This window comes from Pempheris klunzingeri, chromosome 9 (assembly GCF_042242105.1).
Source record: "Pempheris klunzingeri isolate RE-2024b chromosome 9, fPemKlu1.hap1, whole genome shotgun sequence".
Classification (NCBI taxonomy): Eukaryota; Metazoa; Chordata; class Actinopteri; order Acropomatiformes; family Pempheridae; genus Pempheris; species Pempheris klunzingeri.
Window position 1 is genome coordinate 16,988,888 of NC_092020.1, and position 121,896 is coordinate 17,110,783.

Genomic DNA, 121,896 nt, shown 5'->3' on the forward strand with positions numbered 1-121,896 from the left:
ATGCTTGACTCTGCTGGAAGAAAAAAATCCAGCCGATTGGGCAGTCATAGGCCAATTTGTTTATATAAGAAAATAATTATCATGCAACTAGGTCATTTATCAAATGATGCACTGAAATAACGTTCATACTCAGTCTAACACATTTAGTTAGATTATAAATGTATAAATGTGGGTAGTTTACCATTTAGGCTGAGGGTTATGTTCTGCTCTTTTCCAACAGCATGGGCCTACTGTCACAGAGGTATGCACACTACAATATTTTGATATTTTAAGGCACCGCGCATGCTCAGTTAGAGGGAGATTATGTTATAACCAATGGGCTATCCCAACGCCCAATGAGGTAATCCCAGCAAAGAGAAGTAAATCATCAAATTATACATAGTCCTGCAGAACAACCCGTTATAATTTAGCACGTTGCATTACGCCTACGTTTGAATTATCATTAGAGATTTTCAACTGTGTCCAACGTTTGAAGCGAATAAGACAAAAGGCCTAAACCAGACCCAGATGCATATTCATCTGATCATCTCATGCAATTAAAATCTCTGGAGATTAAAACAGACATACAGAACCGTGTGGTTGCAAAACAAAATATATATATATAACCTTGCAATATTTACCAGAATTAAATTAATACATTTGTGGAAAAAAATTAGAGGTGAAAATGTCAGTGAGCGGAGGGCGGCATGCTCGAGGAGCGGTGTAAAATATTTGGGAGGGGGAATGACTGGTGTGAGTGAGACAAACGGTTAACAAAAGTGCAGCTCTAGAAGAGGTCTATAAAGCTTTCTTTCCCCATTTTCTATTGTCCAGTAAAAATATTTTCAATGCGTCAACACGCATTAACGCATCTGCTCCTCTCAGACAAGCAGAAGTAGATGATTTTTAAACAGGGGATCAAAAATGTCTAAAAACAAACAACAAACTTAGATTATTGCACTCCTGGATCTCTGGTTTGTTGTAATGGCAGGGAAAGACATACTAAAAAAAATGAGTGTTTGAGGCCAAATTCCACACAGCTAATTAAATAATAAAATGCCAGTATACCACAAGAGCTAGGCAGCAGTTTTAAATATAACTCTCAAGCAACAGTTGCTTTACATTAGGCCTAGTTGATGGCAGCCCCCCCTTCTTTCTCAGCAAGTGCTCAGTGCCTACGCTGCGGCTCTGTCGCTCACAAACATTTGTGACTCATCTAAACCCTGTTACTTAATTATTTCATAGTGATAACATGGCTGCAAATACACTGCACGTAACCTTAAGTGGCGTATGGAGCCTTCACATTTCAACAAGCCAATAAAATATGGAGGGAATACAGGAAAAGTTAACAGGCTGCTTGTCACTTGTGAAAGTTCACAAAGGTCGCCATAAATCTCATACTGCAAAACTGCAAAGGCAAACTCTGTTAACTGCGTGTGTGAGAGAGGGTGTGTGTGTGTGTGTGTGTGTGTGTTCGTAATACACTGTGTGTTTGTGCACGCGCATGTGGTACGAGAGAAGACGAGTGTGAGAGAGTCAAGGGGGGAGTAAACTGAGAGAGGCTTCGTAGTGAGAGAGAGAGAGAGAGAGGGAGAGGGAGAGAGAGAGAGACAGAGAGAGGAGAAGAGAGAGAGAGAGATGGGGGGGAGGGAGGGGGAGAGAGGCAGAGAAACGGAGGGAGAGAGAGCAGCTTACGGAGGAAAAAGAAAAAGAGATGAAGTGAATCTCATTCGTCGTTTTGCTTCAAGATAAGTTGTTGAGGTTATGCACAAAAAGCGCAAGTGTTGCCGCCATAAAAACCAGAGGTATGCGGGTCCTTGCAACAATTAAATTACCATATGAGTAACAGGCCTAACACTGAGCATGCTATGTTCACCTCGAGAAAACTCAAGCCCGTGCAACGTCCACCGGCTAAGTAGAATAAACTGTAGCTGTACACACTTCCCCGACATGCAGCTCACACAGACCTGACGCACGCTGCCTCTCAATAACACAGAAAGACGACGGATAAGTATGAAAACTCACCTTTTCAATCTATAACTCTTTCTCGAGGAAATGTTCTGGAGTGAATGCGGTTGGATGAGGGCGAAGGCAGAATGAAGGACTGATTTGAAGGTTTTTTTTTTTTTTTTTTTTTTTTTTTGGTCCAGATCCCCTAAAATAAAGAATGTGAGCTCCTTCCTGGGACAGATTGAGGGGGAAAGGATGTGAAAGGCTTGGAGTTAAAAAGCGCCGCTTGAAGCACTCAGCGCGTCTCTGAACTTGATCAGATTTTATGTGTCCTGCAGCGAGTCAGCGGCAGCCCTGTGAAACTTGCTCAATGGCACGAATTTTTGGCTGAGCGAAAAAATCTCAGGATATTACAATTACTGCCATCTTTCTTTCTGTCTTTTATTCCTGCGTCTTACACCCTATAGAGCTTTTGCAAAAAAAAAAAAAAAAAAAGAAAAGAAAAAAAAAAATACCCCCTCCCCTTTCGAGCGGCTTCAAGAAAGGCACATTTTGGAAGTGTGCCAAGTACATTCGAGTTTTCAGTTAATAAGAGCAAAACTGCTCACATGAAAAAGAAAAATAGACTAATACAGATAAGTCAATGATATAAACGATAGATAGATAGATAGATAGATGATAGATAGATAGATACTGATTTTTCTCAAATATACAGGTCCTCTAACAAAAGTTAAAGTTGCCTTCAAACGTCTTAAAAAGTTATTTCTAACCCAATAAATATAAGAAACCAAACACATTCTATGATGCAGAATAACTTCGTTAATACAAACTGTTTCTGTAAAATAACATAAGTGCTCCACTAAAAGTTTGAACGGAATCTGGTAGTTAAAAAGCCTTCAGTTGATGTCATAGCCTGTGCTGATCATATTTATTTTCATGTATAAAACTGCTTGGGAGTTTCTAGAGTGTAAATCACGTAAGGCTGCATGCGCTACACGTAACACACACACATGATCTGCGCTAGAGTGCTCCGTTATACCTGCAAAATAATGCCTGTAAGAGCCAATCAAATGAAACCAATTGAGACGACCTGCCATCTTCAATACCAAACTGTGCCAATCACTAGAAATCTAGCCAATTAACACCCTCCTTCGAAGTCACGTGTCAGAGGGGTAGCCGAGCGCTGATTGGCCGTCGTAGCACTGCCTCCCGAGTTCATTTATGTTCTGGGAGTGAGTGATTGACTTTATCAGTCCAAGGACATCATCCGCCTGGAAAGGGGGGGAAGTTTGATCCTCTTTCTCACGGATCGCACTCAACGGGAGTTTTTTTCTCCCAACTCTGTGCGCATAGGATTTTTCCCCGTTTTGGCTTGCTGTGTTTTTTATTTTAGGATTTTTTCGCCAAACGTGGTAAATCTCGGCGCGGTGTCTGCAGCTTGCGCGCTCCGCTAAACTGGATTTTAATTTTATTTTCTGTTTTCTTCCCGTCTCCTAAGTTTGCTTCAAGCTCATGACTATGCTTCTTGATAGCGGTCCGCAGTTTGCATCGTTAGGAGTGGGGGGCTTCGGGACACCACGGCACCACGATATCGGGAACAGAGACCCGAGTCTGGGCATCAATCCCTTCACCGATTCCTCCCACTCCGCAGCTTTCAAAATCAGCCCGGTGGCTCACGATATCGCCTCCAGCCAGACGTCAGCTTTCACCCCGCAAGCCACTGGATATGCAGCTGCCCTGGGACACACTCACGGCGGGCAGGTGGGCTCGTACGGCGGAGGAGCGTTCAATTCAACACGGGACTTTCTCTTCAGGAACCGGGGTGTTGGAGAGTCCACGGGACCGGGCGCCCAGCATGGGATCTTTGCAGCGTCGGCGGGGAGCCTCCACGGGCCGCCCGGGATCACCGATAACCCCGGACATCTGTTGTTTCCCGGACTTCACGAGCAGGGGGTGAGCCACGCTTCACCGAGTGGACATGTTGTAAACAGCCAAATGCATCTTGGCTTACGCGGGGACATTTTCGGAAGACCCGATCCGTATCGTCCGGTCGCAAGCCCTCGGACGGACCCCTACGGGGCTCAGCTCCACAACTACAGCCACCCTATCAACATGAACATGGGGATGAATGTGCCGACACACCACGGTCCAGGGGCCTTCTTTAGATACATGAGGCAACCGATCAAACAAGAATTATCCTGCAAATGGATAGACGAGAACCAGATGAACAGACCCAAAAAGACTTGCGACAGGACTTTCAGCACCATGCACGAGATGGTCACTCATGTGTCCATGGAGCACGTCGGCGGACCCGAGCAGAGCAACCACATTTGCTTCTGGGAGGACTGCCCGAGGGAAGGGAAATCTTTTAAGGCCAAGTACAAACTCGTCAACCACATCCGTGTGCACACGGGCGAGAAACCGTTCCCGTGCCCGTTCCCCGGATGTGGGAAAATATTCGCCAGATCGGAAAATTTGAAAATTCATAAAAGAACACATACAGGTAGGCAATCGACAATATCACGGCATGGAGTGTGGGGAAATAACAATTAAGGAGTGAGGCTATTCTGAATAGAAACTGTGTCATAGACAGTGTCTTTAAAAAAAAAAAAGAAGAAGAAGAAGAGAAATAAAGAGTGCATGTTTTTGTTGTTTACAAGAACAATTAGAGAGCTTGGGCCCACATTTATCACGTTGGACTGTTCCCAAATTGCTGTTATTGTAGTGTTTGCTCTGTGATTTAATTTTGAAAGTTTGAATACAGGGATGAATTGGCTCAACATCGCAGAAAAACGTGGTTCTGCTCACCAAACTTTATCTTACCCCTCAATAACTGCTGTAGTTTTTCATACTAAGAAGTTGTGAGTGGTGGGTTTTATAAAGATGGGCAGCACTTTGACTCACTTGTCAAAGTTTAGAGTGCACAGGCTGCATTAGGCTGTTTAAGGGAGACTTAAGACTCTTGTGCTTTCTGAACGTCCTGCACAATTACAATTAATCCGTTTGTGACTGTGTTTGTAATTCTCGCCCTTATTGAGCTATGGCGTAGTGCAGAAATGCCCTGTTGATTCAGTGTTTACTATATAAGAGCAGACGCACAGAGCAGAGCAGTAGTAGCATGAAGGAGCAGGCCTCTTGAATAAATAAAGCCTGACAGAGCAGCGTGTAGTAGTGGAGCTGTATCCATGTCGCCCTGAAAATGTAGGTTACTGTGATATAACAGGCTGCAGACAATTTACATCTGAGGGCTGCGGGTTATACGGTGGCGTTACAATGGGAGTTTGTTTGTGCGGGGCAATGGGGGTAATTCACGGTGTGTATTTAATCCTGCAGGTGAGAAGCCGTTTAAGTGTGAATTTGATGGCTGTGACAGACGCTTCGCCAACAGCAGCGACAGGAAAAAGCACATGCATGTGCACACATCAGACAAGCCATACATCTGCAAAGTGTGCGACAAGTCATACACACACCCCAGCTCTCTCAGGAAACACATGAAGGTAATTAATGTCTTCATTACTCCTTAAACACATTAGCGCACACACACACACACACACACACACACACACACTCACTCCACCCCCCCTACCTCCTCCACCACAGACAGAGACTATCACAACTTGAGGCACTGCTTCAGATGTTATAGCACTGTCACACTGTAAAAAGCACCACTTAGTCTATTAGTGGCACCCTTTGTTTAATTCAATTGAAATACAGTGGTGACTGACTTGTGAATATTATACTTGTCTATCAGTATATTCACAGCTACCTCGTTGCCTTGTTTTTTTTAGTTTTAGTTTTTTAAAAGTGACCCGTTTTAAAAGCCTGGACATTTTCTGTCCTCATTAATATTCAACTTTGAGAAAAACTACATTTTAAGGTGCACACTAATGGCGCATTGGTGTGGATATCTTTTGCAGTGTAGAAGTGGCCATGCCTGTTTCAAGTGTGCTGTCTGTTTACTATTATAGTTGCGCTATAAAACCCAGACTTAATCCGCATTTAACTTCAACACCCATTCTACCAAGCACCTTTAAATGCACTGTTAGGTCTTATCCAGTCACTGCCAGTCAATCATCATCGCTCATGTCACTCTTTTCTTTTTCTTTTTTTTTCCTCCTTTTGCAGGTACATGAGTCTCAAGGATCTGAGTCGTCCCCAGCAGCAAGTTCTGGATACGAGTCGTCCACACCGCCGGTGCTGGTATCAGCCAGCACCGAAGACCCGACAAAAACACCGCCGTTAGCCGTACAAAACACGTCTGGCCACAGCGAAGGACTGGCACCCAACTTTAATGAATGGTACGTTTGAAGTCAGAAGAACAGACCCCATCTCAATGTGGACCACGGGGCTGAGGATAAATGAGGATAAAAACCTTAAAAACTATTCCTGATCACTTCACACACACTCATACACACACACAGTCAGACACACACACACACACACACACACACACAGTCAGACACACGAATGGGATTGGGACGACAACAACAACAACAACAACAACAACAACAGCAGCAGAAGCAGAAGCAGCAGCAGCAGCAGCAGGAGATGAGAGCAAAAGCCAGCACCAAGCAGGCCACGTCCGTTCTCAGGATCACGAAATTTGACTTTTCGCAGTTTTGAGGAAATCAAATAAAAAAAAAATCACGAATAAATAAACGTAATACTTTCTCAGTATAAATAAATGTTTTTTTATCTTTTAGTTTACAGATTTCAGAAAAAAAATTGTTTTATTTTTCATTTTATGTATTTTCTCAAATTTTTATTTAAAAAAAAGAATAAAAAGGAAGATTATTTCACGCTGTTTTATATGACGGTGACGCGCTATTGTCGCCTCTTCGATTGATTGTTGGAACTTCAAACAGTCTTAAGAAACGTGCCAAAGTCTTTGTCATGAACTTGAACACAGAAAAAAAAAATCCTAAATAAATATTATACTCGTGAATGTATTTCCTTGTTTGATGGGGTCGAATCTATTGTCAACGTCCGTTTTCAGGTGGAGAAATGTGGTATTAGGTTACGATTGTTACCGTTGAATATAACGTTGCCTTTTGTTAATACCGTTGTAAATACATATCCATGATGCCATATTTATCAATTTGTAATTTAATTATGGGTATAAGTTCTGAAACTTAAATGATATTTATGGAAATGTTTTTTAACAAGAACTGTACAGTTTTGGTCATAACCAGCTTAACATTGAACAAATGATAAACTCTAAAGCTCCAACATCGCGATTGTATCCTTCTGTTGTTGTTTTTTTTTTTCTCCATTATTTTCTCTTTAACCAATAGGCCTACATGTGTCTTATTTGGATCGAAGAAATCATCTATATGAATATTATGGATTTGTCTATATATAATGCAGATATTTCCATCACTTTTATTTTGTTTATGAGACCATTGACATGTAAATCACTGACTTTGTAGAACTGAGTTCAGTTGAGCTGAGAAGCTATAAAACGGTTCTGTTGATATCTTTATTTTTGGTTAAATTTAAACTTTTGTGTATTTTACTTTTATAGGATCAGAAATAGATGTCAATTCGTAGCATAAACTCAGTATTGGGGGGAAAAAAAGAATAAACCCATCAGCCTATTGCACTCCTATACAGGTCTTAGACGAGTGTGCGAAGTTCATGATTTCCAAATCAAGGTGACAGCATTTTGAGTATTTCAAATTCGGGTCAAGCACCCAAATATATGCGCCAGTATCGCAATTCTTTATAGTTCCAGCAATGTCTTTGTGCAAGTATGTTTAAATGTGTGCATCGGCAACAATGGAACTGTCACAACACAGTATCTTCAAAAATAAAAAAAGTTTTTTGTCTGTCAGCTTGCATTGTTTTAAATGTAATTCTTCTGTGAAACTAAGCGTGTTATTTGTTGTGGTGTTGCATATAGAGCAGTTTGATTACACATTTGCTTGTTTTGTGTGAATAACTTGTCAAGATGACATTTTTTGTGTTTAACAAAATTTAGTGGAAGGAATTCTAGATCTATGTGGGTTGGGGGAGAATACGTTCAGTGGCAAAAAGAGTTACAGCATTGCATTGTAACCTATTCTCAAGAATTAAATATTATGCATACACAAAGTATATTGTACTCATATGAGAACAATTTCAGACCACCAGCACTACTTTTAAAATAAAATGTAAAAACGGTACCTCGTGACAGTGATATATGAAATAAGTTTATTTAAATAATTTAAGGAATATATGTTTTATATGCTATTTTCTATACCTTAATTTAAAAGAAGTACTTTTTCTTATTCCCACCACCTTTCTGCCCCATGTCCAGAGGTCAGAGAAAAAAAATATCTGATGTATAAACACAGCTAGAATGTGATGTTGTAACACTTTCTGGGAGATATGGGTCACACTCCAAGTTATTCCTGAAGAGCAAAAATGTTTTACTGATGAACTGTGTCACTGTGCCACGTTGAGGCAAACCATGTTACGGCAGCAGGCCTATGCGTCAGCCTATTTAGCTACCAGAGGCAAAGGTTCCTTGTACTTTTTAGGCTACTGTATGTTGGTTGATTTGTTTTACCAACTATTTATGAAGAAATGTGAACGGAAATTTTGACTGAAATTAAAAAAAAACATGATGAAAAGCGACTTTCAGACTGCGACGTTGGTTATTATTATTATTATTATCTCCATGTTGTTCTGCTCCCTGCATCCTTAGGCATATAGCCGACACTATTTGCCACGCTGTTTGTATCAGACTAGTAGGAGTCACTTGAACTTGACACTGATTAAGGCGCCATCTTAGTATCTTGGCGTGTGTGTGTGTGTGTGTGTGTGTGTGTATGTGTGTGTGTGTGAGTGAATTGGACTATTGGTGGGAGCGAGCAACTTAGAGGACCACTTTTTGCCAGAGAGTAGGTGGGCTTAGATTGGGATGTGGGTCATCCGTCCATGACTGCAGAGGCTTGTACATGCACAAGTTTTGTTCCCTAAATGAGTACTTACAAATAATAATCTTGACGTGCAGACTGGAAGACGGGCAACTGAGGACAGTGTGTGACCGTGAAAGTGGAGTGGGATACGTTGCCAAAAGCGGCGCTGTCTCAGCGTCTCCCACTACCCGATTAACAAGGAACCGCTTCATAAAAGCAACCAAAGGAGTTACCACACATCAATGGACGCCATAATAAGCATTTAAACGGCGAAATAAATCAGTTTTAATCACAACAACAGCACATGCACCAGGCCTGGAATCTCTAATATTACACAGTCATTTATCCAATGCTGCATACACAGCAAGATCCGTCAAAACGCAGGGAATAACAACAAAAACACACTGGCTATAAATTGACAGACTGCTGTAAAGTGGAGACTTTTATGTTTTACTCCCACTTGGAGCCTAAAGCAGATGAGCATTTTTACACCATCACAAGGTGCCTCAAACCCCCGCTCTCCCCAAGAATATCCCTCAACTATACACAGATTTAGGAATATTGATTCAAATTCTGCTTTTGACTTTTGCGCAAGCGCACCCCCTCGCATTCCGTTTGATTTCATTTCTTTTCACCAACCCTTCCCTCCCCTCTTCCCCACTGCACCCTCCCTCACTCCCTACCTTCCCCCCTCCCTCCCCGGCTCGTCTAGTCGCACATTTCAAGTTCCCCCTCACAGACACCGTGACGTCAAATAACCGAGACCCGGCTTCCTCCGAAACACGGCGGGCTCACATGGAGGCTGCATCTTTACGCATGCATGAGGGGTGTGCTGAAGGGAGAAGGCGGCTGCGCTCTGACCTGTCATCGTGGGGGACGGACGCAAAATATGACAATGAAATAAAAGCAACTTGAACACATTTACATTGTGGATCACTTTTCCTTCCCATCACATGGGATGGGGATTACATCAGTCATTAATGTCGTTTTAAACGAGGTGGGTCAACTGTAATTCCGCAAATAAAACAGCGGGTTTTCTGACTTTTAGGCATGCCCCCCCCCCGCACCCCCAGTGGGAACAGCCCGTGTTAATGCTCATGCATGTGCTTTTATGCTGACGCCCAATATAAGTCATCGTTTCTAGCTCATATGAGAAACCGGAGCAGGCGATTCAATCCAGAAGGGAAAAAAACACATGAAAGGCTCCTTTCTGGGGGATTCTCAATGGATTAGAAAGCAGGGACGGTCACGTGGATGCAGTTGTGTAAAGACTAGCGGCTGTATCATAACAATGCCCCCTCTGCTGCAGACTGGCTATGAATTACGTTAGCGCTCATTCATCGCAAGTTATTTTATGGATTGCTATACTTGGCTGCAGCGTGTGTACCCGGATGACGGCAGCTGACTGTTGGCAGCCTGCAGCAGCCTATAATCTCTCCCAGCCTATAGGGTCTGCTTGTAGTATCCAAAGGAGGCAGGGAGCGGAGGCTGCTGGGGGAGAGGTGGGGGGTTTGTATTCTGCAGGAAAAAAATAGCACTAAGTTATATTCCTGGCTATCGCCTGTTGCCGAAGTTTAATATCGGATCGATTGGTCAAACCCAACCCCTTTTACCTTCCTCCGTCTTTGCAGAGTATTTGCTGGCTAAGCGGCAGAGCGCACTCTAAGAGGATAAACCGACACAAGCAGGTCCCCAATGCCTTTTGTCACGCAAAGGAGTCTGTGATCTTAATAAACCCAGTGGCTAATTTATCACTCATTAATAAATTAATAATAATCAGCCGCAACATACACGTGCTTCTGCTCAGTTCATTCAAATGCACTCATATGTGCAGCCTATAAGATATAGCTGCACATGCAAGAATATTCAGGCTGCATTTGAGGCTCTATTAAAGCTTTACTCTGACTGACGCTGTGTAGAGTCCAAGGTCTTGCTCAAGGGCGCCTTAGCTGGGCACTCGGCCCTTGATCCGAATCTAAGACATTTGGGACATGGGACTGTCCTCGGGAGTAACTGTCAGCACATGGCCAAACTCACACACACACACACGCACACACACACACACACGCACGCCGGGATGTTCCGATTTCCTCCCATCACAGCTCTAAATAGATGAGATGCACAAAATGAATCATCACAAATGAATTCAGCCGTCTGAGAATGTGAAACGCAGGGTTTATCTTTCCACATATAGCAGCCTAACAAGTTAACATAGTGGATTACTGTAGATATTTATGACAATCTTTCTTTAATCAAGACATTAAGCCTGCAAGGGAAAGTAGAATATTTTGTCACCAAACGCACCATGACGAGATTAGATTGAAGTGAGATGGATTTGTAACAACATAAGGAAAACTATCACTTGATAAACAAATAATTTCATAAGACCCAACATGCATCTAATAATTGCTTAACAGAGGGCTTCCATTTGCGCGGAAGTTGATGTGCTTGCCAATTATTGATGCTTATTTCACCCCGAGCAGGGTGTTGAATATGCATTCACAAAGTACCTTAATCCACTGTGAGTCTTTATATCTTAACGTGTTTCATGGCTTTTGTGATGCAAACTGATTGACACGTTGGCTTTGTCTCTGAGTGAAATTATTCTTGAATGGACTCCTAAGAAACATTTACATGCCCCCATCATACTGTATACTGTAGCCTGCAGGCATTTCTGTTCATGAGGAAATGAGTGAAAGTGATCGGCCTTCCAATTGTGAAGCATTATAGTTCAGTTCCCAAAGCACTCATACACTGCTTTGGCAAGTGTAAGCCTGATAAAATACCTACTAGATTAGCAGATCAGTCAAATTCATTGTTCCTACTCTGTTACCTTGGATAGTGTTAAACGTGCATAATAGATAAAATAAATACCAAGGGGCCAACAACATTAGATTTATACTTAATGATGTCATGGCACCATCATTTACAGTCCGCAGCACACTAAAACACCCATCTCTCACATTGTATTTCTATTATGCTGGAGGCTGAAAGACAAACTATTAGTAGGATGTCCAACAGGAGACAGCGCCAATTCCCCAACATCTGGCGGGGTGTCAGAAACTTGATGAATTCCTTATCAGAGCAGGCGCAGGAATCAACGCTAATAGGTCCCGAGTGAGGGCTCCAGCAAACGCTCATTCAGCAAAGCAGATGTTCGGGCAATTGTGTTTTGCGTTTGTCTTTTGACAGATATATTTTCAACACGTCTGAGAGGTGGCAAATGGGCAAATGAGCAATTGACATCCTTTTAATGGCCCGTTGCTCCGCACTCTGAACGCTGCGGTTGTAATTCCCCCCAAAACAGGCGCAATAACAATAAGTCTCCCTGAGGAGTGACGACTAGTTTTATGAATCATTGAACTGCAGGTTATTGGAGGATAAAGTTGAGGTATAAGCTGTTAAAAAAAATGTGTACCCCTAAACTACCACCGCCTCTAATTAAATCTTTAATTAAAACCAAAGTGCAGCTTTTATCACCTGCAAACTCAACAAAAAGCTGCATTTGTTTCAGATTGCATGAATGGCGTGATTCAGCACTTCGAGCAAACTCTTCACCTGAGAGGCACCCCAGTCCCGGGACAGCCTCCGCCTCACAGGACGGCTCTCCCCTGAGGGGACGGACACCGGCGCGCACATATTCATCAGCCTTTCAAAATAAAGAGGACAATGCTCGTTAATGTCCCCTTTTTGTGGAAACAATGAATTAGAATTGGAGAGTGCCTTTCCATTATTTAAAGACTTCATTCATTGCCTCTCCCGTGGTGATATTTTTTTTCTCGCGCTTGCGCAATGATCCGAGTTCTGCTAAACTCCAAGTTGACTATACTGCAGCATCAGGGAACGGAAGGGACGCACATGTCTTTTAATGTCAGCATTCAGATGTTACACAGTGCAGACGCTCAAAGCTGTTTTCAGTGAGACGGTCGAATATACATCCATCCAAACAGACAAAAGCGCATGAATGAACAAGCAATAAATAAATTAATAAACAGTCTATAGCATTCGTTCCTTTCAAAAATAAAAAAAGCATGCCGCTACTACAACACAAAGGGAAACAAAAGTAGCCCATATCTCTCGCACAACTCCGATTTGTGTCCCAGAAATGCCAATCAGGGCGCGAAAAGGCAAGCTCTGGTTGCATAATGTTTGCGCAATCTTTAATCCGTTATGGATATGTATGAGGCAGGGGTAGCACCATGAATAACAGTCTGCTTGATCCTGCCACAGCCGCAGCACGTGTGCGCGCGATTCCTGGCGTCACACAAACACAGAAAGAAACAATGAAAGATAATTTCTTTCAAGTTTTTTTTTTTCCCTATAAGTCTCCATTCAGGCAGGTGATGAGGGGTTTGACCCACATAGACCTATTTTACTGGCCTTTTTAGAGTTCACTCACCTTTATAGGGAGATAAAAATCTTTGTCATGTAAATTTAGGGAACACATCATGGTAAAAAAGAAAGGGTGAAAATAGAGGGCCTTTCAACTGGAAGGGGTACAATTTATTCTAAACACATATTTTTTTTTAGATTTGTCTTATTTCTGTCATTCTTTAGCCATTTTTTAAATTCGCCTCAACACCACTGCCTCCACCTGCTATTAAATAACACTGGCTTCAAATATTATCAATATAGATTCAACATTACTGCCTTCTCTAAGAACCCTGGAGTCATTATTTCCCAAAAGATTAGCAGCTCTGAAAGATGAAAAGACCTGTTATGATTCAGCCTAACTTGGTGCTATATTGGCCCCTTCTGTGAAACCAGTTCATCATGCATGCATGATATACTTTTTCAAGTGCTGCCTTGTGCAAAATATAGTTGCAGACACTTCTGGTACAGCGGATGCTCACCAGAATGTTAAATTATAAAAAATGAAGGATGATCTAAGTAGAATGCAGGTCTGCATGCTCTGCTGGTTTACTTTCTTCTGCATATGTGGAAAAATAAATAAATGCTATGTTATTAGACAGGGGGCATTACATTTACATTACAGAGAACATCAGTGCTGGTGTTATACTTAACTTCTGGTGCTTTGACCCTGAAAATACATGTCAAAATGAAAGAGTTTCTTACAGTACTTTTCTTTTGTTGCCCAGAGACATCCCTTAGTTAATTGACAAAGTATATCAGTGCTCCAGTTGTAATTAAAAAAAACAACAACAATGAAAAATCTTTAAGAATAATGTCTTTTTAAACAAGCCAGGAGTGTGCTTTTCCAGCATCTTTGGAGGGGATTTCCAAGGTTAGGAACCACTTAAGAAATATTTCTGTGTGTGTAAACATCTGCAGAATATGGCCACAGGCATTGTGAGGATGAGTATGAGTGGAGAGAGGAAGCATGACACATAATAGCAAACAGAAGTCTGAATCCATCACAACAACAACAACAACAACAACGCAGCCTGGATTTTCCATATGTCACAGCCCAATCCTTGTTGTACTCTTTAAAGCCCCTGAGCAGGGGTGGTCGTGGAATATGATGTGTTTAGATAACTGGGCCTTACAGGAAAGGACCAGGTTTGTGGATAGGTGGCGGGGGTTCTGCTGCTAAAGGAGGGTGATATTCAACAGCTGTGTTATACAGGTTTTCAACAGCCATAATAAAAAGTGTTAGACATAGCACCAGTTATTTTCTTCCCGCTTTTCCACTAATCTAGACTCGTCTCTCCCACTGTGCCTTTTGGCCCAAGCAGTGCACCACCAGCTCATATTTTCACAGCATTAGACATACTATTAGTCTGAGGTTTTTCGGTCTTTGGGTATTTTCACAGTTCTGTCTTCGACTAGACCAACAGAGCAGAGTCAAAGGTATTTTCTCCCCTAGAAGTATCAGCAATCAGGTCCATCATGATGGGAAACAATACAGGGTGATTGCACACCTTCAACTTTGTGCCATACTCACTGGCCAGTACAGATTTTTTTTTTTTTTCCCCCTTTCTATTAATGGTCACCATCCTGGGACAATAACAGGCGAGCTGGGTTATGAGCAGGAGGAGGAGAAAAAGGAACCAGGTAGGAGGGCCTGGTGAAGGGAGGGGGAAGGGAAAGCCAGGTGCTGGTGGAAATTGGCAGGCGATTGCCAAAGCGACCTCATGCCAGGATAATGCATGGGGCCATAGGTGTCCTCCAAGCCAATCCCAACCCTCATGCTGATAGCTTTTCAATGCCTGTGGGACAATCTCTCCAATAATTGCTTTTCCTGTTTCAATTCTGGTCTGAGGGCCAGTGACAAAAAAGAAGGGACTTTGTTTCTCACAACCATTGCAAAAGTGTGTGGTGTATTGTATTTGGAGCATTCTTAGTCAACATATAGCTCTAAACGGGAGTAGAATAATTTTAGTATGTTATGTAAAACATCACAAGCAGTGGCTTTAAATTTTACAGCAAAGACACACGCAACAAGACCAGGAGTGTGCATTCAAAGTTTGTACGTGGCTGTGTGATTGGCAGATCTCTCCTTAATAGATCGCACATTTTCCTTCAGGAGACCTTTGGAGGTTGTAACTAATCTCCTGTTTGTTAAAAAGTAACATAGCCAAATATTTTCATTTTCATCTCTGAGACACTCTATCCATCCTCTGCTATGATGACCGATGACATATTTCTCTCCTAATGGAGGGAGTGAAGCCCAGCAGGCCCAGCGAAACCTAAAACCTCCTTTCACAGTTTCCCCAAAGAGTCCCAAAACTGAGTCATTTAAAAAAAAAGTCTCTATGGCCTTTTTTTCTTCTCCTAAATGAATTGTTCTACTTTAATTTTTACATTTATTTCAGTAACCTATGCGAAATCTATTAACTAAATAAAACAGTACAATGCCTATATATAGTAAATAGTGTAAACTTTTCATTATTAATGCTGCTATTATAGGTTTTTTGATTAGCAAATTATTATATGGTTATTATTATTAGTAGTAGTATTGTTATTATTACATGAAACAGTTTGTAAAATCTGGCAAACTTCAACGTAATTTTCTATACTCCTTAATTTAAGGGTTTGATGAAGCCCATTTAAAGTTAAAAGAAAGCTACAAGGCCTCCGTTTTTCAGCTGCTTTAACCTTCCTCTCACCGCCTTGACCAACTCAAAATAAGAGAAAAAGAAACTGTGCGCAGTTCTAATTATTAACGACCCACTTGCTTTGCCCTTGAAAGGTTTTGGGCCCAATGAAGTCAAGGAAACAGAGTTCAATCAAAACAGGGTTAATGTCTATAGAGGCGAAGTGTTTACCGGAGCAACAGTGAGGAAAAGCCTTTCATTCAGGGGAACTGTTAAATAAGTTGAATTAATAACCGTGTTGCGTCGGCAGAACGAAATCCACACGACTTTTCTCAGGAAATAAATAATATATATATATACACGTAAACTCATACACGTCAGCGTTTCAAGCCTCAACCAACAGGAAGTCTTTAATTTGTTCAGTACAGTTCTGAATGTTCTGTTTTATTCTGCAATGAATCGTTTCAGCGCGACGCTTTTGTTCTCTGCAGCAAAAAAAAAAAAAAGACAAATAAAGATAACGTAATTTAGACAGACTTCTCCACTAAATTAAACAAAAGGGCGAGGGGCCATAACTCAAGCTGTGTGTAGGTCAGGATACAGTTTAATAGTGAGAAACGTTTCCACGCAGGCAGTTTGTTTTCATTCTTGCGGAATATAAATAATGTATAACCTCTCCTGTCTGTCAGTTCCATTTAATATGCCGTCGTTCATGCATTAGAGATGAAGGCGGTAGAGGCTGTTGTAAAAGGTGATATTATAAGAAGTGACATTGGCTCAACCTTCAACGACAAAGTTCACACCTTGAGATGAGATAAAGAACTTGGCCCCCTTAAAAAAAAAAACAAAAAAAAAACATTTAGAATATCAATACACAAGTGAACAAACTTACTCAGCTTTTTTTTTTTGCTGATTTGACTTTAGACCTGTGCATCATTTTAGCAGTAAAATAACTCAGAATCTGCAGGTTTATGGAGTGCAATAAAATCTGTGTAGAGTTCAATTTCATTTCCAGCGTTTTGCAGTGGATCTCATGTGCTATTCTGGTGTTTGATATTTGGTTGAAATTGGCAACAGCGTGCCAGTCCAGTACCCAGTTTAATTTACCTTGTCTTGGGAATGATTTTTTTTCCTGTATTACCTAAATAAGGTGAAATCTGGGGCATGCAGACTCTCTACTGCTTGTCAGACTCAGTGGAGTGTGAAATTGCAACACCAGACAGCCAGGATAATAGCTCAGAAGGGGGCTAATGTCCCTGCTACATTCACAGAACATTTTTATAATGACTGAATTAAAAGGGGAAAAGTATAGATTCATGCTATAGTCTCATGTTTCACTTTAGTCCTGTTTTGCTCTGTGCTTGTGCTTTCAGTAAGTTCATTTATCCTGTTTGGCTTAAGCGGTGTAAACAGATTAAGATCCAAAATGCTGTTTGTAAAATAGAAATAACCTGTGCCGTGCAGTCTGGACTTTCCTGGCTGTCATTTGGGCCCTTTAGGACCCACCTCCCTCCTCCTGCCTTGTCAAAGGGGGACCAGTTGGAACAATTAATATTATTGAGGGCTGTTTCTGCTCCCTCACCTCTCCAAAGACACTCAGTCCCACATACACGACCACGCGTGCACTTTCAAACTCTCTCAAACATCGTCCTTCCTAGCTTGTCCTTGTAACACACACTTACACAAAAACACACACACACACTTGAACTTCAACACACAAATAAATTACATGGGGATTACGGAGACATGGTTCTGTTCTGTGAGCGATGTCACCAGCAGGGCCTGATTTGTCAGGCTTTACTATACCCAAATTCAGTTGGTAATACGTCTGCTTTTAGATCATTCCAAATAGCCCCCCAAATCCCTGCGACTCACCATTTAACACTCCCACTGGTGCTAAACCTAATCTTTCCTCTGACTGGGGTCACCATTCTGGTGGTCTTAGCTTTCCAGCCACTGGACCAACTCCGACCAACTCAGTCCACAGTCTGTCTCACATCAAAGCACGCATCCGACACACAGAGATGTGCTCTTTTTTCATACATGTATTAAAGTGGGGTGGAGCAGTATCAATAGGTGCATGGAAATACAGCAATCACGTAGATTAGAATTTTCAGCATATTTTGCCACACATTAATAGTAAAGGAGTACTAAATGCTAAAAGCTGGTCCAAGATTTGCTTAGTCAAGTATAAAAGAAGAAAAACTGTGGAAATTTGATAAAAAGTTGATCATCTACTGGGTAAAAAGAACACCTTCTCATCTACTTATAGTTAAGTCAAAGTAATGCTTATTTTAAGGATGTTGTTCTGCTGGTGCAAAAATGTTCACAGTAATCCTGTCTTGTTCTCAGACTCAGAACCTCATGAAATCTGTCTAAATAAGCATGTTTTCATGTACTCTCAACCCCATAAACTAAACCCAACCCTCTTCATTAGGAAGATATAGTGTTTTTAGATTGTTTTGATGTGGTCAGGGAGCAGACGGACCATTGGCTAAGCATTGGAAAGAGCAGACAGACAGACAGTCCAAGCGGTTTAGCCTTGTTTAAAATTATTAATCCACTTCTAATTCCAGCTGGCCCCCTGGCAGCATAGAACCCTATCAAAAAAATCAGCGCCTCCATTGTGAGGCCTGGCAGAAGGGGACTGGGCGTATTTTTTCTGCTCCAATCAGTTTCTAGAGGTTGGGCGATTAAAAAAAGAATCCCAAACCCCCCGTCCTCGCACAGCGGGGGAATAACGGAATCATTAATTCCCCATTAATTTCAGAAAAAAACTAAATGTCGAGTCGGTGTAGTGCCTTAGACAAAATAAAAAGACAGGAGTGACAGACAGGAGCGACAAGTGCTTCTGGTCGCCCAAAAAGTGTTGAAGGGCGACATTCCAAAACTCTCCATATCCGTTTGGGAGAAAAACACAGTAATGTCACGTTTAACATTCAATATAACTGGAACACGGAAAATACAGTCTGTAAAAGTCACATTTATGGATGCACAGGAACACGACCAAACAATTTGATAAAAACTGATATTTTTGTGGTTTTAGGGTATTTTTTTTTTCTCCGAGGTACACTTGGTATTGAAGCACTTAAGGAGGTGTCGTGTCAGTTTGGTGCTTATGCACATAAAGATTTATTAGACGTCATTATTTGTAGTCCGACAACACAGCACTTTTTAAATTTGGCGTCAGACCAAATATGCAATCACACTTGAATGGCACATACATTTATATTCAAACAAACACCCACAAACGTGTCCAATTTTTCACAGGGTACAAAAAACAATATAAAGACTCCATGAAAAAGGTCTCTAACTCTGAATTAACTGTATGACAATTGCACACACAATGTTGGACCACATTCAGCTGCAGCTGATTGCCTGTATTTGCTATTGAAATTGATTTTAGATTTGTTGGCACTAACCTGCTGCTTCAAACTCAAGTTTTTGTCAGTGCAGTTTGGCTGCCTTTGTCATATGACTGGTTGGCCTCTTGACAAATAACTAAATAAATAATTTGGTAGTTTTTGTAGCCAGTTCACCTGCAGCAAAGCCACAGTTAAAGTTTTGTAAGTTATTGTATCCTGTGTGCTAATGGCCAAACTTCTGTCTTTGTGATTAAGTTACTTCAAGAGTTTCTATGATGATTTTTCATTATACAGTGTAGACATAGTGCAAGCTGTTCATAAACACAAAGATGTTCCAGGCTGCTAACCACAGATACAGCAGGTTGGCAGTCAGGGGGTGGGGGGAGAGGGTGGGGGCAGCAATGTCAAATCTCTGAGGGGACAAAGAGGTGGTTCTGCTCCGTCTCTCCCAATGTAAACACCATACAGCAAGCACAGTGATGCACAAGCACCCAGCAAGGGGATGGGTTTTGATTAGGAAGCATGGCCAGGCCCCAAATGTGGGCCCCTATCATCACCCTTTTCAGGAACACACACACACACACACACAGACGCACACACAGAGACACTGATGGGGCCATTATAGCTGTCTTTGCTCAGAGTGACAGCCTTTCATATCTGTCTGTCTTCAAGCCAAGTGGTTATCATCTATACACCCAGCCATTAGGAAATGTCACAAACACACAAGCTGACAGCCATGCACACACACATACATACATGTACACGTATGTGCACACTACTTTTTTTCAGGAAATGAGGTCCAATTAGATGTAATCAATGGCGGATAAGTAAAAAGCATTTCAAAAAATTCAATGCTTTTAATTTTTTTAAATTGATTTTTCACTAATTTCTCTCTCCCTCTTCCTCCCTCTCTCTCGCCCTCTTTCTCTCTCCATCTCTCGGGGTGACTTTTGAGTACTCAGAGATTGACAGAACAAAAGAGATTGTTGTGGAGATACTAATTATTTAATGAATTCTTTATTTATTTTAAAAGTTCCCTGGGTGGCGATGTGCCCAGACTGTTACAGTAGATGGAAAATTACAGGCTGGAAGACAGTGAGTGACACATGAACAGAGGCAGAGGGGCAGGGGGTGGGCCGTGCCATCCAAAACATGCCCATGCCCTTAAAAGCCATGGCAACACCCCCCCCCCCCCCCCCCCCCATCCTGCCAGACCCCCCACCCTTCAATCCCCTCCCCACCTCCATTTTCCACATTCCATTTCAACAAAACTGCCATATTAATCATGTGTGCTCACTTCAATCCAGCGTCAGTTTTTTTTCTTTTTAGTAACACTCCGTTCAAAGTTCCAATTTTCCAGAAACAATCCTTAAAATTACAACAAATGACAAGCAATTTACCTCAGCAAGGGGCCGCATGTCCACTACAATGAATGCAAACCGCTAAAATATCAAAATGATGCATCCTCTCCCCCCAAAACCGATAAGTAGGGCATGGGGAGAGTAGGCCACTAAAGACCGGGTCATTATTGATTTGACAAGTGAGTGAATAATTTATCTCTTGTAGCAGGCATCAGCTGGAACAACCGTTTACGACTACTACTGTTACTATGAGAGATGTATCCCAAATCTGACCTTTCCTCCGCCTCTTCCACCAGTCTGTTATGTAGTCTACCACTCTGATACTGTACATCCCGTGCCCCACCTCTGTCTGCCTTCCTCACTTTATGGGAACTCCTCTTATGGCCCCTGGTAATCATTCCAAATGTTCCTTTCAATCCCAGATTTTGTATGATTTTTCCTCAGCCAAGTGCTGCTTAATTTACGATCATTTCCAGCTTCCCTGTAGCTTTTGGCCAGCGGGACACAAGGACAGCTTTATGCATGGGTGTAATTCACAGACTCATTGGCACTGGCCCCAGCAACTGCCTGCTATACAGAAATACTGATTTACACACTACCTCAGCAATAGGAGATACTATAAAACAGATAGCTTTGATTGGCTGAGTCATTTTCAAAACGGTTGCCTGATAAACACAGATGTGAATGCTGAGCTCTTAATATAAATCAGACATCCCCCATTCATGCCATTATTATACTGTTTGCTGTATGAATAACTGCTAGTTAGTCAGCGGTTACGACATGCACAGTAGTGCAAATCTGCTATAAGTCAATCTTGTTATCGCTTACAAAAACACAAGGGAGATGAAAAACAGCCCTTGTGGTGGTAACCTCACTGAGAGGTCATAGGCTGATTCCAGGATTTAACTCACTAATGCCCAGTGACCATCTGAGAGTAACAAATCACCGGCCTAGCCATGACTTCAGTTCTCCTTCTTGATTTCTTTAAACAAGTATCCCTTAAACACAGATTTTTTTTTTTTTTTCATCGTCAACTTGGAGTCTCACAGGTTGTTCCAGTAAAATCTGAATTACATCAAGTCTTTGACACACACGCACCTTGTGAGAAAATGACTGGAAGCTGAGCAACCCTGAACCTACCCCCTCTGTACACAATAAAAAAGAACTCCTGCAATTTATTCTACAATAAAGGAACAGGCGTGCTCTTGAATAGAGCTCTTGGGGTGTGTTGAGCACAGAAAGGCAGAGTTAGTTTCAATCTGTACTCGGACTACCTGCTGAGTTACCAGATCCCCAGCGAGTGTGAAGTCAAGGAGACTGCTTCTCTGACTCACGCTGCCTGCCACCACCTCCACGCTGCATCATGATTTATTCCATGACAGCAAGACGTTGGGACTGTAAGATTAAGACGTGTTCTGCAAGATGCCTGACACTGATCACCTGGTGGAGGAAGACATGTAGTTAAGCATTTAGGCGCACACACACACACACACACACACAGCCCCTACACCCACTACTTGCACAGACTAAGATTTAGTTACATTTATCCATGTATAGCACATACATGCACACACCAGTGCACACACATCCTGCCTGACAGTAGGTCAAGGCACCATAAAGAGTGTCAGAACAGGCTGAAAGATGAAGAGTTACGTGCTTGAGCTGTCTGTGACCTTTGCTGTTTGTCCATATGATATCACTCAGAGAGGGAACCGTGGGATGCCTCAGTCCCAATCCTGCCACTATGAACCTGCATACCAGTCTCAGACTGCCTGCATTCTGGGAGCACATGTATCTATCTATGGAGTATAGTCCTCCTGTCATCTCATTTTCTTTTGCCATAAAGAGGGATACTAGAGAGCAGCTGTGTGGCTTGAAAAATCTCTTTGCCTTCTTTCTTTTTCTTTCCTCCTTTATTTCTTCCTTCTATCTACGTCTCCCCACTCACTCGAACACTCACACACACACACACACAGGGGCCACAGGGAACTCCAAGTTTCCATTCATGCTTCTCATTATCGGGGCATGTCGGTATTTTATGAGGCCGTGTAAACCGCTGAATTACTGCACTTTAAAATGCATCCTGACACTATTACGCGACCATGTTGATGGAGAGGCCTTTCATTGCGGGAGCGAGGACCTAAAATGGTGGACGACAAAAGAGCATGACTTGTTAATTATTTTTAACTGCCAGATAAAAATGATTATGAAGTAAGGCAGGATACACAAATGGCCGAGGCCCCATCATAAAGTGACCCCTGTCTTTGGAGAAAAACTAACTTTAGTTTTAGTCTAGCTAGTTTTTCCTGTTTGATTAGAAAGAAGTAAGTTCATTTATTTTATTTTCAAGAAAGCACACCTGACTTTTCAAGCTTGTTGGTAACGGATGATAAAAGTAAAAAAGAATCACATAAATGAAAAATGGATCTCCATAAAAATCAACAATGGTAAATTAAATGGTAATGAAAAATGCATTATACTCAGTTCATATAATTTTTTGAAATTTATTCTTCCATGTTATATTTATTACAGCAGTAAGTGAAATTATTCATCCCAACTGTCTTTTCAATTTAATAGACAAGAATTAATTACTGAGTGCATCTGATATACATAAGTGGATTGTCTGTGTGTGTGTGTGTGCGTGTATGTTTTCCAACCCATGCTAGAACAGTTTTCGTGCTACTGATTTTTTTTTTGCATAAATGCACTAATCAAAAGACATTTTTATAAATAGTTGTCATCACAAATCACGAAACATTAACTCTGACCATTTGCACCTCATTAAAAATGCAGATATTCATTTACTTGGACTATTTGTCATAGCTGCTGCTGCTCACCAACAGACTGTTACATGTTAAATATTTGTGCACACTTACCTCACATCTCTCTTACTAATGAGAGATAACTTTTCAAACAGTCATAGTAGTTGGTAGGAAGTATTAATCAAATAAGTCACAGGGAAAATTTTAGGATACTCAAAATTTGCTCTGCAGTTTTTTGATGATATATGAACTTGTGGTTCTTTTGATCATTACGTAGATAGGGTAACAAGTGGGTCTGCCTCTCCCTCTTTCACTCCAGTACATTTATAATGCTCGCATGCTTTATTTGACCAGTGCTATCATCAAAGCGGATTTCAATCTTTCCAATCTCCTCAGTCTGCCCTGGGGTTTTCTTGTGTGCTGGGTTGTGCGCACAAGAATACGTGGGAGCGCTTATGTCCATGTACGTGCGAGTATGTGCACATTTGCATTCGCGCTTGCAGTGCATGCGCGCGTTTGTGCACAAGTGTGTGCACATATGTTGTGTGAGCGTCTCTCAAAGAGCCACAGTGGCAGTATAGATGAGGCAGGAGCAAGCTGTTGGTCCGCAGAGCGGTGACAATAAAAGGTGGCAGACCAGTCAAAACAAGTCCTGTTCTTCCAGGCTGGACCAAAGTGCTGTTGAAGAGGTTCTTTTGAGGCACCCTTAATGTGGTAAAGTGATCTCCTCCACAATTGGGACACTCCAAGAGGCCATCCCTGACAACCAGAGCAAAGCAAACTCCCTCCCCTCTCCTTTAGCCTTGTCAGGTTCCATCTAACCCCTTTGGCCTGGATCCTGTAAGCAGATATCCCCTAACATGAGGGAAAAAATACTAATAATCATCAACATGAAGTATTAGACGAATACTCTTTTTCCTGTATCTATCTAACAACCCTGTTTGTTTATGTTCCTATTCATACTGTAAGTATACTGTCAGAAAATCAAATACTTTCATTGTATTTTGTTCTCTAACTAATATTCTAACAGCATTTGAATCAATTTGCAACACTACTCCCATCTTTATGCCTACCATTAACCTCTTGTAGCCACCCCCCCCGAGTTATTTATTATCTGTAGTGTGGATGTGGCCTAGGTTGCGAAAAAGCCAGAACACGACAGCAGAGCCCAGTTGGCCTCCTGACAATTTGGCCGACAATACCAACAGACTTAGCACTCACTTTTTACAAGGGCTGCCTCAAATTGCTTCTCTCTTTCTCTCTCTGCGGCACTCGCAAAAGAGAGAGTGGCAAATTGAAACTGAACTTTATTGGAGGCTGTAGTCAGACATAGTCTGTAATAAGTACGGTTGCCCTGATCCAAATAAATAATCACCATCAAAGGAATCTGTCTGAAACACAGATTTGACCATTCTGGCTAACTCTCAGCAAAGCCTCCAAAGTGGAATGGAACTTTGGGCTCAACTTAAATGAAAAGGGGAATTCTTTTCTTCTTCTCACCCTATTCTAACTCTTCCTCTGTTCTTTCTTTACTTCTTCTTCTTGTCTGTTGAAACATGTGGTCAGCTGTTATGCTTCCATGTGGTCAGATGATCAAAGCTGGGGAGCAGCAGTAATTGTCCCCCGCTGAAGCCTTGCCCCGGCTGGGATCAGGATCCCAGCAGGTGGGGGGGACAGCCATGAGAACGGAGGGAGAGGGTGGAGGAACGCAAGAGGCCCTGCCTGGCAGAAATAAAGACTTCCTAAGGGCTGCTCTCTGACAACAGAGCCCCAAAGGGAGAGTGAAAAATGAAGCCTCCACACATTCGGAGGGGTTTTCACTGAGGCAAAGGGGCCGCCATTGGGGTGAACATTAGAGAGAGAGGGCAAGATGGAAAGCATAAGAGAATAGGATTATAATATTTGCTCAGAGCGCAGAGGAGCAATTGTGCACCCATTTCACAGTGTCCTTAGAACTGAGCCTGTGTCGAATCCAAGAAGGCGTTTTTTTTTTTTTTTTTGATGGTTCATGAAATATGGATGCTGTTTATTTCACCTGCTAACCCTGACTTCTTTGGTCAAACACCTTCCACTGGCAAACACTATCGCTGGCAAAAAAGAAGAAAAACTACAGAAATAAACTTGGCAGCCTTTCTTGTAGAGCACACAAATACACGAGCCACTGACACGGACGTAAACACAAGAAAATCCACTCTTTCCGCTCACAAGCAAGCCAACAAACACATTATTACCATACACAAACAAAAATACACACACACAGTGAGGTGGGGAGAGACCACGCATACCTTGGCCGGTCAGTGTTTACCTGAAGACCAGAGGGAGCTGTGAAAGCTCACAAGTCGGGCTACTTTGCATGTACATGGGAGCCCGCAAAACACTTCTCACTGCTGTCCGTCATTTTGATTGCCCAGCACGACTCCTCCGCCCTAAACCTCCCAACACCCCCACCTCACTACGCTCCCCCCGGCCAGATGGCTTTTTTTTTTTTTTTTAACTGTCTGTGGGCTCTTGCACCTCTGCTCTACCACACTAAATCCCTGAGATGGCTGGGTGGAGTGGCGGTTTTGGGAGCTCTGCGTGGACAAATGGTTCGGAGGTAGCAGAGCAAATAAAACGGATTAAGAGGAGTCTTTTCACAGATACTTCAAAACTATTTTGGCGCTGAGCCATGGATCACCCCCCCCCCCCCCCCTCAACCCAATACTCCCCCTCGATAGTCAGGAAAAATCAGACACCCACAAAGAAATTTTCAGAGCATACAAACATTGTCTTTGGGGGATCTCAGATGAAAAGATAGGGCTGCATTATATGTAGATCAAAAATACAATTTAATCCAAGTCAGACACACAACAATCTATTCACGACTATATGTGAAGCCATCATTGATCCAGCCCTTCAAAAGAAAGGAATTCCAAATTTTTGTATTAATCTAACACAGAGTGAGTGCAGAGAATCTTGTATGGTGGCAACTATTGCATATGGAAGAGCTCTAGCATTGAATCCAACAGTACGACCATAACATAAGGCAACAGGACACTCAGCATCATGACTCATTCCATTGATCCTCCTCCATTTTGCATTACGGGAAAAATCATGATGCATACATTTTTTTTGACTAAGCAAGTGTTTTATGCCCCCTGAGTAGAAATAAAAAGCCACTGATGACATCACCAAATGCACATTTCTAAAGTGAAGAATGACTCATGCACATCCACATATAAGGACCGTCATTTTCATAGGAGCACCTTGTTAATACTGCCTGACATTGATTGAATGCTTTCATTTTTTTCACTGTTTTTATTACTTTCTATATCATAAAGTTACTCTAAAGCATACTTTGCATCATTTGAACTGTGAAGTGCAATACAGCCACAGTCAGAAGGCAGTGCATCAATAGAGGGTGATATGAAGGAAATCCAAATGTCACCTCTTGGCTCGATCCAGCCAAAGGTTAGATTCTTGACTCCCTGCTGTCTCCTGTCATTAGGTTGCTTAGCAACGGGCTACAAGCTATAATTAGCTTAGCAAAATTAAGATTTCCATTTTGTTAACACAAAAACACTTATCTGAAAAGTGTCACATGTTCACTGAAAGACATTCCAATGGCAATGCATTGAAATATGAGTGATTTCTTTCTTTCTCTTTCTTTTTTTTCTCAAGACTTGGCATGCTCTGGCTGTCGGCGCTGAGTGAGATGTACAAGTGCAGCTGTTATAGCATACTTAATGAAAAATCATAAGATGGGGTATGATATCACTCTGTGAGCATCTGTCAAGTGTTATTCTCATATGTTCAAAGCATACTAATTTTGAAACTGTCTAACAGTCCCTCTATATCTTCATCCTCTCCATGATGCTTGCATACCTGCAGCAGAAAATTCCTCAAGGAAGAATAAACCATTTATTTGTCTTTACACTTCTTGAATGCAGCCACCCACACTTTCATGAAGTCACAAGCCAGCAGAGTTGGATGCTTTTATTCAATGTTACTTAAAGCACTGTGATTTCAATCAATTCTAGCTCTGACAGCCCTGCAAGGAAACAAAGTGGAAATGTTGACAGCGTCAATGCTGAGCCACTGAACTGCACTTAACCTTGCTCCCTGACTATGGTATAGCCAGTACATCCAGCCTGCATCTATCATCTAACCTTCCATCAATATACCACTACATGCCACAACGACTACCAATCATGGAGCCAGACATGTAGTTATGACTTAAAGCTGAGGGCAGTGACACTGGTTCCTGCTGACGTGTTACCAGGCAGCGACAACAGGGTCACCAGGATCACTCAATTAGCAGGGGTGACAAAAGACCCAGCAGGATCCAAGCTCAGCATCCCCCAACCCTCACACAACATCAGCCATCATGAACAGAGGCCCGCCTGCTGCCACAAACCTGTGTCTATGAGTTGTTAGTTATCATAAATGTAACTAATACCTGTTCTTTTCTATTGAGGCTGCTGAGCATTGATGTTTATGCTCAGTCTAATCACGTCTCCTTCATGAATGGTCTCGCCAACTCCCTAATCATACCATAATGTCAGAAAAAGGGACAAATTTGGATCCTGAAAAATAAAATTATCTTAGCAGCTTTAAAAGCAAGATGATCTTGTGGCTTTCATCATGGAATGAAAATCTGCGCTGTTGGTATGGACATGGTGTAGTAGACAAACTATGTCTCCTAAAGAATTACATATTATTAGAATTAAATATTGTGTTTGGTTTGGCAAATATGCCATAAAAATTTAACTGCTGCCATCATTTAAGTTGCAACATTTTTGTCAGCAAAATAGGTGTTACATTCTTGACAGCATGCTGGGCTTTGCACGATAAGTCCTCCATGTAGTTAGGGTCAGGCAATAAAAGCAGTAGTTTGAGTTACAAGCTACAACAATATAAGCAGGTCCTGTCTGTCCCGTAAGCAAGCAAGTCACTATTTCAAATTTTTCACCAACCTTAGACAAGTGGTCCGAGTGCCTCAACATGACCATAAAACTTAATCATGCTTTACTCACCACAAGCAGATTCTGTAGGGAACAGAAATTAAATCAAGTGAAAGTGAACATTACATTCGGCATGAACATTTTTCAACTTTGCAAAGACGTCAAACACATCAAGGACTCGTTAGAAATGTTTCCGCAATATGTCAATTACATTACAATATTTGGGCAGTATTATGTTTTTTCAAAATGTGTTTGGTGTTGCAATTTCTAGGAGACAGGGTAAGTACGGAAGTTCTGCTTTCTACTCTTTATCACTGCAGCTGATGGTTATTGTAATTATAAAGTCTACTAATTATATTTTTGATTAATTAATGAACAACTTAGTTTATAGAATGTCAGTAAAGTTGTGGAAAAAAACTCCCACTGAAAAATACCCAGAGCCCTGGCTGACAGATTTCTTGTTTTGTCTCACTAACAGTCCAAAATGCAAAAATATTCCATTTACAATGACATTAAAGAGCAAAAAGTAGCAAATTCTCACTTCTGAGAAACTGGAAGCGGGTGAATGTTGATGAATGAATTGATTCAGAGAAGCTAATTTAAAATTTCACAAACATACAGATCATGACCATGATCGTCATATCAGAAATGGATGATAGTATTTAGATAGGTTTAAAAAAAAAAAAGAAGCCAGTGTACAGGTCTAATCTTCAAGTGTACACACCTGAATCCAAAATCATGTGTAAATTCATTACAGCAAACAGATGTGCTCTCATGTTTGTGCAGGTATCTGCACACATATACATCCTGTACGTATGTGTCTTTGTGTCTGTCTTTGTCAGTCTACTTTTTTCTCATCCTCTGTCAGTCTGTCAGGCCATCTGTGTGTATTTCCCCTTCATGGCAACCTGCCTGCCTGCATTTCTCTCCCCCCTTACTGTCCTATTTGCAGCAAAATGACTCCTGTCTATCAGTGCTCCAGATATTCCTTGCAGAAAAGAATACGCACAACCTTGTGTGTGTGTGTGTGTGTGTGTGTGTTTCCGGTATCCCCCGTTGAGTGGATACTTTTGAGTTGAGGTTGCTGTAAGTTGAAGAGATAGTGCCAGAGACAGAGGTGTCAGCAAGAATGGCAGCATCGTTAATTAGAACATTCCCCTTGATGGGTCTCTACCCCAACTACGATATGTAGGGCAGTAGTAACATAAAACAGATGCCTTTGATTACAGAAGAATATAAACACACACACACATGCATGCATGCACACACACAAGAGCACTATACTGAAACAGTAATAGAAATAAAAAGATTGAGACTTAACAAAGACAACAACTCTCTTGAGTTTTTCCAAAGGCTTTGTCTGTGAGAGTGTGCGTCTGCATGTGTGTGAGGAGGTTTGTAGAATCACATGACCACGTGTGTGTGTGTGTGTGTGTGTATGGTTCTAGGCAAGTCCTGAATCCAACTGGGGGGCTTTGGGAAGGATGATAAGACTCTTTAAGGTTCTAGCATCCTTGAAGTTCTTGTGTTGAGTGCTGTGCCTCAGTGATTACTGGATCCCACTGTCACTCACTTCCATCCATTCAGACAAAATTGTTATTTTTTCTAGAACATTCAAACCAGCAATAACAACCACTGCAACTATGTTATCACACTGGAGGGCAAAGATCAAGGAGTGGCAGCTGCCTGTTGCAAGGGGAAAAAAGACTGTGAAATCCATCATTTCACTTCTTTCTTTTTATTTTATGCTCTTTTTTTCCCAGAGTGGTAGAAGTAGGATCTGAAACAGTGAACACACACATTAGCTGACTGATAATAATGCGACAGGGATGTTATCGGAATGAAAAAAACCAGCAAGTGAGCTGAAGGGAAGCTGGTAGAGAGAATGGTTTTTTTTTTTTTTCAGAAAAGCACAGCAAGAAGCAATTGCATGTCATTGTGCCAACATACTATGCATTTTAGCCTTAAGTATCATACATTTGATCTTGTCAATTTTGATTACCCAACTGTAAGACAAACGGTCAGAGCAGTGCAACAGCTGGCACCAAAGTTTAAATAAACCTCTACAGCTGCTCTCATTCAGCAGATAAATTCACTCGTCAGTCATACAGTCAAACAAACACACCACACCAATGAACTTTATGTCTCAATTCATTGCATTTGCATGGTGCAATTTAAATTCCAAGTTTGTTTTTCTTTAGAATTCTCCCCCTCAAAGCTCTCATCATATACCAAGCAGGTATCACAAGGTAACACTTTGCTAATGGTTCCCTTTTGGTGCCCATTAATTGCCCAATGATTATCTTTACACTCTGCAAACAGTCACACGTCACCTTGTGTCACCACAGAGCCGACAAACTGGCAAATGAAGGGCTGGTTTGGAAGGTGGGGGCTGAGAAGAGTGGAGGCAGACTGATAAAAACTAAAAATACTTGGATTCAGGTGATTACTGAAATAACCTGATAAACCCAAATAATGAAATTAGATGCTTTATAGGTCAGGAGAAGGTCAAAGAGTAGAATGACTGTCAGGCAATCATTATCAATCAACTATTACCCAAAGACATTATTCCTTCCATATAAATCTAGATTACAGGAGTGTTTCAACATTTTTGGAAACACAGTTACTCACTTTTTTGCCAAGAGTTAGAATCCTAACCAGCTTTATTGGCCGAGTATGTGCATACAAACAAAGGAATTTTACTGTTTTTTTGTTTTTTTAATTATTCTTATTAATTTTTGTTCTAAAATGTTCTTACACACCGTTCCAAGAGTATTGTTCAGCAAGACAGATAGAAACTGACAAAGAACTAAAAACAAGGACAACAAAGCTGAAAAAAGATAGGTAAAAAAAACATTCAATTATAGTGTACAAATAGATAACTAAAATAAAAAGTAACAATGAACAACAACATATAATGCCAATACACTTTACAAGCTAAAATGTTGCAAATTGTAAACAAGAATTCCATAGCGCATGGAGCGCAAGAGTGCTGGAATAAATATTGAATAATTAATGTAATATGTTATTTTATATACATCAACTACCGATTGAAATGACTCCCTGGAGTATTATCATCTTAGAGGTTGCCAGGATCCTCTTATCTAACTCTAACTCTGCAACAAAAAAAAAGCAAGTGCATTTCTCAAAATGTTCAACTATTCCTTTAACATTCATGACCCTGCTACATAGTGAGACTTTGTTCCCCAAGTAGACTATTCACCAATCTGTTCACCAATCTTCACAGAAATCTGTTCATAAAACAAAGAAAAATAATAGAGATAAAGATATAACAGCGGAGAGATTCCAAGTAAAAATGGAGTGGATGTTTAAAAATTCATAACACTCGAGCAGAAGGTTTAAGTTAAAAGAGCAACTCAAAGTAGAGCTGTAACTTTGCTCCTCTGGAGGATTGGTATGACAAAAGCAGAGGACAAGGGTGCATGACACCTTTGTCTGTTGACTCTACACGTGTGTAGTATTTAATTAGCTGTAATCCAATTGAGGGATACGGCTTCCTGTTAAGAGAGGTGCAAAGGGTCGAAATAAACAGCTTACAAGGCTATTAAACACTAAAGATGCAGCCTACAGCCTATAGGAAGACAAACCCCTGACCTTACTGACACACTTAGCATCAGTACACTCCTCAGGTGTGACCTGACCTCCGGGAGCTGCTTCATGTCTGCTGCTTTAGCTTTGTCGGATTAATGAAAGTTTCCCCTCATTACACAGCGAGACAGGGGAAATGAAAGGAGGACGGAATTCAAGAGAAAGGACAGAGTAAAGACAATTTTGGTTGCCTTATCTTGCTTTTATCGTATCTTGCCCACTTTCTTTTGGGAAAATAGCATTTTCAAAGGAGATCAAAAAGTATGGCAAGCATGTGTTTCTACCTAGAGCCCCAGAGCACACACACACACACACACACACAGAGAGCAGTGTTATTAGGTTATTATGACAGTGAGCTCCTTCTCTCATAAAAGCCTCTGTTTCAAAACCATCCATGAGCCAAGGTGTCAGCTTGTAACGACTCTCTCCAAAGCTCATCCAATCAGGCTCAAATCATCATCCAAACCCTCTATGCTGCAGATAAATGAAATTCAGTATATACATGATTTAGAACAATTGGTCTGAGGAGAACAACAGTTGGTTGATGCAGAAGGCATGGGCTTTTTAAGGAATAAATAAAGCTGAGTGGTCAAAAAAAAGACTGATTGGAACATGGCTGAAAACCATGGCAACAGACTCCTTAGTAAACAGTTTATGGAAGCCCAGTAGGAAACCTGGTGGTTGGGTAAAGACAGCCTTGCGCTAATCAGTGCATACCAACACCTCCAGCGCCCAAACCTCCATGAAATTCTCAGGAACAGATGTGTCAACTGTGCCGGCCCGTACGCTGTGCTGCTGCAGTGTCTAAGCTAATCAGAACTGGGTTACACAAAGAGAATGGTTGCATAAATTATTGTGCATTTGCTTAATTGTGCACTGTATGTTTGAATGTTTTCAGAAATCCTGTCAGAATCTAAAGTTGCTGCCTGTTAACTGCTGTAGTTTTTGCAGTCAGTGAAGCACGTAACCATTGCAATGGATTAAAGGCAAAGTTCTTTCTTGTCTTTGTGCAAGAGAGACTGCAAGAGCTACCTGGAAGCAAAGAGGTCTACCTTGCACACAATTTTAAAGAACTATACCATGTGCTCTGGCTTAACTGTCGATTTCAAACTACAAAAAAAAAAAAGAAGCTAAATATTACATTAGATTCCTGTAGAAAATTCCACACGAAGCATCTTCTTTTGTGCCTGACAAATCAGAAGAAGCGAAAACGCAGAGGGAATGTGAGAGATACTTAAAACTACAGGTTCAAAGAAAAAAGTAAGAAGAAAAAAGTATCTTGACCTATCTGCCTATAGCGAGGAGCCGTGTCGTTAAATATAATATTGCGACTCGCTGCGCTGTGATCAATAAGCCAGCAGAAGAAAGAATGAAGCAGTTGTACAGGGTACACTACAAACACAGCTCATCTAATCATCTTCAAAGTATTGCAGCCCAACACAAACCCAGAGACCAGCTCTGAATCAAAGACTATCAATCTCCAACAACCAAGCAGACACAACACAGCACAGCACATATGCGTCCATGTACGCACACACATATGCAGATGTTCACATGCACGCACGCACACAGATGCTCCTCCCTGACCAACTTTTAGCCTCAGTCACAGCCTGCTCTTCTCCCAGCGTAACCATAATGTGCTAAACACCTCTATCATTTATCAAAATAATCATCCACCGGGGCAAACAGAGAAGTTTGGCGGTGAAGTGACACATCTGAGGTCAAGGGGAATCATCTTTTTAGGGACTGTTCTGCACCGTGGGTGACTGCCAAACTGCGGCGCTGGATGGTGAGGAGGCCGTGGTGACGGTGGACGGGAAAAGGGTGGAGGCGTGCGGGGGCTGCCAGTGCAGATGCCCGCAGACAGACCGCCTTGCCTGAGAGACACGAGAGCTGCCGGAGCCTCAGACAGCTCTCTCCATCACCCCCTCCAACTCCCCCTCCCCTCCCGTTGCCATCTGTGAAGCGCGCACACACACACACACACACACACACACACACACACACATACACACACACACACACACACACACACACATTAAGAAAGACGGCACCCACTAACTAAGAGGCCCAGGGACACTTAGCCACGTTAGCAGCCTTACTGAGACCACTGCGCCGCGTAAGTGCTGACATGCTTTAAAAAGACTAAGAGAGAGTGAGAGTTGGTAAAGAGGGAGGGAGGAAAGCAGAGCTGCTGAGCCAGATGGTTGGTCTAAGCTAAGCTAAGCGCCGAAGAAGATTGAGATACCAGCCAGGTGAATTTTCCTCTCTTTTTTTTTTGACAGGTGGACAGAGAAGAGCCGTCTGGGGGTTGACAGTGCTGCCATGTTTTCAATAAGCAGTGCTTGTGTATGTGTGTGTGCGTGTGTGTGTGTGTCTCCTACCGTGTGGCATGTGCAGCCGTGCTGATGGTGAGACTGTTTTTGTGTGTGAATATGTATGTGTGTCTGTTATTCTGTTTCTGCGTGTCCATATGGGCAGTATGGGTGCGTGCATGGTCACATTTTGCGTATTGTTTAGTGCATGTGTGTGTCTGATGCATGGTAAGCCTCTGTGGTTTAGCCCTGCACTTGCATCAATTACAGTGGATGGTGCTGACAAGTGTAATGACAGAGTTAAGACCTCTAATAGGCCAGATCCTGCCACGGAGAGGACTGTAAGCTACTGTTTTCAGCAGTCCTCACGTCTCACTTCTATCCTCTCTGTGTGCTATACTTACTTTTCCCTCTCATCTGTTCCATTCTTGGCCTTTATTTTTCTTCTCCTCTGTTGTCGAAAGGTCACAGAAGGTGAGAACAGAAGGGAATAGTTAACTCCTGATGGCACTAAACTAAACAACTCCATTCTGATGGTGATCTCATATCAGATTAAAATTTTTTGTCCCACTATCAAGGATGAAGCCAAACTTTTTTCTTTAAAAGTCCAGATCTGAAATCAACCACTTAGACTCATCCACCGTGCAGTTGGAGAGGCACTGTTTATACAGATTGTGGATTGGGGCTTTAATGATTTGACTTTATGTTTCACAGTGATTTTGAGACGCTTTGATGGTGGTGAAGGTAAAATGGGATTTCATTTGATAAAAGTATGAAATATCCCTACACTTTGATATATAATTCAATCAAAGGAGTACTTCATGAGAACAGCCGCAGATAAAAACAACAACACCGACAACACATAAACAGCAGTAAATAGAAGTTAGCTTAAGATATTATGACCCTTGACCAGATTCAGGCTGGTTTCCCAGCTGATTTGGCAACCATGATGTTGAAAATTTGTGTTAGTACATCTCTCTTTGAGCTGGATGGGCTTGCATACTCTGCAGAAAACCATGTAGTGATTGCCTACTGCTTTCATAAGGCATTTTCAATAAATTCACATTTTGATTGTTTGAAAATCTATTTAAGAACAGTCTTAATCGTCTAATGATGGGCAGCTACTGCATCGATCTGGAATGCCAAGTCAAATCTGCCGTTAATAATTAATGATTACTCTGGGAGAGGCAAATACATTTCATGATCACCTCGGTGAACAGAGACACTGCAGATTTGTTCATGGAGGATAAAAGTGCTCTTGCACAGATGAGTAGTGTAGACACAAACCAGCACGCAGACACACACACACACACACACACGAATGCGCACACAGCGACATTGGCTCTAATCTGTAATACATTCAATATGTGGGGCTACTGGTGAGCACTCTGGGAGGCAAAGCTACACGGACCACAGAAACCTGCACGCTAGTCTCCATACATCTACCCAATCATCAGCTATCTTGCCTGGCTCCCGTGCCAGTGGGCCAATCAGATGCCCCAGATGCAGCCTACTCCTCAACCCCATCACGAAAAACACACAAATATCTAGTGTACACACATACACACCCATCAATCCAGCTGTGGTTCTTGGACATAATCCAAGTTGCCTGTCTGGTGTGTCGTGCAAGGAGGCGTCTGTGTGTGTGTGTGTGTGTGAGAGAGAGAGAGATGATCTTCTATCATAAAAAGAGAGCAGCATAACAGCGATTATTGTTGCCCACACACAAAACAGAGAGGTGTTTAAAGAGTGCAGGTCACTCTGCAAGACACCAGAACAACAGACATACAAGTGAGAATTAGAGAACGAGAGAGAAAACGTGACTGGGAGCCACGGAAAAGCAGGCACTCATTGAATCATTCTCACACACAGCGATTTGGCCCAGATCAGCGAGAGAGATAAAGGAAGAGGATTACAGTCTGGCTGAAAGACTTGGAAGGACCCTGAGTCGCCTCTGACTCTGCCACTTCTACAAAGTCACCTCCGACAAAGGAACTACTGTTTGCAGAGTGATAAATCCAAAACACACAAGTACATTTGGAAAGTAAGCTGTAGTGATGTAGAGGTCATTCAACAATTCCAAATCAAAGATTAAGAGATATATGTTACAGAATAGGCAGATGAGCAGCGTCTGTGGGGAAACGAGGGAAACTGGAACCCTTAATGTGATCTGTTTAGAGTGTGGACAGGACTCACCAGTGGTACAGAGAGCCGGTGCGGTGCTATCCAGAGCTGCACATGCCAGCCAGACAGGGAGGCTGCAGGAAGACAATCGGTGTTTGATATTAAGGACAATATCCAGACAAAACCATAAATTATTTTTTACAGCTTTGGTCTTCATTGCATATATTGGACCATGATTTTTATTAGTTAGGATAATATTATATTTCCCAAAGTAATGAGATGTGGAAATACATCAAGAGTGACAAGAGACAAGATGTGTAATAAACCTTTATGGATATTAAGGAAATGTATGATTTATGCATTGCCATGGTTGGGTAACCTGAGAGGCCTCAGAGCCATACTTTATGTGAGCAGAGTCTGGGTGTCCAGAGATAAAGAGTCTATTTTCTCCCTAGTGGCATGATTATAGTTGATTTTATGTGCCGTGGGACAGACTGTATAAAAGCTGGGCGAATGTAATACTTCAAGTGTTTGGTATGAACTGTGTCTATGTATACACGCTGTGCGTCTCTAATATCAGATCCGTGTTGAAATAAAACCATATAAGAAAGTAAGGACAGCTTTGGGCTGACAGGGTTTTAGTCTTCTACTTATCAAAGTGAAAACTGACCAGACATTTCTCCAAATTAGGATGTAAATAAAGCAATATTTTGGGTAGGCCCATCTGCAGCACGGATCTACAAAATCTGAAAGTGAGCAAAAACAAAATGCTGTTAATCCCTTTCACAGGAAAACTGGGTGGTAGTACAATTGGTCAAAGTTGAACTGAGAAGTCTGCGTGTACACTGCAGACAAACAATGTGGACGGTTTCACCTTTGTTCTGTCAACTAAATAAATTTGGCTATACTTCGCACCAGGAATGGTGGCCACAACTACAAAAAAATGTTCCTTTTTTTCCTACACTTTCACCTCCTGCCTTCTAATCTGAGAAAGAAACACACTGTACTTGCCCACCACACAAACATTTCATGTCATCTACGAGATATTCAAGTGTTCAGACAGCATGCTATTGGGAATGGGCACTGAACCTGAGTATATGAGGCCTGTGCTAGTAGTGTTTGTTATTGGATGTGTTTGCACAGTGTCAAACATTTGTCTGTTTGACTGGAAAAGTCAGACAACTTCTTTATTTAGTTATCAGGCCTGATTTTCTTACCTCTTCTCTAGCTTCACTTGACCATGTTGTTTTAGGTCCACATAGTACCAAACCTGAACCAACTGATTTGGACTCATTTTATGGAGGCAAACCTGGGGGAATGTACCAAGCGTGATATAGTTGGAGGGGGGGTTGAAATGTTTTTTGAGAAAGTTTTTGATTAGTTTGTGGTCCAATTACCATTTTTTAATCTACATGTTGAGTGCAATTTGGGTGACTATTAACTTATCATATTCATCTATTGAGAAACAGATAAATCAAACGGTTGTAAGTTAGTTGATTTGACAATTGGTATTTCCTGAAGTAGGAGGCCCTTTCTTAAAGGGCCTTTTCTTAAAAATATCTTACTCCTGTAGTTGTGTCACTTGAAATGCACTGGGAATATTGAAATCAGAATGACTTGCATCTTTTCTACATGGCAACATACTCACAATGACTGTGCTTACACGGTCATGTTTAAAATATTCATATCAGTTTAGCTTTTCAGCATGTTTATATTTGCATATCAGTGTTTAAATACAAAAATAAGTATAACTGAGGCTGATAGTAGATATTTGGTCATAAACCAAAGAATTAATGATAATAATAATACATTTATTTAAGTAGTATTTTTCTAGAAATTCAAAGAAAGAAAAAGGTTAAAAATACAAGTTAAAAGCGTGACAACACATTAAATTATACGTTGAAAGTAGGTAGGTACGTTTTTTGAACAAGGAGGGATCGGTGCAGTCTCTAAATGTGTTTGGGGAGAGAGTTCCAGATGGAGGGGGCAGCAATGGAAAAGGCTCTGTCACCATAAGTCCGGTGTTTGGTCCTGAGTGGTGGAGACAGGAGGTTTGCATCAGAGGAGCGAAGGCTACAGGAAGGAGTGTGGCGGTGGAGCAGGTCAGTGAGGTAGTAACACAATGAAAATGAAACTTTAGACCAGAGTGTGGCTCTGAATAAAATGTCAGGGCCTCACTATTCCTCACTATTGTGTCCTGTGGTGAACATAAATGTCTGTATCAAATTTCATGGCAATCCATTTGATATTTATCAAGATATTAGGGTCTGGACTGCCCATCAGTGCCTTGTTGACACATTGGATAAAAATTGTTCCCAAAAATGTGGATTTGTGAGAAAATGTGTTACACGCTGTGTGTACCATTCTGCAAAGTGATCCAAATTTCACAGTTTAAGTACCTACTAGCAATAATATATAATATTCTGACTAGATGAGCTGTGAGTAAAGGTTTGCATCTTTTCCAACTCATCTCTTGAGGTGCCAGTGACTGTTGTGTGTTTTCACTTCCCGGAGCAGCTGGATGACAGTGATGCTGCTTCTGATGACCTTAAATAGCTTATTGATTTCTGTAAAAGCAGGTATGGACAGATTGCAGTTTTTTTTACCCTGCCCACCGCCTTTTGTGTTTTTCCTCATCCAAGGCACTGGAATTATCAGGGTCAGGTTTATTGTGGTATAAAAAATAGTTGTTTACTCACTCAGCCTTCTGCTGAAAATAAAAAGAGAACATAAACAAACACATAGACAGCCTCTGCTACGATGTGTGCCTGTGGTGTGTGGTGTGGTGTGGTGCAGCTGTGGAGTTACTTAGTCAAAAGGGTCAAAGGTACAATTGTTTATAATCTCCTTGTGGACAACCTTCTCACCCAACAACACTGCTACATCTAACAAAGACCTTGGCCTCGGCCCTCAGCTGTCACTTCCCCTCCTTGGCCTCCATCAGCAAACCTTAGATGACTGGTCCATTGTCGTACTGCTTATCGACTTCTTAGATGAATTCAAATTTCACATGTCAATTAAATGAGTGTTGCCCTGGTGATTAGAAGATCCCACTAATTGTCTTCCTCCTCCTCTTTCCTCCACTTTTTCCCCCCTTCCCCTCCTCTTGCCCTCCTGCCATTTTCCACATGGAAGAGCAGGGAATGGGGCTTTGTGCTGCCGGGCCCCATGTCAAAGATGGCTCCTCAGCCTCTTCCCCCAGCCACGCTCCTCCTCTGAGACTCCCAGACCCCCTTTCTCAAATGTGGGGTGTAAGGAAAAGATGGACATAAAAGGTGTGTGTGTATGCATGTGTGTGTTTGGGGGCACATATATATCACACAAGCGTGAAGAAGAATATAGGGTCGAGTGGATATACATTTCATCCTGTTTGGAGCCACAGCAGCAGGACACGGGACAGGATGCTCAGAAACATCCATCGCTACAATCCCATGTGCACTTCGCAGACATGAGCACAGAAACATGCTGGCTCTGGCACACGGTCTCACACGTGCACCCTGGCAGATAATTACCCCAACAGCCTCTGGAGAGCAGAACGCCCATTTGGGCCCCATAACCGCTTTAGACAAAGGCCATGGCACACCCAAGACCCTTCTTCTTTATCTCCCAAGCCTTGTGTTTATTTTTTTCTTGACTTCATGAACTTGATCCGTAGATCTTCACAGCATTTTGTTCTTTGTAAATCTGATTGATGTTAAAAATGTTAAATCAAGCCATGGAACAAATCAAAGCAAAGTGCAAAATCCAAAGGCTGCCCCTCTTAAATACATTGTACATTTTCTATATTTAAAAAAAAAAGCACAAATTCACACTCAACAACAAGTTCAGTAGAAGTATGTGTAATCAAATGCACAACATTTTTCTTAAAAAGAACAAATTATTTAATAATATTTCTATACTTCACTTCTTGGCAAAGCTTCAATCCTTGAACCAACAAACTCTTAATATGATGTTCAAGTAGTTGTTTGCTTCGAGCCTGGCTTACTCGAATTCTAGGAGAACAAAATCATCATGAAATCATTGCATATTTAGTGAGTCACCCCCTTCATTTCCAACGTAAGTAGTTACTGCAGGTGTTGGATGAATGCATTGAAGTAAAAACTGGGCTATTTCCCGTATCCACATCAATACACCCACACACATATGCCCTGCTCAGATCACTTTGACAAGTGTGTCATGTTGGCGCTATCTGAGAACTCTACAATATTGGGATTTTGAAACCCTTGAAAGCAAGCAAGACAGAAAACTCTCCTCCAGTCTTAAGCAGAGCTCTAATCATCCCTCATCACAATTAAACACAGCGGACAGCAGCTCCAAACACTGGGTGACATCTTAAAACTGTGTGAATGGTGCCTACCCCCAGCAGCCCCCCCCTCCCATCACCTAATGTTCAACACTAACCAAGCATCACACAGACCTACATTCATAGCTACAATGGAAAACAGTGCAGCAGGCCAGTGCAGCCCAGACGGTTTCGTTTGCACTTTATCAGACCATACAAAACAGCAACGCCTCATTGAGCCACAATTTGCTGCTAGTTTCCTACAAGAAGCAAAACAAAGAATGGGGCGGCCTGGTCTTCCTTTTTGTGCCAAAGCAGCGGACCAGAGAGAACACACACACATACACACACACGCACACACACACACACGCACACACACACACGCGCACACACAGCCAGAGTAGGGGAAGTACAGACAGAGAGTGAAAAAAAAGTGGGAGCAACAGAACAACACACTCCAGAACACGTCTGCCACAGCCTTCCTAGCACAACATGAGTAAGCTGCTGAGCTGTACAGCTTTTAAACAGCCACTAAAATAACAGGAACATTGCACACCTGCGAACAAGCCTCTAATTTTATTCATGTTAGTTCAAAATGTGTCTGTAGAATAGACTATAAACATACGACATATAAAAATGTGTATTTTCCCTTGCTACTGCAACTTTTAATTTCTTTCATTGGCCTTGCAGCTACAGGAGAGAACAATGGCTTGTCCTCACGACTGGGTCACGGACATGGCAGCGTTTAAAAAGCGCTTGGGGATAAAATACTTCTGCAGGGGCAAACGCTCTCCTTTTCCCTCCCTCTGCTTCCCCCGTCAAAGTCCCTCTTCCTCTCTCGTCGTCTCCCTCACTCTTCCTCTCTAGTTTTACTACCACGATAATTCCTGAGTGAGTAAGCGAGTGTGTTTTGTGTGCGTGAGCCAGTCAAGGCTAAAGTCCTGTTTGTGCATTTGTGTAGTCATGCGAAAGCGCGTGTGAATGAGTGTGTTGCTCGTGGATGAGTGCTGCGGCAGCGAGTGTGCTGAGGGAGACAGAAGTCTGCAAAGAGAGAGAGAGGGGGCTTACTTACAGTCAGGCTATCAAACAGACAAAAACCCACAGTTAGGGGTTTGGCTGTGTCTGCCCCTGCACACACAACACGGGCAAATAAAAGGAAACCTTGCAACCGCTGCAGTTATCTTTGGAATGAGGGTAATGCAAATGACACAATAATGTCTGAAGGATAAAGGCTCCACATAAAGCCATCTAAATAAACAAAGGGAAAGAGTTGCTTTACAATGCATACATAAGACTAGATTCATTAGCATACAAACTGAGATCAAAAGGCTTTCTCAAGTTCAGTACATCATAGCCGTCTCCTCATAGAATTCGTTATCAGAGTACAGTCAAGTGCACCCTGCACCCCCCCTCTCTCTCTCTTTACTTCCAGCCACCTCCAACATTACAGTGCAATTTGAAACAGAGAAGAACAGCCCCTATGAAGGATAAAATTACGTCGCCATGACAACACTGTAGAAGTTCAACTACTGACAAGAAGGTGTAGATGATGTGCCGGTTGTGTGTTGTGTGGGAGAGTGTGTGTTTGCTGAGCTGGTCCCTCCCTTTTCCACCTTACCCCACCCCATCTGTGCTATACTGTCTTGTAGCTGACAGCTGTTGGTCCTGGTAAAGGATGGGTGTGTGTTGTTTTGTCTGCCTGTGTGTGGATAAATAAATGATGAGAGTGTTGGATCTTTGGGACAGGGCTGGGCCACTGGGCTGGCCTGCTGCAGCTTTTCTGCCCTGTCAACAAGGCGAAAAAGGGTCCGAGATGACCACTAATTGAAAGTGGCGAGGTGATCTGATGACACTGCAGGGATACTTTGGTTTGTCACAACGTGTAAAGGCCCTCACATTTCAGGGGTGGCTGACTTCAAGAAGGAGTTAATCAATGCACAGCTTAACGCAGACTACTAAGGACAGACCACAGTTGCTTGTCCTGGGGAAACTGAGGTACAAATCAATGAGATATTTGAGGAAGACACTGAACTTCCCCCGCTGACTTTGAAGCTATTACAACACACAAGTTTACCTTCAGCAATATATCACACAAGACATTGTACCAATATATTATGTCAACACTGTCATCTAAAGCAGACAGAGCAGCAGACAAGCTCATGATTTTGGTATCTTACCTCAACCATAACTGGATAGCAGACAGCACCACATTCTGCAGACAGCCATGATAGAGAGCCTGTAAAAGAGAAGATAAAAATGCATAAGCTCGGAGCATCAATCATGGTCAAAAAATAGTGATTCCATACGCAATCGATTTCCATGGTATCTTCACACCCTACAGCACATATGATACTATTTCCCAACGACTTTCTTCACACTCATGAAGACATTTGATATGGGGCACAGGGAGATGGAAGAGGGAAAAAAAGATGTGTGTGTACATGCCTGTGCCCAAACATGTCACATGTTCACATCTGATTCACCTCTAAAGTGAAGACCATCACACATAATACATCTCTCATGTCTAAACCTCTCTCTCCCTTTCTTTTTTCGCCTACTCCTGCTCACTTACACACGTGTACATTAACAGCTACCCTTTATGGTGCACTACACTGACTTGTAAAGTTGGGATTTACACTTGTGCACTAAAAACAGATTGAGACAAACAAACACATTAAAATCACAAATGCTGAGGTCTTCAAAGTGTGCCAGCAGTTGGGCTAATTTACTAAAGCATCAAACAACAGTTTTTTCACATAATACTCTTAAGTTGCGAGGCGAAATTTAAGAGTTAACAACAACTTTCTGCGTTTTCTAGAACCCTCTATCATACATGAAACCTCTGTCTCATGTATGCTCCAAGACCACCACTGGTGTTTCCCTAAGTAAAATTGAAATCTTTAGAAACCAATTTACATTGTAAACACTACATGCAAATCTTGTTTACTGTGTTGGGGGTCTGATCTGATGGAGATCTAGGGGATCTCTCTGGACCACCACGCACATAAACACACACAGTACTCACCCTGCACCCACTAGCTGCATGCCCCCCTGGAGAGAGCGCCCACCTCCTGACCTCCTCCAACAGGGAGGTCAAAGGGAATTTAACACAAGGGTCCCACATTCCTCCAAGGTGATAATTGATGTAGCTGCTGGCAGGGGGTCACCAGGCACAGGGTAAACAAGCAACGAGTCTCTATGCACCCCCAAACCTATTCCCACCCTGCTAAACAGTATGCATGGCTGTGACCTGGGTAAATTATGCCATCAAGCCTGGTGTGACAGCGTGTCACCCATCACAGTAAACTGGGTCTGTTTGGTGTCTCAGCACCCAGGTGTTTCAGTTAAAAGTAACTTAACCATCAGCCAGACACGGCACTTCACACGTACTGTCAACTGCAAGCTAGAGGCTAAAGGCAAGCTGCATTAAATAGAAGGTTCGTAACAAAAAACAAATTGAGCAGTCGAATCACATCCCTTCATCTTCTCTGTAGCTCTCTACAAACCTGAGAGCTGATTAGCAGAGAGGTATGGATGGACACAGTGAAACAGTGAGTGCTACATTGCTCCATCTATCACCCTGTCAAGTCTGCTGCTGCAAATTCATCAGTTTTGCTTAAACTACAATGTAACTGCTTTGGCACAAAAATCAAAGGACAAAAGCTTTACTGTTATGTCTTATTCCTCTGTGTCATAGAGCTTAATCACTAAAAACACATCAATGAACCACAGCCTTGCACTTGGTTACATGGTCCATGATTACCAAACATGAGCACTGTAAGTGCACTGCAGTCCAACATACACCATTCAACTGTTGTAAACAATCAAAAGAGCATCAAATGTGTATTTAATTGTGGCTGAAAATAGTCCCCAACAAATGCACAGTTTCCTCCTGTTTTAGTAACATTTGTTGAAAACTACAATGCTCAGATGTTTTAGGAAATGTCTTAGCGTTTTTTTCAGAAGTAGAACTATATATTTGTAATTTGTGTTTAAAGATTTATGTCTTCAGCAGAAATGGAGGCTGAGAGACAGAGAGATGGACTCAACATGTTGCAGGTTTTGGTCTTTTCAAAGTATTTGTTGACATTAAGAAAAATAGTGACAATTCTGGCAAACGCAGCAAGGAACTATCTAAAACATAAATTTCTATGATAACATTCAAAAAATTACATCCATGGAATTTGGTATTAGGAAAATATTTATTTGAAATACTTAAAAAGAGATGATATATGCGTTGGTGGTATGTGCGTTTTTAGCGGTGGTTAGTTTAGATAAGGGGAGGGCCTGGCAGTGCCGTTATTTCCTAGTCTCTGCCCACATGTGGTTCCCCCCCAGCCACACACCAAGGCTTGGCGAGGTTATAAAAGCCGAGGGGGTGATTAAGAAGCAGGAATAATGGCCTCCACAAAACTAGGAATGTGTTTAACAGCTACAATGGCTCCGGAATCGTTCTAAATCGGACTCCCGCCATTAATATCAGGAATTATTCTGCTGCTCTTGAGTAGGGAACGTTACAGGGCTTTTAACATGATTTTCAAAGGATCTGGCCCTGGGAAAACATGAGAAGCATAGGCAGGGTGTACTGTAGGTGTATGATTCATGTCTGAGGGTGACCTGGGAGGATTTAGGTTGGGTATATCTAGAGCTGTGCTGACCTACCCACCAGTTCTGCATTGTTGGAGTTTGGTGGATCCTTCTAAATCCAGGATTAGAAAAGTCAAATATACAAACACCTTCACCTATAGTCTCTTTCTCACATACAGACACACCAAGGAGAGGGAGAGGTAGAAAGAGTTACTGTTGGCTGCTGCCTGCCTGCTAAGCATGCCCAAACCCCAAACCCCATCACTTTCCTCATTACCGGAGCTTCATGGCTTTTTAGGGCTCTGTGCTTTATCTGGGATTTCACATTTCCCAGCCTGCCACTTGACATGGCTCACCCAGCTGCCACCAATCAAGAAGCAGAGGGCAGCATTGGGGCCGGCTGAGTCTTCAGGCTGCACCTTGATTCGAGAATTGCACATCACAGCCACTGGCCCCGCTAAGCTTCGGTAATTACAGGCCACACATCCCATCGTGCCTCCAACCTTATTTCTACCCCACATCATACACTGACCTGGCATAATGGGTGGAGGGTAAGAGGGTGCATACAGAGAGATAGAGATGGTCACAGGTCATGGGTAGATTCTAAGGATGTGGATCTGTGCTTCAAAAGGCATAAAGTGTGTGACAGTGTTGGAAAAAGAAGTGAGAATATGCTCTATTACACATCCATACTGCCAATCAGGCTGTTGCATGTACGGAACATCATTGTTTGTGTTTCTATGCGTGTCTGTGCCCATGTACGTGTGTGCTTGCATCTACAGTACACACACTGTATGTGTGTGTGCCTAATTGAGAGGTAAGCAAAAAAGGTTGCTTTTAAAGTTGCCAATAAATATCCTGCCAGTAATGTTAAACACCTGCCCGTAAAGCCCAGAGGAATGCTAAATGAAACCAAGTTGCAGAGCCTGTCTCCTGTCTGGGGTCTCAAGTCAAGACAGCAGGATTTGTAATGGCTGTATCCAGGATTATTGACTTCAAGCAGAACAGCCAGGAAGAAAGAAAAAATATGACATGGTTGGCAACACTGCTTTTTCACCCTCTAACGGTCAGTGCAACGACTCATGTGTGCCCCCTTTACAGTGGAGAATAGTCCAGATTATTCCTCGATGTAATTACACAGCAGAATCAATGCTACAATTTTTGGCATCAAAAACATGTCAAAACACATCATGGCAGGATTTCACTGTTACAGCTGAGTGATCAAAGCTCCTCATGGAGTGTTGTGTAATACTAGTGGACACATGGACGTTTAAACAAAAAAGTGTTCCCAATGTTCTTTGTGCAACTGTGAGTTAAATAAAGTAAGACAGATGATTACCACAACTCAAAACATGCCCCTCTGATCTTCTCGCCCCAGTGTCACATGCACAGCCCTACAAACCACGTACACACACACACACGCATTTAACTACACATGCCTGTACACGCACAAAGATAACCATGCACACATGCACTAATGCACATACGTTCACAAAGATACAGTGTCTGGGGGCAGGAAGAGGCTCTCGCTGTGCTTTGGAGCCTCCAGGGGTGAAAGAAAGCATCTGACCCCAAAAGCCAGAGACGCTGTCGTTTGGCCTCATCTCTGGTTTCGATTCCCTTAACTCCTGACGCCTTCCTCCCACTGCACCTGTCGAGCGCCAATAGACCCCCTGCCCAGACCCTTTCACCACAGAGAATATATGGCACTGCTCCCTGGTCCAGTCTGGCTAATTGCTACTGGCCTCAAAGTGGCCCCAAACGCCATGACAGGACGGGGCGTTTAGCTGCTGTTGCCACCCGGAGGGCCAGCTCAGCAGTCCTCCCTCTCTCTGGTGCCCCTCAATTCCTCAACAAGGGCCAGATAAGGCTGACCGAGCACGGGCGTTTACTCACAGAGTCACAGGCTGCCCCATTCAACCCAGAGATTAAGCACTGCTGTCTACACGCAACCATGAATAATGAAGCTATCACTCCAGACAGGCAGGCAACAGCAGTGTGAGTTATATACACCAGTAATCCCATAGGCTGCTGCATACACGTGCAAAACATATATAGTAGCAACCCCACAGTATAGCTCATGCATTATTTCACATTGCGGAAGATTCGCTGAGAACCATTTAAGGATCTTCAGTGTCCTCGAGTTTTAGCATAAGATCTTCAACTTAGCTTTACTATTATCTTACAATAGCACAATTCATTGATGTGAAAAGCAGAGGAGTCCAGGCACAAAGACATGTTATGTTATGTTATGTTATGTTATGTTATGTTATGTTATGTTATGTTATGTTATGTTATGTTATGTTATGTTATGTTATGTTACACACTTATTTTGGACAAGTGGCTCTGGACACTACTTCAACTAATAGCCCGCACAACCAGAGGTTTATTTTCACTGATGCACACTCAATGAAATGTAGCAGGGTTGTATTGTAAGACAATCAACACCATACATTTGTGGAAACATATTTTAATATACCTATGACTGTGTCAATGTTTCAGTTCAACTCTTACACTTATGCTGGTTATTTGAAACTATCGAGCTATTATCTGGCATTAGAAATTATGTTAATTTGCCAGAAATTGATTGCCAGGTGTAGTTGAAGATGTGTCTTTATAAGATCATAAGAAATTATTAGCTGTAATGCAAACGATGACCTCTCCATGTCATGTCAGACTAAGTGCTGGCAGTCAGGACAGCAGGTGGTGAGGTGGTGCAAGCAGCCTGTTCATCATCTTCAGAAATAATATCCTTCTGCCCATCTCTCTTTTGACAGGTAGCTTTTTTTGTGAAGAGACATCTAAGCTGGAAGTTTTTAACCGAGACTTTAAAGGTGTTGTAGCACAGTTTGGGTTGGTAGATATTATCGTAGTACAATATTATATTTTTTTTTATTCAAGCACTTTTCTGAACATCTTTCCCATCTTTAATTGTGAGACAAAAGCCTCCCTCACTCTGCCTCCACACAGCAGTAGGCTGTACCTGCCGTGAGGGTGGATAATAGTAGACACCACGTGACTGCAGCACTTTCCGTCTGGACGCACGGCAGGGTCTGTCAGAGCCTCCCTGGTGAGGACGACGCACACACGCACTGGACAGATAAAAATAGACGCCATTCATTTGTTGAGAGTTCGCTTACGAAGAAACATGATCCACGGCCAACTTGGTAAACTTCCACACAGCCGCTTGTTTTTATTAGTGGTATCGTTACAAATCAGTCTTTCAACAACCTGCCCAGTTTATTATATCAAAATGCGCAAAAGCGCACATACCAACCCTGCACGGAAGTCACACCTCCCTCCTGCACTTGCCATTCAAGTCAAAACTGTGGTGTTTTCTGTTCCATCGCACCACAAACCTCAACCCCGTCTCATAAAAGCGACACCGACACAATTCGTTAATTCAAACACTAAGTCTTATCGCCTCTGCTAAGCGCTGCGTCACCGGCTTCAGAGAGGGGCAAAGTATGGCACCATATTTGAACTTGCATGAATGAAAGTGACGGAATTAAAGCACTCAAGTCAGCAGGCGACTCACTCAGCCTCCAGCACGTCTGTGTGTCTCGCCTGTGTGGCGCTCTCCTGCATCCTTCAGTGAGCATCACTTTGTAGAGTCGGTACAAGGCATCCTCCTGTACAAACACCGGTCCTGGACATCCTAGACAGCCCGTCCTGCGACATATTTTTAGTTTGGACCCGTTGATGTCACTTCCTGCCTGGGTAATAGCCTGTACAAATGAGCACAATGATGCGGAGGGGTGTTCGGGGAGCCGTAAGAGGGAATTTTCGAGGTCACGCGGCAGGCAAGTTCACAAGGTCATGCAGAGGCGAAATATCCAGACGTAGACAAGAAGCGCGTTAGTCTTTAAAATGACAGCCATCATCCCATCTGGTTCATTTCAACTGTGCCCTATACTTTATATAACCAGTCACATCCACATCATCCTACCCCCCTGTGATGCGCCGGCGAGTTTCATTTCCTGGTACGCGGTGCGCATTTACGGCCAAGATTATGCAACGATGAAGAAGGCACCATCACTGTTTTGACTGTGCATCACAGCAGATGACAACCTGATCTAGCACAGAAGGTGCCCCAAAAGCTACAGTTTATCACAAAGTCCTGGAGCACCTGTTGAAATCAAAATAATGAGAAAGAAAGTCTCATAAAGCTTAAGGCAGGTTTCCTGTGTAAAACGTGCCCAGGCCTATTTGGACTTTGGACACATATTTCTATTGTGGGTGAGGAGACTGAGGCATACTGAAGTCATCTGCAGAAAGGGTGATGGAAGATAGTCGACTCCTGCTAAGAGCGCTATCCTCTTTCTTCACCCGGGTCTCTCCTCTTTACCTTTGAACCCAGACACAGCAGTCATGTGTGATGTGCCGAGGGTCTCCTCTTACCCCCGTCCCCCCGCAGGCCCCTGTGATAGATGACCATCAGGATGCCAATACTGCACAATATTTCAATTTCCTGCCCAGGAAGAGGAATTTAGGGGGTTGAGTGAAGTTCAGAGGCACAGTGTGGTGCCTTTAGCTCACGACCAGCCCCCAGCCTCATGCCGAAGACCCAAGGTCCAAACATTCAGCTGAGAACATTCCAGAAACCAGCTCCTCTCTGAGTCAACAAAACAACCCCTGCCACCATCGCACAGCCTGACAGACAGCAGCACAGGGGAAAATGACAGGAGACCCAGCCTCCTCTGTGAGTGCAACATTACAAAGACAAGAGATTGTTTAATTCAAAAGTGAATATTCTGTCTGCGGTGTCAGGCCGGTGTTTGCCTGCAATTGGCCTGTTGTGCTACTCACTGCTGATATGACTGCTTTCAAAGGCTTACAAAGGACACATTTGTGTATAAAAAGTATTTTTCTTAATGGTGAAATTCAAGCAACTAAATATTTTAACAAAATATTTTAGATTACACTGGCTTCAGTCATAAAATTTATTACGGCCTTCAAATTACTCCCTTCAAATTCCCACCTTACCATCTAACCTCGAAACATTTATGCTTTGTGTAATAGTTGTGGATTACACTTACCACATTGTAGTTATTGTCACTTCTTATTTAGTTACATAGTTATTTAAACAAAAGATAAGAATTCTGATTTAGTGTAGCAAGAGAAATTAATTCCTTGCCTTGTAACCAAAAGTTTGATTTAATAAATAAACCAATAATAATAATAATAATAATAAAACAACTCCAGGTCCTCTTACTAGCTTTCATCAGGGCTTTCAACCACATCTCTTCGACTTTTTTTGTCTGAGAAAAAATAAATCAGCTCTATAATTATTATTTCTCATGACATAACTTTTCTTTTTTCAATGTCATCGTTTTCAAATATACTCGAACAACATGAAGAAAGACATAGGCCTTCACATACTGTATTACAAATACAAGGACAATGAAGCTGTGTTTGACTTTGTTACGTGGATTAGAAATATTTATATGTCACAGTGATTCAGACAAACAGGATTATGTACATTGTATCAATGTTAGTAATGTGGGCAGATATCCAGAATGTGCAGGACTGTGGAAGTGCATGTAGTGCACAAGTATACATGCATGTGTGTAATGTAGTATTTTTTGATAGGAGGATGCTCTCATGGGGCTCTGTTGTAAAGGTCTATGATTGGTTGGATTAGTGAGAGGGCTGTGGCATGCAGGAGGAGAGGCTGTGAGGCAGGCAGTGCAACCTAGTGGCGGATAAGGGGTGTGTGGTGTTGAGGGGAGGGCACTAAGGATCACACACAAATACTCACAGATACACACTTCATTCTGTCTTGCTCATAGACACACACCATGCAAAGACATACACACAATCAAACCCACATGCTTTATTAATTCGCTGTATAGTAATTTATCTCTTTGAAACACATGCTCTTAACCTCTAACCCATTTATTTTATCTACTGTTCTCAATACCTGATATAGTGTTCCAGGTTTAAAAATAACAGATAATTCCCTATAACCCACCCACATACATGACTTAACGCTGCCTAACCAGGTTTGTACGCATTTGTTATGTCAGCACACCCTCCTAGTCACTCCACCTTCCACCCCCCGCTTCTACTTTTGTCCTCCCACAGCCAACCCCTGGTCTTCAACCAAATGGTACTGATGGCAACTTCAAAGTCAGGAGATCTATGACAGCCCAACCTTCTAAAAAGGACGGCCCTTTGCATCTGTTAGGGAAGTACAACCAGACCAGTGTCCACCTTTTCCAATCAACCAACCAACACTTAGCCAGACTGTTTTTTGGAGATGTTCAGCCTGGGATCATAATCCTCCCCACCCCCATTTCCCCCCAAAAATTACAGATTACCCCACTCTTCCAGATGTGTTTTTGCAGGAATTGAGGGGGCAAAGGGAGGAGTTTTGATAAAGAGGGGGCTGGGTGTAGCCAGGTGGGTGGAGCTGGTCACCAAATTGGGAGAAAAGGGAGTACAGCATAGACAAGTCCCAAAAGCAGGGTTTAGTAGGGGCCCTTCTCAACTAGAGCCACGGCCCATTTTTCCTTGAAGGGGATTAATAATGAATTAGGCACTCCCACCCCCCTTCTAAAAAGATATTCATGCATGCTAATGCATCCATTATTTATAGTGTGCATAGAGTCTGGCTAGTGGTGGCCACATGCAAGTGGGAGGGATGTAAAGATGAAGTGAGGTGGTGGGGGTCTCTTCCCCCCGAATGAAGCTTCTAGGCTCTGGAAGCAACATCCGTCCATTGTGGCTGGGCTGAAGCTGGGTGGGGATGGGATGGGGACTGGATATGGACAAGTAGGAGGAGGTGGGGGATAAGGGGGCCTCGCTGCCAGACAGGCAGCTCGTGCATAGGGAGAGGGCCGCCAAGTGTTGTGGGGGGAGGGGTGGATTAAACAAATAAATACATGATAAGAAATAATCATGCCAGGGAGGGAGGGCGCGATCGAGACAAAGAGGCTAAGAGGGACGAGGCGGGGAGGTTAGTTAAGTAAGACAGGATTTACAGTCTGGACAGACCCCAAATTGACATGAAAGACATGACAACTTTTTTGGATGTATATCTGACTTGATTGTTTGGTCTGTTGGTTTGTACTGCTGATAGTCTGATCGCAGAGCCAACTAAAGCTTCTCTACTTTGTTAGGATATCAGAAACTGAAAGAAAGTGGATAAATCTGATTGAGCTCCTGTAATATCAATGGCAGGTCCAGCACACAATAATAGGTAGTAGTGGGTGATAATTTACAAAAGCATTACAGAAGTTGTTGCTGCGACAGCAAAAGTTGAAATGTAGAAATGTGACATAGAGAAAAAGGGAGAGAGGGAGAAGAGGCTGCGCTCAGCATGCCAGGTATGTGTTGATGCAGGGAAGAAAGGAGACGGGCAAGTAGAGTGATAAGATAAAGCAAAAGCAGATGAGCTTTCTACTGATCCCCATATTAGCATAGATATAGTCATCAGCATGGCAGGGAACTGGTGTTGGGGAGGTGACACCAGGCCCATGACACCCCAACTCATCTCCATAGATACCACTGGGGCCATGTAGGTAAATCATACATCAGGCTTATCTATGATACGTCTGTAGTGCATGACATTCTGCCAACAAGCTGCCACCTTAAGTTTCAGTAATCCTTGTAAGCGATTTAGTCTTAATACCGCTTCAGTTGTCTGTAAAAACGTAGAGATGAACCCTACTGAAAAATTCTGTGCTGTCAGAGTGATTGTTTGTAAATGGTTGCAGAGTCTGCGGGATGGCTGCTTCCAAAAACTGCATGACTTATAGATAATCCTGGAGAGGCTACTTAGAGTTCATTGTTTATGTCCTTGCTTCTTGCGTGCATGGATACGCATCTGCTCGAGTTGTGCTGATATCTGGGGTAAGAGGTTATCAGAGTGGCTTTGTAAAACCGGTTTCAATAGGATTTCTAGTCCATTTCATAGTGTTGGCCTTGCATTATACTCATGACATGCTAGTGTGACAAATCCCCTAGTTTGATGGAGTTATGACTGGTTGTACCACATATGGATCAAATATTGTTACATGAACTGTATGATTCAGCAACAATACAGGTAGCAGGCAGACATCCATTAAAGGTAGACATGCAACATGTTTCTCAACAAGTTGCACCAGAGGCAAGACCTCCCAGAAGTGACAATCTACATTGTGCAAACATTGCAACCTTTGTTCCGCCAACAAACACAAGGTGAGGCACTTAAGTGTTTTTTTAATACCAAAACCTCAACCACACACAGGAAAATCCATAAACATTGGAATGATGTCAAAACAACATTGTGAGGTTTGACGGTTTTAATTTTCCACTGCTCAAAGTAAAAATGGCTCCTGCAACATTTCCTGCACCCCCGGTGATTTTTATGACAAATACAACAGCAGCTTAATTATACATGCGACCACCGCCATAAAAGCAGAACCATTAACTACCATCTTGTTAACACAGAGGACCTGCCTTGAAAGTGCTAGAGTCGCATTTTAAAATCTTTTCACTCAGCGCCTGTCTGTTGTGGCAGATTGGCACCATTTAGAGGAAATATAAAAATGAAGGTCGTAAAGTGTACACACCTCATGCGTGGGTATCTGGTTTGAATGAACAGGATACTGACCACTGAACATAATTTTGATGACCTATTCTTGATGTACTGGCTGAGTTTTTGTGAAAGACATACCATCTAGACACACATACCCAAAGAGAAAAAAAACTAGGACACTGACTTTAAGTTCATCCTACAGCTGCATGGATGCAGGAAGAAAGGTGGCTTCTGGTGTCCCTGACCTACCCCAGTGTGTCCAAGGAGAAAGCTTTGGAGTTTCCAAACAAGAATGAACTTCCAACCTCTTCCTGAACACACTTTAGTTAAGTTTCAAAGGCTTCCTGGTTTTACGTTACTGGCCAAACACGCCCCAGCTGTACACAAAGTGTCCACTCTCAGTAAGACCCTATAGAGGCAAAGGGAGATCAGACACCCCTTGACGTAACCAAACATCCCAGTTAAAAGCAAAGCGAATGGGGGGGGGGGGGGTGCCATTGATGTTATTGCTTGCTTAAACAGGTCAGTGTTCACTCATGGCAAGTGTGAGATTACACACAGTAATATCATACTTGTGAGTAATGTTTTAAGCCCAGAGGTCTCTACAAAGAGAATTCAGAAGTTTGTCACTGTCATGAAGTAGAGCGGTCATCTGAATATTTCATACTCCATCCTTTAATCTAACTTATCCGTAAAATGTCCATATGGACTTCATAGAATGACAGTCTTTTGAGTGATAGAATGTAAAACCCACAAAACACCCCCCTAAAGGCAATTCCATCAAGCAGCATTCACTAAGAGATGTATAGCCTTATGTTAAGCAAATGGGCAGAGAAATGGTGACCCACTAAATCCATTATTTCTCCTCCTATATCCATTGTCTTAAAGCAGCCTTATGTGCCTGAAGTGCCTTTAAAGACATGGTAAGAGAAAAGAACTCTCTGCCTCGGAATGAGCTAACTTAATTATCATAGCAACTGGCTGTGCTCTTTAACATGTCAATAGTACTTGGCCTGCATGCATAATTTTGCTGTGTTATTGTGGTGGCCTCTGTGTTTCTCACTGACAAAAACCCAAACCACAGGCACGGGGACCTATTGTCATGGGCGCATCCATCTGGATCAAGGCCATTAGAGGATATTTGCACTTCCTCTGTGGCTCCTGGCTCTTTTTGACATGCGACAGAAGGAGCAGGCATCACCCACCAGTGCAGGGCCAATTGAGGTGCAGATTGACCAGAGGGACAGTGAAGAAGGGCAGCCAGTAGGGCAGCGCTCCTGTCAAAACCAGTGATGGACACCCACGCGGGGGCTGGTAGTTGGCCTGCGGTTTCTGAGGTCCTATAGCAATTGATGGGACATGACGAGGCAGGCGCCCTGGTTTCATTCTTTTGTCCCTAGGGATGTCGGAGGGTGTATCAGAATGTCAGAGGCTCTTGGCTACAGCACACTTCTGGTGTCAACTGCCTGCGATATACAATTGCCCCTTGCCTGACTTACAAGTGTACTACGCCTTGGAAAAGAAAAAAAAAAAAGACTGTTTGACTGTTTGACCGGCTTCAATACATGAATAAAGCATGAATGTACATGCTATGTGCTGCGAACACAGATTGCATGAAGCAAAGAGCGGAAAAACAATCTAAACACAGATGCATAAGTGGTGCCCTTTGAAGTAGTGGAAACATGCTGATAAGACACACAGATAGGCCTGATGTGGTTAACACCACAGCTTTTTCAGGGATCTTGAATGTTCCTTCATATGTGTACACGTATGCGTGTGTGTGTGTGTGTGTGTGTGTGTGTGTGTGTGTGTGGCAGTATGAGTGTGCGGATGCTTGTGTGTACAGGTGAGGGAGACAACAGTAAAAGTGTAGATTTCTATACATATATGGAAAAACAGCTCTCAAAGACACATCAAATAGAACTAATTCAGCTTCAACACATAAACACCTTAGCTGTCAATCCATATCTCCCCACATGTAACTTATATGCCTGTCGTTGCATACGCAGACTCTCTGAGCTGTGTTGGAATGCTGACAGCACAGAGATATGAATCTTGATTTGATTAAGAGTGAGAGTTGAGGGTCTAAGCGCTGGAGCCAATATCAATTCGAGCGGGTGGGCAGGGAGACTGTTGCGAAGGAGGTGAGGTGGAGGGGAAGGGGCAGAGTGTGATGGCAAGGGGGGTTACCTGTGGCCCTGGCTCCAACTGGGAGTAATTTGGAACAGACTGCTCCCAATGTGTTCATTAGGTTGTGATTGGGCTGAGCGCAGGTGGGGAGGGCCTGCCCTGCCTGACGCTGAATAGTCCTGATTGTGCCCAGCATAAAAGCCATCTGTTTCAATGAGGGAATGAGAGAGAGAGAGAGAGAGAGAGAGAGAGACAGGCAGGAGGAAGGAGGAGGAGGAGGGAGCTACCGGTGAAAAGTCATGTTTTATGATGTCTGGACAATCTTGTGTACTAACAAGGCGGCAAAAATTAAAGCGGAAGAACAAGATATGTACAGCAACATTTGCAACTTTCTTGCTTATATTAAATTCAAGAGTAAAATAAAAAACTTGGCCATTCCTTTTTTGATGCACAAAAAGTTTAAGCCCATAAAGTAGATGAATTACTGGGAGGGAAAATTATTGCCATACAACCAAACTCAGGCCAAATGTGACTTATTTTAGACACGAGGTAAAATGGCGTCCATATCCAATTTAAATGGCAGATTTTAGTCTAGCTGTGGCTTGCCACTGTGATCAGACGGCTGAAGAGACAAGGGGATTGGGGATGGGGCAGCAGAGTTTATTTATGGGCCGCCTGCTTCAAAGCTGGGATGTTTTTGGTTAATCCTGTACTCATACCAAAAGCAGACATACAAATATTAATCTAGGTGTTTACACTCGCATTTACACTGTCTACTTTACTCTAGACACAACATTACCCAAAATCGCATTCATGGGACTCATGTGAATAAAAAACACAGAAAACAAAAATATCTTTTTACTCAGTCAGCCTCTCTTTCTGTCTCTTTTTTTTTTTCTCTGTCACTGCAAGGCCCTGGGAAGAAAAAGAAGAGAGCAGAAGAGAAGAAGGCCACTGTTTGCTGCTCGACTTTTGAAGCGTCTTTATCGGGCTTGGCAGCGTGGTCCTGCGTGTCCAAGCCTCGTCGTGCTTTTCATCCTTTGTGCTGTCCAAGGTGTGTCCAATGCACTGGGGCTTTGTGTGGGGAGGGAGACGACACATCACATTCTGTCTTCTGTCCCGAGCTGGGGGATGGGGGGGTTAGGGGAGGGGGGACAAAAAGCAAACTTATAGAAGGCCACGGCTCTTCAAAGCCGCAATGCACAAAGGCTTATAAAGCGTTACTTCATGTAGAGTTGTGCCAGATGTAATTGCGGGGTTTCTGGAGATAGAGAATCACATGCAAAGCTTAGCTCCGCCCCTGACACCATGAAAGGGCTGTGAAGCTTCAACTGTAATAGGGGGGTGAGCAGAAAAGTTTGCTTCACTTTGATGCACAATAAACAAGTCAGTAAATAAGTTATCTTAAAGGTCCTGGTACAGATCCACCACTCGCTGCCTCAGAGAGGGTAATTTCATGCGTTGAGCTTGATAGATGCAGAAGGACTGGCTGTCCTCATTAGAAATCAGGAAGGGTGGAAACCGCACTGAGCGACAAGTGATTCCACTCCCCTTTTTCGCTCTGCCATCAGCATCGTGGAATAGGCTCAATCTGAACACTGCTTTCTAAAGAAAATCATGTTGATTTATTGTTAATAAGCCCAGAGGTTGGCAGTGTGAGCACAGTGCACGGCAAGTATAGGTAGGCTGTGGTTTTCCTGATAACCCTGACTAGTCCTCATCTGTTTCCTGTGGCCTCCTGCTGAGATGGTGCGGGTGTTGAGTGTGCATTGTTGAATATTTTCCAGGGCACAAACGCTGCCACTGTCAGGCACATTTGCACAGCCTGCTCCCTAATCTATGTGTGCGTGTGTGCACATGGGTATGTGCGTGTGTGTTTGTCTTACTGACAGTGAATGGTGATGGGTGTGGAGGAAAGGGTGGTGCCATCACTTTAGGCCTGCAGATGGGGTTCCCACAGGAGGGACACGCCCCGGTGTTTTCCGAGACAGAGAGGAAGGCAAACATGGCGGTAGATCCATCTTTGCATCTTAAAGGTTCTGCAGATACTTCTTTAATCAGTAAGTTCTTGTTGTCTCTTCATGTGTCATGTCCAAAGGCCTCCTGCTAGGGCTGTGGAAACTACGGTGTCTGTATCCACAAGGTCAAGGCTTAGATGTCTTGCACAAAGATTGTCTTTAGCAGCCCTCATTTTTAATGTAACAGAGAAAACTAAATCATGCAGAGTTTCATCAAGGTGACATAGTGTTAGCACAATAATAGCATATAAATGCACCCCATGGAGCTCATCTTTGGAGGATAGGTTTACTTAGAGACCTGTGTTTGTTTTACAGACTTCTCTCTCACCACTATAGATCAGAACTCGAGTTTACTCTATGCCGTTGCTGCAGTAAAAGGGCCTATGTTTGTCCTATACTAGCAGAATTATAATGGCTGTTCGTGGCAGAGTGAAATCTTGCCGTGATTGGAGTTGAAATGAAGGATCTTGTGTATATCCAAGTGATATTAAATGGCACCTGGCAGAGCAGGGGCGCTAAAGCCTCACCCGGTACTCCTTTGCATATCAATAAGTAGGCGCTCCCATGAAATGGAATAATTTTACCATGTGTGTATAGGACTTCAGGAATTATTATTTGATGTACACCTTACAACTTGCATTCAAACCTAGCACAGACCAAGAAAATGAACTACAACTATGATTGGACAACAGCATCCGAACATGTTGCCCATCCTTGTTTTATAATGGCTGCCATTAGCGTAAATGGCAATGGGTAAAGGTAAACGTGACGTGCAAATACAGAGAAACATATCGTAATACACAGCAGTACAGAAACAGAAATAATGTCACTATAGAGTGGACATACGTGGAGGCTTAAGCGTGCAGCAATCATTTGATGACCCACCTTTGCAACCTGCATTCCAGATTTCCACAGTTTTGGATTAGCTGAATGCTGGGTTGTATCTTTCCATAAGTACGCACCATTCTCAGGTCACAGAACAAAGCACAAGGGCCAGCGAGCAGGTGTCAGGGGTCAGAGTATCCCAAGGGTACCTTGAGTCTCATCCCAAAACCTCTAACATTTTTCAAAGCCCTCCTGCAGCCTAGGCCCTCATCAGCAAGTGCCCCCAATGGCCCCGTCCACACATGCACCACCCCATACTCCTCTGTGGTGGGTGAAGGGGAAACCTGAGCACATCACCTAGAGCCCCCAGTATGTGATGAACAGGCTTGGTCTGTCCAAAACCAGCCTGAGACCCGGTAGGGGGGGCAGTAATGATGCTGAGGGGGCAGAAACACATACAGGGGGCAGATTTCATTTTCTCCATATTTCGCAAAGGCTTTTCGCACATTCTTGTTGGAGTCAAAGCCAAGCTAGAAAGGGTTTCACCCCATGAGAGATAATTACTCATGACCCACATGGCCCTGTTAGCTTGGGTTCACATACACATTCACTCAAATTTCAAATGTTCTATCACCTTAGGTTCACTCAAGCAGAGCCGCAATAAAAATTTCAGTCTGCTTGGAGTTAGAGAGTGATCTTCCCTCACATTTCCAACTTTTGACCACAGATAGACACAAAAGTAAGCCAAACTTTAGCCACGACCAGCTTAAAGAACAAGACCAATGAAGGACCATTTAAAAAAGACAGGAATATGACTAGAATACATTAATTTGATACGTCTGTGAAAGTGTCCACTGGGCCTTGATAAAGTGATGTGGTTAAAACCATTCATGCAGCAAATCTAAGCCCCCATCCAATTGTCTGCCCAAGCAAACATCAATAAAATCTCTCCTCCTCACTTCTGCAGAATAGTACAACACTGGCCAAGCACCATCTTACATAGGGATAGAGACTCCGTGGCTCCCTATGTTACATGCAAGATGCTGAGAAAAATTAAGGTGTTCCATCTCTCAGCAGCTTATACTTTATCCGAGATGAAGGGTTGAAAAACGAATGAGTGTAGTTCAGTCAAAGTAGCTAAATGGGTGAGAATTAAGATGTTGCAGCGTGGGATGAGGCAGTTATGCATACATAACATGTTGAGGCTGGGACCCCCTACTGGGGAGAGGCACGACAAAGCCTCTCAAACAGCAATACCTCTGGGACAGCTAATGATTAATTAGCTTGTGTCATTAAGTGAGGCAAATGTCACCCGAGCTTCCTGGGGAAGCTGTCACACCATGTGTAGGCTACTCACAAGTTTCCCCCTCAGGTGTTGGTAAAGGGCGGAGGAGGTGGGGGGCGAGGGGGGTAGTGCATTGTAACTAGGCAAATCCTGACATCTAGTGGCCATATATAAAACTGCACCAGTCTCTGACTGCTATAGTACAGGACAACCTTTACTGAAAACTTTCTTTTTCTTTTTCTTGAGCAATGCATCTTAATAATAAAGAACAAATGTAATTGCGCACGTATAACTTATGCCTAACATTTCTATCAATAGGCGTTTAACAAAGAGTTATCTTTGGGATTATTCTCTGATCTTTGATCCCTGGTCACTAAATTAGGTGAGGTGACCTCTGACCTTTGAGTGTCATTCACCTGATTGACCATGGCACTGATGTCAAAATTAAAGAGGTGAAACGCCCAAGTTTCGCAGGAGGCATGAGCTGGCATACGGCAATGCTTGGCGAGACAGGCATTTTTTGACCTGGCATCACACAAACATTTTAGATACAACTTCCCCAATGTTATATTCTATATAGTTTCTTGCGTTACAAAACTGAATAAAATACAGAACCATTCAAAACATAAAAGCAGGCAATTTAAATTTTCTTACCGAAGATCCAAGATGCAAACTGGGATTGACGACTTTCTTGCACAGATTGGAACTAATCCAAAGATCTCCGAAATGGTGGTAAGAATCAAGCACTTTAATAGCTAACACTGGCTTTTCTCTGCATATATGCTCACACTTTATTTTTCTCTCTCTCGACCTCAGGATCAGTTAGTCTGAGTCTTATGAAGGTCAGCACTGAATCCTGGCCTACTATAAGACCAGACCAAGAAGAAGTGAGAAGGCCCCTCTCTTCACCAGGGAGTGGCACCACAACGTGGAGCGGCTTAACACACTCACAAATGCACACACATACACACCTTATGTCTGTGTTTATTCACGTCCTCAAGCGCACGTTCATGCATACACACACACACACACACACACACTCAATCTGCCTCACCCTCACATAGACATACGCACACAAAAGCACACCTGTCAGGGCCTTTCCACTGTGTGAGCAAAAGCAAAGAAGTCTGGCCCCCCCTCTGTCTCTCTGTATGTGGTATCCCATGTCTGTTATATTAAAGCAAATCCATTCAGTTCCTACTTTCTCATCTGAAATAATGGCATGAGCAATTTTCACATTTAGGCAAGCAAGGACACATGCAGTCTCTCTCTCTCTGTGTGTCTCTCTCTCTCTGAGCTTAATGAATGGAATCGGATCTGGGCCCCTGTGGCTTTGGTCTAATCTGCCTTTGAAGATTTCTACAATTTACCGATAAAAAAATAAACCCGCACCTCCTCACACAGTTTATTATTTTGCAAAACACGCCAGCAAATAAGACACTACTCATATCTGTGCATACATTTACTCATATCTACAAGTGCATGTAATTTCTGTGTTATTCATCTCAGCCAAAAGAACCTGAGGCCTTGCCAGGAGCCTCCTGATTGTGCCAGTCTACTGCTGTGTGACGTCCATTTGAAGGGGGAATCTGTCCAATAGAATGATTGAATTAAAGTGCACTTTGGTCCGGAGTGCTCTCTCTTTGTCACTTTGCACCATAACATGTCTTGTCCTAAAATAATTAGATTGAGGCCTTGGGTGGTGGAGTGGCCGGATCCTCAATGGTCAAAAGAAGGAATGGTCTGGCTTTGAATGGAAGCCTCCCATCTTAAAAAACACTTTATTTCTTTACACTTGAGGTTTGTTGTCTTTTGTGACTATTATCCCCATTCACCATTTGCTTTCATGCAGCTGTGCCCCTCTTAAAAAAGTCTTTGTGCCAGCACCATGAATACAGGGAATGTGTCCATGGCAGGTAGCCCTTATTGCAAGTTAATCTCCTGAAAGAGCCTCATACAAGTACTTTTAAATTCTCTCCGAGCCACAGAGGGCTCATCATCAATCGAGCACTTCTCCCCTTTGTAGGGCTGATGAGTGTGGTGCCCGGCCGGTGACAATGGCTGCCAAGTGTGGCAAAGTAATCACCTTCTGGGGAAAACACTAGTAATTACTTCTAAACTGTTTGGGCTTCGGAGACAACTGCTATTGTGCAATAAAATGAAAGGCTCCCTTTAGAGAGCAGTGCTGTGATGGTTGCTCTCAATCTTTTTGTCATCTGTTTGTTTACAGAGATTTCTCTTTGCAGTTGCCCACTGCAACCACGCTTTATCATATATATGTGTGGGTGTGTGTGTATGTGTGTGTGCATGCTTGTGTTTCAGTTTATGTGCGTCCCCATGCCTTTAAGTACTTCTATGCTTGTACTCCTGACAGACAGCGGATATATCGACATTCATCATGTAGACAAAAACACACTTTGCATTGTATAAGCAAGTCTCTTTATTTCAGTTACACAATTTAAAGAATGTAATGTTCCCTCCATTCCTAAAGAGCATGTTAATTGTGCACATTCCTGCATTTACCCAGAGCTGTAATCATCCTCCAATTGAGAGCAACGGAAGAATGTCGTAGACTATTTCCTGAGCTGCACTGATAAGAGAATATAATTTTGTTGATCAGGCATAGTTGTTATTGCTGTTGTCACACGACTTATCCATTTTAACTGATTATGAGTGGGAGCAGCAGCAAGATAGAAAAGAAAAGATAGAAAAAAGACAAAACAAACAGCAAACGTCGACTTCTCAAACAAGCCAACGAAGTGACAAATTTTGAAACACATAGCAATTGAACAAATGCTTTTTTTTCCCTTAGCTGAATTATCAAAATATTATGAAATTGCTCATTTTGTTTCCTCAGGAGTTACAGATTTTAAAAGATTTATTTTACAAGATCCACAGCTGGTAGATTAATAGAACAGCTTAGAGAGACTCCTGGAGACTCCTCCAAAAGTGTTGGCAGACTGTGGGACCTCAACATTTATGGTTTTGGTTTGCTGGCACTATTTAGATGTATTCTATAAATAAAAATACATACTAGATCTGCAAAACAAAATATGAGGAATTGCAAGATTTATAAGTAAATCCTAATGCTGTTCACTTTGGTATTCAAAACATTAAGATATTAAGACATATATTAATGATGTCTAAAATTATTCTTATGACAACAATAAAATTGCTCTAATACCATGACCGTAATATGCTTTGCAGAATCTTTAATATCAAACACTTAAAAAATGACACCTTACATTATTATTAATATAAGTTTTATTAATAAATATGGATAAGAAGTAGCATTTCGAAAATAATCCTGAGAATCCAGGAAAGTAGCTCTCATTTCATTGGCGAAGGCAGACATACACAATCACCATCAGGTCATCTCATTGCTTTGACACAATCATGTGGGGTCTGACTTGATAACATTTTATATTCACATAATTCAAAGGCCAAGTCATCTCAATCTCATACCAACTTTGTTAGGCTAATTGTAAAACAGGGTTTGGAAAGGTGAAAGTGTAAACAATGCATTTTTAGCTAAAATATATATATAGAGTATAGAGGATGAGCAGCATGTTTTTGCTCTCCTGTTCAAAATGTACAATTTTAAAGAAATATATTTCCCAGTGTCCCAAGTGTCTGGGAAAAATACGAAGACTGAACTGCTGTAATCGGTATGGAGCAGCCAGGCATGTGTCCTGCTGGGTAAAAATACAAGAACAACACAATCTCTATATAACACCGTCACCCGCAAACAGCCGAGAGAGACAAGAGCTGTCTAATGATACCACCATAAATTCAATGCAGTATGTACTTGCAAGTATGTGCTTGAGTGCATCTGTATAATACGCATACATGTAATTTTCATACTGAATATAGTCGTATATGTACATATTATTACCATTATAATATGTATTGCTATTATTGAAAATGGTTAGATTAGTGTTGTTGGTGAACACAGTTAAGGTCATTAGGGTGTCATTACCTAGATATATGCTAGTGTGTTTTCCTGACTGTTTATATATATATATATATATATATATATATATATATATATATATAGACAGTCAGTGGATGTAACATTGAATAGGAATCCTCTCATCTCTGTTTCTTCACTCAAGCTTGACATGTTCCTAACAAAACTGCCTGATATTGACCAGCAGAGGGCAGAAAACATTCAAACAAACTGACAATCAACAACCAGCAGACTGATTGACTGGGTGTTAATGCAGAGAGACACAGCATTTAGCAGGGGGGGAAGACCCATAAATTTTTTTCACAGGAGCAGATAATTCTAGGCAGCGGATAATCATGGAACACATCAGCCATAAAAGCTTTATAAAGCCATATGTCAGGGCTGTGGAGCAATTTGCCAGTTTTATAGGTATTCTGCTCCATAGTGTCAACAAATTACAAACAACAAATACTCAAAATGACCATTTAGCTCTGCTTATGGAGGATAAGCAGCAGAGAGAGAGGGATAATTCAAAATATCCACTTTACATTCAGCTTTTTTTTTTTTTCTAAAAAAAGAACTATATCAGTGCTGCAAGGTTCATGTTTAAATGAATTGATTAAATCTATAATGTATTGTTTATCCTCTTCTCTTCATTACATTAATGCCAGTGATAATATCCAATTCTTACATTATCATCTGCACAAGTGTGCATTTGCAGTTATGCCAATAAAGCTCATATTAACTGAAAGAAACTAAATGAAAATCGACGCCTGGATAGACAGATGGAGGGAGAGAGAGAGAGAAAAGAACAAGCAGACCTATTCTCTGTATGTGCTTGATTTTGTTGGCCCATAGGTGTCAGTGAGTGACAGTGAATGAAGGAGAAGCAGCTTGACAGAGCTAGAGACAGAGAGATGGGCACCTGAGGCCACTGAGAACAGATTTCATATTGTATTAACAGTCCAATAATCCCATGAGGCAGCAGGCCTGTGGGTCTCCCTTTGAACCACAGTCCATTCAGCATAATAACAGGGAAGCATCTCCCCACCCCAATCAGTCACCAGCATTTCATTTGCAATCTAAATCTAAAACACAGGGTGCCGGAGAGTCACATCAAAGAGCTTTTTGATAGCTCAAATAGAGCAAAGACTTGAAATAAAATGACTAATTACGAGCGTTGATTAGGCGATGTAAGCTACAGACTAATTGGATTGCACAATGTTGTACTGCTTTTGTTTTCTGTGCATCTTAATGAAGTCTTTTTGCTAGAAAGGCTGACGTGGTGAGGCAATTTTTTTGTGTTTCCAGCAATAAAAATGGCAGCTTATACAAATGCGTAGCCTATATTATACCAACAGGTTGTGGTTATTTGATCAAAACTGAGCTTGTGTTAATACAGGCGTCACAAGTCCCATGTAAATACATTTCAGCTCATAACAAGGAGGTGCTATTTAGCCATTCAGCCTCTGTTACGTTTAGAACGAATCAAGGTCGTGTATCAGCTTCACTCTGTCAGAGGTTGAATAACGAAGCCTGAAAGAGTTGTTATGATAAAACAGATGCAGTTCATTTCTTTTTTAAATCAGTAAATTAAGATTTTAAGGTTAAAACTAATTACTTGTTGGGCAAATAAATGTTGCTTTAGCCTAAGCCAAGTGCTTCTCGAAGAGCTGTTGTATTGATATAGCCGGGCACTGATCAGACAGCAGCCAAGACCAACAGCAAATATGGATCCTACAGTGCTTTGGGATTGCTAGTGTAACACTAGAAGAACCTGTGCAACACTTGGAAAACACAGGTTGAGTATTTCTGTCTTTAATCTCATGTCTGTAGGAGAAAGGGTGGGAGAGCTTATTTGAGGTGGTGCAGAAAGAAAGAAGAAATCAGCATGAAAATAGCTATCTATCTGCAGATGAAGATGAAATGTACCTTTAAATGAAACTGTTTTGTCAAATGCTTGTTTCAAGTCAAGAATGAACACTAAAGCTGAGCATGTTAAGCCAACGTGGACATGGAGAGGTCCTTAAAGTGCTCTGGAAAACAATTACAATTTGAACATCTTCAGCTCCATGATAAATAGGCGAAACTACTTCTGCTAATGAAAATCGCCCCATATGATCAAAAGCTCCGGAACAAGTGGTAACTGGAACTTTAGATGAGATTGTTTTGCAATATTTTAGCGCTGTTTTATTACCAAAAGACCAATGAGCAGATGGTGTGTGTTATGGAGTGTTTCAGGACTCTTTCAAATAGAAAATGCTTAAAACAGTCTATGTAGTTTGTAATATAGTTTGGATGTTTTGCTCTCATAGTCCCATGTCACCCTGTGACAGATGCACCAGCTGGGTGCTGCTAAAATACTGATGCTCGGCTAACATTGTGAGAGTGCTTGGTGCTCTGCAGAGATGCCTGCTTCAATGGAGACTGACTTAAGTCCTGTTTTGTTCTGTGCCCTGACAGCCATCCAATTATGTGAAGATCACATAAACAGCCATCGGACTGAATCACTTGTTGTTACTAAGGAGACCTGTGAGACACTTAATTAAGGACATTTCTTGATGACTGATTTCTTTAATGGCCCTTATAAAAAGGACTCCGAGTATAGAAAGGAACAAATGATAATTTATATGTTCAACCCCCACTGGGCAGGGATGTTCTTTCCACTTCAAACATCCGTAAAGACAATAAAAGTGGGAACAGCATTTGTTTCTTATGATTCCGCCATGTGGAAAAGTGTTAGAGTCGTGTAACGCACTTGCACATCCATAACAAAAAATATGGGAAGCGGATGGGAGTCGGAGGGGTGGGGTGGGGGGGTTATGTGACGAGCTCCAGCGGGGAGAGATTTCAGTGCAGGTGTCCTTGCTTTTTTTTTTTTATTATTATTATTTATTCTGACACCTCGGAGACAGGAGCAGACCGTAAGTAGCCTAAGACTGCTGAGGAGGACTCAAAGCTGATAAAATAATAAATGTTTGATCTGCCATGAAATCCGAAAAGAGCAGCGAAGGAGAGATATGCTCGTCTGGATGAGAGACCCCCGCTGGGTGAAGACACGCAGCGTATGTTAGCTGAGCCGTGAAAGCTCGCTGCCATTGACTGGTGCTGATGCTGAAATGGGAGCAAAACGACGAAAACCGCGCGCGTCAGACTGAGCATCCTCAAGCAAAACACCGCATCACTGATCATTTCAAGGTATTATACATCATTTACAGGTTAGCAATCCGCGATATTTGCCACCGTCTGGACAGCCTCAGTCGATGCTGACGGCTTGAACGGTGGCATTTTCTGTCGCCAGACAATTTCCATTTTTTTCATTCTGCAGATGTGGGCTGCGAGAAGAGTAAGGCCCATTCGGTGGGTGAAACGTCCAGGGATTAATCACTGATCACGATGAACAGAGAATCAGTGTTGATAATCTCCATTATTACAGGCTCCTCCTGGATGAGTTTACTGGACTGCTCTCACATATGATGGATGATTTGCCATGTTAGGTGAGATCCATGTGGGAGTGATGTGAGATGCATGTTGCATTTTGCACCAGAAATCCACTGAATAGGTCATTTTTTTTTGACACCCTGAGAAGCAAACAAAACCTGATTTTCTCTGCTGACACTCCTCTGATTGACATGGGACCAACCTGACTTCATGTCAACACTCTGCTGAATGTGACGCTGGATGTGCACTCACTGGCCCTGCTGTAGGACCAAGAATGCCAAGCTCTCAGGCGCCCGGCATGGGCGCAAATTTCACTGATGTTCCCTGGAAGCCCGGTTTCAGCGGCTCCAGTCAGGACCCAGTCTGGTCCTCCACTGCTAACAGCATGGTGAAGATGGTGCTCATATCTCTCATTGTGTGTGTGTCTTTGTTTGGGAATGTGGTGGTTCTGCTGGTGTTCCAGAGGAAGCCGCAGCTTCTCCATGTGGCCAACCGCTTCGTCCTCAACCTCCTCTTGGCGGACTTACTCCAGACCATATTAGTCATGCCCTTTGCCATCGCAGCTACGGTGCCAGGTGTGTGGCCCCTGGATGCTCGACTGTGCCAGGCTCTGGTGGTGCTCATGCACCTTTTTGCATTTGCTGGAGTCAACACCATCATAGTTGTCTCTGTGGATCGCTACCTGGCCATCATCCACCCTCTGTCGTATCCCACCCGCATGACCCCTCACCTGGGCACCAACCTGATTATCTGCACCTGGGTTCTCAGTTTCCTGCAGAGCACACCTCCCCTCTACGGCTGGGGGGCCATTGACTTTGACCGTCATCACAACGTGTGCTCAGTGGTGTGGTCCTCTAGCCTGTCATACTCCGCCGTGGTGTCCACCTTCTCCTTCTGGCTGCCTGTGCTCATCATGCTCGGATGTTACTGGATGGTGTTCAGAGCGGCTCGAAGGCAAAATGCGCTTGTGCACCCCATTCAGACACAGTCCTATTCCCAGCCTTGCCCACAGGACTTCCAGGGACCTAGCAGTCCACAGCGGCAGCCTCAGCCCCAACCTCAGCAGGCCAGCTCTCCTGGCGGCCCCTACTCAGCCCGGGGGTATCCTGTCCGAGTTAGGCACAGACGCTTCCACTACCACTGCAAGGCAGCGCGTGTAGTTTTTGTGATTATGGCTTCATATATCCTGAGCATGGGGCCGTACAGCATACTGAACACTATATCTATGAGTGCCAGAGCAGCTGTGCCCACCTGGCTGTCCTCCCTTGCCCTCGTGCTCTTCTTTTTGCAGTGCTGCCTCCACCCGTACATTTACGGTTACATGCACCGTAGCGTGAGGAAGGAGTTCCTCGCTTTGCTCTGTGGGCTGTTCTGCAAACAGGGCCGTCCGAGCCAGAGCTCTGCCGTGGAGAGCTGCTTCACAACCACAGAGGGACGCTTCGGTGCCCACTCTCACCTGCCCAGCCTGACTGCTCGAGTGTTCCCTCTGCGGACTTGGGAAGAGTGCACAACATCCTCCTCCCCCACTTGCGAGAGGAAGTCAAGGGACAGCCGTAAAGATACCACCTCAACCAGTATCAGCTCTGAGAGGGAGCTCACAGTCCACAGCAAACAGGGCACTAAACTATCTTGAGGAGTCATCTGCTCTTACTTTAAGAGCTTGTCATACAGTGTGTGCACACATCAGCTGATATGCCTTATTGACAACAGGGTTATTCATTCGGAAGTAGTAGTAGTAGTACTTCTTTGATTAAACGACCTACGTGAGGCCAAATGTACTTCTTTGAAAAATGAATTGGTTCATTCATTGTTGCATTATGAATGTATGACATACTGGTTGTGTGAAAGAAATCCTCAACAAGACAATGCAGTTATTTTATTTTCAATGTTGTATTTTCAGGCACAATTTGAGGGATTTGTATGTAAATGCAGTTTTAGGAGTCACCACACGTGTCAGATAAGTCAGGACGTGTGCAGCTGTTTTGTCTCTACAAATCGCCATTATTGTACTAGTTGGCTAAAATGGGAATTTTAATCATTCCAAATTTTAAAAAGATTAAAACTAAAGTAAATCCAGAAACCAGACTTCATTTGTATTATACGTCTTTTCCTGCAGGCCTATTTCAAGTTTTTTTAGCCTAGACTTTCCATATAGAGAGAGAAATTGCTATGTTGGATCAGATGGTTGCTGTTCTGACTAATTCGTTCAAATTGCAGGCCATAGGTGTCTCTGACAAGGCTGATCTACAGTATCTGCACAAATGCTCTCTCACCTTTCAACTTTTTGTGTTTTACTCCCTATGATCTGGCCCAAGGGCATCGGATGTTCTGTCCTTGTTGTAGTGCAAGCGACCTTCGCCTGCAGCTAATGAACTCAGGGTACGCTTGTAGAAAAAAATATAATGCCCATCTCTGTTCTTGAATCTTGTTGAGCAAGTGAGCATATGTGTGTTGACGTCTGTGTTGCAGTAACTGTTCTTAGTCTCCAAGCGCCTTTTGAGTAAACAAGTAGAATAGTGATTTATTGTGTTTGCCAATTACAGAAAACTCAAGTGTTGGTGACTCCCTCTCCCTGATGGGATAGCCACTATGTCCTAGCCTCTTTGTTTCCTTTAACTCTAGCTCAATGGAGAAGGAAATGTTGTGTCTTACTGTGTGCCACTGTATATTTGGACTCAGTATTTGCTGCCTTTGTAATGTCGGCCTTTATTTGAGGAAGCGTAGTATTTTTGTTGAAAAGAAAATACATAGAGAGCAGGGTATGATAAAAAAAAGAAAAAGAAAACCTAACTCCAGTGGACTCCTTGCACCACGTATTAAACGAAAGCTGCATGCTGCAAGATCTTATGTAAAAGATTTGTTACTGGCCAGTGAATACATGTAGATTTGTAAAGATACCTCCTGATATTTGTAATAGAAAAATCTGTTTAAAGCTATGACGAGAATGAGTACTAGATTATGTGTTGCCAAAGGATGTCATAGGTGCATCAAAATTTTATGTGCATTATTTGAAAAGTGTGTCTCGTCCCCATTTCGTCATGTTTTTGTGCCCTTTTGGGAGAGAGAAAAAACTATTTTGCAGAATGAACCAGGGTGCTCCCAGTGTGCAACGATAATTATTATTATTACCTGGTTGGAGTGGTGTGAATTTGAGCCTTGAGGTTTATTCAGAAGGTCACTGGAGAAATCCATACTACAGTATTATACTGTAAATGACAATCAGACTTGTACAATAAGTTTGTCAGGGTGTTGGTCTGTAAAGGACAAAGTGGTTTAGTGCAGTATGTAATGAAATGAATCATCAAATAAGAGAAAATGTTTTTAAGTGCTCTAAAACTACACATTTTTGTGATTTCTATCGTGCTTTTGTATTATTTCTGGTTTCCTTATCCAAATGAAAACTTGTCTGTTGTTTAATAAAAGTGAATTAATTGTATTATGTGTAAAATTGTACTTTTAATTCAATACATTTTCCAGATCTGACACTTACTTGAGGTTACATTTACAATAGGTGTGCACAATGTGTTGAGGTTCTTCCTCACCACTATCAACAAAGGCCTGGCTTTAAATACACTGTGATGAGAGTTTGAAATTAACTTACAGCAGCTCTTTATGATCAGGTCTTTACATTTAACACCAGGCAAAACAACATATTGTGCAACCAGGGCATTTGAGTGAGGCATGCAAGAAATTGTACATATTTTTATATCTCCTCCTGTTTATATCAGTCCACTAGTTTACCTTTTGTTCGTATTGTACTCTGTTTTTGTTACGCACTGCTGTTGTAACGTTGTAAATTTCCCCATCGCGGGAAAGGAAAAGGAAAGGAATATCTTACCTTAAATTAAAGTGATAAATGCATGAGTGATATCCAAAAGATGTTTTGAATTCCAAGCTAAAATAAACATGACTGCACGGCAGCACTTTCAAGATAGTTGTCAGAGATTAAACAAAACCTGAAGGCTCGTAAATTGAATATTTTTGTGCATTTGTGGTAAATTTCTCAATTTTGAAGTCTGTACATAGAAGTTTAAGTTCAAAGAAATTCATGAACATCCCCACACAAATGGAAAGATTGTTACATACAATACATGTGACTGAGGAGGGAGATGAGGCCACAAATACTGCGCTACATAGCATTTGTCAGATAATCTATAATACAGATTCATATAGATTAATCAGATAATCTGATTATGGATAAGGAGTTGAATCACTCTAAATCAAATCACTCACAAAACAAAGAAGCACGGCTAATCACGTGGAGAATGTTCATGTGTACATAATAGCAGCTCAAAGAAAAAACATGTGGCCTTCATTTTGAATTAATTGCATTTATTTGTAAAAATGTTATCACCTTAGGTGATGACTCCGCACTGCCCGAAGCAAAAGGCAGCAGTGTTTTATGTAGTTAAAGTTCAGCATACCGCCTATTAAAATCTAAAAGGGTGCAACTCATTGGTGGTATATGTACGGAATCAGTAAATTCATGGACCGTGTTATGATACGAGGTGAAAATCTCTCCTGTGGCCAAACGAATCATCAGATCAGAAGCCTTCCTTCATGTGCAACATACTGTAGCTGTAGCATATTCTTCTATGATACAGATGTGCTTCTTAACCAAGTGTACCCTTCATTTCTATGCAAACTTAAAAATGCAGCCATCGAATACAAAAGACATGTATCATAGCAATGTCAGTGTTTTATATAATTTTTGAACTACAATACAGGCGGACACCTATGGACTCATAGCCCCGTCTTTACCTTAAAAAAGAAACAAAAAAAACTCCTACAGAAGGTTCCTTAATGGAGACAATCTTGAAGTAGCATTCTCTCGCTTGCTCTCTCTATACAGTATATGTACACACATTTTCTTCATCGTCAGAACAGGTAATGAAAAACAAAAAACATTTAGCCATGGGGGAACAGAAATGCAAAATACAGAACATTTTACTCTCTTTAGAAAATTAAAATAAAAACATTTCAGAGTTTCTTGTTAAACCCACCAAAACAAACTGCTCACTATGACACCTAGTCCATTGGAACCCACACCGATTTTCAAGGAACCACTCAAAGAATTACCTGTCAACAGTGAACACAAAATTATATATTTTTTTAAAAAGAAATCAACAGCAAAATGGTTTTAAAGCACAAAAGAGGACGGGCTCTTCTCTTCGGGTCTTTTCTATGACAAGTGATGGTTTCAGTTCAGGTCCATTCAGACCACATTATCACACAGCCAGCACTGACGAAAGCAAGTACTGCGACAGGAAGGAGTCAGTCTTTCCCTCAGTCCTCTAGTCCACCTTGACCACACTGTAGATCTTATTTACAAACCAGAAGCAGGCGAAGAAGCCAATTGTACCTAAGAAAAAGAGTCAGGTTGGAGGAATGATTTGATAAATGTTATTACAAAATAGAAAAATAACACAACAACACACTTAAAAACTTAAAAACACTCAAAGTGGGACAAAGCACAAAATTAATTGAAAGCCACAAGATCCTGAAATTAACATACTTTAGGAGCACAGGCACAGAAAATTAACAAAGCGTTAAACTTCAAGGCCAGCTTGCTGCCACAACAAAACCAACTTCCACTTATAATTTAGGAAAAAAAACTTCTGACAGGGTTGGGACTGCAATCTCCACACAACAGTAAAAACATTATTGTATAATATTTTTCCTCTGATGCTGTGAGGCCAGATTGGTCAAAATCCTGGATCAGTTCATGTGGGTATAAAAGTCCTATTTGACTGCTCAATGGGGGCCAATGCAACCCATTCCCGCATTAAGTTGTGATCAAAGTTGGGATGAGGTGAAAAAAAGAAAAGACAAGAAACTAAAAAGTTAAAAAAAAAAGGGGGGGTGGGAGAGATTAGGATTATTTTGATCAAAACTGGAAGCAAGGAGGGAAACTGATCATCTTTGCCTTGAATCCTTGGATTACTTCTTGGTGATAATCTTTTGACATCTCGTCCCTTTGCTACTTACAGCACTGTCTTAAGATAGTGTCAAGCAGTGCTGCAGTGACAAGCAGGGCCACGGGCTAACTTTTATCTGGCCCAATGACAGTATAACACCAGAAAAAAGTGTCATCATCTGACATCATCTGGTGAGCCGTGTATTTCTGGTCGACATAAAGACTAGGCTGTTATCTAGTCCTGCACACATTATCCTGTTTCTGCACACACACCCCTAGTCTCACATGAGTGGGTGTGCACGAGAGCTGGACAGGGCTGGAGAGGGCTGTTACCATGTCAACATGTGTCAATCGTCCTCTCTTAACATGGAGACAAAAGCGGCAACAATGTTCTGTTCATCCTAGCCTTGTGATGTGTGTGGTGCATTGATCTCCACAACCTTAATCACGCAGCTTGATTTCAGAGTGCAAGCACAAGAAAAGTTGTCATAATAGCGATGGTCAAGAATCCTAAGTGCATAGAGACTCATTATCATCCATGGCAACGAGTGAGTGTGGTGCTAGTATCTTTTGATACACAGCAGTACAAAAAAAAAGGGAACTCCCCGCAACAGCTAGGCTTCAGCTGTCAAACTGCAAACTACAAACAGTGTAAATGACCCAAATAAGTGCGCAAAACTAGATCTGACCAAGAGGGACTTTGAACTTTCTAGTCTCACAGTCTCTCTGATTTTCATTAAACTTTAAAACAAAAATTCAAATGGGACCGTTCAAATTCTCTTTAAGTGCCTCTGACACCGTGCTTCTGTACTGCCAGTATAGACATAAAAGGGTCACTGCCAAGTTTTAAATAAATAACCAGGACAAACAAATGTTGCACAATAGTGTAGACTCCTTCCTGGAGTATTATGTTATAGGAACAGGATTAAGGTCCTGAACTGTCAGAGTTGAGATGAACTAATGTTGGGTGGCACTCAGCAAAGCAAACAATGCATTTACACCTACTAGCTACACACCCTTTCCTTGCTGACATATGGTACGCTAGTGGAACTTCTTCACTGCTCAGAAAAATTCAGACTACAGTTAAAGCAAATTTTTCAAAATACCGACATAATGTGTGTAGAAAAGATAATTTGTGTTTTTCATCCAATTACAACCAACCAATCAGAACATTACAATATACAGGTATCATTGCAGTGTGTCAAGACATGCAGGAAGTCATTGTGGCTGCTTAAAGATCTGACATGTAACTTAACTCAAGGTCTCACCTGTGAAGAGGAAGAAGATGAGGACCATAATCATAGTGTAGCCAAAGTAGAGGATGGTGCTGGCGGCTCCAATTATTTGCAGCTTTGAGAAAAAGTAATGCACAGCATAGATAAACAGATAGACTGCTGTAAAGCCGCTGGTCAGGAAGGCGCGCCACCACCAGTGGTAGTCCTGGACACAAAGTACAAAAGATGGCATGTTAGGATCCAGTAATAAGGATATGTGAAGTGAAATCTGGAGCAAAATGCAGAAATAAAAGGCCATACTTAGTCAATTGCACTACACAAATATATTCTTAACATAACGTATAGTCAGGGACAATGAAAAATAAGGGCCTAGCAAGGTGTAGATGTACTTGTTTATCTAAGTAAGACAATATGTAGCAATGAACTTATTCAAAATATAAATAAATAAATTAAACTAAATTCTCTGAACATTCAGGTACCTCAGCACAGAGGTGGAAGTAGCAGAGCAGGATTGTGGCCTCAGAGCAGGTGATGAGCAGAATAATGAAAACCAAGAAGAGGAACCCAAACATGTAGTACATCTGATGAGACCTAAAAGACAGAATGTGGAAAGACATGTGGAAAAGAGCCAAGCTCCTCCTTACTGTAAATAGTGCAAGTAGTTCAAAACAGGAACTGCAGACCAATCTGGACAGACAACATTCCTGCCATCTTACCAAATGCTGTTGAGGATGAAGAAAAGCTGGATGAAGATGCAGCCAAAGGGCAGGATACCACCCATTACTATACCAGGAATGGGCTTTGTAAAGAATGACTGCTCGGGAATTTGACGGGGGATCTGGTTTGTTCGCACTGGTTGCTCAATTGCCTGCAGGGGGGTAGAAACAGAGAAGAAATGACTACAAACATGCACACAACTTTCATCGACAATAAGTAATTTCAAGGTGGACAAATCAATAAACCAGGAGGCCTAACTCACGGCTTTCTTGAATCCAAAGTAGGCACCAATGAAGGTGAGTGGCACAGAGATTCCAAACCACAGAGCCAAAATAGCCACCAGAGTGCCAAAGGGGATCGCTGCTGAAGAACCCTCCACCCAAAGGATCAGGTTCATCAGAAAGAAGTCTGCAAACACAATACTGCGGAAGAGAGGGGGTTGAGGGACAATGACACAGAGAAAGTTAATACATAGACATAGATAAAGGCAGTGTTTAAGTATAAGTAAGTAGATATTCAGAACAATATGTCACTCTGGGGCAGAAATTAAAGACAACTAGAACTACTACCTTGTGGCTATATGCCTCTGCCAACCAGTAAAATGTGAAGTGAGCTTACCCTGGGCACAAGAGGGCTGTCAGCAAGACATTTGTCTTCCACTTTTCACCTCCAAAAGCTGAGAACAGAAACAGATGGATGGAGACATCATGATGAGAAGATCACACTGACTTTAACACTTTCTATGTTAATTCTTTAGCCTTTAATGAAATTTTGCAACAAAGTTTTCATTTGACTCTTACTTTTGTAAAGGCGTGCAGACACATAGCCAGCAGGTGTGCCCAGCAGAACCCAGAGGACCACAGCACACGTCATGAGAGCCCCTCTGTTGGCCGGTGACAGGAAACCCAGACAGGCCAGGACTACAACGGACAGTCATCACTCATAAATATTAAAATATCAATACAAAAACTAGTTTTAATCTGCGCCACCCATAATTTTCGGAATAAAATGCCTAAAATTTGTTTGATTTGTTTGCCTTTACACGATAATGTAATTCACTCCCATAGATGGACCCTCATCCTTATGACCCTCTGTGGAAAATGTTTGACTTGAATTGTTCTACTTAAATTGCTGTCACTCTTGATTTGTTTGATGTGGTGAAAACAAAGGAAAAGTGAAACTAGTAATATGAGGTTAATGAGAATGAATTTCCAATATATCGTATCTTAGAGTCTGATGAAAAGTAGCCCTTACAGAGTGTGATGAAGGTCATGATGAAGATCTGGGTGCCCTGTCCGAGGAACACAGACAGCAGCATGCCTTTTCTTGGTGGACGGAAAACATCTCCATGCACCTGCTTCCACCCCGACTCCTCCTGTGCATCCTCCTGGGAAGGGAGAGGGAGAGCCATAAAGCAACAGCCACAAAAAGGAAGTATTTCAAATTTGCAAACGGTTCAAGTTAAAGGTTAACCAACCACCAAGCAGTGAACACTACCTCACAATCTGACAACTGCTAGCAAAGTAAAATAAGGTGAAAACAGAGAAAATTTGTTGAGGAAAATGTGTAAAATGGGGAGCAAAAAAACTCTGAAGTCAGTTCATAAGTATAAGAAACCTTTTGAAACTTCCACATTAATAAAATAGCCACACCACATTTTACATTCTGTTTCAATGAGTCTGTTCGCCGCAATCACACACCCAAACACCTGATTTAATAACCACAGTCTGGTTTTGTCAGAAAGGCTTTCAATAAGCTTACATAGGGTAGAGAGGATTTTTCCTTGGCCGATGGAAGCTTTATCAAGTCTGCCTGTGAAACGTAACAAAATATTTATAATTCTGGATACTGTGCCCCCAATGTGCTGGGTTGTATTTCACACTGCACATTTAAAGCATTAGCCACCTAATTGTGATTAAGATGACTACTAACACTATGTTACTACCAGATGGAAACAGTTAATGCTAAAATCTAATCATTGCCTTATTACCTTTAAAAAATATTTAAACAATTATATATAAGCTGTTGGCTTGGAAATATGAGGTTTTCACCAAAATGGTGCAGACTACATTGAATAGCTTTTGAATTGAATACTAATAACAGAAGAACTAATGCGATTCGAACTGTACCCTTTTGAGTATGACAATATATCTGTTATCGGTTTATTTCTAATAACTACATCTACTAGAAATCTTCACATGAATGTTTGTGCTTTATACACACATCTGGATCAGCTCCAACTGAGAGAGCTCAACAACATCTTTACCTGGTCCACTTGGTTGTATCTGGCAATGTCCTTATGCAGGGTTCTCAGCATGATCATGGCAACCATGCCAGACAGGAAGAGGACAATGACCAAGGAGTTCATGATACTGGACAAACACACAAGGCATACCATCTGATCACCTAACAAGCATCACGACCCAGGGATTTTTAGTGAGAGAGTGTTTCTGTGGTGCTCAATGTGAAACATATCTTCATACCTAAACCACTGGATGTTTGTATGAGGCATGGAGACCAGGATGTAGTCCCACCTAGAGGCCCACTTGATAGAATTGTTTTCCTGTAAAAGGAAGTAAAATTATTTAGGATTATTGAAAAAGGTACCCAAAATGTCCTTTTTCTCATTCTCATAGGTTCATATAAACTGTTGCATATTAATTACATATAATTAGTTATAAAATAAAATTTGTTATGTCGCTCAGAGGCTTACCTCAAATGAGACCGAGTAGGTGTAAGTTATCGACACATCACTATCAAACTCCCCATGCACCTCCATTGGGTTGCCTCCTTCACAGCTTGGGCTTTTCTCATCTGCATGCTTGATACTGTTGTGCACAAAACACACAAAATCTTTTATGTCATTATCTATAATCTGGTGTTACTTTTGGCTGGTGAGTTGTCATTCAGGTGCAATGTCTTGAAGTAGATTGGACATAGATCAAAACATGGTAGCATCATATCTGTCTACCAACCACAATTACCTCTTTGGCTCCAGAGTGGCAGCGACCAGCCGAGCCCCTCTCCATCCTTCTGAAGCTCCACTGTGATAAGTTATCTTGATGTCCACGTGGTTGAAGACGTAAAATGTGTTCTTCTTGTTGAACTCAGACTGAAAAATAATTTTCTTATTCAATGGCAAGTACACAGATTCCTCAGCGTAAGATTTGTAAACAAACATTTGTATGTTGCTGAGTATCTTCTAGACTGCAAAGAGTTTTATAACATGACTTTCAACTTATTTTGTATCTGTGTTTCCTGGACACATCTATTCTAATAATGTCATATTTTTGGTTGAATTGTTGTCTTTGCTTCAGTAATTACAATAAAGATTGTTATAAAATGTATATGCTCATATAATCAAATACTGTTTGAGACTTGACTTGAGTTCATTGTAAATAATAATAATAATAATTTTGGATTAACAACAAGAACCAAGAATCCTATATGCTCACAATGTACATTATTATTAAAACTAGGCAGAGAAATTATTACTCTAATCATAGTTGTTATAAGTAGGTGTAAATGTACTAAATTACTATATAATTCTGGGACACCCTAGACAAATTCAGGAATCCCTGGTACTCACTATGTCACAATGAGGATCACTTTACAAGTAGATGACCAATTAGGTAAAACATAATATGTTAAGGAGATTACACATTCAAAGACAGAAATCACAACTCACATTGATAACACAGGCATCTTTAGCTCGGCCATCTGAGGTAACAAGGCAGCCAATGGGAAAGCCTGGGTTGCAGTACTTCTGACCATCTTCCACATCATAGCACCAAGTCACCGGCATGTTGTCAATGATCCTGAAAAGAAAAACTGGTTTAATTAAACAATCCTTTTGACATATACAGCCTGAGCTCATGTTATAATTTCATGTGAGATCCATACTATAAATAACTCACAAATACAGAAGGTAATTACAGTGCAGAATGTTCTTTACTAACCAGTGGTGCTGGTAGTTCAGCTGCATTCCCATCTTCAGAAAATCCAGTTTGGTTGCATCATCGCCTTTCTTGTAGGTTTTTGTGCACACCGCTTTGCATGTAAGAGCTTGATTGAAGCTGAACTATAAAAGGCAGACGACTCATGTTGGATTAACAGATTTCATTAAACAAAGGGTACTTACATGGAATGTAAATAAGAAACTGTCTTTTAAACTGTTCAACTTTTTATGTGTTTACTTTGTTGTCTAATGACTTTTGCTATTCTGGTTGTACAGCACTTTGGGTCAACTGCTGTTGGTTTTTGAATGTGCTTCATAAATAAAATTGAGTTGGATTGGATGTCATGCAGGTTTAGATTTTCTTGTTGACACCTACCTTGTATGGTGAAGACTCAATTCGTTCACCAAACAGCACCTGTCCAAGGTTTTCAGAAGGCCTTTTTTCCTTGGCATCTTTGCAAAAGTCAAACCTTTAACAAATTTGCAGATGGTCACGCACAACGTGAAAATGATATTGAGCTTTGAATCTTACACAAATAGCATCAAGCAGAAACTAAATGTTACTTACACATCATACTCGTAAGGCAGGACAGACTCCACCGAGTCCAAACGATTGACAAACAGCTGAATCACGGTCTGAAAAGGAGCAAAAAACAGTTTGTCTTCCAGTTTACATTTGATGGCTTGAAACAAACCTGGCTTACCATCTCAATCAGTGGGTTGAATCAGCCATATCCATGCTATTACTGGTGAGCAGGCCATTCATACAACTAATATAATAAGGAGGGAACGCATGATTTGTAAGCAAAGACAGGCTGTCTCGGGGTGAACGACGCTAGATCCAAACCTCTTGGCCAGTCCAAACTTACCTGGTCTTTGCCAGGTAACGTGGACAGAGCAGCGGTCAATCAAGAGTAGCGACATTACAATGATGACTATTGTCTGTCATGACCCACCATGTGGATCAGTATTAAAGTACTAACAATCACATGCTAGGCTGATGAAGAACGCCACACCACCGAAAGTACAGATATTTCCATGCCAACAAAAGTAATTAGCAGTGCATCAGAATATTATGGCAGTTCTCCGGCCCCAGCTCATAGCCGGGGCCTAAGAGGAGGACTGGCTAGCTAGCAAGCTTAAGGAAAATAACAAATTGAAATAAGTATGCCAATTCCAACTACAGCAAAACCGGCGCACAATTAACAGAAATTATGAGTCTTATGAATTCACCATACCTGGCAATCTTCACCGCCTTTGCCCTCTTCACAAAAACTCACTGGGGCTAAACCCGGAAGATAAAACGCCGAGCACGAACAGATATACGAGACTAGCAAATAAACCAGCGCAAAACCAAGGTGTATCCGCCTCTTCATTTTATCGCGGATACGGTTCTTCGAAGATGTTGTATACTTGTGATAGAGGATAGGTTTTTTTTCTTATAGGGGAAGGGGACGTTTGGTAGCTATACTTTGTTAGCTAGCTAGGTTCTTGCTCCGTGACGCCTGGCTCCGTCAAGTTATGCGGAAGCGACAAAATAACCACCGGAAGTCAAATGACTTTATTTTCAAAATAATAAAAGAAATCTCTTTTGTATATCGGATATATTAATGTAAAGAGGATGTAGATGCACCCATGACGTATTTATAGATTCATTCTGTTTAGCTAAATATTAGAAATAGGATTATAGACATTCTATTTCCAATTTAAGTAACGGGTACATCATCAATGCTTTTATATTGAAAGGCAAAAAATTGGACTTCCTATTTTCCTCTGAGCGACTTGACACCGTGGAACTATCACTGACGTAGCTTATCAATTCCTCCTTTAACATCCTTGTTTCCTTTGCAGGAACAACCCTACGCTGTACACTCTATACACGTTGGAAAAAAACGCTCAATGAAGGAATAACTTGTGAATGACTATGGTTGCAGTACAATATATAAGAGATAAGAAGAGGCGAGAGAGAAAAGGGAGGAGGAAACTACATTCAGATAATACTGGCTAGTGACAGAGATCACAGTCCAAGACAATTGACTGGAAAAACCGGAATGGGTGCAAATATACAGATTTTGTCATACAAGTGCAACACGTCATCCCTCTTGTAATAAGATGTATGTATATGTGTAATCTTGAATGTCACTGTTACTGTCACACCGAACAAGAAGCAGGATAGGAATCTGACAAAAGAAAAAAAGAATGTATATCCTATAGGTTGATGGTTAGGCTGAGAAAAGACACACTGAGCCAAACCAGGCTGAGATCAATAATTTCAGAATAATGGGTTAAATAGATTCAATTAAACCCTCTGGTGTGTCTCTAAAACAGTGACACATATTGGCTACTTTGGATCTCCAGCAAACCAGCAAGCATTGGTGCAATCAGAGGTGTTACAGTTACAGAGATACAGTACCACCTCGCAATAAGACTACCTCATAAAGGATTTAGACATGCTTTATAATTAGTTTACTCATAATTCATTTTGCCAGTTATAGATGGTAATGAATAACTGATAAATGGTAATGTGTTTTGTACTTTACAATTAGGCTGCCTTATGCCAGTATTAATGTTAGTAACTCATAAGTAAGATTAATGACTAGTAGGCAGTCATTGGATCTTGCTAAATGGTGAGCCTGCACCAATGTATGAAAACTGTGCATTTATAAATCCTTTAAAAGGGCAGTCTTATTGTAAAGTACTACCGTTTTAGTTTGAGGAACTGGGTACTTTTTTTCCTGTTTTCTGTTCTTTTTTCTGCTCTCTAATCACCTGACCTGATAAACATACATTGAAGTTCCCACACTCAAAAATGTGTTTTGCTTATTGGCATTGCTTCCCTTGGATGTTGGATGGAAAGGAGTTATGTGGAAACTTTTAGGGTATTTTTTTACATGTTATTTTTAAACCTACGTATCTTTCAGTCTTGAACTTTGTCATGCAACACAGTAAAGGGGACAGAAAACGAATCTAATCTTCGGTCTTCGGTTCGTGGCTTTGACCTGTAGGCGGCAGTGTGGCGCCAAAGGGGGGCGTCTGGTCTACCGGAAATAGAAAGAAGAAGAAGAAGGAAGGGGAGTGAAACAACCGTTGTTCTCTGTAATTTACACAAAGTCGCGACACAGTGCTGTTTGGAAACCAGCAGCTGTGCGCCCGTACAGTTAAGACAACCACAGTCGCGTTTTATTTTAGTTTTTTAAAGCACTGTGCTTGCGTTTGTAAAGCTCTAGCCCCGTACTGGTAGCTTGAATAAGAGCTAGCTAGCGTTAGCCGAGTAGCTAGCTAGAACCGTCGGTGTGTTTATCGCCATTTTGCGCTTTCAGCAGCCCAAGACTTTGGTCAGCAGCAAGGTAACGTTATTCACCACAAAAATGATAGTGAGGTTCACTGCAGTGTTGTGCACTTGTGTTTGTAAATGTTATGAGTTCCAGTGATTATAAACGAGTCGTCTATTGTGCAGGTGGTGTATATTGCAGCATGGCAGAGGCAGACCGACCAGGGAAGCTCTTCATCGGTGGTCTGAACACCGAAACCACCGAGAAGGCCCTGGAGCAGTACTTCAGCAAATATGGGAGGATTGTCGAAGGTGCGAATGGAGCCACTCTTGGCCATTTTATTCCCCTTTCGCGCAGTGATTAGCCCACGATAAAGTATATATATTTAACTGGTTAATAAAATGAGCAGTGTGGTTTCATCTATTTTTTTTACCTAGTTTTGCGTTTGGCTGTAACTTGTCTTTTCAGTTTTTTTTATATCTCATTAAGGATCATTTTAGATTTGTTATAAATCTGTATGTATCAATATTCATATTTGATGTATGTGTAAAAATCAGATAGAAACAACGTGATTTTTAAATTATTATTTGATCTGACTGTGGTGTATGACCACCAGGCCTCTTTACTCAAGCCTCCACGCCCTAGTCACTTGTAATGATGCTACACCTATTGCAAAGGACCTTTTTTAACTGCAAATGCAGTTTCAGCTTTCTGAGGTAGATAAGATAAACTTTGAACGGAGAAAGGGACATGTTGGTTAGAACTGAGATTCTTTTTTTTCCCACACTCAGTAAAATGGGGTGGCAAGTTCTTGTATCCTTGGTCAGACAACAATGCAATCAGCTTAAACTAACATTTACAATGCACAAGCTTCCGCCTCACTTGGTATTCCTCATTTCAGTTCTTTTGATGAAGGACCGTGAAACAAACAAATCGAGAGGCTTCGCCTTTGTAACTTTTGAAAGTCCAGGTGATGCAAAGGATGCAGCACGTGAGATGAATGGAAAGGTAGGTGCTGTCTTTAATCAACAGTAATCTTTAAAAAGATATGTGCCTGAAATTCGGATAGTAATTGTAACTTTTCCCCTGTAGTCTCTTGATGGCAAGCCTATCAAAGTAGAGCAAGCTACAAAGCCTCAGTTTGAGAGTGCTGGCAGACGAGGACCTCCACCCATGCACTCCCGGAGTCGTGGTCCACCCAGAGGCCCCCGTGGTTCAAGAGGAGGTCCTGGTGGTATGAGGGGCCCACCTTCCCGAGGTAAATTTGTTCAATTGCATTTTTGAAATATTCTATCATTTTATGTATTTTTATAATGCGTCTTGAGCTTAATGTGCTAATAATTGCATTTCTTGTCTGTTAAGACTACTATGATTCAGGCAGCGTAGAACCCTTCTTCAAAGGGATGTCATCCAGAGGCCCCCCTCCAATGAAGAGAGGACCCCCAGTTCGTAATGGAGGTCCGCCACCCAAGAGGTCTGCCCCATCGGGTCCCATGAGCAGAGGTTAGTGTGAAGAAATTCTGTTTGTTCTTATCTCATTATCAATGCACTCAATAATGCGAATTATTAAATAAAATGTACAGACAGGAGACCAACTAAATCCAAAATTAAGACGCGTGTGCTGGCCCTGTAGATTTTAACAGATTTTATTGCCCTCACTTTTCATTTATCATCTAGCTCTCCTGCAAGTACCTAAATGGTCTGTGTGTATCTGTGGGTTATTACTAATGAGCCAGTTTGTCATTACTTTATGTCTTCCAGCTCCCATGTCAAGGGACAGGGATCCGTATGGTCCACCCCCTCCTCGCAGAGACTCCATGATGTCCAGGAGGGATGATTATCCATCACCAAGAGATGACCATTACAACTCAAAAGATAGGTAAGACATTTCATATTTAGTTCTTTAGGTCACACACGTCACTCTGTTTGAAAATGCAAGGGTACATGAGTCTAAACTGGAGATAAAACTCCACAAGTAATAGAAAACTAAACTTTTCCTGCATGGATTTTTGGCACACACAGAAAAAATCAGCCAACTGAGATTAAATGTATCAATTTTGATAACCTTTTCAACAGTTTTTGTCACTTTCAAAGTACATCATTAATGATTACAGATATGCAGTTAATTATGCTATATTTCACAGCTACTCCAGTCGGGATTATAATTCTAGAGATTCGAGGGACTATGGACCTCCTCCCAGAGATTATTCATACAGAGAATACTCCAATTCAAGCTCCCGAGATGAATATAGCTCAATGTCAAGAGGATACAGGTATGAGAATGGGTTGATACAAATGGTTAGAAACTGAAATCGTATTTCACCTGGTCATCAACTAACAACTGTTCCTGTTACACAGTGACCGCGATGGTTATGGAGGAGGCCGGGAACCCCGAAGCTATATGGACCGTCCAAGCGGTGGCTCCTACAGAGATTCATATGATGGTTACGGTAAGATATGACTCCATGGGTGTAATGACAACAGATAACCACTGTGGCACAAAGAAGAGCTGCACAAACATCCAGTCAAATCACAACATTGACTACCGCAATCTCCAGTCACAAGACGCTGCGGTTTTCCCACTCCCCAGAGGAAACAGAAGTTCAGGGAGCCTCTAAACTTTTTCTTTCTGTCTTGGCCGCATTCCTGACCTGCAGTACGACTTGAATATTTTCTTGCTAGTGCAAATATGCAACCATTGGCACCTCGACTGAAATACAAAATTATTTTCAAAAGCTGTGTCCACACATCACAGTCCATATTACCGAATCAGTGTTTGCGGCAATATCATGCAGAAATAACAGAATGTTTAATGTCACCCAGACAGTTTGCAACCGTAAGGAACCCCAAAAAGTCCTTGGAAACATCCGTTGACCACTCAGTATGTGTTGCCTAGCAAAGCACTCCCTCAAGGAGTAACGTCCAAAAAACCATCAAGACAACTGTGAAATCCTCGTCCTTACCTGCAGTTCTCTATCCCTTGGAGCTCTAAAAGGAGGCTACTCAAATCAATGGCATGCTGAAATGGGTAACACAGCCCATTTATTCCCTGTGCTTGGATATGTTACTGCCCATATCGTCTAAATGTCCATGTTAAATTGAAGATCGATAACATAATGGGACATTTAAAAATGTCGTCCATTAGATTTATTTATCACAGAATGAATTCTATTGGCAAAAAGTGAGCACTTGACAGTGCGAGAAAATGTATCAATTGAACCTTGCCAATTACCTGACCCATTGACCCTGCAGGTAACTCTCGCAGCGCCCCACCTTCACGGGGTCCCCCACCTTCCTATGGTGGGAGCAGTGGAAGCAGTCGTTACGATGACTATGGCAGCAGTTCCCGGGATGGCTATGGCAGTCGTGACAGTTACCCCAGCAGTCGGAGTGACCCATATCCACCTAGCCGTGGTGAGCGAATGGGCAGGCAGGAGAGGGGCCCAGCTCCCCCTGTTGAGAGAGGCTACCCTCCTCGTGATTCATACAGCAGCTCAAGTCGCGGAGGGCCACGTGGTGGCCGTGGTGGCAATCGACCCGATAGAGGAATGGCTCGCAGCAGATACTGAACTGGACTTGGAAATCATACTAAAGCAAACGTTAGTCTCCGTACACAGTTAACAAGTGTTTTGGAAATCTGACAACAAGACAAACTAGCCATGTCTAAATCTGTGGAATATGAAGCTTAGCTTTGAACTGTATCTTGACTTTCCCAGTTTTTTTATGTGTACATTTTTTTTAGTATTTCTTTTGCTCATGTAACAGTACAGTTACCAAGTGAGTGTTTTTGTACATTCAGTGCTGTTGGAATCTGCAATGCCCTATAAGTCTGGCTTTCCTACTCTAATAAAGCTTTTAGTTGTATCTTGACCACTGCTCATCGCTTTTCAAAACAAGACCAGAGGCGGTTAACATGAATGTTGAGTAACAACATGATCTCCCTTACGAAGTTTTCTGTAAAGCTTAGGTGAGTCTCTGCTCGTGCTATATAGTCGAGTGACTTGAATTCATTTTTAACACAAATGTGCCATCACCTGGACGCTACTGTTTTCAAAGGTTAGGCGAATGTTACTGTCAAAATGTTCCAATGTAGTCTCCTTGGAAATGGATCCATCACCCTAGAGCCATTTGATGGCATGCAACGACAAAACCAAAGGCAACAACAACCAAATGCAACTCGACTGGTAGTCAACAGCTGGTAAGCAAAGCAAACCTCTTTGTTTCTCATCTGTAAATGAGTTTCTCATTGTCCTGTATTGCAATCTGCCCTCAAGACAACTTTTGCCTCAGAGGACAAAAGAAAAAAGGAGGTCGACTGAATGTGCCTTTTCCATTGTAGTCCGTTTTCATCAGCTAAAATTGTGCAGCAACATCCCAAGAAGTTTCGTCCTTTTTCAGCTGTGAAAGTTTAACAGCCATTTTGCCAACTGAGCCCTCAAAACGATGTTCCTTTTTGCCTAACCCATCGTCCAACCTCACTGAAATGATTGGCAACAGTGCATTTATGAGTCCTAGATAAAAATGTCTAGGTATTTTTTTTTTTTTTTAACAAAAGAAAACGTCTTGGTAAAAATTGAAAGCCATTTTTAGATTAAGAGCCATTTTCTCGGTATCAAAACATTTCCCACAAGCATGCCAGTTCAAACAATGGAGACCTCTGGAAGAACACCATCGTCCTAACTGCCAAACTGGAAACGGTCACTGAAGCGAATTCGCAGTCGGACCGAGGACTACAAAATCATTTTTCAGATGTTTTTATGAATACACGATTAAGAGGTGGGCAACATGTTGATACTCTTTTCTCATTGCAGGATGAACACCGCTCCAAGGCAACTGCCCTTGCAACTTACCTGAAATGTGTCGTCAAGTTGTTGGACCAGTGAAAACACAGAGCACCAGTGTGGGTATGTCAGCCAGACTAATTGTAATTATTTAACTCTATACATAATGAAAAATGTTAAGTGTTGCTGGTATAAAAGAAATGTAGCATGGAGGAACATTATTATAATAAGTTATAATGAGCTCTGCAAAATACTATACATTTGTTTCCCTGTTATGGGACTAATAAAGGAATATCTTATCTTACAAATTTTTTTAGAAGATGTACTCTCGAAATATTGCAGATGACCACTAAGGTTGTGGTATAGTGGACTTGTATTGCTGTAAAAGTATACCATTATGTAATCATTTGTTTTGTAATGTTTGCTGTCTTTCAGATGCTGGCACAGGCTTCTGTTTGAGAGTGCTGGCTGAATCCTTCAAGTGGAAACGCGTTGAAAGTGGGACAAAAACAGACTGAGGATTTTCTCAAATGTATATATCATGGTGATTTCAATAAAGACTTTGAAAAGAGCTTTGTCCACTCAGTTTTGTTGTTGTCATGAAAGAAGAATGCAGTTCAGACAATTCTCTTATCAATTCTGAGGCGGTTAATGGTACTGTATTTTATTTTTTATATAATGAGGCTGATGTGTTTGTGGTACCTGGTTGTAACAATCTGTGTATTCTCTATTAGTGATAAATAAACTTTTACCATGATAAATATTTACCATTCTGAATGTTTAGCTCCATTGAGGCAGTCATGCAGCTTACTGCAGAGGACACATTACAGACAACACAAATGTATGTGCTAACATGGCAGCAGTCACAGCTTTTACTGCTGTGAAAACTGGGTGAAGCTGCACTGTAGATGCTATGATGACTCCATGTCGGGCCTCCAGATCACATCCTGAGTGAGCCCCGCAGTAGGTGCTACATGTTCCTCTTGTGAAATAATGCTGATGCGCACCACATATCAGTTCGCTGCTGGCGTTTCTTGATCCTCACTGCATTTTAACTTGTAACACAATCTGGGAGAGAAAATGCCCTCTGCCAGCTTGTGCTGTTCTGCAGGGGGAAAAAACGACTCCTGTCTATTGTTGAGATGCCTGTTTGCCAGTAGGGGTGATCATCAGTTTCGCGTGTAGAAACAGCGTCGTCCTTCCCCCACCGCCTCTTTTTTTTTTTTAACTTCTAGCAGAAGTGCGGATGTGAGTTGCATATTGATACGGAACAGGCCGCCAGTTTTTTCTTTTCTTTTTTTTTTCTAAAGCAATGTGTGCTTAGGCAATGAGCGTTTTGTGGAGCTATGAATCCAGAGGAGCAGACAGTAACGTGGTTAATATCGCTCGGAGTGCTCAGCTCTCCTAAAAAGAACATAGCGGACCCGGAGGAGTTTCTGAAAACATCGCTGAAGGATGGGGTCGTCCTGTGCAAGCTCACGGAGCGGCTCATACCTGGCTTCACTCCCAAGGTGAGCTGTTGATATAAGTTACTTAAGTCAACAACTGATCGACTGGAGGGAGGAAGGACGGGAGGGGAGGAGGGGGGGGGGGTCGGTTAAAAAACATGGTTAAACAACTTCTCCCATTAGCAGGCCTTTATGTTTTTTCTTTCTTTCTTTGTATCTCAAAACACTCGAGCGATGAAGTTTTAGCAGCCGCCCGTTTTGCACGATGCGTAGAGCATCGAAATACTGCTGCATTTGGTGAGTTTTTCAAATGTGAAATTTCAAGATGTGGTTTCCTGTGAAGCGAGGAAAATGTTCCGCATTCTTGATGCGAGTGAGTCGGTGTGAACACCCACCAAAACGGGACAACACGCCAGGAGGAGTGCGTGAAGCCCCGAGCGCGGAGCGCAGGGGGAGCATGGGAGTTTTTGATGCAACTTTTTCTGACGCGATAGATCGGCGTTAATGGGCTGCTTGGCTCGGTTGAGGACATGACAAAGTTGATAATGATAAACAACAGTTGCAAAGACAGGTCGTCACTTCCTCCTGAAAGGCTCGGCTCTTCCCGGTGCGACCTCCCCTTTGACAAAGCGCCGTCAATGCAGCTGGAAATAGCTCAAGCCGGAAGTAGTAACTTCTCTCTTGCACGGCTCACCACCCTGCGCTGTTTGTCGGCCTTTCTGCTTTCCTGTCGTACATTAGTCCAAAAAAAACCAAAAAAAAAACAACAGCCTTGACTTTGCTTAGAAGCAGCGAGAAGCCAAACTCGTCGTGCGTGTACATTTTGCAGCTTTGCTCTAATAAGAATTTTATTTTGAAAGTTGCAAAAGTGAGCGGAAGCTTTGCTTAAATGTGGTCACTTTGACGTGTATGTGGTCTTAATGGTTGTGTATGCATGAAGGAGACGCAGGAAGAATCCACAGTTATTTTGTCAACTGTAGGTCACCACATTGCAACAGCAGTGTTACTTTCTGCGCTTTTATGTGTAACTACAATGGCAGCAGCATCGGCATTGGAGAAGTGCTTGTGTCAGATGTCTATCTGCCATACTAAGCCGAGGTATGCGTTTAATATATTTATTTTTGTTGTGTGTGTCTTCAGTATTGCCTGGATCCGAGAACTGAAGCCGACTGCATTTCCAACATCAGGGAGTTTCTAAAAGGATGCTCGTCCTTGAAAGTGGAGGTAAGTTGTCTTGTCTATGTCAAGTTTCATGTGCAAACGTACGATGCTTTGACATGGCCTGACCTTTCTCGATCATGATCTCCTTACTTAGCCCTCTCAGCCCACTGCAGTTTACAGAAAAGACTTGAACCCAGCCTTGCCTGCCTCTGATGTGATCTGCTTACCCTGCTGGCTTATGTTTTCCCTCACACGTCCATGCTGTCAGTCACCACCACTGACCAGACAGGAAGGGAACCAACTTAGTTTTTACTTTCTTTTAAATTCCCCTTTCTCTTCTATGCTGCTGTGATGGTGATACTTGTTTGTCAGCAGCTCCCCCCCCCCCGGGCAAACACTGCAGGCTCCCAAAAAGATGTCCTAATAATGGAAAGCGGCAAATCATTCGCAGATGTTGGGAGTTTTCTCTGTCTTTGTACCAGCCTGTTTTGCGACTGCCACACTGGACAGTAATTTCTCCTCCAGCTATATAAATAATCCTTTCTGGTCTTCCATCCCATCGGTTGGTTTCTTTTAACAGCTAATTGAGTCAGCAAGCCTGGCTCGCTGCAAAGTCAAGTAGTTCAGTCGTTCTGCCCAGCTGGCTTGTTATGTCTGGGAGGTCCCCTTTGCTTTTATCCACCAACCCTGCCTTGGCCCATAATTAGACCTTCTGCGGCCAACCAGTAGCTCATGGGCAGACGTTTTTGGAGAGCTACTGTCATGTGTATCAGCCAGAGGATGTCTGTGGCGCTTAAGCCAGCCCTACCCACCCTATGGTCAGTGATGTGATCATGGTTGCAGAACTTTTTGCTCTTTTTTTGCCATAGAAAATAGTGCCTGCTTGTCCTGTGACTGCACAAAGGGAGCAGTCATGCTACTTTCACTTCTGCCCTGAGATGGAGAAAGAGGAAGCGCCAATTACTGTCCAACGCCACGGTCTTATGAACTGCATGAAATGATTTAGTCGCTCTGATTTTATGCACTACCACAGCTATTAGAGATGATTAGATAGATTAATAACATGACCCTTTGACACTGAATTACCAGCCTTAATCCTGGTCAAGATCCCTATGCTGGGAACAGTTATTACTGATCAAGGTCAATACTGTGATGTAAGACCTTTTGACTCCTTCGCTTGGCTTTATCAGTTTAAATGGGGTTTTCCAGTATTTTCTACTTTAGAGATTAGTGGTACAAAATCATTATGAATAAAGAATGAATTATGTTCTGGCTATTTTCCTACATGGTGAAAAGCAAGCTGAGTAAATCTTGGTAGTCATATAGACCCTAAGGCTGATGCCTTGCCCGGTGATGTTATGGTCACACTTGCTTTAACTCTGAATGAGGTTGTACACAACTCCTGACCTAGGCTATACTACTCAAACTCTATATTTAAGATGTTTTATTTAAAATGTGAAACCTTATCCGCTGGAGGAAAGAAGATAGGTGTCTGAGACAGAGAGAGCAAGCAGTGTGACTGTGTGTGTGAGCATCCATGTGCACACGCAAGTGCACAGCAAATTGCAAATGAGTCTGGCACTGTCTGTTTTATTACAAACCACTAAGTCACAAAATATGGGTCACGCTCAACATGTCAGTTTTTATCTCTGTCTTGTTATAGGCTTATTCAAATCCCAGTGTGCATTTCATTGTGTGTGTGTGTGTGAGTGTCTTCCTATTGTTTGTGCTGCAGCCTGGAATGAGATGTCTTTCTCTGTGTGTCTGTGTGCTGCAAGCATTACTGCTCATATCTGATTTACTATCAGTAGAAAATATTCCAGTTCTGACTTCCTCTTGCTTGTGCACATCTGATGGATTTCAGGTTGTATGAACATGATGGTGTTTGGGTTTTTTTTGGTCTGATAGCATCTTCTCTGTTCCCTTTTCCATCCAGGGCTTTGAACCAGAGTGGCTATACACTGGTGAGAACTTCGGCAAGGTATTGACCACTTTGCTTGCAGTCAACTTTGCCACACAAGGTAAGAGTTGAGCAGGTTTCTCTCAGTGTCTTCCGTCCCCATATAGGAGATTGCTTAATAGTATTTTTGTCCTCTCTGAAAGTAAAGAAGCAAACATGGCAATAAACAAACCTAGATAATGAATAAGTAATCACATGTAGCTACGAATTAGCAGATGATGCAAGTTGTCTTGTGCATATCCTATGATAATGGTCATTTTTCACACACCCTGTCCATTCAGCCATACAAAATCATGCGTGGTTGTGTTATCCATGGGCAGCTGGTATGGCAGTGTGTGTCTATGTCATGCTGGGTGCCATATTTACTCATGTGCATCCATAGCTTGATACACCCTGAATAATATCCTATTTTGATTCCTTATATTTTTTTACATTTAGATTAAGCTCAGAATGAGGCAAAATACATAATGTGACAGAGTGTATGGCTTTGATACACACGTACATCCCCTTTCTCAAGTGCATTTCTTCAATAAGGACACAGTATGAAATGATTAGCAGTGCAGCAGCCCCACAGCAGTTCGGGGCTGATTACTCCACTTGAGAGTCCTCGTTTGGGGGCATTGAAGAGGTAACACCAGTCTCATTTCAGTTTCCATCTCACAGCTGCCAGAGAACCAGCAGCCATTAGAAACATGCAGTCAGTTTTTAGACGTCTGTGCCACCTCCGCATGCTTTACACTAAATAAAATAGCCTAGAAATATGTTCCAGGCTATCGAAGAACATGTATGATAGTGATTTCAATGATTAATTCATTATCAAAATCGTTCGTTTTTGTCTTTTGACCCACCAATTAGTTGGCTAATTGTTTCAACACTACATGATATTGCCTTCCTTTGTTGATATGATCAATCTCTTGAGTGTGCTTAAATGAAGAAGAGGATGCGTGCCACAGTGTGAGATGTGGACCAGAAGCTTCTGTCAGTGCTGGGCTCTGCTTGATATGCAAATCTTTTATAGGCTGGCTGTGCCCAGCAGCTGTTCTCTCATCTTCAAAAGTGAACTTGATTAGAAGTGGATCAGTCACAACTTAGTTGATTATGATCAAACATAAGCGGCCTCTGTGTTATTACTAGTGATCTTCTTCCAAGCCTGACTTTGCTCCTGCCGTATGCGTTTCTTTGCTCAGCATTTATCTTTGTTCAGAGTAAATGCTTTTCAACATCGTCTGTGTGCATACATGCAAGTAGTAACCATAGAGTTTAGCTGACAGAAGAGCTTGTCAGGCCTCTGTGTGTGTGTGTGTGTTGGGAGTGACATGTGGAGTCCATGAGCCCTGCCTGCGGTACATGGGGACTGTCCCATTCCTTTTCATCCCATCAGTAAGGCCTCCCTGACATGTCAGCATATGGAAAACAGAAGGGAAACTCCAGCCTTTTTCCATCTCAACATACACTACGTAGATTCCAGATGATCTGCTGATAAAACATGGTTACACAAAAGGTGTTACCATGGCATATTTTACTACCTGTAGGTGAAAGTGCAGCAAACCATTAGTCAATTCCATAGCCTCAGAGTTCAGCTCTTTATTAGATCTAAATGGGAGGTTACTAAAGCTGATGATGCTCTCTTATTGTCATTTTTTATTCCTCTATAATTTACACATGGATTAGACAGTGGACCTGGCTGGCATCCCGTTGGCATTTGATACGGGGTCTTCAGTTCAGTTTCTGCTTGTTAGCCTGTAAGAGGTTGCAGAGCTGCCATGTGTCACTTTTCGAGTGATTACTGGCAACAAAATTGATACCTCTGTTAGCGTATCTCAAGGACTGCACTCACACTGCAGGACAGCTGGCAGCTGAATCACTGTTCCTCTGCTGCAGTGGCTTACTGATTACACTGTGGTGGGATTGGGTGTCTGTAACGCAATTTTGATAATCTGACTTTACAATTCATTCCTTGAGCTGCAGTTAAGATAAGAGATGGGGTTGGAGGAAATGTTGTCAAATATTGCATCAGTAAGAATGAGTGTATTTGCTGAACCAACACACAGACTGAATGAGTGACCATTGGCACATATTATGTAAAATAATTATAATATAAAGACTGAATGTTGCTGTCCTTTTTACAGCTGCTCGATGTTTTTTCAGAGTAGAGTGCCAGTTTTGGTTAAATCAGATTATTTCCAAAAGGCATGGTAAATGTGTAGCCAGGGCGTGTTTTCTTTCCTGGGGATGTGCAGAGCAATGGACCATACACACATGAATTATCATCAAGTTGTCATCCCCCCAAGTATGTGCACCTGCGTCAGATGTGATGATGATGATGATGATATGTGCAATTTCAAGTTGAAGCTATGTTGTTCACTTGATGAGATTAAGACCACGAGTTTAAAATTCATTGTAACCTGAAATAACAGACTTCATTGTTTGTGTCCGTAGACTGTGCTGCAGAGAGGTCATGTTCGCAGTCCGGTGCCCATTCTCCTAGTCAGTCGACATCATCGCACACGCTCTCCTCTGCCAAATCAAAAGGCTCTCTGCGTAGACAATCTAAATCAGCGGTATGATCTCTTCTATATATTCTTTTTTGTCGCTTTGTTGTCTACTCCTTCACATTGAAACTGACTGACTCCAGTTTGAGTTTCCATATTTTGCAAAATTTTTACATTGAATTTGTCAGATCATTTAGTGGTTGTTTACCTCAGATGACTACACAGTGCATTACCCTTGCACAGGAAAAGAAATAATCAAATCAAGAGAATGACAAAATATTCTATACTATATAGAATTATATATTATGTATATATATTATAATATATAATATGATTGACTTTTTTTGCTGATAAACCTAATGAGGTTTGTGTTTGTGTTGCTGACTGTCTCTGACTCCCTCTCCAACAGGAGATGTCTGAGAACGGTGGAGGTGGGCAGATGGTGAAGGCCCGCTTTAACTTCAAGCAGAACAATGAGGATGAGCTGTCATTCTGTAAAGGTGACATGATCCTTGTGACGCGGCAGGAGGAGGGAGGATGGTGGGAGGGCAGCCTCAACGGCAAGACAGGCTGGTTCCCCAGTAACTACGTCCGGGAGGTCAAACCCTGCGGTGAGTTGGGGCCGCACAATCAGGATCATGCTTTCCTGAGTATTATGGTGCTATCGGTTTCGAAAAGAGACATTTTCTGTAATACACAAAACATACATTGCATATAGCACCTTGCGTTGGAAGTCTATTAATGGTGCTTTAGTAGATTATGATGTTGCAGTGGCATAGTTCACATCTTAGTTTAGCGTCCTGGGCAGGGAGGGATAGCATTAATATTTTTAATATTTGTGCTCCAACACTTCATTAATTGACCCTAAATTAAATAATTTGTTGGAGCAAATGAGAATAAAATGTTTTGCTGTTGTTGTCTGCAAAAGAGATTTCTTCAGTTATATTAACTGATGAAAGTCAATAAAGAGGTAATCTGAAACACATTTCATATGTTTTTCATCACTTGGATGTTTATAACTGTGTCCTCTTTAATGCTTTTTAAATTTTTATGAATCAGTTCTGAGGAGCGCCCCAATCCTTTTTACTTATCTCCTCTACAGAGAAACCAGTGTCTCCTAAAGGAACTCAGCTGACCAAGAACTACTACAGTGTGGTGAGTCAAAATTAAGCAGGGCATGTAAAAATATGTATTTTTATGTCACTTTGCATAATCCTCATAGAATTTGTCATTCTTATATCTTAACAGTTTTTCCACTGAAAATCTTTGGTTGTCACACTTGCGTCACAGCTGTCCTGTTTAGACAGTGGCAAAAACAGAAATAGCATAATTTAAATCCTCCAGCAGAGTAAATGAGCTGGAAAGTGATGGATTTCATACTGACTAAATTTTTGTAATTACTCGAAACAGCTGCTTCGTTATTCATGCATAATCCAAAATACTTCCTGACCATGGGGTCGTTTTAGTTTTCCATAGTTTCTCATTGTGTTTATTCTCTGGGTTTTTAATGTCAACAAGTACCCTTAAGTAACTTCAACATTTTAAATCCCACTCTATCAGCATGGCATCACTTTGCTCACTTTCAAATGAACTAAAGATAACCAAAGTACTGATGATATATTGTGGACTAATAAAGAGAAAATCATCCAGATTTTCCTGATGATTAACCTCAAAATTCTGAAAATGTTACTTTCAGGAAACACTGTGTCTGCCTGGAATCTGACAACATTAATCGTTCTGCTTACTGTGCTGCTTTTGCAGGTTGTGCAGGACATTTTGGAACATGAGCGGGAGTTTGTTAAAGAATTACAAACAGTGCTGAGTTGTTATCTACGACCTCTGCAAGCCAGTGACAAGTAAGAGCAGTGACCAGGAGACATGCTTACTGTAGTTTGATGTTTAACTTTATTTCATCATGCTTGTTTGTGGCAAATTGATATCGCCCTCATTTATGCTAAATGTGTGCATGTTTAGGCTGAGCAGTGCAGACAGCGCCACCCTGTGTGGGAACCTGGAGGAGATACTCACCTTCCAGCAGGGACTATGTGTGGCTTTGGAGGAGTGTACCAAGTAAGTCATGCTTATGCTGGACGTGGACCATCATCAAAACCTTTGTAGTTTAATCAGTTACACTGAGCTTTCATTATAAAAATGTCGGTGGTGAGCAATGCTCGGCACAGAGAGACAATAAAATGCCTTAAAGATGACCATTCTAGTTTTCACATTGTTTTGAGGCCACTGCGCAGTAAACATTACACATTACGCATTATATGTCACTGCCAAGTGTTCTGCAGAGTGTACCAGACTTGATTTTATATTTGTAATAACTTCCTCTTCCTTCTTCCTGTTCATTTCTGCGTGGTACAAATGTCAACCTGCAGAGGCTGAAAAAAATTTATTAATATCTCATCCTTCATAGTGATCGTGCAGCGAAATATAGTCAGAGTTATTATCTTTGCACAAAATCTGCATGTGTTTGGGCCTTGAAACCTTTGAAATTATGGTTTGGTGGCGCTCTGTTAACTGGATGAGGAATTTGTCAAAGACCTGTAATCTGTCAGGTTTCAAAGCTACAAGAATGGTCTTATATTCTACTATAATTTCTCATCACTATAAACCCACTAACCATTTTGTCCTTGCCTCTTCCCTTGCCTCTTTTCACCTCTCTAACGTTGTGTCTGTCTCTCTGACTTTGCAGAATCCCAGAGGGTCAGCAGCGAGTGGCGGGCTGCTATTTAAATCTGATGTGTCAGATCAAGACCCTGTACCTGGTTTACTGTTCCAGCCACCCTTCAGTTGTTTGCATCCTCACTGACCACAGGTCAGCCCCTGCACACAAAATGGCAAACCACCGCCATTAACCACACAGCAAAGTCTCATTTTTAATTCATAGAGCTATTTCGAGAATTGGGATGAATGGCGCTAATTTATTACCCTGCTGTCTCATGATAAAAGTCATTCAGCCTCATTTTCAGTGTAGGTTTTTGGGCTTTTGGCTTCTTACTTCACTTACATCCTTGTGAAATACTGTATAGCTTTGCCTCTGAGAAGGGAAAATCACTATTTGATTGAACTGCTCACAACTTTAACATGCGTCCTGTAATATGTGAAAGAGGTCAAGGGCAAAAAACGAAGGGAACCATTAATATAACCAACCCAGATCCCCTCAGATTTCACTGACTTGCATATCTTTTCACTGTAATTTGTTTAAAATATTTGAGATAAGCTGACATGGGTCATTGCTGTATGATTCCTGGAGCTACTGTCTGTAATTTTCTGTATATGAGCTGTAGTTTAGCGTTCAACCACAAGGTGTCAGCCTTCCCATCTGTAACTGATCAGGTGGCTCGACTGGGTTTGAGCAGGTAGTCCCCTTGTGCTGAAAGTTTCCCTCACTCCTCTTGTAAGCCTCATTTGTCAGTGAGTGGGACCTGCTGTTGTGAATCTGCATTGTACAGATCAGTTGCTGTGAAATAGCAAAATGGCATCGGTGCAGTTTAAATGATACAATCTTCAGTAATGTAGAAGTGGTTGTCAGGTTCTGCCTTGTGAGCTGCAGTTTAAGTTGAATTACACACAGGAAGCTGACTGTTGACAGGATATATGAATTTGTGGTTATGGTGAGAGGCAAGCGCAGCACTTTTTCACAGTAAGCACATTTACATTTCCGTTTCAGGAGCCCTTCTGTGACATTCACATTTACCCAGTGTTGTCAGTTAGTTTTTGTCTAGGATACTGCAAGAAGTTTTGGATCATGGAACCGTATGAATGGTGTTACTTTCAAAGCACATTTCCACATTTGCAGTGAAGTGAACAAGAGCAAAAACCGCTGACCTAATTTGTGTTGACTTTGGTCCAGTTTTGCATGCACCACAGGTGTGATTATACACTGCATGTCTACTGAGAGCTTAAATTAACTAAGAGATGATACAGTGAATAACTGTAGTATCTATATAGATTAAATTCTGATTTCGTAAAGAATTGTTTTTCAGTTTGAAAGTACATTTTCTCCTTAATATATACAGATAACAAAACTTAACAAATGGCTCTCTTACAGTAAATAGCAAATCTCAAAATTTAGTGAATGGTAAATCATTATTTTATGCAAAATATGTGACTTTTAGCCCTGTTTTGTGTGCATCATCTGGACACATTTGGTTAAAATGATACTTCACTAATTATTCAAAATACCAAATTGAAAACAATTACGCTGTGCAGCAATTGGATACAAATAGTTTTTTTTGTTTTTGCATCAGGTTGTCATGTCATCTCCATTGTTCAGATCAAGGTTCAGTTGTCCTTGAACTTTGACCTTTACTGTTAGGGCGCTGCTCTGTGCACTGTAGTTTATCCCCATAGAAATAACCTAAAATAATGTTTTAACAGTGAAGAACTAGACAAGTTCATGGAGAACCAGGGAGCCAGTGCTCCAGGGATCCTCACCCTGACCACCAGTCTCAGTAAGCCCTTCATGAGGCTCGACAAATACCCGACCCTGCTACAGGAACTGGAGAGACACGTGGAGGTACAGGACAAAATAAACATACAATGTCTAAGTATATACTTAAATAATAGATAGTTAAATATTTACTTTTAATACACAATAAATTGAATATACTGTCTGAATATTGTAGTCATATCTATACTGTTACTGATAGCTTTAAACTATTGATAACCATCAACTATCTGGCCACTGACAGTGTGTGTTATTGGTCGATTTAGGCAGCAATGTTTGATCTGATGTGTTGTTATTTCTACCACAGGATGCCCACCCAGATTATGTTGACATTGTAAAGGCCACAGCGGCATTTAGGAGTCTAGTGGTAAGTCTGGGACGCCCAGGAGGCTCTGCATGCTTAACTTAGCCTTAAATCACTTTGTTCATTAGGCTTGTTCTTTCTTCTCCTGTAAGCCTCTCATGTCAATTCTCAATTATTGGATTGTAAATCCTGTGGATTTCTTGTTTGTGTTCATTATTTATTTATTTCCCAGTTTGCTTTTTAACTTTTTGTTTTGGTTTATCATGACCCTTTATCATGAATTTTAATTAACTGACTAAAATTCTCAAATTAAACCAGTCTCAACTGTGGGTTATTTTTCATTATTTGTCTATTGTTTATATGATGACCCTTTTATTGTCAGGGTAACACACAAGTGAAAATCTAAGGTATCATAGCACTTGATAATCAAGCACAGCTCTGGTGAGAGGGGAAAATGTATGAAAGTGCCTAAGCTTTTTCCCTGCTGCAGGGTGAGTGATCGTGTCGTTCCTACAGTGGGAGTTCACTGAAATGCTATCTTAGAGTTGGATTAGAAACGAGCAACCGCATTGTACCTGAGTGAACATCACTCTGAGACACAGTTTCCTCGGTATAGCTCTGAGTTCCTAGTAAAAATAGATGAGGTGACTCACATGTCTCTTCAGCAGAGCTGCACAGGAAAGCTGGAAGAAAACATCACACAGCACTGACTGTTGCCATTTGCAAGTTTCATTTTTCTTTGTGTGTTTTGACTGTGTGATTTGGATACACCTCGTTACATCTCTGCTGCACTCCCCCTGCAGAATCTCATTTTTATTTAATGCGCAGTGAAAAACTACAGATGTTGCATTGTCATTTTTCCTGTTTGAAGAGGGAGAGCCCCTTCCTAGCACCTGAGAATATACTACTTAATGTTGCAGTTTACTACATAGTCCCCTGACAAAGTAAGAAGTAAGAAAATCGCATGAACAGTAAATGTCAAAGTATACATAGTGGAAAAAATGTATATCCTTAGTGGAAGATGAATCATCTGCTGTTCATTTCTCAGTATTTCCAAAAGGCAAGAAACCATGTTCTTCAACTAAAAAGGTGGAATATCATACTTAATTTGTGCTGAAATCATCCAAATCCATCTGAAGCCCTTTGTATCACACTGTATCAATGTATTATGAAACATTTCGTCATCTTAATTGACTGATTGTCCGTGTGTTTTCAGACACAGTGCCAGGATTTGCGGAAACGCAAGAACCTGGAGCTGCAGATCTTGTCAGAACCAGTGCGGGCCTGGGAGGGGGACAGCATCAAGAGCCTGGGTCATGTGGCCTACATGTCCCAGGTCCATGTGAAAAATGGATCCAGTGAGGTGAGAGACAAGTCAGGTTTCACACAGTGCAGGATAACATCAATTTTAATTTATTTCAGCTAAGTGTCAGGATTTGGCTGCCTTAGTGGAAGCTGTAGATTAAAGTGCCCTAAATTCCGTTCAATCAAAGAGGATGAATTAGATTGAACTGTCACAGGATTTATTGCATTACTAAGCACAAAATTTGCCTCATTTTGCACAGAGAAAACTGTAAGAAGGACTTCTGTGTACCTGTTTTTCCATACTGTAAAATACTATACTAATAGTGGAGTCATTCCATGTCACATTAAAATGATCATATCTGTTTCTCAATGAAGTTCTCCTATAAGAATATACTAGAAGTTGGACATTAAACTTTCATAATTGTACAGTAATGTCTTCAAATTGAAATAGTTTTGCATTGTCCTTCATTAGCCTAAGAAATATGCACTAAATTTTATGTTCTTTCCTTTCTATGAGTCCAACTAAACTGACTTGGTTGTCAGCTAATCTCATCACAGCCTGCATGTTTTAAATCAGGTCTTCATATTTTGAGTTAGGTGTGAACAGCAGCTCGAGGTGATGTGCTTCAGAAGGTAAAGTTAAGGGCACAGATGGTAACATGAATTCCAAAACCCACCAGTGTGTCATTATGTACAACGAATGTGAAGGATTTATCTTGAATTAAATGTGCTATGGGGTTCCTATATATCCATGAACTGTGTGTGGTAAAACATGTCCTCCTTTTTTGCTAATTCATTATCCCACTCAACTGTCATAACAGAAACCTATGTAGGCCACAAGCAGACTGGAAGCCATCTCATCTGTCTTTCATGGTTTCTGTGTAGGGGTCAACTTTGAGTTGGTGGTTGGAAGAAAGCCCAAGTTTGACTTTTGGATTCACCCCCTTTAAGAATCACTGCCAACCACTTTCCATCCACTATACCAGTCACCATATTTGTTTCGCAACTCAACCTTCTTGTTAGCTCATCTTATTTTCCATTCATTTAGCAAGCAACAGCTTCACCAGACTAGTATCTAGTTGCTAACCTGAGTGAAAATATGCTGGTGTCAGCTATAATGATGGTTTCATATCAGAAGGTGTGACTCAAAGTAGCACACACTTGGGTTTTGACAACGAAAGGAACAGGTTCAACTGCAGCCAACTTCCTTTCACTGATAAATAGGAAAACTAGGGATACACCGATACCACTTTCTTTACATCTTGGTACTTGCCGATAAAGAGTACCAATACGAGTACTTAATAATACCATTACAGTATGCCATTTCCATTAGTATTCCATTACAATACCATTACACTTGTGTCACTGTCAGTTATCACTCTGCTGCTGTTAGATGTCAGGTAACAGTAGCTGCCACAGACAGTCAGAGTCACAGGAAGAATTGTTATCAATGACTGTAAAAGTAATATTTAGTAAAACATGTATCTTTGTTCCTTTTTATTTCAAAACTGGAAAATAAAAAAACAGATGTAAAACTGCTGACCTGTAGTGAACCATGCACACTTCTCTACTGGTTGGCGGCAAGTCGGGGAAGGTGTGCCTCAACTTCCAACAGAGTGCCACTCAGCTCTGCAGCTATGTGAGGGGTGTTGCTTGCCTGCCATTTAATGTGGTATCAGTGCGGTTGTGTTAGAAGTTTGATGTGTGTGAGGACATGAGCACAGTATCAGACCCGACACCCAATACTGGTATAAGTGTTGTTGCATCAATAATGAAAACAATGGTTATTGATGAAAACCCTTGTTAAACCAGCCAACCTGTTGCAGTACACGTGTGCATAAAGAAATATACCACATTACAACCAAATCTCCTTTGTCTCTCTCTTGCAGGAAAAAGAGGAGCGATATCTAATGCTTTTCCCTAATATGTTAATTATGCTCTCCGCCAGTCCCCGGATGAGTGGCTTCATTTATCAGGTGAGGTACACTGTATGCGGTATATCCCCTACATCAGTCCATGATAGGGTGCTACATACAAACCTATTTTCATTTATTACATGTCATAACCAGATACACCACATATCTCATAAATATAATATGGTGTCTTATATCCTGTCACTTTGTTTGTCCGATTCAGGGAAGACTGCCACTGACAGGCACCACAGTAACAAGACATGCAGAGGATGCAGACAATGCTCACTATGCCTTTGACATCACAGGTTTGCATCTGAAACTCTGGAGAAAATTGCAACTCCTCTCCTTTAGTTTTGCTGAGGATAGAGCAGTATTACAGTAGAAAGATTTGTTACCCAAATAAAGAATCTTAGATCAAGCATTAGCTCATTGAACAGCTGTGAGACTGCTTCTTCCAAACTTTAAAATTTCCACTAGTTGTCGAAGCAGCCCATCTCCATGTAAAATATTCATGCTGGTGTCTGTACACAGTTAATTAAAGGATACCAAACTTTCCATCAGACATCAGAATGTAAATAAAGTTATTATCACACAGTATGAACTGAATATCAGCTAGACCCAAACAAGCATCATTTATTCTCTAAATGACACCAGCATTCCCTAAATTGTCTGTTGTTGTGGTTGTGACTTGTGTTGACTCTTGTCGGCCATATGTAACTTTGCATGTGTGTTTATGTGCTGCAGGAAGCATGATCGATCGTATTACAGTGTTCTGCAGTAGTCCCCAGGAGTTACAGGAATGGCTAGAGCACCTTCAGCCCTTTACCAAAGGAGGCAGCCCCGCAGGCACCATCTCAAAGGTTAGGACACACACACATCCACACAAACACACACATATACTGTATCATGTCAAAACAATACTAACAGTGAAGCTTGCACCCGTGTGAAAAACATCATCAAATTCACACCCTGAAGTGACAAACATTAGAGTCGTCTCTCACTGCACTCATAATTGTCACACACTTGTTTTCTGTTTTTTGACCGTCCCATGTAGACTGTAGAAGGCAAGCCACTCAGCATGGTCGGCACCCCCACCCACCTGTCCCACTTGGGCAGCCTGAGCGCTGTGAGTCGAGGCCCCCTGGAGCCGCCGAAGATCAGCAAGCCCTGGTCTCTCAGTTGTCTCCGTCCTGCACCTCCCCTCAAACCCTCTGCTGCACTGGGATACAAAGAGGTAGGTGGTTGTAGAGCGGCACAAACAAACCCACACAAGCTTGATATGCATCACGTATAGGCAGTGCATTGTTAGTCCGAAACTGCAAGAAGTTCCCCTCCTCTACAAGTCCCCCTCTGTCCCTATATTCTGTCTCTACTTTATACCCTCCAGTGTCCTTTTTCTTTACACAAAGCTTTTCACCAAACACGCAAATAAAGCAGTGTCTCCTCAGTGATGTTTGACGTGCTTTCAATAACTTTTGAATACTGAAAAGTATTCACATATACAGTATATAGATTAGTACGCACAACCTCATTCTAGTCCACTGTGAGAGAAGAACCAAGCAGGCTTGTCTGGGTCTTTTTTTGAATGCATAGTCCTCTGAATGTATAACCACAGTTTTTCTTTTTTCGATATACCTTCCTTTTTTTTACATTAAGTAATCACCCTATTCTGCATAGATAAAGAAAAGGTGAATAGCAGAGGGGGTGTAAAAGTGTTCACCATTAACTCTCTATCACATCCTTCTCTCATCGTATTTTTCATGCACATTTCCCCTTTTTCTCTCTTTCTCCATCCTGCCTTCTGTAGAGGATGTCTTATATCATGAAGGTAAGGTTAGATCTCACTGTGTTTCTATCTGTGTGTGTGTGTGTGGGTAGGGATGTGGTTTTGGGGGGGTGGGATGGGGTTGCCTGTGTGTGTGTGCGTGTGTGTGTTTGCCCCAGTGTTGAGCTGGCATGCCCTCGCTCTGTTTGCTTTACTCCTCCCTTATTGTCATTTGTTGGCTTCCTGTTTTCTGTGCCACCGGGTCTGCTCTTTCTTTCTCATTCCCTGCAGTGAGTCAAAGTGTCACTCTCCATGTATGGTATCAGTTAACCTTTCAGATGCATCCACAGTGCTCATCTCTACTAGGGTGTTATTTTTGGAAATCACAGACACAGACAGCAAAGTGCAGTCAGGTTTACCATTACTCAGGCCTGAACGTATTTGCACATGAGTCACATTTGAGAAATCCGCAGCCCATATATGCTATAATTGGTTAGATTTAGTCTCTTTTTAGATTAATTCTTTGTGCCTGGAAAAGCTGATGCGAACTATATTTTCCATGTGTTATAGTGTGCAGTTTTATTAGACATTAAAATTCATTGTTCACCAGGTGGCTTTAAACAAAACTCCAAATTAATGCTTAAGCTCCTCTGTGTCTGCTGGATGTGTGGGCAGTTGTTGGCCATCACAACCTTTATAAAGCAATCATGTGTAAGGGCCTTGTCAGCTTCATATGTTCTTCTGCTCCCAAGTGGCTGTAACAATACATTATGCAGCTTTAAAATTAATATAAAATACATGATATAATGTGTGCACTCAGCATTATGCACTATTGATGTACTCCAAGCAGATGGATGGAGCATAACGGTGCCAATTTTGGCTCAAAAATTGCAGTGTGCCACTGGATTGCCTCCGGCAGGCCACCTTTCCCCCACTGTCTTCTCACTGTGGACTTTTAGGAGTCTGTAGTAGAGTTTCAGGATTCCCCATGGATTAGTTTACTATCTATTTGCCCCTTTGCATATTTGGCTAAGCTTCTGTGTTCTAGCCATGGGGCAAATTACATCATGTAAAGAATATGATTTTCGCAAGTCACATGTTAGCGCCACCTATCTGCATTGTTATAGGCACGTCGCTATGACTAAACGATTATTTTTAGCAAGTTAATTATTCATCACACCTCAGCTTTTAATGTTCTCAGGAGAGGTGACAGTTGTTGCAACAAAAGCAACCAAGCAGCAAAAAAGAAAGCCTGTAATTATGAAACCACACCACTGTGGTTTGATAGAATGTAAAAAATATTTTTAGATTAACTTCCAGTTGTTTTGCAAATACTGTATCTTACGGGTAAAACCTTTTTCTCCTTCCCTGGCAGTAGTCAGTGGTGGCTAAAATGTTGTCAATGTGCTTGTCCACATATAACTTGTGGAAAAATGTCAAGATAATTGTTATTAAATGTGATTTGATTTGTGTTGTCTTTATGCTTTTTTTGTATAGCGCAAATTAGATTATGGTGTTTTGGACACAGTCATCACCAAATGCTTGCTGCCTTGTTTCTTGATGGAATTTTGTTCTGTGATGTTGTTTGTTCATAGGGGGTTCGCATCCTTGTAAGCTTGCATCCTTGTTTGGTTCGGAGCCTTTGCTTTACAGGTGTGTGTAGCATTGTGCTTGGAGAGAGATGTACTTTAATATAATGTTCCACTCCTCCAGGACTCCAGCAAGAGCCCGCGGCCCATGAAGAAGTTCCTGCCAGGCAATAGGAAGAAAGAGCGGAAGCCGTCTGATGATGAGGCCCAAACAAGGAAAAGTAGGACTATTATCTTACTATGATATGAAATATTTATGGGAATTGCTTAATATCGGCTTATATTGCTTTATAAATACAATTTGTGGTTGTTTGTGCTGTTTTATTACTGTTGTTGGTCAAGATGATGATGATTCAGATCACTTACAAACAAATTGTTCCACCACTGTTCTGATATCAAGAAGAAAACTATGAAGTTAGACCTGAGGCCTTTCCTTACATGAATAATATATTTGTGTGTGCAAATTGCAAGACCCCCCTCTAATGTCGAATTCAATTGTACGTTCATTGTGCCAATGCGGTGTGTGGAATTCCTGCTATTTGTATATTTGTTCATCATGATTGATGAGAGAGAATGCTGCTGAATGTAGCTCCTAACCGTGTATGTATGTTTCTGATAATCTCTGTTTTTAAAGGCACAGCAGCTCTGGAGGAAGACGCTCAGATACTGAGGGTGATTGAGGCGTACTGCACAGGAGCCAGCCTGCACCAGACCACCACAGGTGTGTGTTTGTGCAAGAACCATGGACAAATGTTTTTTTTAATGCCTTCTTGGATTGTACATCTTCAACACCTGATAAAGCCATCAATCAGGCTTTCCCATTAATTTGTGTGTGTGTGTGTGCAGCAGTGCGGAAAGAGTGTGTCCCTCAGGTGCTTCTGCCAGAGGAAGAGAAGATCATTGTGGAGGAGATGAAGAGCAATGGGCAGACAGTTATTGAGGAAAAGTAAGTGTATTATTACTGTGGAAAATGGGCTTTCATTTACTTGTTGTGTTATCAGTGACAAATCAGGCTTTGTCATTCTTTTTATTTGGATCCTGTAATTAGATCCAGAGATGTGATATTGATCCCACTTAGGCTATTGAGACATGAATCTTCACACATATGACATTGAATTTGAAGCCAGTATAACCTTGATACAGAAACGTGATGGCAAATGATTGTGTGATGATTATTTAAGGAGCAGAATGTTATGAATATTGTTTTTGCCAAACAAAACTTACTGTATTTTCTGTATATTTCCTCAAGGAGCCTGGTTGATGCAGTGTATGCTTTAAAGGACGAGGTTCATGAACTGAAAAAGGTGAGTGTGGCTTACTAACACAGTATATGTCGAAGCGTTTGCATCAGCAACCTGGTTTTGTGTCCTATTTCTTATCGGTGCTGCTGCGCTCGTTGACATTTTTTGGGGGTCATGTGTGGTTGAATGTACTAGAGCCAAACCACTATCAATACAAGAGAATGGGGGAAATGTGATTCTTTTCTTTTTTTCCCTCATTTATTTTTTCAACAGCATTTAAAAATGATTGAGGCCATTGCATTGTGCATTGACACAAAAAATAAAAGTAATTATCAAAACTAAATAAATGACATTTCACCCCTTATGTTTATGTGCTATTAAGTATGTCATTACATTTACATTCAACCGTAACGCAATACTTTAATCATGAGAAGATTCCCAACGTCACCTAATCTTGAATGAAGATAAAATGTAGTTAGTTTAGTTTACAGATTTCCTGATCAATACGTGCTTCAAGTGATTTTATTTTGCAGAAATAGAATAAAAAGTGAACTGAAATAAAGAAGTGGTTCCTTGAAGCTTTGCTGTAAATTCCTCAAAGCCCAAAAATTTATCATCTGGATATTGATGATAAACTTTTTCGGGCCCTTTCTTCAACCACAGTTGAAAGCCCACATCAGATCTACATTTGAGATTTTTGCCAGCAGAAACAGTCACACGGCCTTTTGAATACTGCCACTGCTCATATGTTTTACAGGAGAATAAGTGGATGAAGCAGTTTCTGGAGGAAGAGCAGAAGTCTCGCAAAGAGCTGGAGAGAGTGGTTCGAAAACTGGCCAAGCAGAAGAATGATTGTGCTTGGGATGACAGCAGCCACTGAATGTGTCCATACAATCATCCTCATCCTAGTGTGGCTTTGTGTGTATGGGTACATTCATGTAAGCATGGTTAGGTAGGGGGAGGGGTCCAGGTGTGTGTGTGTGTGTGTGTGTGTGTGTATTTGTTTATCTGCCTATGTTGCGTCTCCATATTTCAATCACACATAGTTGGACTCCCTTTCTGACAATGATGCCTGGAGTTTCTTCTCGTCTGTGTTGGAGTGCTGGAGCAAGATTTGACTTTTTGATGAGATCTTAATCTGTCTTCCTGGTCCAGCCTCACTATGAGACTACAAATATGCCTCTTCATGACGCAGCTCAGCTAAACCAAGACTGATCAAGTGGGATGTTTCAAACTTTCTGCCTCTTAGCGATTGGCACTGTGAACACTCCACAGCAAATGGAACAACTTTGGACAAGGACAAGTTCTCTGCTGCTTCTTTTGCTTCAGTTGGAAATAGAAAAGGAGTACGAAGCCATCAATGAGTGTTCTTTTGCAAGCACTTCTGCTACCAAGGGGACTGGTTTTCTTCCCTTCACATCGTGACTTTTTCGTCTTTGTCATATTTTATTAGTCACGATGACCCCCAGCTGGCAAATAGATTCATTGAGCTTTCATGAGTACGTGTGATTAGCATTTTTGTAACATTCTAGACATTCACATTACAAGTTCCAGGCCTTTTTGTAGGCGTTAAAGCAATTTGAACAGGTTAGCTCATCATGTAACATTCAGTTGTTTCCAAAAGCAGCCCATGACTGTCTAAAAACTATTTAAAAACTGCATGAATGTACAGTTTCTACAGTATGAATTCTGCATCAGAAATGTGATAATCAAGATATTCAGATATATAGTCCAAAGCTATCAGGGATGCAGCTGCATAATAGAATAGAAAAGGCTCAACTATGTATCATTTATTATATAGAGTATGCAAATAATGTCAAAGATGTCACCCCTGCTCTTCTTACTAAACTGTATTCAAGTATAATTTTAACATATTAATTATATAGCCTTGCTTTATTTTGGATTTTTTTTAAAAAAATATTCTTTATTTATTGTTCACCCAAGAATTCAGTTGTGGTGTTAGCCTTATAGATAAAGTTTTCCTGCTTCTGCATCTCTCTGGATTATAATTAAACTAGACTGATGTGTAAAGGCAGAAAAAATATCCTTGTTCTAGCCAAGGGAAAATTACAAGAGAGGAAAAATGACCTAAATAATGAGTCTGACTTGAGAATTAGACGTTTGTCTTTGCACCCTCTGTGTTCTCCCAGCAGGTTCCTGCAGAGATGATTACAACAGTAAGAGGAAATAAATAGAGAGCGATTTAGTTGTGGGTGTAGAGTAGAGCTCAACTGTTTAAGTGCCTCCCGAAGGGGTCAATAAACTTCAAGAGAGTGTAAGACCAGACGGGGAATAAATGCATGATTTATATTGAAAGTGTCACAGGTGGTAGGTTGTAATATTTCAATAAGAATGACTCAAGCTACATGGGTATATATCGGGTCTGGAAAACATTACAGGGCTTTGCATGGTGTTTAAGATGCAGCCTCTTTCTTTATAAGGACCCACCGCGGTACATTTCCTATGAGGTTGAGTGTATGCACTGTCAACACTGTTACTCTTGCGTCACTGCAGAGCAGCAGTGCATGCTATTGAAATGCAATAAGTGACTGCTTTACTGACCGACCTCTTGGTTGGTCCCAGCATGGGAGGTCAGTTTTGGAGAAATTGCAATAATAATAAATGAAATAAATTTATTAACCAAAAAAGGGCCAGACCATGTGGTTCAGCCACCACACAGTTAGGCTATTCATTATTTTCCAATCACCTTTCATTTAATCAAGTCTCTTGGTATTGATGAATGTGTTAAGATCACTGATCAGGTTACCATTTCCATCACAAATGTAATAATATTGTAATACTGTACAATCCCTGTTTGGAAAAGCTGTTTTTGCATGCACCTCTTTACAGGGAGGTCAGAGCACTGTGCAGGGTACAATGCAGCACTGGTATATCTGCAGCAGGGTCTTGATAAAGGGCACTTCAGCAAGAAAAGAATGCTTGCAGCGGTGCTGGAGCTGATATCTAATCGCTGTTCCTATTGGGACGCCCCTTTGACGGCCAGATTCTCTTCAGCATTACAGAGGCTCTGCTTCATGTACAGATGTGTGACTCATCTTGCCGTCATGTCTTGCCGTTGATCTTCACATTGTTGCTGTTACTGTACTCTAAATAGTTTTCATTACGTACCACATACTGTAGTTTTCAATTCCTGGTAGCCTCAGTGAGCACTTACTGGTGGGAGGGGATTGAACTTTGGTTTCATCATGTTTATCTGAGTGATGTCTCCAGACCACTGTGTGTATTGTTTTTGAAAGGTTGTTCTATGCAATTATTGTTGTTGCAAGTATTGTCATGCTTTTTTTCTAGACACTCTGTACTTTGTGTTTGGTATGATCAATCTTTTATTAAAAAATTAATATAATAAGTGGAGTTTAGCTCTTGACATCAATGTCTCCAAGTGAGAAATGGAAAACCACACAGCATAAACCATATGTTCCCCTTATTCATGCTGGAAAATCCACCAAGACAGGCTTTTCCATGCAGCATTCAGCACAAGTGTGGTTCAGGAATTTGTAGGTTGTTCAGATACGGTGGCAAGAAACCCTTCACAGGAGTGACTAGAATAGATGACATCCTGTGAGCGTGCGCCGCCTCTGTATCTATGTACACTTTCACAGAGATTCACACTTTCCATGCTGTTCGGCTCCGCCACAATAGTGCATGTGAACCACGCCGGGAGGTTTTGTAATTTCTGAACTTGCTTGTGGATTTGCAATGCGTTTTGCTCTTGATGGGTTGATGGGTAGAACAGTTTTACATTACTCACCAAGTGTTTTTAAAACTATATATTAGTCACCAGGCTGGTTGAAGTTTTAGTTGTAACTCAAACCTATAAGTACACTGGTGTAGGTGTATCCAGTGATTAAATTAAAAACCATTTAATTGTACACGTGCATCTTAACAGGATAGTTACAGCAGTTTTTCATGTTATATAATTTATTACAAATCCTGAACACTTGATAGGGATTATCATATTTCAAACCATGAAGCAGTATTCAAGTTTTTTGAATGCTTTTCTGCCTTTTAGGACCCGTTGGACTGAATAGAATTTTATACAGAAAGAAATCAGTTGTCTGATCCATCATAGCGAATGCTACTTCTACAATCCTTTGTGTCAAAGAATTATTAACAACATAAGGTAGTGCCTATAGACTAAATCAATCTGAATTCAAATTGTTGTCACTACATGCCAATAAAGGGCAGAAATGAAAGCGTTTGAGTTTACTGTGATGGATTATGCAATGTGATAGAATCAATGGCTGCCTGGAGAGAAGGAAAAAAGTACAAAAGTTGAAAGTCTGCACCTTGGTTTTTACATGTACATGTTACATGTATATGACTTGTGTTTAAGAAGTTATTTAACGTGGGGTCCTTGTGCGGTCCCCAAATAATCTGATGTTGACATTGAGCTCCCCGCAAAGATGGACTTTCCTATACCACTGAAAACAACATCCAGCCATGTGGTGGTGAACTACACCTTAAGTGGTCTTTTTTCTTGTGGCTCAGCAACATGAGAGAAGGCATATTTACAATGTGGTTTCTTGTGTCCTAGAAATTGAAAACCATAGCGGTACAGACTGAGCTAGAGTGCAAAATGCAGCAGGGCTTGCGCTTTACAGCAATTATGATGGAAGTTTGATTTCCAAGTAGCCTGTGAATGTGTATTTGTAAGAGTAGTGGTGGTTCAACAAACTTTGCTGTGTTAACAATAGTGATGAATGTGGATATTTTTGTAGAACTTCTATAAATTCAGCTGATCATCTGTTAGTAATTCTGATTTATCAAGCATTGAAATTAAAACTAATCAATTAATTAAAATTAGTATTTTCACGTTACATTCACATAGGTGTGTAACCCAACACTAAAAAACATGAAATGTATGATGTTTTAGTCTAATGTGTGTATCTCTTCTATTTCTAACTAACTGTTGAGACAGATGGAGATACAAGAAACAGTGAGAGGAGAGGGAATATTAAATATCAAAGTTTCATTTCACAGCCACACAACCTCATTTACATCAATAAATACAGAGCAGCCATTAGCAATACTGCCACGGCATTACCTCAAAATAACAAAACATCAATCTGACTTAATAAATTATAGTTTAACATATATAGTTTGTACTCTTTGTCTCTGAAATCCATGAAAAAGATCAGAAACTATTAGTTTGATTATTGATCCAGTCTATTTAACAGTGTTCTTTATAACTCCCATCCATTTAATGAATTCCCAATCGTCAGCATAGGTCCATGCATGAACTCATAGAGGAGCCCTACAGTTTGTACATCCCAAAGGTTGTGGCTCCTTCATCGTAATTCACCAGTGAAAGGTCTTGTACCCAGACACTGAGCAGGTTTCCTTTCTCCAGTGTCATCACATCTCCCTGCATGGCTGTGCACAGGTGAGGGATCGACGCAGACCCGCTGTGGCTGTCTAGATGGCAGAAGGCCTGCATCACAGTCTTCTCCTCTCCTGACTCGTTCTTCTTCAGCTTGACAATGGCTGCCAGCGGGCGCACAGAGTCGCCCCTGGAGAAGGTCACCCTGGAGTAGACATAGTAATCACCAGACTCCAGGATAGTCAACCAACTTTTCTGGTAGTAGTTGACGTTCCTATGAATTGAGTGGCCCACATCCCACTGGAAATAACCCGCTGGAGAGACAAATGGAGAAATTTTTTTAATATTTTTGAGACTGCTTTTACTCATTGCTTTTGGTACATTTTGGTTACTTGTTATTGTGTATGTGTGTGTGTTTTTAAATTGTCATTCTCTTACATGTAGATTTCTGTGTTGGCTGCCGTGGTCGCGCAACTACCATGCGTGCCAAGGCTCTGTAGGAAGTCTCCTGCTTTCCTGAGGAGTGAGCAGCAACTGGAGAAAAGAAAAAAATCATCTGGTTAAAGACATTGTTGAGATTGGATTTTTGTATGCAACTTAATGTATGTATAAAATTACTTTCAGGAAGAAAATAATAAAAAGTGTTTACCTTTTCCTTCAGCTGCGGAAGAGTTTTCCTGTAGGAATGAAAACATGGAACATCAGAAACCGGTTTTACTAATGTTGAATGTAGATTTTCTTATGATCTTATTATATATGTATATTTATTATTAAATATCTTTCAATCATAAAATGCTCATCTCTCAACAAGACACACTGTGCTGTGAAAATCACACCTCAGTTGTTTGTTCAACAGCATTTCCTGTGCTTTAAGCGCAGTTTCATTGACCTGACCGATTTCCACACGTGTGAACAGTCACAAGAATTAAACATAGATTTTGACACCCATATGCCCATGTGCAGTGCAGTATAAATTTGCAACATGTTTAAGAATGAAGCTGAAATGATTTGGCAATGAAACTCAAAGATCTGTTTTCTTTTTTCACAAAATTAAAACTTCATTTTCAAGTTTATTAATAGTTGAAGCGTATTTAAAACAGCAATATGACTTTTTTCTTGAAGCCATCACTTCTATTCAGTAGGTGAAGAGTAATAATAATATAATAATAATAATAATAATAATAATATAATGATATTAAAAATAATATTTTAACTTGTAATGGTTTGGAAGGTTACTGTGTAATAACTGTGAAAATATATGCAACAGTACCACCAACTATTAGAACATTTAACTCCACTCAGTGTAAATTCTCATAAAAAAGAAAAAGTTTTTACCAAGGTGCCACGCTGGTACAGAAAGATGAATGCTCCAACCGACAGGAATAAATGTAGCAACGCTACACCAACCAAAAACCAGATGACAGACTTGCTGTGGCCTTGTGATGGAAGTTGACCCGGGATAAGGACCGGGTGGGACCTGTTGAGGCGCGGAGGTACAGGTGGTGGAGCCAGGCTGGTCTGGTAAGTGTTGATCATGGTGGACAGGAGTAGTGAAACCTAGAGAGGCCCGGTGTCTGTGACACCCCCTGTACTTCTGAACTACTACTCTCTCAAGCAACTGAGTTTTTCTCTTGTTACTTCCTGGAAGCTCTGAACTCTTCAACATGCAGATCTGTGGAGATGTAACCTTTTGTGACTACACCTGTGTGTGTGTTCTTTCTGTGTGTGCGTGTGTGTGTGTTCTTTCTGTGTGTATGTGTGCATGCACTTTTAGATATGTGTCCCCAAATGCCACACAATGCCATGTGTACTACATGTGCCATGTAGTACTCGATGAATGTAATATGACATACAGTACCGTATTTGCATTTAAAGTAGGCAAGTTAACACAGAGCATACCCAAAGGATTATGTATAGAGCGTTCATTGGTATTTTCACACAGTTTTGAGCAGCAAATAGATGTGATTTAAGGAGTCATACATAATGACTTAGTGACCACTAAAGACAAGATGACTGTGTGACCACAGGGACTATGCAGTAGAAAAACAGCCAAGGAGTCTTTTTTTTCACAATATTGGTTTGATTATTGCAGTTATGCTACATATGGAATACAAATGGGAGATTTTTTAACAGGTATGCAATGACCTAATTACAGCTTAATGTAACCCGCTGAATTCAGTTGGCTTGAAAGAGTTTATTCAGATACACGACAAGGTCGTCTGTCTTTGATTACAACCACAGTGTAAGTGATTTCTGCTTGGTTGTGGTGGCACTCCGGAATGAGATCCACTGATGTTTTTCGTTGTATCCACACAGCCTGTTTAGGCTAATCTGAATTTCTTTTTATGTAGCATACTCACGTAGTTGGTCACAGGGTGCTCCAGAAAAGCACACTGCAACTTGATTTTATGCAACCATGTCGTTGGCAGATGATGGTTTGTCTGAGGTTGCCGAATAAGTCGTTTGTCAATTCTTCACTTCACTTCACTTCTCACTCTTCACTTCTTTCAACATAAATTCAAAACAAAGATTTAACAAAACTAAAATATTATATGTATTTAGGTATACAGCATGTATGGACACTGCAGATGTAAATTTTGTGTTTGACCTAGGCATTTTTGCAACACCTCATTGCTTCCCCTGCTGGTTAAAAATGTTGCCAACTGTAAAAATACAAATACACAGTATTTACATGTACAGATATAAATACACTGAATGTATTAAACGTCTTATGTTGATAACAAATCTCAGAATCCTGTTAAAAGTAGTTTCTACTTTATTGTTTTAACTTTTGCCTGTGGGGCCAGACAACATGTGATCATTTCATTAATTGTATAAAGTTATGGTCTTACAATCATTGTATCAGTATCTCTGTGTGTTAAATTAAGATTATGCAATATTATATTGTATAATAATTATGTTGCTATTGAATTTAACACTTTGTTCGCTGCAGCTGCTCTTAATTGTTAGAAAAATAAGAGATCAAACAGGATGATTCTTCAAAGTAAAAAAAAAAGCATCTATAGATGGTTTTCTTTTAGGTCAAACCGATAAATGGGGTGAATATTATCTATATGTAAACCAAGACAAACATTCACTGATTTATAATTTTTTTTTATGCATCTGGGTGTACAGAGGACTGCATTAACTTGAACGAACTTGTAGTAAACACAAATACATGCATTTATTTTCAGAACCTGTATGTTGACACTTGAATATACTGAAATTCAGCATAGGACCAAATTAAATATACATTAAAGGATAGGCTGAACAACATGGCACTGAGTTTACATTCAAATATTAAAGAGCTGACATTCATCTTTACATGTAAAATCAATAGAAGAGTATTGGGGGGAAATACAATATAGAATAGAAATAGAACTTGTGTCTTGTAGTTGCACTTTGGATTCTGGACACAATGATGAAAAAAAAACACATTTTAACTTTCACAGTCTGTCTGATGAAAAGCTCTTACAGAGTGTAGTGGACAACAAGAGTGTGGCGCTCATTGTGCTGGCTACAGAGGGCAGCACTTCTGGGGCTGCTGAGGGTCTGACGTTGTAAAGAGCTGAGAGAGGCTTGTCTGTGCATATGGAAGAAACCAGAGAACTGTGTCCTCAAAGTTGGGTTCTCCTCTCCTTGAACAGAGTGGGGTTCCCCGCTGCACTTCATGAAGGCCACAAAGCATCTGTAAAACTGTGTAAAAGCACAAAAGAGTATGATGAGCAGTCTTTCAGTAGGACCACACAGCACCTGGCTCATATACAGCACAGGGGAAAGAGATTTCCATTCATAGCATACTTCAGTTTAGTATTATTCTGGGTCATCATTCATCACCACCCCACCCTCTGCTCGCACCTGGTTGTTGAAGAACACGTAGATGACGGGGTTGACAACAGTGCTGAACTTGGCCAGGATGGAGGGAACCACACTAGCCATGGGACTCACCAGTCCCGACCTACCGAAGGTAGCCATCAGCGCCATGATGCCGTAAGGCATCCAGCACAGCATGTAGCAGGACACCATGGACAACACCATTACCAAAATGTGCTGCTCTCTGCGCTGAGCTGCCAGCAGATTGATCTTTCCCACCTGGGGTGATGAAAGAGGATGAGAGGAAGAGGTGCAGAGGTTACACCTGTCTCGACTATAATGTTTCCAAATGTTGCTGTAGTTAAAGAACATAAATCCTGTAATTTGCAACAGAGACTCTCTGAGGGTTGCAGGTGGAGTCAGATGGGCTATGGGAAAGGTACTGTAGATGAGGTAGGTTTTTCATGCATCTCCCACATACCTTACTGTGTTTTTATTTTGATTTCCTGTGCCATTATTTGTTTTATCCAATCCCCGAGTTTGTCCTGTCACTGGTTACTTAAACTACTATGTGTGGTAGGTAGACATTTCTGTCTTTAGTGCCATCCAGTGGTGGTATTAAAAGAAGGCAATCTGACATGCAGCAACATGCAGCCATCCAGTGGTGGTATTAAAAAAAGACAATCTGACATGCAGCAATGTGTGTCGATTCACTCCTTCCCCGTTGATCAAACCTCCGTACACTGAGAAGAGTTAATGGGCTGCTGAAAGCAACCCATACAGGTAGCATTATTCACTGAGATTACTTCATTTTTCCATGAACAAAAACTTAACTGAAAGGAGTCATCATCAATGACGCACATTCAATTCAGTCTTCTTAGACTCACTTCAGCAAATTCCATTTGCCCATAAAGGCTGTGAGATGTCTATTAAATAAAGCTGAAACTATTAACACAACTCAATGCAATTTAGTGCTGCTCCTCCATAACGCAGTGGATCTAAAACCACATAGATTGAAAAAAGAATGGTCAAAATCGAAGACCAAGATATCCTGACTTCCTGTTATGAATGTGCCTCCACAACTAGGTTAAGAAAAAATAGCCCTGGTGACGTTCACAGTATTTCACTTTTACAAACTACCTCTACAAGTTAACTGAATTTGATAATCAGTGGGGTGCCCCTTAATACACATGACTCTTGACTCATGTCTCTTGACATCACATCTGTCCTGCTGGTTGCTCCTGATGCACTGAAGTGCGTAGCTGTGGGCTAAAATTAGCTCAGATATATCCTAAGCCAAGAGGTTATAGAGGTGCCTCGTCTGTGGTGCTTGCCACCTCCTCCGTATTGATTTCCTACCGCTGTGGTCACCATCTTGTAATGTGTGATTACCACTGTTATGCTAAACATGGTGCCTCATGAATAATAGTCTGCATAATGAAGGAGACCCTCCTGGAGAGAAAATCCTGACTTTTCTGTCAAATTACTGCACATATCTCACACACTCAATTATACTTCACCCTGTAAGACTAGTATCATAACATCTGTTGCTCTGTCTCCTCAATCCTCTATCATGTATTAAACATTCTGACAATGTTCAATCAGCAGTGGTTTTTGCATGGCTAAACTTTTGTTCTGTTTTGAATATTACCCACAGAAGAAGTATCACAGCTAGATCACACTAGCAACTGACTTTGCATAGGAAAGCTTAATAAATAATCCTGTCTTATCTCAGTAGAGAGACTAAATATGAAAGATAGACAGGCAGCTGAAAAGTTTGCTACAATAAATAAATAGATTTCCTTTTTTCAACTGAGTTTTTTTGTTAGTAATGTGTCAAGCGTCCAATTCAGCAAGATTCAATTACAGAACAGGAAAATGTAAAAATATGTGTGTGTTCATAGAAGAAGCTTGATAGACAGCGCCATGAGTGGAATTGAAATGTGATATTGTCATGCGGAGAAGAAAAAAAAATCCAAGCTTGAGCCACACTGATGCTCTTGATATACAGTAAATGTCATCTCTCCCTCTGACATGTCAATTTAAGCCACCTCTGAGAAGCCAGCAGAAGGCTCTGCAGACTGATTGCTCAGTTTCTAAGAAAAGCTTAAGGCGGGGCTCTCAGTTGGAGGGCGACTGGTGCGTGTGGCTGAGCCCTCGTTCACCAGCATAGTAATCAAGTCTGCGAAGCCCTAAGCGGCTCTGGCTCCCTCGGGTACACAGAGTTTAAAGAAAAAAATAGAGCTACTTAAAGAATATCATGTATCCAATAGTAACAGGTTGCTTCTACAATCTAAAAATATCTTTGGGGTGATTCACTGATGGGAGTAACTGCAACATAGTGCATGGAGGGAACCAACACCAACAGGAACCCTTAATTATCAATTATTTGTGTGACAGGCAGGTTTATGTAAGCCAGAGATGAGTCACTGGAGACTGAGAGGGGGTCGTTGCCCTCGAGAACACAGCCAGCCTCGAATACACCCCACAACATCCCTTGAAGAAATTGCCCCTAATTCCTTCTCCTGCTGGATAAACTGATTGTACGATTGTAGCCACAGAGTTGAGGCTTAGATTATCTGACTTGATGCTCCTTGAAATGACCTTGAAAACACATGACCGAGTGTTAGTGGGAATATGTCGGCCATCACTCAGCCTCTGAACCACGAACTTGTGTCCTAAGAACACCATGACAGCTCAAGAGCCAGAATGGAGCCCACTTTAGCATAGCCATCAGCTGTGGTGAAAGGCAGCACTTTGAGTACATTATCCTGAGAAAATTACAGCTCTACACGCGCATCATGTGCCATATGTCTTTTATACTGAACCTGTGAGAATGTTTGTGTTGTTTACTGTCACTGATGGCACAATGTGTCCAGCCATATCAAATACAATGACAATTCCCACCTACTTCAGCAGAATAATTATGCTGCAGAAAAAGGGGGACAAATGCACCAACGATGACAAAAAAAAAACTGGATTCTAATGAAAAAACCTCTGTCAAGCAGAAAGTAACGCATCTCATAGGGTGTTTATGCAGGTTTACTGTGAAACAGAAGTCAAAGCATGACAGACATAAATGAAAACACAGATACAACGATTGCATATCAGTGACACAGGTATCTAAATTTAGAATTAAGTAATTTTAACCTAAAACAGCTGTCTGCCAGTCAGTGACTCTATTCACTATGTTGTTTTATAGAGGTCTGTTTCCATTCCCTATCACACAGCTATGGAAATTGTTGGCCTACTATTTGTGCTTTCTTTTATGTTATACATATTTTCATCTTGTGATATATAATTTTACATTGTTTTTATTTCTATTTGTGCGCCCTATAAAAGACACTATGGAGAAAACTACTCCCTTAACATGCTTATCTAATATTAGACAATATTAGTTGTCAAAAAACTTTAAAGTTGTGTTTTTTCTTGTTTTGTCAGTGAATATGTGGATCAAAATAATTTTTGCCACTTAGTGTGTAAACAAAGTACTGTATCTGGTGTTGACACATTCAACTTAAAAACAACATGTCCTTGTTAAGAGTGTGAGAGATTACTATGAACTCACCCTCCTGATTGCAAAGAAGATTCGGCCATAGGAGAAGACCATGAGTAAAAGGGGCAGCAGCAGACAGAAGATAAAGAGACACAACACGTATGAGACGCTAGCGGGTGAACGGAGGTGCCACTGGACAGAGCATGTGGTACCGGGTCCCTCGGGCCCGTAGCTGCTCCAACCCAGGAAGGGTGGCAAGGTCCAGAGGAGAGAGTAGAGCCAGGAGCCTCCGACACAGAGCCAGGCCTTCCTGAAGTCTGAGATGTCAGCCTTCGAGGAACGCAGCACGGTGGTGTAGCGCTCATAGGAGAGAACAGACAGTGACACCAGGGACACAATCCCTTAAAGAGAAAGAGAGAGAAGGGCTGAAAAGTTAGCAGAATGCATTTCTTACAGTAATTCATCCTCACAAGGAGCCAACAGGTCAACAGGCAGCCAACTACTCCAAACTCACTGTTTGCCAGTGCTTTTTCTGTTTACTTTAGGGGAAAACTTTCATTTGACAAACGCTATTTACATAAATCCATCTCAGGATCACGACACTAGATCCTCATGCAGCATATGTGAGCCTCATACAATATTATCTAAGCACGTGCATCCTTTTTATGGTCAAGCATAACACATCTAAGACAAGGAGATACTAAATACACTGTATTAATCAGCGGAGAAATTATAGTGTAAACATCACTGACTGATAGGACGTTACTGAAGACCAACTCTGGGGCTGACTGACATTTGCTTAAATGTATGCGGGAAACAGGTTCTTTCTCCTTTAATGAGACAGAAAACCTAAAGACCAAGAGATCTTCAAGCAAAGATCCCACCTCACATGAAGTTTAAGCGCTGTCATTTTAGCAGCCTGGCTCTGTGGATGGCAATCAGCCTGTAGGTCAGTCTACCACTTTGGTCCAGACTAAAATATCTCAACAGCTATTAGGTGGATTGACATTAAAGTTTGTGCACATATTTGTAGTTCCCACACACTGAGGACTTTGGTGACCTCTGACCTTTCTATAGCCCACCATAGGGTGAAAATGTATGTTTTATCTATAGAAATTTCTCAATCACTGCCATGAAATTTGGTACAGACAGTCATGTCCCCCATTAGGGTGAGTTTCCCATATATAGACACGATCAGGTCAAAATGTCAGTTTGTCCACTACTTTAATCTATGGCCAAATGCCTGTAGAATTGGTAACATTCCCATCAGACTTGTTTTAACTTTCTGAAGTCATCATAAAACTTCTTACATCCGACACAAGTGGGTGCAAAACGAGAGTAACCAGACAAAAAGTTCTATACTTACATCGCAGTAATGTCACTTACCAAAAAGGGCATTGGCGAAGCCGTACCACCTGCAGCCGTGCTCTCCAATGAGCCATCTCCCGTGCAGACTTGCAGCGAAACTGAAGGGTGTCCCGAAAACGCACACGAGGATGTCGCTCAGGCTGATGTTCAACAGGATGAGATTGATGGGCGTCCAGAGGGAGCGAAACTTTGCGAAGACGAGAAGCGCGAGGAAGTTGCTGAGGATCCCCGCCACTAAGATGAAGCCGAGGCATACAGCCACCACCGTGTGGCCGGTCCGGCTCAGCCCGCCCAGGCTCTGGGGCGCCGTGGAGTCCCGCAGGGTGGAGTCGGTGCTGAGGATGGAGCAGGAGAGAGAGCTGTCAGTGGTGCTGAAATTGCAACCGCGTACGTGGACGACCATAGCAGTGAGAGGAGAGGAGCCGGACACAGCCCCAGTACAGCAGCTCTGCACGCTGGGTCACAGTTATTAGAATGTGAGGGGAGCTGAATGTGCCCTGTGCGTGTTTTTATACCGACACCTCTATAATGTATGTAAATACCTCCAACCCCTCCTCTCTGCCTGACAAACACTCACTGTTTTTCTTTCTTTTCTTTCTTAGAATCTCTCCAGTTATTATAATGAGTCCTTTTGATTACACTGGCCTGTATAAATACAATAAATCCCCCAAATTTAATTGCTTTCCAGCTGTAAATGCAACGCCTTTCAAGGCGTCGTGCTGAGCTTATTTTGAGTCGTGAATCAAATTCCCATAGTTACACCGATTTTCATTGGATTGTCGGATTTTTCATTGCAGATATAGGCCAGATTACGTGATTGTCCAAACTGTTCTAATTTTACGGTCACACAGAAGAGAATTACTCAGTTCTGCCCCAGAAATACAAACTTTGTTTGCATGATTTTGCTAAGCTGTGCGTTTCATATTCATTGCTGCTTTCTGTGCCAGACTGCTCTGGTGTATAGCTGCATGCAGCTGGTTTAGTCGAGCACAAAGTAAGTCAACAACAAAGAACG

General features: G+C 41.6%; 7 protein-coding genes across 13 annotated transcripts; 4 read left to right on the plus strand and 3 right to left on the minus strand.

Annotated features, from left to right (window-relative positions):
* The first annotated feature begins 3,441 nt into the window (after nt 1-3,441).
* On the plus strand, nt 3,442-6,237 carry zic3 (zic family member 3 heterotaxy 1 (odd-paired homolog, Drosophila)). Its single transcript, XM_070836857.1, has 3 exons — nt 3,442-4,432; nt 5,263-5,426; nt 6,055-6,237. The coding sequence occupies exons 1-3, from the start codon at nt 3,442-3,444 to the stop codon at nt 6,235-6,237; spliced, it is 1,338 nt and encodes a 445-aa protein (XP_070692958.1).
* A 61,386-nt stretch (nt 6,238-67,623) lies between these two features.
* Nucleotides 67,624-68,982, plus strand: gpr101 (G protein-coupled receptor 101). Its single transcript, XM_070836412.1, has one exon. It carries the CDS (start codon nt 67,624-67,626, stop codon nt 68,980-68,982), a length of 1,359 nt encoding a protein of 452 aa, XP_070692513.1.
* Nucleotides 68,983-71,660: 2,678 nt separating this feature from the next.
* On the minus strand, nt 71,661-80,663 carry tm9sf5 (transmembrane 9 superfamily protein member 5). 2 transcript variants are annotated; one of them, XM_070837471.1, is made up of 18 exons: nt 80,415-80,663; nt 79,745-79,812; nt 79,553-79,646; nt 79,178-79,299; nt 78,907-79,036; nt 78,203-78,330; nt 77,932-78,046; nt 77,702-77,781; nt 77,485-77,590; nt 76,980-77,030; nt 76,473-76,605; nt 76,019-76,138; nt 75,837-75,894; nt 75,481-75,640; nt 75,218-75,369; nt 74,981-75,092; nt 74,535-74,706; nt 71,661-72,711 (listed from the first exon to the last, which is right to left on the minus strand). In XM_070837471.1, exons 1-18 carry the CDS (start codon nt 80,550-80,552, stop codon nt 72,644-72,646), a joined length of 2,007 nt encoding a protein of 668 aa, XP_070693572.1. In that variant the 5' UTR covers nt 80,553-80,663; the 3' UTR covers nt 71,661-72,643. The 2 variants fall into 2 exon arrangements, with proteins under 2 accessions (XP_070693572.1, XP_070693573.1); XM_070837472.1 differs by lacking the exon at nt 76,980-77,030.
* Nucleotides 80,664-82,251: 1,588 nt separating this feature from the next.
* On the plus strand, nt 82,252-87,801 carry rbmx (RNA binding motif protein X-linked). Of its 3 annotated transcripts, XM_070837475.1 has the most exons (11): nt 82,252-82,523; nt 82,634-82,759; nt 83,350-83,456; nt 83,541-83,706; nt 83,811-83,951; nt 84,210-84,327; nt 84,593-84,721; nt 84,807-84,898; nt 85,701-86,646; nt 87,260-87,352; nt 87,665-87,801. In XM_070837475.1, exons 2-9 carry the CDS (start codon nt 82,651-82,653, stop codon nt 86,015-86,017), a joined length of 1,179 nt encoding a protein of 392 aa, XP_070693576.1. In that variant the 5' UTR covers nt 82,252-82,523; nt 82,634-82,650; the 3' UTR covers nt 86,018-86,646; nt 87,260-87,352; nt 87,665-87,801. The 3 variants fall into 3 exon arrangements, with proteins under 3 accessions (XP_070693576.1, XP_070693575.1, XP_070693577.1); XM_070837474.1 differs by having other exon boundaries at nt 85,701-87,352; XM_070837476.1 differs by lacking the exon at nt 85,701-86,646 and having other exon boundaries at nt 82,253-82,523.
* Nucleotides 87,802-88,475: 674 nt separating this feature from the next.
* arhgef6 (Rac/Cdc42 guanine nucleotide exchange factor (GEF) 6) lies at nt 88,476-110,230 on the plus strand. Of its 4 annotated transcripts, none has more exons than XM_070836380.1 (22): nt 88,476-88,740; nt 89,818-89,901; nt 91,775-91,859; nt 94,238-94,359; nt 94,700-94,901; nt 95,393-95,445; nt 96,052-96,146; nt 96,265-96,360; nt 96,989-97,111; nt 98,677-98,815; nt 99,054-99,113; nt 100,267-100,413; nt 102,245-102,331; nt 102,492-102,573; nt 103,013-103,128; nt 103,323-103,502; nt 104,076-104,096; nt 105,747-105,843; nt 106,257-106,343; nt 106,469-106,568; nt 106,872-106,926; nt 107,621-110,230. In XM_070836380.1, exons 1-22 carry the CDS (start codon nt 88,576-88,578, stop codon nt 107,741-107,743), a joined length of 2,319 nt encoding a protein of 772 aa, XP_070692481.1. In that variant the 5' UTR covers nt 88,476-88,575; the 3' UTR covers nt 107,744-110,230. The 4 variants fall into 4 exon arrangements, with proteins under 4 accessions (XP_070692481.1, XP_070692482.1, XP_070692483.1 ...); XM_070836381.1 differs by having other exon boundaries at nt 106,472-106,568; XM_070836383.1 differs by lacking the exon at nt 88,476-88,740 and adding an exon at nt 89,584-89,653.
* A 1,536-nt stretch (nt 110,231-111,766) lies between these two features.
* Nucleotides 111,767-113,834, minus strand: cd40lg (CD40 ligand). Its single transcript, XM_070837052.1, has 4 exons — nt 113,540-113,834; nt 112,854-112,881; nt 112,643-112,738; nt 111,767-112,518 (listed from the first exon to the last, which is right to left on the minus strand). The coding sequence occupies exons 1-4, from the start codon at nt 113,738-113,740 to the stop codon at nt 112,139-112,141; spliced, it is 705 nt and encodes a 234-aa protein (XP_070693153.1). The 5' UTR covers nt 113,741-113,834; the 3' UTR covers nt 111,767-112,138.
* A 1,841-nt stretch (nt 113,835-115,675) lies between these two features.
* Nucleotides 115,676-121,284, minus strand: tmtops3a (teleost multiple tissue opsin 3a). The gene is made up of 4 exons (XM_070836413.1): nt 120,900-121,284; nt 119,586-119,914; nt 116,063-116,296; nt 115,676-115,900 (listed from the first exon to the last, which is right to left on the minus strand). Exons 1-4 carry the CDS (start codon nt 121,282-121,284, stop codon nt 115,676-115,678), a joined length of 1,173 nt encoding a protein of 390 aa, XP_070692514.1.
* Between the last annotated feature and the right edge of the window lie 612 nt (nt 121,285-121,896).

What these genes read in the sequence shown, in the direction of transcription:
- gpr101 (XM_070836412.1), top strand. Translation starts at nt 67,624, where the DNA reads ATGCCAAGCTCTCAGGCGCCCGGCATGGGCGCAAATTTCACTGATGTT.
- cd40lg (XM_070837052.1), bottom strand. Translation starts at nt 113,740, where the DNA reads ATGATCAACACTTACCAGACCAGCCTGGCTCCACCACCTGTACCTCCG. An exon ending in TGTACCAGCGTGGCACCTTG is followed by an intron (nt 112,882 to 113,539) that starts GTAAAAACTTTT and finishes TCATTCCTACAG; the next exon opens with GAAAACTCTTCCGCAGCTGA. An exon ending in TTCCGCAGCTGAAGGAAAAG is followed by an intron (nt 112,739 to 112,853) that starts GTAAACACTTTT and finishes TCTTTTCTCCAG; the next exon opens with TTGCTGCTCACTCCTCAGGA.
- arhgef6 (XM_070836380.1), top strand. Translation starts at nt 88,576, where the DNA reads ATGAATCCAGAGGAGCAGACAGTAACGTGGTTAATATCGCTCGGAGTG. An exon ending in TACCTGGCTTCACTCCCAAG is followed by an intron (nt 88,741 to 89,817) that starts GTGAGCTGTTGA and finishes GTGTGTCTTCAG; the next exon opens with TATTGCCTGGATCCGAGAAC. An exon ending in CAGACAGTTATTGAGGAAAA is followed by an intron (nt 106,569 to 106,871) that starts GTAAGTGTATTA and finishes TATTTCCTCAAG; the next exon opens with GAGCCTGGTTGATGCAGTGT.
- tmtops3a (XM_070836413.1), bottom strand. Translation starts at nt 121,284, where the DNA reads ATGGTCGTCCACGTACGCGGTTGCAATTTCAGCACCACTGACAGCTCT. An exon ending in TCTTCTTTGCAATCAGGAGG is followed by an intron (nt 116,297 to 119,585) that starts GTGAGTTCATAG and finishes TCATCACCCCAG; the next exon opens with GTGGGAAAGATCAATCTGCT. An exon ending in ACGTGTTCTTCAACAACCAG is followed by an intron (nt 115,901 to 116,062) that starts GTGCGAGCAGAG and finishes GCTTTTACACAG; the next exon opens with TTTTACAGATGCTTTGTGGC.
- tm9sf5 (XM_070837471.1), bottom strand. Translation starts at nt 80,552, where the DNA reads ATGAAGAGGCGGATACACCTTGGTTTTGCGCTGGTTTATTTGCTAGTC. An exon ending in CTGAACTACCAGCACCACTG is followed by an intron (nt 79,037 to 79,177) that starts GTTAGTAAAGAA and finishes TTTTCTTTTCAG; the next exon opens with GATCATTGACAACATGCCGG. An exon ending in CATCTTCTTCCTCTTCACAG is followed by an intron (nt 72,712 to 74,534) that starts GTGAGACCTTGA and finishes TCTTTTTCTTAG; the next exon opens with GTACAATTGGCTTCTTCGCC.
- rbmx (XM_070837474.1), top strand. Translation starts at nt 82,651, where the DNA reads ATGGCAGAGGCAGACCGACCAGGGAAGCTCTTCATCGGTGGTCTGAAC. An exon ending in ATATGGGAGGATTGTCGAAG is followed by an intron (nt 82,760 to 83,349) that starts GTGCGAATGGAG and finishes TCCTCATTTCAG; the next exon opens with TTCTTTTGATGAAGGACCGT. An exon ending in GAGGGGCCCACCTTCCCGAG is followed by an intron (nt 83,707 to 83,810) that starts GTAAATTTGTTC and finishes TTGTCTGTTAAG; the next exon opens with ACTACTATGATTCAGGCAGC.
- zic3 (XM_070836857.1), top strand. Translation starts at nt 3,442, where the DNA reads ATGACTATGCTTCTTGATAGCGGTCCGCAGTTTGCATCGTTAGGAGTG. An exon ending in TCATAAAAGAACACATACAG is followed by an intron (nt 4,433 to 5,262) that starts GTAGGCAATCGA and finishes TTAATCCTGCAG; the next exon opens with GTGAGAAGCCGTTTAAGTGT. An exon ending in CTCTCAGGAAACACATGAAG is followed by an intron (nt 5,427 to 6,054) that starts GTAATTAATGTC and finishes CTCCTTTTGCAG; the next exon opens with GTACATGAGTCTCAAGGATC.